The 114,446-nt window shown below is 42.7% G+C and overlaps 1 protein-coding gene and 1 pseudogene across 2 annotated transcripts; both read right to left on the bottom strand.

The window, feature by feature from the left end:
• Positions 1 to 14,787: 14,787 nt before the first annotated feature.
• On the bottom strand, positions 14,788 to 81,042 carry LVRN (laeverin). Of its 2 annotated transcripts, XM_044263244.1 has the most exons (21): positions 80,345 to 81,042; positions 64,151 to 64,293; positions 61,684 to 61,823; positions 57,329 to 57,455; positions 48,870 to 49,024; positions 47,327 to 47,440; positions 42,153 to 42,296; positions 41,528 to 41,593; positions 41,348 to 41,413; positions 40,943 to 41,115; positions 38,523 to 38,599; positions 38,021 to 38,160; positions 35,771 to 35,826; positions 32,812 to 32,965; positions 30,793 to 30,887; positions 28,666 to 28,773; positions 27,421 to 27,588; positions 26,873 to 27,010; positions 22,610 to 22,645; positions 21,630 to 21,705; positions 14,788 to 16,394 (listed from the first exon to the last, which is right to left on the bottom strand). In XM_044263244.1, the coding sequence occupies exons 1-21, from the start codon at positions 81,040 to 81,042 to the stop codon at positions 16,254 to 16,256; spliced, it is 3,015 nt and encodes a 1,004-aa protein (XP_044119179.1). In that variant the 3' UTR covers positions 14,788 to 16,253. The 2 variants fall into 2 exon arrangements, with proteins under 2 accessions (XP_044119179.1, XP_044119189.1); XM_044263254.1 differs by lacking the exon at positions 22,610 to 22,645.
• LOC122896816 lies at positions 19,067 to 19,247 on the bottom strand (annotated as a pseudogene).
• Positions 81,043 to 114,446: the final 33,404 nt, after the last annotated feature.

Here is a 114,446-nt window from a genome sequence, read left to right as displayed (position 1 = left end):
CTATGACTATATATTTACCATTGCTATTAGTGTAACTATTAGGTAAATATTGCTGTGTTAATTTCAGGTGCTAATGTCATAGAACCTGTATTACTTCACAGACGACTTCCTATTCTCCAGACAGTTTGTATTTACCGTACCTCAAATTGTTTCTATTCTTTTTTTCTAGAAACGCCTTCCCGTCATACCTTAAAAAGATTATAGGCATACGTAGAGTGTAAAACAGCTGTAAAATAGGCAACTTTGGCCCAGCAATTACTCTGGAGGATTTCTTTTAAGGAAAGATCAAGCTCTTTGCAAAAATTTAGCATCTTGTATTAATTGCTGGGTTAGAGAGTGACTAGGTCGGGAGAGTAAAAATTTAACAATTTTGGGGATGCCTGGATGGCTCAGTTGGTTAAGCAACCGACTTGGTCTCGGCTTAGGGTAGTGAGATGAAGCCCTGTGCTGAGCCCTTTGTCATGCTCCAAGCTCCATGTGGAGTCTGCTGGAGATCCTTTCCACCTCCCTCTCCCTCTGCCCCGCCTCCTGCTTTTACTCTCTCTCTCTCTTTCTAAAATAAATAAACAAAATCTCTTTTTTAAAGATTTTGTTTATTTATTTGACAGAGAGAGATCACAAGTAGACAGAGAGGCAGGCAGAGAGAGACAGGAGGAAGCAGGCTCCCCGCTGAGTAGAGAGCCCAATGCGGGGCTCGATCCCAGGACCCTGAGATCATGACTTGAGCTGAAGGCAGGGGCTTAACCCACTGAGCCACCCAGGTGCCCCCAAAATCTTCTTTTAAAAAAAAAAAAAAAGTAACAATGTCATTATCAAACACAGTTATGTAATACAGGGTAGCCATTAAAATGATACAGTGGAAAGGTACTTGTTGGCAGGAAGAAAGATACAGTGTGATTCATTTCAAAATGAAAATCTAGAAGGTATTTCTTTTTTCCTAGAGACGATTTTGGTAAATCACATTTTTCTAGGAGTTTAACCATTTTTCCAGATTTTCAAAGTTATTGACATAAATTTGTTCAAAACATCATTATGTTTTCTTTTATGTCTGAAGTATCTGTAGTTATGTCTTCCTTTTTATTCCTACTGCTATTTCGTGCCTACTCTCTTAAACATTTCTCATCCTGTTAAAGGAAAATCTTCCTTCCTTCCTCCCTCTTTCTTTTTTCTTTCCTCTTCTTTTTCTTTCTTTCTTTCTACATTTCTAAATTTCTCTGTCTGTCTCATCCTTCCTTCCTTCTTTTCATTCATTCATTTCATTCTTAAATTTTTTTCTCTTTTATTCTTTCTATTTGGGGTATGTTTGTGTTATTTTTCTATTGTCTTAAGATGTATGCTTAGCTTGTTAGTTCTCATTCCCTTTTTTTCCCTAATAAAAGCATTTGTGGATATATATCTCATTAGGTCTGCTTCTGCCAGGTCAATTTATTTCTTATCTTTTTCTCTCCTTTTATTTCTTTTGAGTCCTGCGTATAATTTGATCTCTGCTTTCAAAGAAGAAATGTTTTCTGAAATTTTTATTCCATGTTGAAGTTTGTTCATATTTTTTTTTTGTCTTTCTGGTATATTTCTTCTCCCATGTGTTCTTTATCAGTTATTTGTTATTTATCTTCCAGTGCCTCTGTGGAGGTACCATATGGATCTGTTCAGATTATCTGGAGTCTTTGCATGGAGGCCATTCATTCTGAGACAGCTATTTGATGAAGGAGAACGGGAAGAGGGACAGAGGGACTGGGGAGATGAACCCAGGGGGGGACGTAATGGGAGAGGTAGGTTCACTTGGAAATTTTCCCACCGACCCCTTGCTCTGGGCATAAGGCTCTGTACGTACTGGCTTATAGTTAAGCTTGGAATGCCCCTGGTCCTATCACTGATTAAGGCTGGTACTCAGAGGGCTGACTACCATCTATCCTGCCTCCTACTCCCTACTATTCCAGTAGCAAAGTAGCTTGTCTCTTCATGTCCCATTCTGTTCCATTTTCTCTATCACTCCTTGATGTCTCTCAGGCCCCAGCGATGCTCAGAAAGCCTGTATGAGGCTTGCAATTCCAAGGGTTTCCAGTTTCCCTCAGGGTGCCCCATGCAATGTGGAAGTGCGTATTGGTAAAGAGCCATAGAACCATATGTTTGCTCTCTGATGTCTTCCACAACTGGGTTCAAATTTGCCTTATTTAGCAGTAATTATTCTTGAACCATGCTTTTCCGATGGCGTTCTGTTTCCTAGGTGCACAGAATAATGAGTTTTCAACTCTGTTTAATAAACCTGCCTATATCTACCAGCCCAGCTTCAGACTCAAACCCGGTTTCTCTGCCTTCAGTCCTTCAAAACTTCACATAAGCACAACCACAGTCATAGCCTCCTAAAATGGGTCCCATTGTGTCCCTTTCCTCCTCTAACACCTCGGTGATGCGCTGTGATCCTCAGCACATATTTCAGGCTTCTGTGATGTGACCTAAGTCTCCTTTCCTTCCATCAACCTGACTTCCATTATCCATTCCTAAATGCCAGGACTGTCCCCACCTCCAGGACCCACTTGCGTTTTTCTTGTAGTCCTGCTGCTCGATTAGGATAAGCCCCCCTGCTTCTGTGTTTCCAAGCTTATATTTCTAGTTAGTTCTATACACGTGCTTGTCCCCTCCTGGATCTCCAAGGCCTCTCTGTCCTATAATATGTGTCTCAGCAACTAGCACATTGGGGCTCAAGATACATCCACTAGCAGAGAAGCATGATGTCACATTTACCAGTGGGAAGGGTAATGGGGGGGGGGGTCTGTTTCCTGTGATTCTGAGCAATATTAGGCACTTTTTCAGGATCTTTTCCACTCCCCTAACCCTACCTCTATTCCACCTTGCCCAGTTAAACTGGAACCTAAGATTCCTGCATCAGATAGGACAAGTGAATCACCCAATAGTCCCTCCCCACGCATCTTAGACCCACAGTGCGTCCTCTCCTTTCACCTCTGCCACAGCCTAAACCAACACAGCGTTGATCTCAAATTTGTGTTAAAGAAGAAAAACAAACACTAACACAAGCCACAACAAAAAGACAACAGATTCTCATGTATGTGTGTACAAGGAAATGTCATTAAGAGCAGCAGGTATCTCTGGGTTTTTGTTTTACCCTTTGTTATCTCCTACACGGACCCATTTCCTAGAATAAACATATATTTTACAATTTTATAAGTAGTAATACGTATTTTTAAAAGGTCTCAGAATAAACGCCGTTTTTATGGGAGGTGCAAAATCAAGATGTCCAGCAGATGGCGCAAAACCTCAACCCAGAAAGAAAACATCCTTAAACCACTTCAAGAATGTGGTCCTGTTAAGTTCTTTATAGATTTTGGACACTAGTCCTTTATCTGATATGTCGTTTGCAAATATCTTCTCCCATTCTGTCAGTTGTCTTTTGGTTTTGTTAACTGTTTCCTTTGCTGTGCAAAAGCTTTTGATTTTGATGAAATCCCAAAAGTTCATTTTTGCTCTTGCTTCCCTTGCCTTTGGCGATGTTCCTAGGAAGATGTTGCTGCGGCTGAGGTCGAAGAGGTTGCTGCCTGCGTTCTCCTCAAGGATTTTGATGGATTCCTTTCTCACATTGAGGTCCTTAATCCATTTTGAATCTATTTTTGTGTGTGGTGTAAGGAAATGGTCCAATTTCATTTTTCTGCACGTGGCTGTCCAATTTTCCCAACACCATTTATTGAAGAGGCTGTCTTTTTTCCATTGGACATTCTTTCCTGCTTTGTCGAAGATTAGTTGACCATAGAGTTGAGGGTCTATTTCTGGGCTCTCTATTCTGTTCCATTGGTCTATGTGTCTGTTTTTGTGCCAGTACCATGCTGTCTTGATGATGACAGCTTTGTAATAAAGCTTGAAGTCCGGAATTGTGATGCCACCAACTTTGGCTTTGTTTTTCAATATCCCTTTGGCTATTCGAGGTCTTTTATGGTTCCATATAAATTTTAAAATTATTTGTTCCATTTCTTTGAAAAAGATGGATGGTACTTTGATAGGAATTGCATTAAATGTGTAGATTGCTTTAGGTAGCATAGACATTTTCACAATATTTATTCTTCCAATCCAGGAGCATGGAACATTTTTCCATTTCTTTGTGTCTTCCTCAATTTCTTTCATGAGTACTCTATAGTTTTCTGAGTATAGATTCTTAGCCTCTTTGGTTAGGTTTATTCCTAGGTATCTTATGGTTTGGGGTGCAATTGTAAATGGGATTGACTCCTTAATTTCTCTTTCTTCTGTCTTGTTGTTGGTGTAGAGAAATGCAACTGATTTCTGTGCATTGATCTTATATCCTGACACTTTACTGAATTCCTGTATAAGTTCTAGCAGTTTTGGAGTGGAGTCTTTTGGGTTTTCCACATAGAGTATCATATCATCTGCGAAGAGTGATAATTTGACTTCTTCTTTGCCGATTTGGATGCCTTTAATTTCCTTTTGTTGTCTGATTGCTGAGGCTAGGACTTCTAGTACTATGTTGAATAGCAGTGGTGATAATGGACATCCCTGCCGTGTTCCTGACCTTAGTGGAAAGGCTTTCAGTTTTTCTCCATTGAGAATGATATTTGCAGTGGGTTTTTCATAGATGGCTTTGATGATATTGAGGTATGTGCCCTCTATCCCTACACTTTGAAGGGTTTTGATCAGGAAGGGATGCTGTACTTTGTCAAATGCTTTTGCAGCATCTATTGAGAGTATCATATGGTTCTTGTTCTTTCTTTTATTGATGTGTTGTATCACATTGACTGATTTGCGGATAAAGAACTTAACAAACTCAACACCCAAAGAACAAATAATCCAATCAAGAAATGGGCAGAGGACATGAACAGACGTTTCTGCAAAGAAGACATCCAGATGGCCAACAGACACATGAAAAAGTGCTCCATATCACTCGGCATCAGGGAAATACAAATCAAAACCACAATGAGATATCACCTCACACCAGTCAGAATGGCTAAAATCAACAAGTCAGGAAATGACAGATGCTGGCGAGGATGCGGAGAAAGGGGAACCCTCCTACACTGTTGGTGGGAATGCAAGCTGGTGCAACCACTCTGGAAAACAGCATGGAGGTTCCTCAGAATGTTGAAAATAGAACTTCCCTATGACCCAGCAATTGCACTACTGGGAATTTACCCTAAAGATACAAACGTAGTGACCCAAAGGGGCACGTGCACCCGAATGTTTATAGCAGCAATGTCCACAATAGCCAAACTATGGAAAGAACCTAGATGTCCATCAACAGATGAATGGATCAAGAAGATGTGGTATATATACACAATGGAATACTATGCAGCCATCAAAAGAAACGAAATCTTGCCATTTGCGACAACATGGATGGAACTAGAACGTATCATGCTTAGCGAAATAAGTCAAGTGGAGAAAGACAACTATCATATGATCTCCCTGATATGAGGAAGTGGTGATGTAACATGGGGGCTTAAGTGGGTAGGAGAAGAATCCATGAAACAAGATGGGATAGGGAGGGAGACAAACCATAAGTGACTCTTAATCTCATGAAACAAACTGTGGGTTGCTGGGGGGAGGGGGGTTGGGAGAAGGGAGGTAGGGTTATGGACATTGGGGAGGGTATGTGCTTTTGGGTAAATTGGAAGGGGAGATGAACCATGAGAGACTATGGACTCTGAAAAACAATCTGAGGGCTTTGCAGTGGCGGGGGGGTGGGAGGTTGGGGTACCAGGTGGTGGGTATTATAGAGGGCACAGCTTGCATGGAGCACTGGGTGTGGTGAAAAAATAATGAATACTGTTTTTCTGAAAATAAATAAATTGGAGAAAAAAAAAAAAAAAGAATGTGGTCCTGGAGGGCACGTTTCTCCGTGACCAAGGACCAGTCAAGACCGGCTCCAGAATTTTCATGTCCATTAAATATAATTTGTTGGACTGCTTTTACACCCACAGGTGAGTCATTTCATAGGTAAGTGATGGGCCTCTGAGAAGGGCATGTGTAGGACCTATGGATTCTGCAGAGCAAGGCCATGGGCATAGAAGATCCTTGAGGAATGAACAAGTGAGATGTCAGTTGTGAGGCTCTGGAGATCATGGAGTCCATTAGTTCTCAAACATCGTTTTGAGATTTTTCTCTAAATCAACCCCAACGTGTGAAACTAACAAAACTGGACCTGTCCTAACGAAATAGAGTTTGGGGACAAGAGCCACGCTGAGCCTGCCTTTGCCCGAGTCCTCCCACCCCCGCTGCTGGCTGACATAATCAACAACTCGCTATACTTCATCAACAGCTATGGAATCCATAAAATAGTTTCAAGAAGCTCTAGAGAAAATCATTAAGGCAGTGCCATACTTTCAAGTTACTAGCGAGAAAAAGGAGTACTCAGAGGAGGAGACTTCCCAATTAGAAATGGGAAATATAGGGGCACCTGGGTGGCTCAGTCCGTTAAGTATCTGCCTTCAGCTCAGGTCATGATCTCAAGGGTTCTCAGATTGAGCCCTGAATTGGGCTCCCCACTCAGTGGGGAGTCTGTTTCACCCTCTCCCCACCATTCCTGCACTCGCATATTCTGCCTCTCAAATAAACAAATAAAATTTTAAAAAATATACCCGATTCTTGATTGGTTCTTGATTAGGTCTTGATCTCAAGGTTGTGGGTTTGTTAGGTCCCCCAATAATGGGTCTGTGATTAAAGGAGCGAGACCAATACAAAGCAAAGGTTAAGCAAAGCTTTATTTTGTGCCAAGCATCGAGAATCAAACTGAACATTCGGGGCCGCACCTCTTACAAAGAGGGCGACCTCTCTCTGCTTCACAGACTAGCTTCTAAGGGCAAAGGCCATGTGGTTGGGCCTGGCCATTCATAGATGGCCAATGAAATTGTAACACACAGAGAAAGTTGCACAGTCGTTTTAGGTCCTACATAAGTGACCAATTGAATTACAATGTACCCTAGTAGATATTTGAATTAGCCTATCATCTTGGTCAGAATTGGCACCCAAAAGGCCCCCCAGAGGGCAGGGCCCATACTCCTTGGTAACTAGGGAGACAGTATGCAACCCCCCTACCTATCGGATGTCTCCACCTGGCCTGACCCACCCTTGTTTTTGGGCTTTGTTACCTGGGACTGGTTTCCCCGGACTTGTTTTTGAGTAAGTCCCCTGGGGGAAGAGGGGAAGGGACAGTTTAAGGGTTAAACAACAAGGTTATTGCTTAACCTGGATGGAAGTGCTCTGGCTAACATAGGTCCTTACAGGTTTGGGCCCTGCCTTGGGCTCTGTGCTGGGTGTGGAGCCTACTTGAAAAAAAGAAATAAAGAAAGAAAGAAAGAGAGAGAGAGAGAGAGAGAAAGAAAGAAGGAAAGAAAGAAAGAAAATATATACAAAGAAAAATATCATTACTAGCTCTCAAAGGAAAAACTCAAAAAGGACACTCAAAATGCATCATATGTTGCAGGAATTTGACTTCTGCATTTAGAATTGCTATTAAATTAAATTTCTGATATTTTAAACTTTGGATTCACTTAAATCCTTTCTACGGCCGTATAGTTTATGAAAACCGCAGGAACAGAACATTTCAGCTAAAGCTAGCTTTCATGATTAATATGAGTATATTCATGAGTTATATTTACATCAGTGAAGTTTATTTCTATCAAGAAAGTATCCTCAGGCTATATTTCCTGTATAATCTATAATTTCTTTAAAGTTTTATTTATTTACTTAAATGAATTTACTTAAATCGCTATACCCAACATGGGGCTTGAACTCTCAACCCCAAGATCAAGAGTCACAGGTTCTTGTGACTGAGCCAGCCAGGTGCCTCTGTAATGGACAATTTTCAAATTCACTTGTAAGCCAAAGCAAATTGTGATTTGACAGCATGAAACTTGTTATTTTAGAACTTTGACCATTCCCTAAAAATCTAGGTTAATATTGTTTGCAAAGTAGGTGCAACACCCTATTAAAATGCATTTGCCTTAAACTACTTTTCAATACAAGTCCAAATTTAACTTTCTTACACAAGTCATTCTTGGGAAGCGGGTTTTTTTTTTGTTTGTTTGTTTTGCTTTGTTTGTTTTGAATGGCCGCATCTGGGTAAAGCCCTGCCTGTTTTTCTGGGAGCAGTTCCAGTCCACAGTAGGTGTGTGCGGATTAAAAGCTTTCAAATGAGACTTGCCAGCATATAATAGTATCTTAACCGTGTCCTAAATTAAAAGGTAAAAGAAAATCCCAAAGTAAATGAGGGTTGGCAGCAAACAGAATGGGTTTTCAGTTCTGGCTTCTGCCTCTGAGGGCGCTGAAGCCTTAAGCCTTCCTTCCCCCACGTCTTTAAAATCCGAACAATTCCACCGGCCAGAGCCGGTAGTTTCCCCGCTGCATGATGTTAGGACAGGACTATGCAAACACACCTCGGCTTTGTCATCTCTGCCAGCAGGGGGCGCTGTGGGTCACCGGAAAACTGCCCTGGGGACAAGGGACTTGCCTGGTCCTCTTTGCTTCCAGCTCTACTAGCATCACCCCAGCAATGACTTTTTCTCTTTTACCTTTTCAGTTCCTTATACGTCAATTTTAAAAAATAATAAGTTCTTTCAGTCTGAAAAAAGCAAAGCCGGTTTGGATTTTCCTGATTGAACCCTGACTGTTGGTGGCAGACTCCCAGGAAACAGACTGTCAAGGTGGAATTCTGATCATGCCCGTGACTTTGGACAGAGCACTGACACCGCCATCAGTCAGGTTAATTACAAGGAGGTACCTACTGAACGAAGCAAGTGCCTCCAGGGACCCAGTGCCTGCTGGGTTTGGCCACTGTCGCTGCAAAGATGTCAGGTGGCTATTTCTGAGTGTGCTGGATGCTTACGAGAAGACAATGACCAGCTCGAGTCTTAGAGAACCAGACACCTTCAAAGGCATTTCTAGAAGCTCGTTAATTCTCATAGCTGTTCCACGGGACCCAGAGTTTCAGCCCAAGTCTAATTCACAGCCTTCCAAGTCCAGACTGAGAGAGTCAGGCCACTGATTGAGGAGAACTGAGACCCTGAGATTTGCAATGAGGACACCCGGGGGGACTCCAAGGAAACAGAAACTCATATTCCTGGCCCCAGATTCTGCACGCCGCTAACGGCAACCTTTGTCCTTTATCCCCCAGTCCCAGGGGGAGAGCGGATTTCGAGGCTCTAACTTGGGGGTCCTTTGCTTTTTGACTTCTCTTAATCTCTAACATTAAAATCACATCTACTGGACACACACCCTCATAGGGTATTTTGAGGAGAAGAGGAAGTGTGTAGGGCACACAGCTCAGTAGCTGGCTCGCAGAGGATACTCACCGAGCAAGTGTTCTCCTGCTGGCCCCAGCTTTCTCTACTGCAAAACGTCACTTCCGGTGAGAGGGTCAAACTTCTCTTTACGTATTTATAATAGGAGTATATTTTCTGTGAAGTCTGGGGATGTGTTGACCCGGGAGCAGGGAGAGATGAGGAGACCACCCACCTTACGGAAGAAACAAGTACTCTCCCCCTGCCTGGCTTTTGCAGCAGTTCATAAATAATGAAGCCACATTAAGAAGGCTTTCTGCGGGACGCCTGGGTGGCTCAGTGGGTTAAGCAGCTGCCTTCGGCTCAGGTCATGATCCCAGCGTCCTGGGATCGAGTCCCATGTCGGGCTCCTTGCTTGGCAGGGAGCCTGCTTCTCCTTCTGCCTCTGTCTGCCATTCTGTCTGCCTGTGCTTGCTCTCTCTCCCCCTCTCTCTAATAAATAAATAAAATCTTTAAAAAAAAAAAAAAAAAAAGAAGGCTTTCTGCTCGCTGCTGAAGTCCAAGAAACACCTTCTGAAGAAGATCCCACCTGTTCTCTGCTACGGGGCATTCTTAGGACAATCTCCTAAAGGAGGCCTCAGACCCTTGGCATCGCTAAGGATTGTTCAGTTTCATAGGAACCCATGGAACTGTCAGACTGTGTTGATCCCAAGTAAGTGATGCTAATGTTGAGGGGTCATTCTAAATCGTAGGACGCTCACCACTATGAGGGCAACAAAGAAGAAACTCATGCAAACACCAAGCTTAGTAAGTATCCCCTTGCTTTACTGACCTGTATCTATGTACTCCCTGGGTACAGGATGCAGCAAGTCTTCCAAATAGAATACATTCCGCAGCTTGGCATTGTTCGTGGGAGAAAGTAAAGAGAGAGGTCGTCTTGGCCTTATCTCTAGGGCTGTTTCTTTTCTGGGGGTGGGGGGTGGGGATGGAATTAACATGCAGTTTAGCCTAGGACAGGCAGGTGTTCACACACACACCAGTTATGCACAAACCCCTATGGCTGGGTTCCATATACACACCTACACAAATAACCCTTTTTCACAAAATACGCTTTTAGCAAAGTAAGTTATAATATACTTTTAAGAATACAGTTTGGGGGCACCTGGGTGGCTTTGGTGGGTGAAAGTCTGTGCCTTTGGCTCAGGTCCTGATCCCAGGGTCCTGGGATCGAGCCCCATATTGGACTCCCTGCTCAGCGGGGAGCCTGCTTCCCTCCTGCCCCTCACCTGCCTCTCTGCCTACTTGTGATCTCTCTTGTCAAATAAATAAATAAAATCTTAAAAAAAAAAAAGAATACAGTTTGAATACGAAAAGTTTCTTTTTCTTTTTCTTTTTTTTTTTTTAAAGCAGACTCCACGCCCAGCATGGAGCCCAGTGTGGGGCTCCAACTTACCACCCTGAGATCAAGAGTCAGACGCTTAACCAACTGAGCCACCCAGCTGCTCCAGAAAAATTTCTATTAAAAATTAAAAAAAAAAAAAACCTGTCCCTATTTAACATTTTGAAATAAAACAGAGAAATGTTTAAGAAATGTTTATTAATTTTTAGAAAAGCAGCAGTAAATCTAGTATATGATAACATAAATAAATTTTTAAAAAATATCCCCCACAAAATAGCAGAATGGCATTGTCTGGCTTCACAGAAGTGGCTGGAGTCTCAGATCTGCTTCTGCATTCAATATGTGTTCTTTTGGTTGACATATATGAAGAAAGTGTGACCTTAATTAAGAGTATTTTAATAGCTTTTCCAGATAATTGTAGACATTCTTCTTTGAAGCTATATCACAACTGGACACCTGTAGTTTTTTAAAGATTGGTTGCAGTGTACAATCTGAAACCATACAAGTAAGTGTTTTCATGCTCTGCTACAGTAAAATCCAATGGAAAAATAAAAGCCTGTAATTTATTATTTGGAATATCCTGACCCAAAGATATGAAGATATGAACTTTGAAAATAGAGCAGGAACTCCATTTTTCATTCCGTGCCTCTAAATCCCATTTGGAATTCTGAAGTCATGTTACGGCACCCAAGTCATCTAGTTCGATATTCGTCTAGTTCTATATTATTCATCTAGTTCGATATTCTCCAATGAAAGGAATAGGAGCTGATGTTTTCACCGTGCAGAAAGATTTTATTAAATCAAGATAGTCCTACTTAAACCTACATAGATCTATGGCAGGCATCATGTGCTATAGGACTTCTAACTGAAGTACCATTTATCACTATTGTGTGAAATGGCACTATACAATTTAGGTATTAATGTAGCATAGATTAAGTCAAATTGTTGCTAGGGTGGCTTCAAGGTTACATTCATTCATGTATGTAAAAAGGCTTTTCCAAAAGACTCAGTTGAGTCTTAAGTTTTAATAACTTTGCAAGCCTAAGTGCTACATACTTACATACAAGTTTTAAATAAACTATATTTGAAAATGTAATATTTGCATTTATTTTACAATTAGACAGCTTTGTTAACTTTGAGTAACATTGTTTTTTATATTTTAAGGGTTTAGTCCCTCTGGATTGTTTTTTATTCATTTGAGAGATAGCATGTGCCAGATGTGGGACTCGATCTCAGGATGCTGGGATCAACACCTGAGCTGAAAGCAGCGCTTAACCAACTGAGCAACCCAGGTGCCCCAGTCCCTCTGGTTCAAGATGGAAAATATTGGCTGAAACAAGACATTAAGTCTTTGGGGACAACTTATGTTTTCAGTTTGTGCTTATTGAAATGTTTAACAGATTAACTTTAAGACTTGGCTATTACCAAGTTTAAATGAAAAAATGGTTTGAAAGAAAAATATACTGCAGTTTTGATTAAAAAATAATTCTTGTATTTATTTTTAAATTTAGTTTATTTAATCACACATTCGTAGAAAAGGTGAAATTACAAGAAAAATATTTTTCACCCGGAATCCTTAAAAGTAAGTTGTCCCTTGATGACCCATTCATTCACCTGTCCACTTGGAGAGGTGTGTTATAGTTAGGTAGAAGATATCCCTGACCGGGGATATCTTCTACCTAACTATAACACACCTGTCCAAGTGGTAAAATTAACACTGATACATTTCTAGTATCTAACCCTCAGACTCCATTCAAATGTTTCCAGTTGTCCCAGTAATGTTGTGTATTATAAAAGGATCCAGCTCAGAATTCCATGTTACTTTGTTGTCATGTATCTTTAACTCCTTCAGTCTAAAAATGGTCCTCTCTCTTTCCTATACTTCCGTGACCTTGTGGCTTTTGAAGACTATTTCGTGGCCTGTCCCTTAGTTAGGGCTTGTCTGCTGTTTCCTCGTGGTTAGATTCATGTGATACCGATTTGTCAAGGATCAGGATTTGACATATTCCCATCAGACCTTGAGCACTTCCTTGTCTTTTGGTACAAAAATACGTTCCCTCTCAAATTGTCCCTTTCCTGCCAAGGCCCTGAGATCAGCCATTTGTCTGAGAAGCTCTGGTTCATATGGTGGACCGTGGCCGTTAGTAGCCAACATCTGGGCTGTGCTCACTGTCAGTAGGAAGTTGCTGCCCCAGGCCCCCTCAGTTGAGAAGGTAAGGTCAATGTTGACATGTATATCTATATCCATTTCTGTACCTACATATTTCTGCATCTCTTTGCCTATAGAGAAAGAGTAAGATGTGTCTACGCACATTTCCGTCTCTGTGTATGACTCTATCCCTATGTTGAGAACGATGAGGACTGTTCACATCAGTACCTCCAATTCCAGCCCAGTGACCAAAGGTTCCTTCCAGATCTTTTTCAGTGTTTGCTATGCTCTTCTCCAATGGTGAGATACCTGGGTCCTATGATCTTTTGCATATTTTGGTACTTGGTTCCTTCACCTGTGGTAACCGAGCTCCCATCGCTGCCCTGCCGCATCCCATGTGATGCCCTCCTCACCATCCTCAGGCTCTGATACCTCATGCTGGGACACTGCCCTCACCCAGGAAGTCCTCTTCACCCCACCCCACTAGGACTTGGACTCCCCATTCTCCCCCTGTTTGGGCTCTGACTCTCCATGTCATAAGCCCCCTCCCTGCTGTGTGCTTATCCTACTCACTTCCTTGGGCTCTGCCATCTTGCACCAAGCTGCTCTCCACTGCGTGGACCCTCTGCTTTGTCCACCCAAGCTCTTCCACCCATTCCAGGTCATGGGGCTCCACAGCTCCCCCTTGGCTCTCCCTGGTGTAGAGACCTGTCTTCTTCTCACATTAAGGACCAACCTGCTTATGAAAGGAGGAGAGGAGGAAAAGCCCAAGTAATTCCTAGATAATGTGTGTTGTAAAGAATATAGTTGCTGAATGTTGTTGGACTCCAGAGAAGAGCTGGCTGGGCAATATTAGTTCCATGGTCTCCAATGTGATTCCAGATTCTCTGTGTGGGGAGGAGAGAGTTCTACTTACTGCAAGTCCCACATAAGGCTTTGCTTTGGACTTACTATTTCTGCTAGAGTTTGGATGGAGACAAGATGCCATTTGTTGAGGTAAAGAGGAAAATAATCAAGATTTCCCTCTTAAATCTCATCTCATTTTCCTTCTTCCTTCATTCCTCAGAATAAAATTGCTGTGCAGCTTGACCCCAGAGCTTTACCTTACCCATGATCTCTCGAGCCTTCAAGACCAAGGCCTTTGTTCTCTCACTTAGAGTCAATGATGGGAAGTTACCGAATGGGTCTGAGCAGGAAAAAGGCAGGAGATTGTGAGGCAAACGTTTCGTTTCTAATTATTGAATGGAAAAAAGGCATGACCATGTTGTCCATCTTAACGTTTTTCTAGGGCGAGTGGTTTAAAGCAGACAGTGGATGCATCAGAGAAACTGTTTTATAGTTGGGGTGCTAAATGATAGGCTGGTTCATCGGTTAAGAAATTATTTACACCATTTACACAACTTTGCTCCATTTCACTCCCTGACTTACTGCAATCACTGTCATTAATCAATAATTACTCCATTTAATACTAAATCTAAGTATGATGTAATAAAACATAATGCCTATCGGGAATAGCCTGCTTCTTCCACGTAAGAAAAAATGTTCATATGCAAAGTTCTGTTCCCTATTTAGAGGAAGGACTATAAACCAAATATTTGGGCACTTGAGAAACACTTTCAGGGCTGTTAAAATACCACAGAAGCTACTATGTAACCATATTTTGATTTTCAACAGATGGCCTGGAGCTCCAAGCCTAGATGCTTCTCTGGTGGGATCAGTGTTGGTGTCACCCACATGGGGTGACCACGGTCAGAGCCACGGAGGGCACAGCAGGGTGGCAAGACTGAGGAAGGGGAACGCAGACAGCCATGCAGGAGGCAGGCAGGGGTTCTTGGAGAGGGAGAAGGAAGCCCAAGGGAAGCAAGGAGGGAGAGGAAGACGAGGAAGAGAAAAGCAAGAGAGAAGGCATGTGGCATGGTTACTGTAAATTGAGACCGTGACCGAAGGAATGATAGGAAATAGAGAACAAATGTTCTAGAAAACACCGGAAAATACCTTGCACACAACAGTTCGAAGACATGGTGATATTTTATTGCTTAAGTTTTACATTTCTAAATTTAAAGAAAAAGCTCTCTGACCTATGACCCATGGCCAAAGTCTGAGGGACTGGGGCTTTGGTTGGTTTTCGGGGCCACAACCCAGACCTCCCACTCACGCAGGGAGCATCTTCTTGTGAAGGGGATCCAAAAGGCAACTCTGGTTTTTTGCATTTTCATTTGTGGCTGCATCAACTTACACAAGGGGGAGAGGAACCCGAGATCACAGGGCCTTGAGCTTATACAACGTATTTAAAGGTTTTTTTAACCGACATGGTGCTTAATCTTTACATCCCTCTGAGGTAGATCGGAGATCTGTAGTTTCTTCTTACCCCCATTCTACAAAAGCAGAATCCAAATGAAAACAGAATTACATCAAACACACGCACAGTCTAGAGTGGGACGATTTGCCTTGGCCATCCTGATTTAGTCTGGGGTAAGAGAACTCAGCCAATTCCTGATGTGGTAACCGATGAACGCGTTTCAAGTTGTCCCCACCAAAAGCAGGTTCAACTTGGCCAAATGAAACCACGTTTCCAATTTCGTCCCCTGAGTGCAGAGCTGAAGAGTGTGGTCTGGTTAGCCTTTTTGTTCTCTTTCTCTTTATTTGACCACCTCCCTTTATGCTGAAATTCAGTCCCCCATGGCTACCATCTGTCGACATCCTTATGTTTGCTCCTAAACTTGGGCTGAGTGAGTGTCCGGCCTACAGGAAGGGATGAGGTCTCCGGCTTCAGGAAGGTTCCTTCTTGTCCTTCCGGCCTCCATAACCCGAAGGGCACTTTATGGATCCTGTGATCTGGGTTCTTTTAGGGACACCCTAAACTTCAGTGGCCTGTAAGGTGTGGCACAACGCGATAGGCCCTGTGGGAAGAGAGAAATGGGCGGAAGACCCACGTCTGGTCCTTAAGGCACGTCATGTGGCTCCTACAACAATCTGTTCCTTCTTTCTAAAATGTTTTTGCCTTGGCTTCTCTATGTCCTCGTATTATTTTTCTGGCTTCTCTTTCTTTGCCCTGTTGTGTTATTGGCTCATGACCCTTTTACATATTGAACTCCATAAACCCCAGAGCATTACAAGTCTGTGTTTCCCTCGGAGAAGAATGTGTTCCGTGAGCCAAGCATCTAATACTCCGCTGGCTTTCCCGACAGAATAAGCAAGGCTTTCTGAGGTGCATTTGCTTTCAGGAGGCACCCCGGAGTCAATTCTGTGGCTTCACAGCCCAGCGTGAAGTGAAATCTTCCCCTGGGTTGGCAGCATCCTCGGGAATCACGGAGTCTCAGGGCCAAACGTGACAGCCTGGGAAGAACAGGAAGGACTGGGAGGAGCGAACGTGACTGACAGAGGAATAACAACACATGTGGGTTTGCAGACTCACGAAGCCCTGGGAGACCCAAGTGGGAGCGGAATCCATCCACGCAGGCTGGAAGGGCGCCCGTTACGCGTTCCTCCGTAGCCATGCCGTCATCCTGGCACTACGCCTCTTGTTTTCCAGATTTTTGTTCTTTATTGTCTGTAATTTGGCATGGACCGTGAGCCTCTGGTGCTCTTCCAACATGTTGCCGAAAAACTGCTGTAGCTGCAAGCACCAAGGGATGGCGGGTCAGTGCAAACTCGTGTCTCGTTGACACAGAATAAGGCAATGTTCCCGTGGAGGAGCGATGGGATTTTTGTAAATGGCGCGCGCAGGGCAGCCAGGGTTGGAAGGAAGATGCAGTCCCCGGACTGTGGGTTCCTGGGGGAGGCCCTGCCTGAGAACAGGGAATGAAGACCACGCCTACCCTGAAGAATCAGGGGTAGACCAGAAGCCCCGTGAAAAGGGCGCTTCATCTCTTTGCTCCCAGCACTACACCCCGGGAGCCCAGAGCAGGTGCTCGGCAGCGACCCACCGAATGCATCCTGGATGTTATACCATGTGTGTGGACGGACACACGGGAAGGTCTTCTCTTAACTCCAAAGAAATCCTGCAGCTTCCAGATCTCAAAACTGGCACCTGATATCCATGCCTTCACAAGTGTTATGGTTTATTTAGGAGAACTTAGAGACTGGGCTTGTCCACTGGCCAGAGGCCATCACTGACTCAGCTCTAGCATTTAGTTACAGGAACATCTGCCAGACTCCAGTGAACTAATAAGTCATATTGCACGAAGTCTACTTCTGTGTCACTGCATTCAAACTTATTTTTCTTCCAAATTTTTATTCAAATTCTCATTTGTTAACACATCGTGTAATAGTGATTTTGGGGGTAGATTTAGTGATTCATCACTTACATGTAACACCTTGGGCTCATCACAAGTGCCATCCTTAATGCCCATCCCCCACCCAGCCCATCCCCCACCCACCCACCTCCCTCCATCAACCTTGTTTGTTGTCTATTGTTAACAGTCTCTTATGGTTTATTTCCCTCTCTCCTCTTTTTCTTTCCCCTTGTCATATGTTCATCTGTTTTCTTTCTTAAATTACACATATGCGTGAAATCATATGGTACTGGTCTTTCCTTCTCTGCCCAACTTCTTTTGCTTAGCTGTATACTCTCTAGCTCCAACCATACTGTTGCAAAAGGCAAGATTTCACTCTTTTTGATGGCTGAGTAATATTCCATTGTGTATCTATAGAGACCACATCTTCTTTATCCATTCATCAGTCCATGGGCATCTAGGCTCTTTCCATAGTTTGGCTTTTGTTGATAATGCTGCTGTGAACAGCAGGGGGCATGTACCCCTTAGAATCTGTATTTTGTATCCTTTGGGCAAACATCTAGTAGCACAATCGGTGGGTTACAGGGTAGTGCTATATTTAACTTTTTCAGGAAACTCCATACTGTGTTCCTGCAATGGAACTTAGAACATATGAGATGACAGTGTATCTACACCAGCTCACACATGTCATTTAAACCCTAATGTACTTGAAATTGAGGGGTAATAGGGCCATTCAGCCTAATTACCACATAAAAGAAAAGTAAGTTTCTTTTTCTTTTCTTTCTTTCTTTTTTTTGACATATTCTTTTTTTTATTTGAGAGAGAGAGAGTGAGATCATGAGCTGGGGGAAAGGGTGGGGAGAGAAACAGACTCCCCAGGTGAACATGGAGCCCAATGTGGAATTCGATCCCAGGATCCTGGGATGGTGACTGAGCCGAGGGCAGCCACTTAACCAACTGAGACACCCTTGTGCCCAAAAAGCAAATTTTGACCAAAAAGTAGTCGAAGGGACCAGAAACAAGTCTCCTGCCCTCTCCCACAGCTGCCACAGCCCTGGACCACCTGTAATGTGGGGGAGGGGAATTGGTGTTTGTGGGATTGTGGGTGGGGCTTCATGCATGCTGGGAGCATGAGGCCAGATTCTCCCTGGGGGGAGTATGAAGACCAGAACAAGGAATGTGGAGACTGTATAGATCCTGCACTGTTCTAGAAGGAGAAGGCAGGCATGCAACTTCTCATTTTCGTTTTAGTCATTATTTTCAAGATGATCCCATCAACAGACAGATGATAGCGGGACTATAATCTATAGGTGATCAATAAGCTTTGACAAGAATATTCATAGTAGCTAATTTACTTGTTTTCAAAATGGCAAAGTTTCACCATGGCTCAAATGTACATTTGCATTTTTTTTTTTTTAAGAAACTATCAGTGACTCTAGAGTTTTGAAACTCTGAGGACTGCTAAATTTATACGCACTTTGTTCATTCATGAAACGACAACAACAACAAAAATTCCCTGGGTTCTGTAACTACAAAGATGAACTGAGGCCCTTTAGAAGATGTTGGCACAAACTCAGCCTTCCTTCTAGGGTGTCTGGCTGTGTCCTTCCCTCTCCTTTCTAGGGAATCCCTGATAATCCCTGAGGCAGCTCAGCCTCAGGCAGGCCAAAACCCACACAAACAGAATTCCTTCAGGAATTCGTGATCCTTCATCTCTCATAACAACAACTGCATATTCCTGGGTGGCTCAGTCAGTTAAGTGTCTGCCTTTGGCTCAGGCTGTGATCCTGGAGTCCTGGGACTGAGTCTCACATCAGGCTCCTTGCCCAGCTCCCGGGGAGCCTGCTTCTCCCCTGCCTGCTGCTCCCCCTGCTTGTGCTTTCTCTCTCTGACAAATAAATAAACAATAATGGTAAAAAAAAAAAAAAATAACAACGACATAGCTGACTGCTTCTCTCTCTCTCTTTTCTTTTTTGGCTCATGATCAAACTTCAGGCCTTTATGACCTACATGTTTATTGGTTTATTTGCTAGGACAGGGTAGCTGATTTTCCTTTTTTTTCTTTTTTCCTTTAAACCAGGTCACTGTGTGGAGTGGACCCAGCAAGCTCCTATTCCATCTCCCTGCTCCAAAAATCCATTTAATATCTTATCCTTGGATAGAGGATACATCCGATATTAACCTGATAGGAACCCGTACTCCCCTTGATCTCAGCCAAAAGGCCAAGAAGCGACTGATTTTTCCTTTCTTATTTATACAGGCCCTTTCTGTTTGTATTAAAATAGTTCCGGGCCATGGTGTTTAATTTGAGCTCAGACTTTTTTTTTTTTCAGAACAATTTACTGAACTCTACTGAGATGAAGCTGACGGACAATAAACTGTGTTCACTTAAAATGTGACAAGGGAACGGGTGGTGATCATCGCATATGCTCGTAACACAGAGCTGGGGTCAAGGTACAGTGAAGCACGTTTCCATCATCCACATACTCCTCCAGGCCCTCTCCAATCCAGCTCTTCCTCCCTCCCAGGCAATCCCTGATCTTCTTTTTGTCCCGAGAGATTATATTGCATCTCCTAGAATGTGTCTGTTTTGTTTTGTTTTCTTAACTTGGCATCATCATCTTGAGATGTATTCATGTTATTACAAAAACTTATTCTTTTTTTTTTAATTGCAGGATAGGATAACCTGTGTGGATGTATTATGTTTTCCTGATCTATTCACCTCTCGCTGAGTGTTTGGGTGGTTTCCAGTTTTTGGCTGACGTGATTAACGCTGCCACGAACATTTACGTAACAAGTCTTGGTGTGGATATGGGTTTTAGTTCCTCTTGAGTAAAAACCCAAAGATGGAATTGTTAGGTCCTACATGTGTAAGTAACACTTTAAAGACGGCCTGTTTTCCAAAGTAGTTGTACCATGTTAACGTCTCACCAGCAGAAAAGGAGAGCTCCAAGTGTTTCACATCTTTGCTGGTGTTTGGTGTTGTAAGTCTTTCTAATTTCACCTATGCTACTAGATGTGTAGAGGTTGTATTAATAGATTACCCTTGTTTTATTGTGTGTGTGTGTGTATGTGTGTGTGTGTGTATGTGTGTTAGAAGGGTATTTGCTTTGGCCCCTAAGTTTACTTTCTGGTTACAGGATCTCCTCTTCTTTCCGGAACGACTCCTCCCCTGAATCCCATGGCTATGGGTTCCAAATGGAGGCACATGACCCAGGCTGAGCCACTGGAGTATTTCATTCCACACCCCCAACCCCCACGGTGACTGGTGCATGTGGACCCAAGGAGGACCAACTAGAGTCATTCTGTGAGGCTGGAACTTGAAGCTGGGGGTGGGGTGGCGGGCAGGGACTCCTCCTCCTACAACTAAGAGGGCTAAGGATGACAGAAACCTGGAGCTACGTTTACCTCCTGTGGAGAAAGTCCACCTAACTAAGAAGAAATTCAGGCCGGGAGGGAGCAGAGCCCAAAAATGACAATTAGGGGTGGTCGGCCGGTTCAGGCAGTAGAGTGGATGACTCTTGATCTCAGGTTTGTGAGTTCAAGCCCTACATTGGGTGGAGAGATTACTTTAAAAAAAAAAAAAAAAATCTTCAAAAAAGAAAAAGAAATAGCCCGGTCTCTTCTAGGTTCTAGAATCTGTATTCACTCAAATGTGATCTCCCTCCTCAGGGAGCTCCTTAGAAGTCTCAGGGAGCAGAACTATTTATACCCTAATTAGAGTATAATGTGGTTAATGCTATGATACAGGTACTCATAAGATAACTGAAGAGGGGTGGTTGGGTTTTGGACACTGGGGAGGGTATGTGCTATGGTGAGTGCTGTGACGTGTGTAAGCCTGACAATTTACAGGGGCAAATAATACATTATATGTTAATAAAAATAATTAATGAAAAAAAGTTTTACAAATACAAAAAACAAACACACAAACAAACAAAAATCACTGAAGAGCACGCAGGAGGAGAGGAAATACATCAGTTAACTGAAAAATTCCTAGACTAGGTGGTTGGAGCAGGGCCTTAAGAATAACTAGGAATTATCCAGCCAAAGACAGGCACGGCGAAGTCACCCAAAGCAGAAGATAGAATCTTTCCAAAACCCGGAAAATATGAAACAACGATAATTTAAGAAAATCTAGAGGCAAAGTGTTGGGGAGCATCTGACACTCTCATTCTCCTACACTCGGTGGTGAGGTGGGCAAAAAATGAAGCCAGAAAGGCAGGCAGGGGCCAGGTTATTATGAAAAGGGTAAAAATGTCTTCTCAACACTGTGATGAGTTCTGGAAGCTTCCACAGTGGGGCAAGGACTAGCGGCTATATGAGGGCTGGGGTGCAGGGAGGAGCTGCCCCAGGCAGACAGTGCTCACCAGAGTTCACTGCAAATCCAGGGAGGTAAGGAAGGATGGCGTCCAACCCTCTAGGAGCAAGAATGGTCTCTATTCCGGGAGCAAGATGGAATTAAAAACCATTTCCTGCACACAGTGAAAATCACCCCAACGGGAGCAGGGAGTATCATCATTCAAATAAGCCGGTTGCTTTCAGTTTTAGCAACTCCCAATTACATGAACAATGGTTTCTAAATTACCATTATAATTCAAAATACCTACAGTACTCACCTCTGTAATCTGCAAGTCTGTACTGATGGTTCTCCCTATTATATTCATGAGAGTAACCAGTGATTGTGTTCCATACCTGCAAAGCAACAAGATGCTAGTCAGAGGTGGAAAATGGTTTGCAAGATAAAGCTGTGTTTTATTGGGGGGGGGGGTAATATGCTAAGTGCATAGCCCCTGTTGATTCCTACCTCCCAAACGGAAGCAAAAATACATATGAACTAGTTTAGCTTCATCATTTAATAAGATATCTATTATACAGAAGATTTTATCAGCACTAAGTAAATAAAATACAGGTAAATAACGATTTGTGTCCACTGTTCTTATCTTTTTAAATGAGGTGGTTCAAACAGAGGTCAGGTACCTCAAACTAAGACAACTTACAAGGGGTAAGTAAATATGAAAATTACACCCCTTAAAAAATAGTAATTAATATGGGATCAGATTCAGAAACTCTGGCTAACCTACTCTGAGAACTTATGTAAAATTTTGTATTTGTATATGCTTTTTTGAAGACAGGATCTATGTCCTTGAAGATTCTCAACATGTTGATGATCATGATGAAGTTCTAGAACCTAGGTGAGGTTCGGTGGGCTGAGGTCCAGAGCCGATGACCAAGAAAGAATTCTTGAGACATCTTTGGTGCAAAATGGTGGTTTATTAAAGCACGGGGACAGGACCCGTGGGCAGGCAGAGCTGCTGCCCCGGGTTGTGAGGATAGGCATGTTATATACCTTGCCAGCTTTTGCTTTGTCCTCAGCCAGCCTCCTGCTCCCTCATCAATCATGGAAGGGCTAAGTACTCCAGCTCTACTTTCCCTCAAACATGCACCATGATTGAAACTTCCCCTCTAGTTTCATGCCCTTGAATGTCCAAACAAAGATCATGCAGGAAAAAACAAAACAAAACAAAACAACAACAGAACAAAACAACAAGAACAAAACCAAAAGAAATATTGTTGCAGAAAAACAACAGATACATACCCACCCGAAGCCTTGCTGTGGTTAAAAAGGTAAAGACTTTGGGATGCATTAAAGAAGAAAGAAAATTAAAATAGGGTTAATGTTTTGCACTGAACAAGAAAGGGTTGCCATTCTGTTCTATTGATAGTAGACAGTTAATACACACGATTGACTGACTTCAAAAATGTACACTTGAAATTAAAAATTGCAACAGTTGATGTTGGCATAACACCTAAAGGTAAGAGAAAACGGTGTTTTTGGTCTTTTTTAAGTTCTCCACGGTAACTTAAGCTGTGTCTCCTTGAGCAAAGGGAAGGATGAGACAGTCTCCATATGAACACTGCTGTTTCCATAGGCAGAGAGGTCATACTTCTTAGCTCTCCATTTTTATTGACCACGTATTAAAATCCTGTGGAATGACTCAGGAAATCTGGCAAAATTTGGAAAGAAAGAAAGGAAGGAAGGAAGAAGGGAGGGAGGGAGGGAAGGAAGAAAAGGAAAGGAAAGGAAAGGAAAGGGGAAAGAAAAAGAAAGGAAAGAAAACTACTTAGGGCCCTAAACACGTGATTTGCTACCAGATGGAGGAGGAAGACTACCCAGAGAAGCAGGACTGGGTTTGAAATGACTTTGGGCGATTTGTAAAAAAGGGACTAAGATATAGTGAGAAGAATCGTTCTGGAGAGGAAAGGGGATTCTGTGTGTTGAAGCACCTATCAGGGTCCCTGGCACACTTCATCTCTTCCTGTTTTGCAAATTGCAAGAAGAGGTACTTAAGATTTTATTTATTCATTTGAGAGAGCGAGTGAGCGAGTGAGAGAGAGAGAGAGAGAGAAAAAGCATGGGCGGGGGTGGGGGAGAGGCAACAGGCTTCCCACTGAACAGAGAGCCCAATGCAGGGCTCAATCCCAGGACCCTAGGATCATGACCTGAACAAGAAGGCAGACGCTTAACCAATGGAGCCGCCCAGGTGCCCCAAGAAGAGGTATTTTTGACACAGAGAAGATTTGTTCCTCTTGTTGAGAGAGCGATCTCTGAAATACTACTGCATAAAAATAGGCACATTTCAAATAGTTTATGTGCCAGTGGTCAGATACACGCTAATTCATACAGAGACCAGAGCCAACCTGTGTCAGTAGAGTTACTGTTTTAAAAATCTGGTAACATTCCATGCCAGTGTGGTTACAGGGATTTGGGGCCACTCTCCTCTGGCTCACCTTCTGTCTCTTTCCTCTCTCAAATTTCCCCTCCCTTGTGATCCCTTTTCCTGCCACGTCTTTTTTCCTGGGACAAGCGTAGCCACTAGGCAAGTACAGAGCCAAGGCATCCAGCCCGATCTAGGGACAGGTGGTGGGCACCGGCCCCTTTGAGCTTGGGTGCACCTCTCTGTAACACCTGACTTTTCTCTGCTCGTGTTCCTATTTCTCTGTTCAGCTATATGCTCCCCATTAGGGAACCCAACAGAGAGGAAGCGGGAATGTGTGCAAGTTTTCATGCTTAGGACTCTTGCCAGTACAACAGCCTCTGAAGAAGAAATTAACGGTTTGGTGAAGAGGAAGGGGGGAAGATTCCTTTTGGGTCAGTTGAGTTTGAAAATGATCATACTTTATTCTACACTCAGGTAAAGCTGGGTTTTCCTGGAGACTGTGAAGCCTACATGGTTTTAAGAAAACCAGAAGCATGGGATGCCCGGCTGGCTCAGCAGGTTGGGCATCTGCCTTCAGCTCAGGTCATGATCCCGGGGTCATGGGATTGAATCCCATGTTGGGTTCCCGGCTCAGCAGAGAGCATGCTTCTCCCTCTGCCTGCTGCTCCTCCTGCCTCTGCTCCCTTTCTCTGACACATAAATAAATAAAATATTTGGGGGGGAAAAAAAAGCCGAAAGCACTTGACCAGATGAGAGGACACAAACACCATTTCTAGCATCTACAGTAACAACTCATACAAGTCCAATGCTTCCTCTCTATCCACACATTTTTCCATGAGACCCATCCACAGCTATGAGGCCAGACAAATCTTTCCCTCAACCGCAAGAGGTCTTTGAGCTCAATGAAGTTTCCCTCCCTAGGATCAGGACTCAAAAGGTCATCTTTGGCCCAACAAGGACCTCAGATACTCCACAGCAACCAGTGCAATGCTCCGAACATGGGAGTGAGGGGCAGGACCAAACCGAAGTTGTATGCCTCCATACAAGTATTCCCAACCACAGTTTCAGATCAGGCTTCCTGGGAAGAAGGCGGAGCCTGGGTGAGGTGAGCAGATGTTCTTGCACTGCTGAAGACCAGCGTCTACGTCTCAAACACTTGACCAGCCCCGTCCCCTCTGTTCCAGAGCCCCAAGTTCCAGCCACCTCCTGTGACTGGTCCCAAGTCAGACACTCAGTCCTCCCCCACCCCCCAGCCCCGGCATTTCCTAGCACCCTCATGGATGCAGAAGCTCATTTTTTCCCACTGCTTGTTCAAATCCCACTCAAGTCCCAGTCTTCTCTTTGGGTCCCTACCCCTTCTCCAGCTCTTCTCTTATCGAATTTATCAGATAGCATACCTTCATCACTTTATACCCCCGACGAGAGCTTAAACTACCTGGATCTTGGCATGGAAAGACGAGAACTTTTTATAGGTGAAAGAACCTTGGGATGGATCAAATACGCTACCTCTCAGCTTATACGAAGGGAAACCAAGGCCGATGTGTTAGCTAACAGGAACATTCTAGATGGGAGTACTGGAGAATTTGGTTTCTCATCTGCTTCTCCCCCAGGACAACTGATCTCCTGGCAAAATGACCCTCCGCTTACATGACACAGATGATAAGTAGGAGGATTACAGCCCTGACGAGCAGGAAAAAGCATATGGAAAACTCTATAGATTTCCTTCTGCGGGGTTTCTTGGTAGCATATACTGTGAATTGGCAAAAAGTGGAGGTTAATACAAACCGCTCCCAAACTGATGGGGCTATTGTCTTTCTTGTTCCTAGAAAGCTTATCAGCGTGTTTTATGAATGAGGCTCGGTGGAACATACCAGAGCAACACGAATTTCATAGCTAACTTGCTAGTAATCAGTCACATTTTCAGGAAGTTCAGAATGCCTTTTTCACATAATTAATGTAAAATGTAATTTGTCAGAGCCATTTGTGTATTTATCCTTTATGTTATCTTTATTAATATATGAAGACTGATAACATGCTAGTCTTCACATCAAATATAACTGTTCAAATAAGTGATTATTTAAATGTTCTGATTTCAAAGCACTTTTTTTTGGCGTTGTAAAGGAGTTCAATAAACATTTACAAAAGAAAAACATTTTGTTCTGTAAGAGAGTCCTATTCATATATATATATATTTTAGAGATGGGGGGCTGGGTACATGGTGGGAGAGAGAGAGAGGGAGAGGGAGAAAGAAAAAAACATAAGCAGACTCCACCCCCAGCACGGAGCCCTACAAGGGGCTTGATCTTATGACCCTGAGACCATGATCTGAGCCAAAACCAAGAGTGGGAATGCTTAACCAATGGAGCCACCCAGGAACCACCCCCTGCATTCTCATTCTTACACATTTATATTCTAAATATACGTTCTCTTCCAAAAGGATCAACTTATTTACAAAATGTATCTCCCCAGTTTACAGGTGTTTGGACCTGATAACAGATCCTTTCTATCTGCTAACTCTAGAATATGTAAGTACTTGGAGGATGCATTATTCTAGACTTTCCAGAATGTAGCATTAAGTCATGCTCTGGAAAGACCAGCCATCAAAGAAAGGCATGCTGTCAGATTTTTACATGTTCATGTATATTTCACCCAACAGGGGGCTATGAAGCAAGCAGATTTAATCTTAAAAGGTGAGAGATATGGCCAGTTCAAGAATATGGAACCCAGATATGTGAAAGGTCTCTGACAGGTAAGACAGAGCCACAGCCAGGCGGACATAGTCACAAACACTGCTGTTTCTCGAAACACAGAGGTCTACCTCAGAAAATAAGTGAGTGGTTGGTGAGCACTCATGCCAATAAAACATGACTTGCTCTACTCTGTGTCTCTAATGACAAACTTCTTAATGGGCACAGTGGGGAAACTGAGGTAGGTATAATCCCAGGCAAACTCATTTTCATACAGAAAGCTGAAACTGAGGGTAAGTGTCCTTCTCTTCCACAGATGAGATGAAATGCAAGAAATAGCATCACTTCTCTGGTCAAGGCAAAGGACTTTTGTGAACTAGCCCAACTAAGGCTGAGCGCCTAGCACAGAACCAATGACCTGTACGAAAGAGAGGTCTCGCATTTCCTTCTTACCTTTCACTCACAGCTTGCCAGTTGTTGACTAGAAAGTCCTTTGCAATGTACCGGCCCACTTCCGCCGCCGCCACCACTTCAATGACATTTGTCTCATTAAAAGCGAAAGGCGATGCAGTAATGGCATACTCCATGTACCTGCAAGGAAGCATGTGCAGAAAATAAATGTGCAGGGACGCCTGGATGGCTCAGTTGGTTAAGCGTCTGCCTCAGGCTCAGGTCATGATCCCAGGGTCCTGGGATTGAGTCCCACATCGGGCTCCTTGCTCCACAGGGAGCCTGCTTCTCCCTCTGCCTCTGCCTGACTATACTCTCTCTTTCTTTCTGAAAAATAAATAATAAATAAATAAAATCTTTAAATAAAGAAAATAAATGTGCAAACACTATCCAATAGAAAGAGTGAATTTCCACAAGTGGACCTAAAATTCTATATGGTGCCAACTCAGTAAGGCACAAACAGGTATTATCTGAGTTCCTGTTTTTCTCCCTTTGGTTCATTAATTGCATTCCTCTACCAGGAACTTCCAAGACCAGTTGACCGTAATCACCTGTTGAGTATCCTTGGGTCTCTACTGCAGCTCATTGCATAAGCGAGTTGAATCCTTTCCTCTTCCTTTGTTTTATTCGCATACATGTTCAACAGGAAGTCCCATTCTTCCTCGCTTCCCAAGGCAATGCCATAACATAAGATGACACTTTTAATCGGAGAAGGTATTCTGTAAGGTAGAACATGCAATGATATTTCTCAGAGTCGTTACATTATGTATTTACTTAGGGTGTTCTACTTTTGGAAGGATGTATCCAGAAAAAAATGTTGAGATCTCAGGTACAAAGATCAAAAGCAGGGCTCGAGAAAGTCAACTGCGGAAATGTCATGAGCATTAATACTGCGAGAAAAGAACATCAGATTAGTTTAGAAGCTAAGGGGTTCTAAGAAAGAAGGAAATTATCATAGTTCGATCAATGTACGCTGATAATTCAGCTTGGGTGCATATCTTTTTTTTTTTTTTTTTTTTTGAAGTAATTTCCATACCCAACACAGGGCTTGAACTCACAACCTTGAGATCAAGAGTCAGAGGCTCTACCAAGGGAGCCAGCCTGGAATGCGTCATCTCAGGTGTTACGATCACATTTCCTAAAAGTCCACCTGAGGTCATGCATTAAAGGTAATAGAGTAAAACCAGAAAGACAGTCTCCGTGTCAGCTCTCCGTGGGAATACAAACTCATAGAGAATGAGCTTCTTGGACACACCATATACATCACAGTAGTAAGCCATCAAAGAACCACCAAAATAGGACTCCAGACACACGCAGCTGCTTCTTAGGGCATGTACTGACGACAAGTAGCCCAGGGTACAACTCACTGTGTAAATTTGAATCTACTGTCATGTGCAGAACTACCATAGGCAATGCCAAAAAAGGGGGTGGGTGGGGCTATTGGAAAACAAATAGGAGACAGACTACCCAAGAGAAAATAAAACCATCACTCCCAGAAAGAGAACATCAAAAAGGTAGAGAAATTATTGCTGTTGAAATAGGACAGAACCGGGATGCCTGGGTGGCTCAGTGGGTTAAGCCTCTGCCTTCGGCTCAGGTCATGATCTCAGGGTCCAGGGATCGAGTCCCGCATTGGACTCTCTGCTCAGCAGGGAGCCTGCTTCCCCCCTCTCTCTCTGCCTGCCTCTCTGCCTACTTGTGATCTCTCTCTCTCTGTCAAATAAATAAACAAAATCTTAAAAAAAAAGAAAGAAAGAAATAGGACAGAACCAAGGGCAAGCCAATGTGCGTCTTACTCATTCTCTGGCTGGTTCGTCCAGTTTTTGAAGAGTTCTCTTGACAGCTGAAGACAGTCTTCAAGGCCCAACCAGCACGCCGTTTCAAAAAGTTTTTCCAGGGCTACTCTTAAAGGAAAGCACAGAGAAAAACATTTTGTTTTGCTATGTTTACTGCACTTATTTTTTTTTCCTTTCTCCAACTGCGTTAGTTTCGTGAGAAGATGGGTTTATTTTAAAATATCCTTCCAATAACACCAGGTTTGTGAAAAAAAAAATTAGCTTTTGTGGATGGCAGACTTATTTAAGGCTCAGAGAAATATTTGCTGAGAAGCTCTCAGGCACCAAATAAACTCCAAAGACTGGTATTTTTTTGAAAGTCGGAAATAAATTATCGCCATCCTCCATCTCCCTCAAACACACGCAGGACTACACACAGTCCGCATCTGCTATCAATTTATTTTTCCTCCCTTTTTACAATAATTGCCTTATGAATAGAAAGAAAAAAGACTTGAGAGCATTTGATCTAATACCCTGAAAAATGAAGTTCTTTCTCTATACACGGAAAGGAGAGGGAAGGGTTTCTTTTCTTTCCACAATGCGCTTTCCCTCGCTAGTTGCTCCTTCCTCTGCTCTGTCTGGCGAGTTATGCTCTTGTCCAGATAAAGAATAGAGATTTCTGTTTTGTTTTGTTTTGTTTTGTTTTGACAGCTGAGCAATGGTATACATTTTCTTTCGGAACAAAACAAGTTCAAAAGGATACAGTGAAAAACGGTAATTGATCCAGAGAAGCGATGTCTGGAGGCATCGCTTTCCATACTCCTGAGTCTCTCCAACTTGGATTCAGAGGTAAAGGAATTCAAACTGGCCATAAGTTTCCAGAAAATGCAAGAGCCAAATGGGGTTGCTCCACCCTCCATTTGCAACCTCGGCCCCGCCTGACCTTCCGATAAGGAGAAGGAAGGATGGCCAAGGGTGGAGGGCCTCCGAAAGACAGTTCTGAGCATTTCTACACCCTCCCTCTCTCTCCCTCCCCACCCCAAGTTGGATGCAGCAAGACGGGATTCTCTACAAGTACACCATTCTCCAAGGTTCCTCGGAAGACAAATGGCCCTGGGAAGCTACCAAAAGTAGGTCACTTGAGTCCAGTTCAGGGGAGCTAAGGATATGGCTGGCTAACATCTGTGGTGCCTGAGTGAGCACACTTCTGCCTTCCTGTTCACGCACCCAACCCGACTGCCCACGGACTGTCCCACTAGTCCTCACTGTCTCCCATTTACATGTCTAGTCAACCCTGTGTCCTTCTAGTCATGTGCCCGAGCATGCAAATGTCTCCCTTCTCGGAAGGATACTCTTGAGAGAGAATAATCTAATTTTGTCTATTTTGTATTTCTTGCTCGGTCTGGTTGATTCCAGCCTGATTTTGATCAGAGCCATAAACAAAATTCCTGTACCACTGCAGATAACAAAGTCCCTCCCTAAATCTAGAAGTTCCCCTCCGGTACCTCCCACTCCCTCCAAATCTTGGGTCACGGGAAGGTCAGGGGTACTGCAGCCCGATTTTTACCTTTCACCTCCTTCCCAGACCGCCAGGACAACATGCTTACTGCCCTCACCAAACCAATCACATGGAAATCATTTGCAATACTTACTCGTGCTCACACACAAATGACTGAAATATTCTAGACAGCTCCTCTCATATTTGTATAAGGAATGATAGAATTTTTGTCATTAATAACAAACAGAAGGGATTTTTTTCTCTGGTGGCCCTCCCATGCCTTCAGTTCATTGGTATAGGCTGGTTTTATTCAGTACAACCCCCTCACCAATGGCAGGGCACACTCAAAATCTCAACCAGAAGCCTAAGATTTGAGAGGACAGAGCTATAGATTCCTGTGTGTCCATGTGTGAGCTCTGCAGGTAAACTAAGATTATCTCTGAGTAGGAAACTTGTAGCTCACCCCTCCCAAAGCCACTGGTCTCAAGGAGCATGCAAAATCTCCCAGTTACATCACAGGTATCGAGATCTTCCTAATATACATCTGGAAACCCACCTCTTAACATGAACCATTTTATTCAGTTATAAACTGAAATGAATATAAATGGAATATACATATTCAATAGAGAAAAATTAAAAAAAATACTTACAGGGCTAAATAGTCGTCTTGTAACGCTACTGAGTTTTCACGGATAATAGCTGAATATACATTCCATATCGAGGCAAGTCTCTTCAACAGATACTTCTATGAACAATAAGGAAAATCTATGGTTAGCTTTGGCTCGTGTCACTGAATTTGTACTGTATTGCCCTCTCTCTGAAAGGACAGGAATACAGGAGTGACAGGTGTCTCCTGAGAACTTGTCTTTCTTTGTTACTAAACATGTAACTGGTTGATTTTGTTGTAGCCTCCCTTCGTTGAGGTTCCTCACTGGCACAATGGAATTGCCGAGAATACCAATATTACCCTTTGGTGAGGACAAAACAATATCACATATGTGAGTACACTCCATGGCAGGTAGGAACTCGATAAATCATGGCTCTTATTACCATTTCACATCACCTGGAACATTTTCAGGTGTGTTGAAAATAGAGAAAGAGGGGTGCCTGGGTGGCTCAGTGGGTTAAAGCCTCTGCCTTCAGCTTAGGTCATGATCTCAGCGTCCTGGGATGGAGCCCGGCATCAGGCTCTCTGCTCAGCAGGGAGCCTGCTTCCTCCTCTCTCTGCCTGCCTCTCTGCCTACTTGTGATCTTTCTCTCTGTCAAATAAATAAATAAAACCTTAAAAAAAAAGAAAATAGAGAAAGAAATGATGAATGTTAAAACTGTTCAACATTCTACCTTAGCATTTCCATGCTTTGTATCTACACCTCCAAGAAAAATAAGGATGACTGATCTATGCTTCAGACAATTTTACGCTGTGAGTCGGAAATAAAGTTTCTTTGATTGGGCTCTCAGCTGGTGAACAGCAACGTTATAAAAGTTATCCATTTGTAATACATCCCTAAGAACAAAGTAGATATTATTCATTGACATTCCTTAAAAACAAATCCTAGGGCACCTGGGTGGCTCTGTCGGTTAAGCATCTGCCTTTGGCTCAGGTCATGATCCCAGGGTCCTGGGATCCATGTTCAGCAGGGAGCCTGCTTCTCTGCTTCTCCTTCTTCCTCTGCCACTCCCCTGCCCCACTTGTATGTTCTCTCTCTCATACTTGTTCTCTCTCTCTCTCAAATAAATAAAAAAATTTAAATGAAGACAAACAAAAGCAAATCCTAGTTATTATTTCTTTACCCAGAAGCAGGAATCAGAGTTTATCAAAGAGCCACCTCAGTCCCACACTTAAGTGTCTTCTTTTCTGGGTCACCATCCCCACACTCAAGGACATTTGGACCAGCACTCTGGACAGCTGAGGAAAGAAGTCTGGACCCGTGAGGTGTTTGTGATCTCGCCCTCCATCAGCCCCAGAAGCTCACTTGTAATTATCATCTGGACCACTCTCTGGTTTGTTTCTGGTCCCTTCCTCTCTGCGTCCCTTACTCCCAGCTGTTCTTTGGTTTGCCCTTGAGCCATCTTTCTTATGATCATTGTTTAAGATCTAATGAAGGAAGTATGATGACGCCCCATTGCTTGATGAATTCCTATTTCCCTCTCTCACTTGCCAGCAGCAAAAGCAGCTTCCAAGTGTTTACTTTTCCTGGATCATACCTCTCTGGTGAAGCCCTAGTCCTGTAGACCAGAGTACTTCAATGATGATGTTAAAAATCTTTCTGTTTGATGTTAGACAATGTTAACAATGTTAAAAGTCTTATGTTAAGACTTCTAAGACTTTAAGTTAAAAGACAATGTTAAAAGTCTTTCTGTTTGACTAACAATCAGAAGAGTGGCTCTTAGGCAAAAAGCAAACCATTTCCATCCACTTCTGGGTTCTTAGGGCACACTGTCGCTTCACCAAGAACTAAAGACTTTTCCAAACTTCTCTCGTACTCATTTCCTAGACCAGGCCATGACTAAAGTATGACTAAGAGTAACCAGCCCTTCCTAAGAAAATGAATACATATTTAGAACTAACAGACTATGACTTGGGGAAGGATGTGTTCCACAGATGCTGTCTAGATATGGAAAGAGGAAGAGAGGACTTTTTAAAACCACATAACAAAGAAGGAAATTACCTTTAATAACGGGTACATATCATAGCTGTTCGCATCAAAAACAAGATCCTTGGTTACCAGGTTCACCAAGACCGCATACCAGACTATGATTTCATCTTCTTCAGCAAGGTACTTGGTTAAATCAAGGGCTGTTTCAATCTCAATATAATTGTTTCTGTTTGGTTCAAAAAAATACACACTCAAAAAACCTCCACTCGCTAAATGATTTGCACACTTTCCATATTTGTTCCATGCTTCGATGCCTGACTTTAATAAAGTTTGTGGAATCAGATGAGGAAGTTGAGAAGCAACACGGGGAGTTTGGGGGGGTAGGAAAAGAATAAATGAAACAAGATGGGATCAGAAGGGAGACAAACCATAAGAGACTCTTAATCTCTCAAAATAAACTGAGGGGTGCTGGGGGTAGGAGGGTCGGGAGAGGGTGATTGGGATATGGACACTGGGGAAGGTATGTGCTATGGTGAGTGCTGTGAAATGTGTAAACCCGGCGATTCACAGACCTGTACCCCTGGGGTTAATAATACATTGTATGTTAATAAAATAAATAAAATAAACATAAAATTAAAAAAAAAAGTTTGTGGAATCAGGAAGCTAGAGGTCTTACTTAGCTCCTTGATAAGATGGGAGCCAAGAAATGTGGACAGGCCCTCCATTACAGTTTGGTACATTCAAGTGTCCCAATTTTTGGAGACTAGAGGAAAATCCAGGCCAACTGTTGGACTGCTCGTAGGGCAAAAAAAATCCTTGTGAATTTCGTACACATTGTTATGGGAGTACAATTTCCATTCAACAAGTACTGATTATGAGTCATTATCGAATGCTCTACCAGTTACTCGCGGGAACACGAACTAGCATGTGGGCCACGACTCTTGCTTTCCACTGAGGAGTTTATTCCTTCAGCGAGGAGCGGAGGCTTATGCATGAGAAGCTGTTCATGAGTCTGAGAAAAGCCAACGAATACCATAAAAGGAACGAAGAGGGAAAACCCATGCGTGTGATGGTGAAGTCAGGGAAGGCCTCCTGGGAGGAGGGTAGTGAAGGCTGGGGAAGATGGAAATGGATAGAGAGAAAGAGGAAGGACACGTAAAACAAAGAAGATAAAGTGGGAATTTGTGTGAGAGTAGACCAAGCAGCTGAGGCACCGGATTTCTTCATTGTGGAGTTGAGAGGTGGAGCTTGGGAAATACATGGGATCAACACTGTAGAAAGCCTTGAATGCCAAGATGAAGAGTTTTCATGGAGTGGGAAGGTGTTTAAATAATGGGGGGGGGTGACATTATAAAGTCGATGCTGAAAAATTTTATTGCCACTGTGCTGAAGAAGACAGAATGGAAATGAAAGGAACGGAAGGCTGGAAGCTAACGCAACAGGCAAAGTAAAAGATGAGGGGCACTTGGCTTAGCATGGAAGCAGAAAGGTGGGAATCCAAAAGACATCCTCAAGAAAGAAGAGATAAGATAGGTTGGCTGGACAGCAGATGGAGAGAGAGAAAGAGAGGAGTCAAGGAGGTCTCAAGTTTGGGTTATGGAAAGAATCGTGGCACTCTGACAGACAGAGAGAAACTGACAGCAGAAACAATTCAGAGACAGAAAAAAAATCCGCTGTGGAAGATCCTGAATTTAAATGACCACAGGATATGCAGAAGGCAGGAGGGGACAGGTGGAGATGTAGACTTAGAAGTCATGAATGTATCCTTTCCTGAAGCTTTACTGATTAGCTTGTATCTGCTGGGCGTTCTACGTGCCCATAATAAAACCATCCCTAAAACCATAAGAAGGCATGAGCCATCCAAAGGAAAGAGAGAAGAAAATGAGAGAAGACAGGAAAGGTTTCCCGGAGGATGTGGTCAATAGTTTGAGAGTCATGGTGGTCCTGGAGAGGGGTTTCGGCAAAGCAGTGGGTAAGCAAATGTGCCGCAGGTCACAGAGGGGAAGTGATACAGGAACAAAGGACAAAATAAAACAGACATTCCTTTGAGAAACAGGACAGATAAAGACAGAGAGAACACACTAGGTAATTTACTATACAGACTCTTTAATTTTATTGTCTAAAATTTAAATTCTAGACACATATGAATTACCTGAATGAAAACTTAGCACAGTTTCTACTGAATAAATGTAATAGAAATAAAATCTATACTTCTATAGTATACTAAAATACAGGCCATATCTCATTAAAATTTTACCTATAGCCATCACCCTAGAATAACAAAAATCACTTCAAAATCTCAATTGATAGTCTAATTCTAGCAATTCTTTTTTTTTATATGTCAGCTATTTCCTTAATTTACAATATCACAGAAAAATACAAATGCAGCTACAACCTTCCCAAATGTATCTCTTAATATTTAGGAACCTTTATAAATGCAAGCCCAAATCACCTTTATTTTCTCCTGAGTTCTTCTTCTTGATGGAAATTAAAAAAAAAAAAATTCTAATACTTTCTGTGATAATCCTCTAAATATTTAAACATGATGACCTTTTCCTCAGCATATCTTCTCTACTGCATCATTTTAAAACTTCTCCTTTAAAGGGATTCCTTTTAAGATGCTGACTTACACTATCATCTTATAAAACTGAAACTCGGTCCAGCATTAAACTAACTGCCTTACTCTGCACCCCCCAACCCCAACCCCCAACAACCACCCTTCCCTTTTGTCTCTCCAGGATTCTGACTACTCCAAGGAACTCATGTAAATGGAATCACATTATATTTGTCTTTTGGTGACTGGCTTCCCTTGCGCAGCACAATGCCCTCAAAGTACACCCATGGTGATATCCATTCCAGCAACTTCTATGTTCTAAAATTCCACTGTACCCACAGAACTTGATCCTAATCCGAATAACCTGGACCCTGTGTATACTAAAGAAGCAATTTCACTGCACAGTGACTAGGCTGTAACGTTTTATTACGTTCTCAATGTACTCTTAAAAGCCAGCGGTGAAGACAACATACTCACTTAGACAAGGAAAAGGCATCGTCAATCACCTGCAGCCTGTGGATAACAGGAATGGCCTGCAAATTAGATCCAAATTTGTGCAGGAAAAGATGAGAGCATTTCTTAGCCACAAAATAATTTGCAAAATCATAACAGGGTTTCAAGATCATGGTCGCTTATGAAGCCCACTCGTGTGAATTGTCTCACGAGCAGAGAAATGGTGATCACTGAGGATAATCCCCATGATTTATTTATTATACATCTGTTTTTGGTAAATGGTCCCTCTGGACATCAATCATAAGGCTTTCATCTGGCAGAGAGTTTTGCCAAAAGACTGCCTGGAAAAAAAAAGGCATGGTGACAACGAAAACGGGATGTCACGTTGAAAAGGCTCTCCAAGACAAGGAGTGTGTGCTCAATTGTGTTGCACTGTCCATATTGCTGTCAGGAAAAGTTTTGTCACCGGAAACCTTAAGTACTCATTATTTAGCCCTATTTTGATAATACTGAAGTCCTCTGAGCAGTGTCTGTCTTGTCAAGATTTTACTAATTTGACCCAATGCCACCAAGAGAGTCCTGAGAACCATGGAAAGGCAGCAGTCCATTGCCAACCCAACTGCTTAAGCCTGGGCTACAGCCCCATGGCATGGCCAGGCCACAGGAACCTGTCTCAGTTGGAGGGGACTCAAGGGGCCCAGAGGCTTCTATCCCCTTCCTTCAATACCTCACTCATTTTCACAGGTTTGGTCTCAGAAAATCCATCTTCACAACACTCGTTTTGAGCCTCTCAGCGAGCTTCAATCTTTCCTTAGTCTCATTTGTTTTCTGGCAGTAATAACACTTCCATTTTTCTAAGTTAATACTAATAACAGACATCCCCAGTCATGTCTTAGGAATAACTGACCTCAGTTTTTCAATAAGTAAGTCTACAGTGGTTGCAAGAAAATCATTGCTAGAATGGCATGGCCTTACTTCCATGGCTTACCTCAGAAACCAGTAAGAGGGTAGCTACTCTGAAAAAAATTTGAAAATAAAATGTTACGATATGTGGATTTTGGAACCTTATTCAAAAGCCTTATAATAATTTTTGAAAATTACTGAATATGTCCTGACAGACTGATCTGTGTCCAACCTCTGTTAAAGAGGATACATAGGGGCCCCTGGTTGGCTCAGTGGTTAAAGCCTCTGTCTTCAGCTCAGGTCATGATCCCAGGGTCCTGGGATCGAGCCTTACATCGGTCTCTCTGCTCAGCAGGGAGCCTGCCTCCTCCTCCTCTCTCTCTCTGCCTGCCTCTCTGCCTACTTATGATTTGTCAAATAAATAAAAATCTTCAAAAAAAGAAAAGAGGATACATATCTAATCTTCACAATTCTTTATTTAATGATGGTCTATGAAAACATCATCATATGGATGCGAAAACCAAGGCATGAACACAAGGGTACCAGACACAGAAGCCAAGCTTTGGACCGATATACCATAGGTCATCTTCTGCTAGAGAGGCTGCTAGATACTTCCAGAGAACGCTCGAAGACAGAGACACCAAAGATATCTTTCAATTCAACATTCTAGCTTAAAGAATGGTGCCTCCATGAACTAACTGTCCAGGGTTTCATGGCAGAGCCAACTCTAGAGACACCAACGCCAGCATCCTTCTCCAACAACGGAGATTTGGTTGAATTCAACCAATCAAAATCTGACCCACCAAAGCCAGCCAACATTTTAATATTTATGTATGGCAGAATGACTTATGTTTGGTGATAAAGTAGTATTAGAGTCTATTGATATTTTGTGGCTTAAATTCTCCAAGGGAGAGTAAGAACATAATTTTTTAAAAATTCACACTTTCTAGCATAGACTGGGTACCCTTGATGGGCTTAAAAATTGTATGCGTATGTTTACCTACATTGTATCTAATCCTCATGGTAAGTAACAAAGCTGTATATTATTCCCGTCTAAAGTGAAGACATGGAAACAGAATATTCAGGTAACTTGTCTGAGATCATAAAACTAATGGTGAGTAGGAAAAGGTATTCTGATTTTTACCCAGAAAGGTAAAACGGCTGAAGGAAAATGATATTAATGCTCAAAAGCACAATATATTGTGCTAAATCTGCCCTTTCTAAGAATGGGGGGGGGGGGAAGCCAGTATGGTTTAGGGTGAGAGATGGCAATGAGGGCAAAGTCTCTTCTCACCAGAGGGGTTTATGAAAGCTTGACTCAAGAGTGCATTATGAATGACATTTAGTAACAGGTATAAAAAGCCACCTTACCTTAGGATCTTTTTCAAGCTGTTGATTTAGCTTCTTCCAACCTAATTGATCATAGTTAACTCTGTAATATCCAGTCATATTCAAATTTAGAATCACCCAGTCATGATCGGAAGCCGAAACTTGCATTTCAGGAAATATTTCTACAAAGGGATATGGGAAAGGTGTGAAATGGTGCACCTAAAAAATTTTTCCAGTTCATATTTACACTATAACCTCTTAATCCTCAACAATGAACCTAATAATCCAAAAAAAGTAGAAGAATTCTAAAATAGATACTGATCATACCATATAATTGTATTTTTTCACATATAATGGTTTTTGATTAGAAAATTTTCTTTAAAGCTCTATGTTAGGTAAGACAAGAATGATATAATATTTTAGTTTTAAGCAAGACAGCTTTTCAAAGGCTATCTGCTCCAACATTTTATTCTCTGCCTTTATATATGTGTGTAATATACATTCATGCATATATGTGAAGATATTTTAAAAATCTGTTACTTACTGCTGCTTTTATCTAGCCAGACTAGAGACTGTGTAATTCCATTTTTTATCCAAAGAATAGGTACAATCCATGTGTCACTTATTAGGAAGAAACCAAAAATTCAATTAATTTTCAAACATAAGATATAAACTCTGAGCCCCTATTAACTGAGATGATAAAATGACAGACAGGACTCAAATTCTTTGGTTTTTCACTCTGGATAGGCAAGGGTTTGCTCTTAGGATTATTCAGTGTTGTTTTTTTCTTTTTTCTTTTCTTTTTTTTTTTTTTTTTTTTTACAGATTTTATTTATTTATTTAGAAGAGAAAGAGGGGTGGGGGAGAGAAAGAGTCCAAGAGTGGGGTGAGAGACAAAGGGAGAAGCAGGCTCCCTGCTGATCAAGGAGCCCAGTGCTGGACTCGATCCCAGAACCCTGAGGTCATGACCTTGGCTGAAGGCAGATGCTTCACCAACTGAGCCACCCAGGAGCCTTTCACCATTGTTTTCATAAGCCAGTTTTTCTTTGGCCATTTGTTTACTCTCTATTAGTCTTTCTTTTTTTTTTAATATTTTATTTTATTTATTTGACAGAGAGAGATCACAAGTAGGCAGAGAGGCAGGCAGAGAGAGAGAGAGAGAGGAGGAAGCAGGCTCCCTGCTGAGCAGAGAGCCCGATGTGGGACGCGATCCCAGGACCCTGAGATCAGTCTTTCTTCTTCTTTACTTTTTCTTATAACTTAAGGTAGCTATGAAGAGAATGTTGTATCTGAATTTCTTCCTTCCTTCCTTTCATTCTTTTTCTTTACCCTTCCTTCCTTCCTCTCTCTTTTTCTTTTGTCTTTCTCCTTCCTTTCCTTTCTTTCCTTTCTTTCTTTCTTTTAACCCTCTCTCTTTCTTTCAATCTTTCTTTCTTTCTGTATCTGACACTCTCAAGACCTGTTTCTATTTCAAGACCTGTTTCTATTAAATTGTAGCCACTTGGCCTCACTTGGGGGTTGTTCAAATGTTGCAGACAGACCTAAACCCCTCTGTGCCAAGAGAGGCAAAAAGTAATTTCAGAAGAAAAAGCTTGCAAACATTTCAAAATGCCTTTCTGCCTTAAGCTTTCTCCCCATCTGAAAAGCGTTCAGCATGGATCAGATGATTCACATTTACTGAATGCCGACATTCTTCCCACATTGGTGGACGTGACCTGGAGGGACCAGACGACCACAGGAGGACATTAGTCATCGGAAGAGTTACAGTCCTTGGAGTTTGGACAGGACTTGCAATCTTGCTCAAATGCTCACAAGTCTGGTTTCTCAAGGCCTTTGAATGGGGGGTCTGTGTTGATCTAATCGCTGAGGCACCCATCTTCGCAAAAGTCACGGAATCGTGATGAGCACATGGTGCCGCACGGAAGTGTTGAATCACAACATCGTATACTGGAAACTAACAGAACACGGGGTGTTAACTAACTGGAATTAAAATAAAAACTTTTATTTTAAAAAATCACGGAATCGCAAAGTGAGTAGGGACGTTCCGTTCTGTTCCTTTTCTCTGGGGTTTTAAGGAAAGAGCAGTATGTCCTCCGTATTTGGGTGATACTCTTGGAAAATAACTCCCTCGTCTGCGCTAATACTTCACCGCAGTGCGATGCAAACATCAGAACGCTATCCAATACTCTTGAACATCGTCTGACGAGTTAAGAAAGGGAAGGGAAGGAAAGAGGAAGCGATGAACACTAAGCTGCTTTAGGCTCAGCTTTTCATTTCCTTGTGACAACGATCCACTGGGACAGATGTTGTTGCATTTACATTACTGATAAGGCAGCTAAAACTGAGAGATTTTCAATTAGACTTAACCAAAGGTTTGAATTTTGGTGAGGTTGATATTTAAACCCAGGTATGAGAGATTCTAAAGGCCCTAATTCTAATCTGATAGGCACGGCTAGCAATACACACACACGCGTACCTTCGGACACGTGCGGAACTATTCCTCCGGGGCTGGTGACCATTCAGTTCCATTTCTACTGAAAAAAGACAACTGTGCACCAGGACCCCCTTTCCTCTTACCTGACAGGAGGCCAACATGGTTCTATTTGACTGCCTCTCACTCAGGCTTCTGAGTGAGAGGCAGTCAAATAGAACAGAAGTACACTTCTGTCTGAAGGACCAAGAGTGTACATAATAACCCCCAAAGCTTTGGTTGCTTGACGTCCTGCTAAAGCGGGGGACGGGGCACTGTCTCGAATCCCTCAGTGCATGTCTCTGGCCTCGTTCAGGACATCGGGGGCTCTGCCTCATGTCAGCACCCCAGGAATACCCCTCACAGAGCACAGAGCCCACTGCAGAAGAGTGTGTACCCAGCCCGCCATTATGCTTCCTCACCCACAGGCTGCTTTCCATTGGATCGAAGCTCAACCCCAGGGAAGGCAAGGACAGAGCAGCAAATGTACATACTTGTGGGTTAGGAGAGTCTCGTTTTTAACCTTTCCAAGATAAAACGGTTCCTGTTTGATGGTGCCGGTGGATACATTTAAGGTGACCACTGGAAAGCCACTCTGGTGGGTCCAACTGTCCATTATGCTTTTCACTGTGGCTGGCAAAAGGATTTTATTCTGGTCGTCGATGACCTGTTTTTAAAAAGTATCACAAGAGCAAATATGGACCATCAAAATCTTTTCAGGGGGCAGTCTCCCAAAAGGAACTACATGACTGGCTATTCTATTTTTCATTTATGATCTTCTGGGCCTAATTCAGAACTCTGCTCAACTCTCTATGTGAATGAGTCCTTAGTTCATTCATTCATTGACTCACTCACTCATTCCTTCACTGAATGCGCATGTCAGGAAGTAGGACAATTACCATTTGAAAATGCCTCCATAGATCATCTTGCTCAGCATTTGAGTAAGAAAATGTCTTCAAATAGGACTGCAAAGAATGAAGAAGTTAAAAAGAATGGAAAAGTTAAGGTTAAAATAAATAACATGTCCCAAACAATTTATGTTTCCTGCCTTCTATGTCACAACAATTTTGTAAACTCACCTTGAGTGCATTGATAAATAAATTCTCATTCAGGAAGCTAGAAAGCATTCGGGCCAAAGACGCCCCCTAGGACAAGGAACAGTCCATTGTTTGAGCAAATTCAATACATTCCATTTTGATAAGCAATATCACATTCCATTTTGACGCATTCCATTTTGATAAGCAATATTCTGGGCTTTGCTCCCAATTACATTGCGTACTTCATTTGAATATTTGGGTTATCCCCAAATATGTTGATAAAATAGTAGACTGTCACTAACTAATAGGTAAAAGTTGAACACATGCTTTATATATAAAGAATTCAGGATACACAAAATATTTTAAGCCGAGATGTTTACATGGTCAGAATAAATTTCCACCAAGCAGAAGGGTTCACCTTAAAAGTAACAAGTTGTCTCAGTGTTTTATAATGATGGGTGGTACTGAGCACCTAACATGGGCTTGAATAATATTTGCTAGATGAGAAATGATTTAACCATATTTTCTGAAATCCATCTGCTGAACAAAATTACGATTATTTGTATCAAAGCCTGTGTGGTGTCCATTAGCCTACTATCCTTTGAATCCATTTTATGCATCTTATTGCAAGAGTGCAAAATAAAAGGCAATATACAACTGATTTTACCTTGTTGTAAGTAAACAAGTCAAAGAGCTCATTTATTTCACTGGTTTCTGTGAAATTTTCCGCCTTCAAGGACACAGCTCTAGACACCAGGACGTGATCTTCACTGAGGACATTACGTAAAATGTTAGAAAAAAAGATCTCATTCTAAAAGGAAAAGATTGAGCAACATTAATTTCTTCAGTGTCACAGAAGCACAAAATTCAAATACTTTCAAAATACTTTCAAAAATACTTTCAAAAACGGACACTGAAGAGGGGAAAAATCATTCAGATGTGCTCAGGAATAACTGAGTAACTCAGGATTCCTTGAATAACAAAATATCTAAGATACTTCCCTTCCCATTTAATACCCTTCTTATTTCCATTTTTAAAAACCCCATTACAGAAGTCAACATGTTTTCCAAGAGAGCTGTCTACATTTCCCCAAACAAGGTCCTCAGTCACACAGACAGGACCCTCTAGGGACTAGCATCTCTACGTGATTTTAATCCTGTAGAATTGTATTGATAATTTTATTAGTAACCCCTTAAAATGGGTCAGTCTCTCTTCAATGAACATTTACAGAACAAAACGCACCAGATTTACCATTTTGATGATGCTGTCCTAGTCTGTAATTGGAAATAAATTCATGGGCTGGATATGACAGTTTCTAGATCATGCATTAGGAAAAGGCAGTTTATTATATTTGAGTAAATACAGAACTCTCCAGAAAACTAGACCTCTCTCAGACACAGGACAAGGGCCATTTCGTTTTTGAAGAAAAGAGAGAAGGAAGACCAACATATAGCCAAAGAGGTGTGGGAAAAGAAAGGAAGGATCCTGGCAAAGAAGCCGCAGAGACAGCTGGCTCCTGCCCTGCAGAGCTGGGCAAACCCTCTCATAATCCAAAAGCAGCCTCACCTCCCTAGTGGTTGTTTCTGGGGTCCCCAAGTTGACTCCTTCAAATTCTGCCCACTTCCATTGGCCAACATTCCAACCAACCCTCTCCTCCTCACATACTATTTTTCGATTTATTAACACCATTGATGAGGCTACTGTCCAACTTGGCTCTTCCAGAAACAAGACAGCTTTTCATCTAGAGCAACACAACTCCAACTGTAATGAGAATAAGGATCCCCTGGGGGTTTGATCGATTCATACATGAACGCAGTTGGTCTCAGGTGGGGTTCAATTACCTGGAGATGCTAATGTAGTTAGTTTGTTGTTAGTTGTTAGTTTGATAGTCCTGCTTTGAGAAGCTAGGAGTAAGAGGAGACATCTGTGCAAGTCTGACCTGATTCATTCAGCATAGCTTTTATTAATTTAACCCTCAAGCATTCTTCAGAGTGCCTCACAGTTGACCTATGTATCCTCTAAGCACAACGAGGAAAACAGAGGAGATAAAGAACACCCATATTCCTACATCTTTAAGACAGTCACCATTAGAACATTAGCGCTCTGTTTTTCCAATCTCTTTCCCTATGTATTTGTTTAGATGTAAACACTTCTGTCGGGGCGCCTGGGTGGTTCAGTGGTTTAAGCCTCTGCCTTCAGCTCGGGTCATGATCTCAGGGTCCTGGGATCGAGCCCCACATCGGGCTCTCTGCTTAGCGGGGAGCCTGCTTCCCCCTCTCTCTCTGCCTGCCTCTCTGCCTACTTGTGATCTCTCTCTGTCTATCAAATAAATAAAAAATAAAAATAAAAAAAAATAAAAATCTTTAAACACTTCTGTCCTTACTTATTACGACATACGTTTCAAAATTCTGATACCTCATCTTCATAACTATCCCTAAAGACGGCCGCTGCATTATAAATGAAACATACATAAATTGGATATAATAAGCCAAAGACTTAAGAAGCCAAAACATAATAGTGAAGATCACAGTGTGGTCAAATCACATATGACATCATTCTTCTCAAAGCAGAGCATAGAACAACACTTCTGCAAAAGCAAAATATTAAAATAAATAAATGCAGGGTTGCAGAATGGCCCACTGAGGCCATGAACCATTACTGACTTCATCATTTCCCTATTAGCCAGGAATTTAAATTGCTTCCAGCTTCTTATTGTTGAATAACAAAATATCTAAGATACTTTTAACGAACACCTTTATGCATCGCCTTTTCCATATTTTGTGAATTCCCTCTATCTCCCTCGGAATGGATAGTCTGTCTCTCTTCTCCCTGCCTGGTGTAAAATCTTCTATTGTCTTCTTGGTGTCTCTGTCATCACACAAGTTAACTGTGATGAACAGGACAGACACCTCTTCCTCAAGATCCCCAAGGTCTTTCTCCTCTGGGCCTCCCATAAGGTGACTCTTCTCCCCACCTGTTCCAGTCCTGCTGGAGGGAAACACTTATATGAAAAGTAATATTAGCCTTTTTAAAAATTGTATTTGGGCACTGAATACAGTGGTTGGAGAAAGTGGTCTGCACACCCACCATTACTTTCTTCCTGCAAGCTGCAAGATTCTAGAGAAAAATATCTATTCTTATTAAATGTATTATTATCCTAAGAAATATAACAGTATTCATCATAATAAATTTACAAGGCATATCACTGTGGTTAAAAGCAGACTTTGGGGCGCCTGGGTGGCTCTGTCAGTGAAGCACCTGCCTTTGGCTCAGGTCATGATCCCAGGGTCCGAGGATTGAGCCCCGTGTTGGACTCCCTGCTCTACAGAGCGTCTGTTTCTCTCTCTCCCTCAGTGTGTGTTCTCTTTCTCTCTCTATCTCTCACTCTTTCTCAACTAAATAAACTCTTAAAAGAAAAAAGGAAAGAGCAATTGAGAAACTGAAGATCAAAAGAAATAAACTAGTACAAAAAGCGGTTAATCTTATCATCTTTGCTTCAAAATCACTAGTAATATATCTCCATCAAATTTCCCCAGATACAATAATACCTTAGCCAATTTCAGTAGTATTAAGAGGTAACTGATGGGGGTGCCTGGGTGGCTCAGTGTGTTAAAGCCTCTGTCTTCGGCTCAGGTCATAATCCCAGGGTCCTGGGATCAAGCCCCACATCAGGCTCTCTGCTCAGCAGGGAGCCTGCTTCCTCCTCTCTCTCTGCCTGCCTCTCTGCCTACTTGTGATCTCTGTTTGCCAAATAAATAAAATCTTAAAAAGAAAAAAAAAGAGGTAACTGATGGCTGTTAATGATATATTCCATTCAATTGAAAAAATAAAGGGTGAATCTAATTGTTTCATGGGAATGGAACTGGTTTTTTTATTGAACCCAAGCAGAGTTATTTTGGGATACAACCAAATTCTTTTATAAACAATTATAGATGACATGAACCGTGCATAGGTTCTATCTTATAAAAGAGAGATACAAACAACTTTGTTGCTACAAAGTATATGGAGAGAACTTTTAAAAAAACTAATGCTTTCTCTATGTATATAAAATTCATGTAAATGAAGAGTCATATAATGAACTCCTCCACGCACCCCATTAACTCTTGAGGGACAAGAACACTCCTATGTGTGTTTTCCGCAGAGCACAGTTAGGTGAAGGCATGATTGTAGAGTCAGAGACATCTGGAACTGAACCTCATCTCCAACACAGAGTAGCCATGAGACCTTGAACAACTTACTTAAAGCTCCTACACCTGTTTCCTCAACTAGAAGACAGAGTGACAACTACACTCAGATGATTGTTTTGGGAATCGAGTAAGATGATGTACGTACAAGACTCACACTACATGGAACATGGGTCCTGAGTGCTCAGAGAACAGGAAACGCAGTATTACTGTTGTTACTATGGTTATTACCTTCATCATCAGACAAGACCTGGACAAATGGGCTATAATCACAGTTCTGTCCCTATCACGCAGATGACTTGGGCAAGTCACCCAACCATCCACGACTTCCATCTCCTCATCCACATAATGATGCCCAACCCAGGGGAGGAGGAGGGGCTGGACTGCAGGGGGCATGGACCATCTATGGGAACCCCGCAAAACATAGCGTGGGGGGCATGGAACCGGGGTATGAAGAGGCTGCGACTTGACTGCTTCCCACAAAATACAATTTCACCAACACATTAAAAAAAGAGGATTTTTCGAGAATGTTTCAGAGGGGCCAACTTAGGTTTGCCAACAGTGAATTATGCCAAATAATCAACAAAACTCAAGTATCATGTATCTACCATCTTCATCCTTTCCTAAAGGGGAAATTTTATTGCCAATGGAATAGGAAAACATTGTCTTAGAATCTCCTTCAAACTGGGTGGTATTACATTTTGCCTGTGATAAAGATCTGGCCAGTGGAGATCCATCAGTCATTCAAATATCAATATACTGAGCAATAATGGGGAAAGAAAAAAAAACAGAGCTCAAGAACCAAGCCTGGAAACACAGGTGGGATGAGGGACAGCCAGGGAGCCGCAGGCTGGACAGCAAGGTGGAGAGAGGCAGGGACAGAGTGAAAGCAAGGATCTTGGGCTTGTTATCAAGAAGTGAGGTACACATCAAAGAATGATGTTACACCTAAACATTTAAATATTTTAAGTCAAATAAAACCAATTCTGTTTCATCATGCTATCCTGAAAAGCACTATTAATCTACATAAATGACCAGAAATAGAACTTACAGTTGAAACCATCAAATTTGCATATTCATGAATTGATGTTTTCATATTGCTATTTATTCAAAACAGCAAAATGGCATTGGGTATAATATATAAGATATCAGTTACCCAGCTGATCTATGTTATATAACATTTTATAATATATAAATTAGCCTATTATTTATCATTAAAATCATAGGCTACTGATTACAGTGGCTTTAGAATTGAGTCTAGGCAGGAATAAGGGAAAATGACCTAAAATCCAGTAGTAGGGAAAGATAATAGGCATACACCTTATAAGGTGATATAATAAAATATTAGGCAACCCTTAAAAATCTTGTTTTCAAAAATGACTTAATGATTGGCGGATATGCTCTTGATATAATATGAAGTACACAAGGCATTACATGTTTCTGTGTAAAAAAGTAATACCCGCTTTTATGAATATTTAATGAGTAAAAGCCTGAAAAAAGAAAACATAAAAAAAAAGATAACACTGATCACCTCTGGTATTACGGGTAATTTAATATTCCTTCTATTTTTCTGTATTATACACACATGAAACAACAAAATGTACTTGTTTCATAATTAGAAGAAACAATTATAAGTAAATGTAACAGACATACTTACTCTTGGGAATTTAGGATTGAAGTAGTTAATTACTCCAAATTCAAAATAAGATGCAAAACCCTCTTTGAGCCAGACATCATTCCACCAGTTCATGGTAACCAAATTTCCAAACCACTTTTGGAGATGGGAGAAAAAAGAGCTTTCTTAAGTTTAATTTTAGGAATTCATTGTAATTGCATGTTTCAATACGTATCAAGTCAAAGACTTAATGAAACTGTAATCCCTCAATAACAGAACTGGAAACAGGGCTCCAAAAAGCATGTTGGGACTTTCACGTGAAGAGATACCGGTCATGCATTTCTTTGAAAGAAGCATTTCACATCCAGCAATTGAAAGCAATTTTTGTTTTTGAACCATCATGCTCAAAGAGAAAGGTAAGCTGGAGTAGCAGATCTGAAACTGTCCGCTTCCCCAAGAGTTATGTTAACTTAAATAAAGCAGAAGTCTGGAATGTTCACTTAACACCTACTGATTACAGCATCTTAGACTCTAGACTACATTAGAATTTTGCTGGAAGCAGTTGTGTTGTGTTAAGAGCATGTTTGGATCTGTGTCATGTCCAAGGCATGCGTGCGTTCTGCTATAATTATTTTCTATTTGGGCTTAACAAAGTGTCAAACGGATGATGAATGGAATCAGGGAAAAAAAAAACCCAATAATTTCTAACACCAACTAATCTGTGCCCTAGTATTTAATCAAATTCTTGCAACAGCTGTCACACGTTAATAGCTAGCAGCGGTCTTCCAGAACTGCAGGCCGCTTGAGCAATCCTAAAAAATGGCATTGCTGGGCGGGGCGGGGACTGATCAAAACTTATCCAAGTTTGTGTTTACGCAACACGGTATTATTCTCTGCCAGTAAGTCGTTCTTTCCCAAAACTTATTGTGGATCCACGTAATAAGAAGAGAACAATTCCCTAGTTTAGATCACTTCTTTCTGAACAAACTTGTATTAATGGAGTCAAGGTCAAAAAGCAGATGTGAGAACCTCCATCAAACAAAACTAAAGTTCTAAAATCACAGTATGGAAGCACAGATCTAATGAAATAAATCCTTATTTACGTCCCTTTCGGGTATGTGGTTTGAGGACTAATGACTGCTCATCTCACTGACATGTTAACCAATTCCCTGTATCCCTTGAGTTCCTCTTCAAACAAAGCAAAAACAAAGTTCATAACAATCTACTGAGGAAAGGTGGGCATCTGTCAGTAACCTTTTTGGACATCCCTTATGTTAAGATGGAATGAAAACAATCATAGCTCTGGTTGGCATACTTCCCCAGGGTTCTGGGGAGCGGCTTACTTTTGGATGTAAATACCTGACCTCCAACGGGCCTGGAAGGTCTGATCCAACACCAACAGTTCAGGTTCACGCAAGATCTGACTACACAGAACCTGCCTTCACTGTCCCACTTCTTGAATAGTTTTTTAAAATCTGGTGTACCATCGAGGTTTTGTTTAGTTTTTTTGCTCTCGTGGGCAGAGAGGCTGGGGATTATCTTCATGGGAAATAAGTGAAGTAAGAAAGAACATTTTACCACATGCCTGATGTCCAATCTCGTGGGAGAGAATGAAGGAGATCACAGCCTTTTTGTCTGTTACTTGATCGTTTGGTTGAATCAACAATAATGACTCATCGAATATCAATAGTCCCCAATTTTCCATTGCGCTGTTGTCAAAAGTAGGCAAGGCAATTATATCTAAGTGGATTTAAATGGAGGGAAAAATGAAATCATCTCTTCCAAAAAAGTCTGAGATTCCCAGATATAATGATCTCCAAATGAAATCATAAAATTACTAAAAGAACATACAAGTGAATATTTATATTGTGAGGGGAGAGGAGACGAATACCAAAGACAGAAGCCAGAAGACAAATGGTTTAGACTGTCTGAAAATCGAATATTTTTGATAAAGGACCTGGAGAGAGAAATCTTAAAATGTCACCATAAAAAATAAGCTTTACAAAATTGGCAAACAATCAATCTGGAGAGACATTTCTTTGCATAAGATAGGCAGATGGCAAATACACATGTGAAAAGATGTTCTGCATCCTGTGTCATTGGAAAATTGCAAATTAAAACAATGGGATATTAGTATACACCTATTTGGGTGGTTTAAATCCAAAGCACACTACCGAAGGCTGGAAAAGATCTGGAGTGGCAGGAACTCTCTCATTGCTGGTGGGAAGGCAAAATGGTAACGGCCACACCAGAAGACAGTCTGCCAGTTTCTTATGAAATTTATAAATAAAGGCTGGCCCACATTCTAGCAATTGAGGTTATTTGCCCAAATGAGCTGGAAACTTAAGTCCACACAAAAACTGGCACAAGAATGTTTATAGCAGGGGCGCCTGGGTGGCTTGCTGGGTTAAGCCTCTGCCTTCAGCTCAGGTCATGATCTTGGGATCAAGCCCCACATGGGGCTCTCTGCTCAGCAGGGAGCCTGCTTCCCACTCTCTCTCTCTCTCTCTCTCTCTGCCTTCTTTTCTGCCTACTTGTGATCTCTCTCTGTCAAATAAATAAATAAAATCTTAAAAAAAAATTGCCTATATTTGCTGTGTCATTTTCCTTGAACCTACAAGTAGCTCTAAAAAATAGTCTAGTTAATTTTTTTAAAGATTTTATTTATTTGAGAGAGAGATAGTTTGAAAGAGCAGGGGGAGGGGTTAGAGAGAGAGAAGCAGGTTCCCCACTGAGCTGACAGGGAACCCCAACAATGCAGGGCTGGATCCTGGGACCCCAGGATCATGACCTGAGCCAAAGGTAGACACTTAACCAACTGACTGAGCCACTTAGGTGCCCCAGAAGTAGTCTAGTTAAAACTGAAATATTTAAGTTTACCAAAAGACACCGTAAACAAATTTGAAAGGCAAATCACACGCTGGTAAAAATATCTGAAGCGTTAGGGCCAATTTAATGTTAAAACCTGTTTAACTATTAGGGCCTGCTTAGCCAGAGCAACTCCATATTGCCTAGGTAGCCATATTGTTGTTTACATCCACGGACTTCATTCCGGGAGTAAATCCCCCAGTAGTTCCTGGTACTGGTTCCAGGTTCCAGGTATCGATTCCCCGAGTAAATGTCCTAACAATAGAAGCCACTTGCCTTGAGGTCTACTGTTATGCTCTATAAAACCAGCCTGTGAGATCAGGACGGGGTCGCTCTCTTCAGAGGCGGCCCTGGCCAGTCAGTCTGACTTCTAATGCTTGGCACAGAATAAAGCTTTGCATAACTTTCACTTTGTCTCAGTTTATTTCTTTGATAACAGACCCCAATAGAAGCATATATCACAAGTAACTAGATAACTTTTCTCATATCTAAAAAAACTTTAACCCATCAAAGAAAAACAAAAATGTGAACAATTCACTAAAGAAATAATTCAAGTAGCCAAAAACCTTACTTACAATGTTCTGCTTCATTATCAGAAACATCAATTAAAGCAATGATATAACTTAATCTTTCAAATGGGTAAGAGGATTAAAAATTAGTACTGCTAATATTAATCTTAATAATGAGGTACAGGAAAATTGGCATATCGCCTGTTGGTTACAGTGTGATTGCTACAATATTTCTGGAGTGAGCAGAAAAACCCTTCATAATTTTTAAAAATGTTCCTACCTTTGACTAACTCACTCAACTTTGGGGATTTATAAGACAAATAGCATGGACATTTGTAAACATTCTCTGCGCTTTTCTTTGGCGTTCTTAAAGTAGCCCAAAAATGGGGGAGGGTATGCAATTAGTCCAAATGTTTAACCAGAGGATTTAAATAAATTATTTTACCAAATTGATATGTAGGTATTCTGTGTTTTAAATATGACAGTAGGGGCGCCTGGGTGGCTCAGCGGGTTAAAGCCTCTGCCTTTGGCCCAGGTCATGATCCCAGGACCCTGGGATCGAGCCCCGCATCGGGCTCTCTGCTCAGTGCAGAGCCTGCTTCTCTCTCTCTGCCTGCCTCTCTGCTACTTGTGTTCTCTGTCAAATAAATAAATAAAATCTTTAAAAAAATAAAAACAAACAAACAAATAAATAAATAAATATGACAGTATAGGGGGACCTGGGTGGCTCAGTCAGTTGAGTGTCTAGACTCCTGGTTTTAACTCAGGTCATATTCTTGGGGTCCTGCCATTGAGCCCCATGTCAGGCTCCCTGCTCAGTGTGGAGTCTTTGGGACTCTCCCAATCCCTCTTCCCTTCCCCTTGCTTACAAACACACACACACACACACACACACACACACACACACACACACTCTCTGTCTTTCTCTCTCTCTCTCTCTCGGAATAAATGAATATATCTGTTAAAAATATAAAAAAAATAAAATGACAATACAAAAGAACAGTTATCTGGATCATGTTGCCACATACAGTTACCTTTTAAAACAAAACAAAACAAAACAAAAGGCCGTTAAAGAACAGTCTCGATACTACGGTTCCATTTTTGTTAAAAACGAAGACGCATATATAGAGATTGAGATCACTACAGACAGCAGGAAAACAGACACCAAAACATTAGCTGCCTTATCTCTGAGTGGTAGCCTTATCTCTCAGCCTGTACCCCATTATTAAGACTAATATTAGCAGTAGTAATTTTTAACCCTCTTACCCATTTGAAAGATTAAGTTATATCATTACTTTAATTTGTGTTTCTGATAATGAAGCAGAGCATTTTAAATAAGATTTTTGGCTACTTGAATTATTTCTTTAGTGAATGGTTCACATTTTTTTTTCTTATTTTGATGTGTTAGAGGTTTTTTTTAGATATGAGAAAAGTTATCTAGTTATTTGTGATATATGCTTCAGATATTTTTACCAGCTTGTGATTTGCCTTTCAAATCTGTTTATGGTTTCTTTGGTAAACTTAAATATTTCGGGATATTTTTATCCTTTTTTGTGCGTTTTCTGATTTTTCCAAATTTTCTATGGTGTGATCATTTATTAGTTTTAAAACTAGAAGAACAGAGGCACCTGGGTGGCTCAGTTGGTTAAGCGTCCATTTCTTGACTTTGGCTCAGGTTGTGAGATCTGATCGCAGCGATAAGCTGGGTATGGAGCCTGCTTCAGATTTTCTCTCTTCCTCTCCCTTTGCCCCTCCCCCACCCAAAATAAACCTAGAAGAACAAGAAAACATTTTAACTTGTTTTGCTAATAGAAGAAATTCCATTTTCATAGTGCACGCTAGGTTTGCCTCAGGAGTGCCCTGTGCTGTGTTCGATATATTACGTTTATTTATACATGGTTGAAGTTGGTGTGTGCAGTAAAAGGTATCCAAGCCATTACCTAGCCTCCTCTATCTAGTTCATGCTCTATTATCTTTGGGTGTACTTCATTGCTAAGCCTAGGTTGGCACGCTTCTACCTCCCTTTTCCTTCACATGCAGCCATCCCCCTACTCCATGAACCCACCCACTTTCCTCGCAAACACCGCTGGGCTCCACTCAAGCCAATCCTTTTTGCTCTCTATTACAGCCGAACCATTCTCGGCTTGAGTTGTTTGGGATCCACACGCAACCTCCGTTTAATCTATGAATGCCCCCAACCTTGTGGTCCAATCTTAACCAACTCTAAAAAAGATATTCCTTATTAAATCCTGATAATGTTTACAGAAAAAAAAAAAAAAAGGTGGGAGGTTTAGCTTCGATGCACAATTCTGGGAGTAAGAAAATTCTTGTTTCTTGATCAACTAACAACGCTGGCTCACAGAGGGCCCTATTTTATTTTATTTTAATGATTACCTCATTATTTTAAAATAATGACACAGGGGCACCTGGGTGGCTCAGTCAGTTAAGAGTCTGCCTTTGGCTCAGGTCATGATCTCAGGGTCCTGGGATTGAGCCCCGCATTGGGGCCCCTGCTCGTGGGGAACCTGCTTCTCCCTCTCCTTCCCTGTTTATGCTGTCTCTCACTATCTCTTTCTCTAATAAGTAAAATCTCAAATATAAAATAAAATAAAATAAAAAGTAAAATAATTATATAAATACCCATGAATCTGCCTCTCTCCCTTTAGAGTAAGGGCTGGCTAACCCTTCTTTAAAGAGCCAGATAGGAAATATTTCCCGCTTTGTGGGCCATATGTTTTCTGTCACATCTTTAACTCAAGCATTGCAGAGCAAAAACATCTGTAGACACTAGGTAGGCAAATAGGCCTGCTGTGTTCCAATAAAACTTTATTTATGGACCTTGAGATTTGAATTTCATATAGTTTCCATGTGTCACTAAATATTCTCCTTTTGATTTTTTTTTTTTGCCATTTAAGAAACATGAACACCGCTCTGAGTTCGTGGGCCATCCAGAAAAGGGCAGTGGGCCAGATCTGATCGCTCGCCAACCCCTAATTGAGAATGCTGCCAAGAACTCAACTGTGACTCCCAGACCAGCAGCATCAGCACCACCTGGGAACGTAGTAGTGATAAGAATTCTGAGGCCAACCACAGACCTCCTGAAACAGAAATTCTTGGGTCAGCGTCTGTATTTTAACAAGTCTTCTGGATGATTCCAAAGCTGCCGAACTTTGAGAAGAGCAGACGACTTCCATCTCTCTTTGAGCTCCTTTTCAACTCACGCTATCGTGTCTTCTTCCAGCAGCTAAGTCACTATCCTCAAGGTTGGGGGGTTTTGTTTTTAAACTTTGGGAAAAAAATGTTTCATTTTCATTGTTATAGAGGTTTTTGTTGTTGTTGTTGTGTGAATGAAACATAATTTATCTACCCATTCTCCTAACGATAGCCATTTTGGTGGCTTTCTGTCTGGGGCTATATTATAAAAAGTATAGCTATGAATATTCTTGTACATGTCTTCGGATACATGTGTGCTCAAATTCTTCTTGGAGATAAACTTAGAAATGGAATTACTGAGATTTAAGGTATTCTAATGATCAGCATCACAAGATAATAAATACATTTCAAAGTTGTGACAATTGATACTCCTATCAACAAGGCCATTTTTCTACCATTTGGCATTTGTTAGATGCCTTTTTAACAAGCGAGTAGACATAAAATGGTGCCTCGCCGTGGCCTTGGGCATTCATTTCTTAGATTACTAATGAGGTTAAATAACCTGTATAAGTTTATTAGCCACGTGAGTTTGGGAAAAAAAAAAAGTTTATTAGCCACATGTGTTCCTTCTTCCATAAAACATCAATTTGTGTATCTTTTCCTTATTTTTTCTTCTGTATTTTTAAATTTATTTGCAGGGGTTCTTTATATATTTAGGCTACTCCCATTACCACTTCTTAATCTTCTTTCTCTTAAGACTTTTATTTAGCCAGCCTATTGTCTCGTGCTTGGTGATTTGTGGCTTTTGCTTCTACATCCTGAAGCTACCACCCTCAACTCAGCTACTCCGAGTCCCAGTCACCTGCTTCTCTTGTATTAAAAAAGCACCAAGATAAGTTCCCTGGGTGGCTCAGTCGGTCAAGCACTGGACTCTTGATTTTTGGCTCATGTCATCATCTCAGTGACCTGAGGTCGAGCCCTGTGTCGGGCTCCTCACTCAGTGGGGAGTCTGCTTGTCTCTCTCCCTCTGCCTCTCCCCCTGGCTCTCATGGATACACACACTGTTTCTCCCTCTCTCTCTCAAATAAATAAATAAATCTTTAAAAAAAAAAAACTAAAATAAAAGTCTTCAAATCTTAAAAGCCCATATTTATTTATTTATTTATTTATTTTTTAAAGATTTTATTTATTTATTTGACAGAGAGAAATCACAAGTAGACGGAGAGGCAGGCAGAGAGAGAGGGAAGCAGGCTCCCTGCTGAGCAGAGAGCCCGATGCGGGACTCGATCCCAGGACCCTGAGATCATGACCTGAGCCGAAGGCAGTGTCTTAACCCACTGAGCCACCCAGGCGCCCCCATATTTATTTTTTTTAAAGTATTTATTCATTTGAGAGAGAACAAGAGAGAGAGCCTGAGCAAGGCAGCAGTAGGCAGAAGGAGAAGCAGATTCCCCCACTGTTTTGTATTTTTTTAAATGGCTCGACCAAGAGTTAAAATAACTAGAAAACATTCATTTATGTTTCTCTTAAAGATCCAGTAATAGAAAATCTCCTTATTTTAATCACCTGTCATTTTGACGGTTGTGACCGAGGGCCACCTGTGTGTCACGTCGGTTGAGAGGCTATGAAGGATATAGAAATGTGCCAACTATAACCCTGATTTCCAGAAGCTGACAATCTAGTCAGAATTTACATGGAATTACTGAACAAATTGCACATATTTATTCCCTTCACACACACACACACACACACAGAGTTTACTGTTTACTATTCCGAAAGAATAATTATCCATAGACTCTGAGGGTACCACAAAAAAAAAAAAAAAAAGAGTCAAATCCCAAGCCCAGGTTACTCTTGATCTAATGGAGAGCAGGCAAGGCTGGGGGTGGGGGTGGGAGTGACAATTAGGATCCAGTTAAGTCAAGAGCTTGAATAGAGAAGTGCACAGGATTCTGTGGAAGCATGAGGAAAAGGGAGTCAGGGAAAGCTGCCTGGAGGAGGGGGTGCTGAGTGGAGAAATATACGAATTAACCAGCTGGGGAGACTTCATCGCTGGATGTTCAAAGTGCCCATATAAGAGAGCCTGGGAGAGAGGAGAAGAGGAAGGTGGAGGAGGGGACGGGGCGGGGGGTGGGGCATGGGGTAGGGGTAGGTGGGCAAAGCCTCCTTCCGACTCTGAAGAACTGCTGAAAGCCCTGAGAGTGTGGCAAGAGATCCATGTTGTGAAGAGAGAGTAGAGTTTGGACTTGATCTTCAGGGCAATGGAAAGCCAGGGAGAGGTTTTAATGAGGACAGTGATACGGTCGTTGGATTTCATTAGGGAAAGATCCCCTGGGCCTCAGGGTAGGAGATGGAATGAGGGGGCAAGAGGGAAGGGAGCATAACCCAGTGAGGGCTGCTGGGTGAAGACGGTGGTGGTACAAACTAGGGAGCACTGGGGGACACAGGGAGGTGGGGATGGAGGTAAATGGAAGAGGCTAATTGGATGGAGGAGGTGCTTTACGGAACGGGGTGTGGAACTTTTCTTGCCTAGACAAGAGTCATCTTGAGATCCTCCGGCCTCAGAAGCCTCCAAGGCTAGGCTTCTGATGCCCCCAACTCCCAGAAGGACAGATTTCACTTCTGGGATCCCTGCCTGGGCCAAGCCGGCCTCATGCCCCATTCCTCCTGAGCCAGCAGTGCCCTCAGCTCGCCGGACAGAGTTCAGGAGCCTGGAGTTCCCAGACAGGGACTTCCTACCTTCTTCCACCCTCTGTCTGTGTTGATAGAGCACACGTTTCCCAAGACTTCACATAATATGTCAGAGGAATTAAATACATTTGCACAATATACTCTCACCGTAGACAGAGAAAACACTGGGTGACTTTCTAAGCCGAGTGACTCACACGATTTGAAAGACACACACTGCCGATCTATAACCAATAAAGCATTTTCGTGTTTCCTCCAGGATCCTAGTGTTCACAGGTGATTCCAATATTACACAGCAAACGTTGACAGACAGGACCTCACGTCCTCACCCCATGACTCACAGCTAAAAAGTAGGAATAAAAACAAACAGAACCCAAACAAACCCCACCCCGCAGAAAACCATCACTACCCCAAAACCCTCATTCATGGGAACGGGAGGAACCCACGTAGGCCCACTAAAAGGGTCCAGAATATCACCTCACTCCCATGTACGGGAAGAGGAAAGGACAGAATGTAAGAGAGGGAGCCGGGGCTAGAGGCTGGGAGGCTGCCAGTGAGTACCCAGGAGAGATCTAAATTCTGAGGACACGAAGGAATCTAAATCCTGAGGACTGGGCACACAGTATTATACAGAGAAATAGCAGACAGGCCCCTCCGTGTTCAGGAAGGTATAGGACACGAGGCTGGGAGGCAGGCAGGGCTGCCCCCAAAAGAGCAGTTAAATGGAAACAGTGGGCCCTCGGAGGCTCCTCTGTGTACCCTTTGACCTTAACCTGGGGCCCCCATAATAGGAAACCCATTGCATCGGAAAAGGAAGACGGCTCACCTGTTTTGGGAAGAGGGTAACTAATATTAAATAAATCTTCTAGGAAAGAGAAGATGGGACCTGTGATGTTCAGAGCAAAGTCTGCATTTCCGTTCTCGATGGCGTCTTTCCGGGCCCAGATGCGTATCTAAATCAAAACAATTCAGTGGCGATTAGGAAAAGCAGTCGTGACTTTGGCAATGGGGGGGGTGCTGCCTGCACCAGTTCCCTTAATGCTCTAGAGTCCAGACCTTACCTTTCCAGAAGCAGCTATGGAACAGAACATTGGCAGGTCACCCCTGAACAGCATGGGTGGGGGGTTAGAGGAGTGCCGACACTATGCAGTCAAAAACCTACAGATCCCTTTTGGGTCTCCAAAAACTTAACTGTGAATAGGGCTGCTATTGACTGAAAGCCTTACTGATCACGGGAACAGTCACTTAACACATATTTCGTCTCTCTGTTACACACTGCTTCTTACAAGAAAGGAAGCTACAGCAAAGACATTATTAAGGAAATTGTAAGGAAGAGAAAATACACCTACAGGGCTAAACTATACACAAAATCTGTGTATAAGCGGTCCTGCTGGGCTCAAATCTGTGTTGTTCCAGGGTCAACCAGAAACGTGTACATGTAGCCCTGGAGAAGATCCAGAAGGCTGTTGGCTACGATGTGAGCAGTGATTCTCTGGAAAGGGTCATGTCAATGTTTCCCAGTAACACGTCTAACTTTGAGAATTCAGAAGTAATCCTTGTACCCGTATCTACCCCGACAGGAAGTGTAGACTCTGTCTTTGAATGAAAGGGCGTCTTGGACCCTTGCTTCCCCTTTTTAGGACCTATTTCCAGTGTTCCCAAACAGAACTGTGCAGTTAGCAGGGCTTATACAGTGTGGTACGGATTGCAGGCGTCCGCATCGTGCAAAAAAAAATTTTTTTTAAAGATTTTATTTATTTATTTGGCAGAGAGAGAGATCACAAGTAGGCAGAGCCAGGCAGAGAGAGAAGGGGAAGCAGGCTCCCCGCTGAGTGGAGAGCCTGATACAGGACTCGATCGCAGGACACTGAGATCATGACCCGAGCTGAAGGTAGCGGCTTAATCCACTGAACCACCCAGGCCCCCCTACATGGTGCAAATTTAAAATGGCTTCTTCATGCTTGTTAATACTAAGGTCGTGAAGAGGGTGAGCTTCAAAGTTTTAAACAAGATTATAATTCCCTTCATTCAAAGAAGTTCACCAGGAGTTTTATGGTTTTACAGCCGTGGTGTAACTGAATCACAGTCTCTGTTTATGATATTTCCTCTTTCGTATGTAAAGAGACATCCCTGCCTTGGTTTGTTAGTTTAATGTGACCGAGCTATTGTTGGGGCCTTTGGGAACTGATTTTGCCACTCTGGTGGCTCCTTTGCTTCTGTTTTATTATTGTCATTCATTATTATTATTATTATTTATAAAATATTGTAATTATTTGAGAGAGCAAGCACAAGCAGGGAGAAAGGCAGAGGAAGAGGGAGAAGCAGGCTCCCCGCTGAGCAGGGAGCCTGATGAGGGACTGCATCCCAGGATCCTGAGATCATGACCTGAGCCAAAGGCAGACGCTTAACGACTGAGCCACCCAGGTGCCCCTCGTTATTATTTCAATATGCAATCATTGTCTATGCCATGACAATAGCATCCGAGCACTTTTTGATGGGGTTGCTAGCATTAATGCCAGGGAACAAGCACGAAACTCAAAAAACCCTGGAATGAAAGTTAGAAATGAGGGGGCGCCTGGGTGGCTCAGTGGGTTAAGCCTCCACCTTCGGCTCAGGTCATGATCCCAGGGTTCTGGGATCGAGCCCTGCATCAGGCTCTCTGCTTGGTGGGGAGCCTGCGTCCTCCTCTCTCTCTCCCTGCCTACTTGTGACCTCTGTCAAATAAATAAATAAAATCTTTAAAAAAAAAAAAAAAAGAAAGAAAGTTATAAATGAGGGAATTAAGGTAATTGTCCTGACATGAATACCGTCAATTTGAGAAGGAGTTCTCTGCTGAACACCAGAGAAAATGCTAGAAAGATGAAAAGCAGGACAACAATATTTGCAGAATGCTGAGCTCCAAGAACGCATTCACCTTCCTCTGCTTGTATTTCTGCTGGGAAATTTGTCTTGAATTATGTGAATTTGGAATTATGTGAGGTCTTCAGGAATGTTCCCTTTTCACAGAATGCAACCACCTGCTTCTGGGGCCTCTGACCTCATGCTTTTCGGCCTCCCCCACGCTGCAGAGGCCTCCTTCTCCTGGGAAGGAGGCCCCAGGATTCAGCCCTGCCCCTACACTGCGCTTACCCCACCTCCACCTCTAGTTTCAGCCAAGGGGAAGATGGCGGCACCCAAGCCCACACCCAAACTCAGTGGAAAGAACACACCTTCCCCCTGCATTCAAGGTGGATGCATTTTTCACTGCAACATTTGGGGAAATAACTGAACCTCTGTAGGATCCACTTTCAGTGTCAAAAGCTCCTCCCCTAAACTACCATCTTATAAGCTAAAGGGGATGCTGACAATGGAGACTTCAACCTGCATGGGGGCGGGGCTAACACCAAACAGTGAGGAACACTTGGGAGATACAGCTATAAAGCTCCTTCAAAATCACAGCTCGCTGCCCCCCAGTGTGATCTTGGGGTCCTCCCTGCACCCAGCAGACCTCAACACCTTAGAGAGTTTGAAAATTTTTACATGTGCCTGTGTGCACTAAGGTCTACTCAAAAGATGTTATTTCCAACCTTAGGTCGGTGTTTCCTCGTGTCAAGGATTAACCGCCTTTTCAATCTCACTAAATTTTTATCTCTTCCTTGACAAGCAATTGTTTGTATCATCCAGACCCTCTTCCAAGAGAACATTCTGGTTCCCCTGTAGGATAGACGGCAGACTCCTTCCCTTTGTAGAGAGCTGAGCCTGCGCCAAATGCAGCATTCCACTGATAAATTCATCCCAAGTTTCAATGTCCTGGCGAAGAACATGCTTCTCTTAGGCCCGTTCCATTTCCTCTTTGCTTCAGTGACAGCTGGTTTTCTTTTCAGGGCTATCTTTCACCAAGAAGTGGATGGGCCCCTTTTTCTCAGACTTTCTGTGGAAGGGCAGCCCCGAGAGCCACAAGCCACTTGAGCTGTGGGAGCTGACACATCCCCTTGGGTGACTCCATCATGCCAGGTCCGAAGCAGGTGTTTCACATCATGCCTGAGGAGATTTGTCAGGAGGGGTCTTGAAGGTTTCATGTGGCCTGTGTTCCATCTGTGAATCTGAAAATCCCACCAGTGTCCCTTTGGGAAGAAAGAAATCAGGCCGCAGCCAAGAGCTGAGGAGAAGCTGCAGTTTGCCTGGGAGACGGTACAGTTCATTCAACCTTCGGAGGAGTATCTAGGAGTGATTCTCCCCCTGGCCAGAGGCTTGTCTACTCCACAGTACAAGTCCACGGTACATGCCTGGAAAATGCTGGGCCCAGGACAGAGTCTCCGCCCACTCTGGGGGCTTGATTGTCCTCAGCTCTGGGAGGTGGACGCCAGGAGAAAGAACACAGCTTGCGGAATTGGCCTTACTTCCCTCCCTGCTCCAGGGTGAGCCGTGAGCCAGCAGGTGAAGGACTGCTGCAGGTACCCGGATTATTTGCCCCAAGGGTGACTACAGAGGGCAGGCATAACTGGGCAGAAACAAGGTGTTGGGACAGGGCACCTCCTTCACCCAGCTCTGGAGAAGTGCTGGGTGCTCCTGAGTTGAGCCAGCCCACAGCCCTGATTCATCACCTGCAGGCACCGTTTCCCCCATGGTGGTTGTTCCCAGCTAGGACCTGGGGCTGTTGGGGGTGCTGGACACACTGTCACCCCCCTTCAAGGCTGCAGTCACCTCATGGACTAAATGGCCGGCATACCTGAGCTTTGAGGTGCTGGTGTGAGAGAACCATGGCATCCCATCTGTAAAGCTTCCTTTCCTTTTCCTTTTCCTTGCCTTTGCCCTTGTCCTTGCCCTCCCTTCCCTTCCTTCAGTCCTTCTGTTCTTTCTTTCTTGATGTTATTTATTTATTTGGGAGAAAGGGAGCAAGCATGATCAGGAATAGGGGCAAAAGGAGAAGCAGACCCCGCCCCCAGAACATGGATCCCAATGGGGAACTCAATCCCAAGACTCTGAGATCATGACTTGAGCTAAAGGCAGATGCTTAACTGACTGAGCCCCTCAGGGGCTCCCCAAACTAAGAGTTTCAACAGAGCTTGGAAACAGTCAAACGGGCCACCAGGAGGTGACGATGGGAGATGGAGGTGTAACCCTCACGGATGCAGAAGGAACGGCCCAACCATCCGCAGCCAGGACGGAGGCACCCTTACCTGGATGGTCTTCCTCACTCACCTCCTTGCCCCTTTCGCTTCTGTCCACGTAGGCATAGTCACATACGGCCAAAGCCACTAAGTAAGTCGGCATGTGGGGCGTCGTGGAAAAGGTAGTGACGGTCCACTCGCTTCCGTTCGTGTCTCTCCTCAAAGACTGACCTATGGAAACCAATTTCAGCCCAGATCACCGCAAACCGAAGCACTAACAGCCACCTTTGAAACGATGTGTCCGGGCGTGTGTCACCCAGTGACTTCCTTCCAGCCAGTCCCCAGAGTCCGAGCCGTTTGGCTTTCTCCATCCCAAACTCATCAAAACCATATGAAGTGAAACAAGTCAGAGAAAGACGAACACCATATGACTTCACTGATGTGTGAAATTTTTAAAAGCAAAACACATGAACCAACCAACCAACAAGCAAATAAACTGGAAACAGGCTCATAAATACAGAGAATAAAATGGCGGTTGCCAGTGGGACGGGGTTTGGGGAAGTGGGCAAAAGGGGTGAAGGTGGGGGTGCCTGGGTGACTCAATGGGTTAAAGCCTCGGCCTTCAGCTTGAATCATGATCTCAGCGTCCTGGGATGGAGCCCCGCATCGGGCTCTCTGCTCAGCAGGGAGCCTGCTTTTTCCTCTCTCTCTGCCTGCCTCTCTGCCTGCTTGTGATCTCTGTCTGTCAAGTGAATGAATAAAATCTTTAAAACAAAAAAGGTGGGGGGTGAAGGTGATCCACAGCTACAGACTTCCAGTGATAAAATCAATGCCACGGAGGGGCGCCTGGGTGGCTCGGTAGGTTAAGCGTCTGACTCTTGGTTTTGGCTCAGGTCATGACCTCAGGGTTGTGAGATCGAACCCTGCCTTGAGCTCCGTGCTCAGCATGGAGCCTGCTTGAGATTCTCCGTCTCCCTCTGCCTCTGCCCCTCCCCCTGCTAGCATGCTCTCTCTTTTCTCTCTCTTAAAATAAATAATCTTTCTTTTTTTTTTAAAGATTTTATTTATTTATTTGACAAAGAGAGAGATCACAAGTAGGCAGAGAGGCAGGCAGAGAGAGAGGAGGAAGCAGGCTCCCTGCTGATCAGAGAGCCTGATACGGGGCTCGATCCCAGGACCCTGGGATCACAACCTAAGCCGAAGGCAGAGGCTTTAACCCACTGAGCCATTCAGGTGCCCCTTAAAATAAATAATCTTAAAAAAAATATTAATGCCATGGTGATAGATTGTACAGCATAGAGAATGTCATCAAGAATCCTAACTTTGTATGGTGACAGAAGGTGACTACACTTCTCACGGTGAACAGTTCTTAATGTCACAGAATTGTCAAATCTCTACGACGTACCTCTGAAACTCATGTAATCGCTTATGTCCATGATACTTCAACTAAAAACAAATGAAGAAACAGCACTAGGAAGATCTAAGGACAGCATCTTTCCTCTGAATCAGTATCCTGAACAATACTGATGGAGTGCTAAATCCACGGGCACTAGGAGGCAACTAAGACACAACCCACTTCTTCTTTTTTCCATCACTTCTGTTTCCTAGACCTGTCCAGCTCTCAGAATACTTCATCTAGAGCCTCCCAGGCCCACAGAAGGTCAAGGAAGGGCAATCTGACCATTGTCAGGTTTCAGCAAAGTCTTCTGTGGAGGCAGTCTTGGTCTTTAAAGCCGGGGACCGGATATCTGGTGTGAATGGGGCTGGCATACAGTCAGTCACAGGGAGTGGTGGGGACCACAGTGGTGGGGACTGGGGGGCCATCCGCAGCCGACAGCCTCTCATGAGCTCTAACTATTGCTGTCACGAAGGACCTGCATGCCTGGGGTCCTTAGATCTTCTAAGTTTACAAGGAAGTAAAAGATCTTGATTTTTATGAGAAATCTCTGGATTTTTAGAAGTTCAATCCGAAGAGGGGAAAAATCATGTGAGCCAAATGAAACACATCTGTGCACCAGATTCAGACCAAGTCTGCTGGCCTGTTATCACTGATGATCGATATGGAAGGCCAAATTTGCAGGCAGATGGGCCGCCAAGGAGTAAGAACAATGTGGTGTCCCCAGTTTGCAATGCAGAAAGAATTGAGATTTACCATCATTGAGATGCTGGTGCTGATACGGACCCCAAGTGCCCACTTCCTTAATTATAATATTCTGCCAATGCATGGTCTAGAAAAGCTGTTGATAAAGGTATTACAGGGGTGCCTGGGTGGCTCAGTGGGTTAAAGCCTCTGCCTTCAGCTCAGGTCATGATCTCAGGGTCCTGGGATTGAGCCCTGCATCGGACTCTCTGCTCAGCAGGGAGCCTGCTTCCTCCTCTCTCTCTCTGCCTGCCTCTCTGCCTACTTGTGACCTCTCTCTCTGTCAAATAAAATCTTTTTTAAAAAAAGGTATTAGAGAGTTAAATATATATAGTACACAAATATATGCCTGTATACATACACATACATATGTATCATTAATATACACATATACATGAGGACAGGAAACATTACTTACCCAGCTTTGGCATGTTGGAAAGGGCCACATAGCTCGGATCATGAATAATTGTAACATTAAAAGTTGCCTTTAGAGCTGGCTCATCAAAACAAGGAAACACACTCCTGGCAAACGTGGGTTCCATCTGAGATGCCAAAAGGGCCCTGCAATACATTTTTGGGAAAAATCTATTTATTTTTGTTTCAAACTAGGGGAAACAAAAAAAAAAATATGGAGGGATGATGGCTTATAATTATATTCAGGAAGGAGCTAGAATGTTTCCCTTCATCTTCCTCGCTGCCCTTCCAGTTAAAACACACACATTCGTTCTCACCACACCTTGGAATTCTTGTAAGACCTAAAATACAAAGGACCTATTTAATTTTTGACCACAAAATACTATTTACTTCATTACGTCATATGCCTTTAAAACCCTGTGCAAACAAAATAGGAACAAATATAGCAAATACGCAATGACAGGCTTTTGAGAACCAAGTTATTTTTTAAACGAGGGTGACTTTTTGGGGAATGGACTATTGCTCTCATCTTCCACTGCAGTGCAAGCAACGTCTGCTGCAGAATGTCTGCATTTTTATCTTTTTGTCACATGGTCCCTCTTCTTCCTGGTTGAAAATTTAGAAAAGGTTTTATTCTGCACCCACTGGGGTAAGTGATCTAAGTCCATGCCAAACGAAAAAAAAGAACTTTCATTTACATTTAGGTGGATTTATCAAATCCCTACTGCTCCTTCCCCCATCTCCATGGAAAATTACAAAAAGTGACATTACCCCACGGCACACTGGTGATTTACTAGGAAAAGTTTAGAGACAAGAGGGCCCTGGGCTAATGAAGAGATCTGCAGGTTCAGCCTCTGTAACATGGTCTGAATCTAAGAGATGGGTCCTTGCTACCAACTTTCTTCTCAAAATAAACCCACAGTCTCATTAAGACTTGGCCACCTGGGGCCCTGATTTGGAATGACAACTGTGGATGCTAATTCCTTTTTTTTTTTTTTTCCTAAGGTCCTGGGGCTTGGTGTCCCAGATGCATTTACCCTTGTTTCAGGACCAGCTCTTAGATAAATAACAGGGGAATTCAACGGGTGTGGAGGAATATGGGCCCCCCCATTATCACACTCATCTCCACTCACCGCAAGGCCCCCCACTGACATGCAAATTCACATGCAAATTCACATGCCTCTCCAGGAAGCCAGCTGGATGTGTTCATAACCTCACTGTGACAAAACAGTAATTTTCTTTTTTTTTGCAGATTTAATTAATTTTATTTTTCTTTCACATGTTTTTTATTAACATATAATGTATTATTAGCCCCAGGGGTACAGGTCTGTGAATCACCGGGTTTACACACTTCACAGCACTCACCGTAGCACATACCTTCCCCAATGTCCCAAAAAAACGGTAATTTTCAACAAGCCTGTCTTGCCCTATATGTTTCCTCCCACTTAACTTTGCCCCAGCTCGCAGGGACTGGAAGGTGGCCCATGATCTCTGACCTCTGTGAACTCTGACCTCAGCCACTTTGGCTGCAAGACTTTGCTCTGAGTCCTGCTAGCTGAGCACCCCTTAACACCGAGTCATGCCTTCCTGCTCCTCCACCCAGAAAGTAATGGCACTATCGACCTTTTATTGCTGTTTGAACTTTCACCTTATTCGTGACTGAATTTATCAATGAACAACCTACAGATTCCCTATATTCCTTTCAGTCTCCCAGATTGCTCTCCATATAGCTGAACTGTAGCAGACTTCAAGGAGGGATAAGTTAACGGGGTCGGGGTGGAGAGCTGGAAGTCACCAATGACAAAGGATTTAGACAGGTGTCAAAGGTCACAGTTGAGGTCAAGCTGAAGACAACCGTAGTCGTCTTCCTAATAAAGTTCAAACTACCGGAAGTTAGGGGTCATGTATTTCCTCTTTGTATCATTTTTAACACTTGGTGAAAACATGGGTTTGTAGCAACTGAGTAAGTATTTTCTCAGCTTGGGAGGGACTATAAAATAAAGGCACCTTGATCTGATAGCTGTATATTTATAAGTACACAGTTATTTTACCGTGTCTGTTGCCCTGGTATTTGTTTTGTAGTATTGGTTGCTATCTTTAAAAGATAGGTGATGAGGTAGAAAAAAGTCAAATGATTGACAATGTAGTGGGAAGAATATTGAGCAGGAAGGGGGGTCTGGGTGGCTCAGTTGGTTAAGCGACTGCCTTCAGCTCAGGTCATGATCTCAGGGTCCTGGGATCGAGCCCCATATTGATCAGGGCTCCTTGCTCAGCAGGGAGCCTGTATCTTCCTCTGCCTGCTGCTCCCCATGCTTGTGCTCACTCTCTCTCTCTCTCTGACAAATAAATAAATTAAATAAGTAAAGCTTGGGAACACCTCCACTGCCGTTTCTGCACAAAGCATATGACTCTTGAGGAAGTTGTGAGGTGAGAATATCAGACTCTTCAAGCAAGTGAGAAAGTTGTATGCTCTTCAAAAGGGGCTACTCTACCTCTGAACCAAATAATATACTGTATGTTAATTAACTGATTTTAAATTAAAAAGGCGGGGGGGGGCTACAGGTTCAAAAAGGCTAAGCAGAGACAACCAGCTCAGAGAGTCACCGCTGTAACAAACAACAAGCACATGCCTTCCCGTTTTGTGATTCAGGCCTCTAGAAAAGTGCAATAAAAGAAAGTCTTGGATTTTACTCAACTATTTCCTTCCCTGGTTTTCTGCAAACAAACAAAACGGGAAAGATCCCTATAACACACAGCCTTTCTGGCTTGCAGTCTTCACTCTCAAGGTCAGGACCAGCCAGCAGCACACACGATCTGGTTATGCCACATCTGGGAACTGAAGGCTGGTATTAGTTCCCCTGCTCTCTCTGCTTTGGACTCAAGCAACCGTGTAAGGATATCCTGACCTCAGAAAAGAGAACCATCCATCCTCTGGTGCCCTCAGAGCTCACTGAAACATGCTATTACAGTGCCTGTGAAGTCCGGGTTGAAAGCGGTCAGCTGGGGCGGGGGGTAGTTAATTTGGGAGAGTTTGTCTCGTAGGGGCTTGGTATTTCAAAGCCACTCTCCTGTCCTCTGGTATAGCCAGAGAGTCCTGGACTCGCTACGTTCTTGTGTCGGAGGAGGTCTTGGGGTCAAGACCACATGATGTCCTTGGGCGGTCCATCTCCTGCCACATTAGAAATATACACTCAGTAAGGTATTTCATTCCAAGGCATTTATGGCCGCCATATGCCTACAGATCAAGCTACCAAGTGCTGAGTAACATAACTGGCCAAGGGTTAAGTAAGACCTGAAAGTGGTCCCCACTGAGTTGTTTTTGTACAACAACACACTCAGAAATCCAAATGTTTAGTAAAGACGGATGTTACACCACTGGTCTGCGGTTCAAGGCTTGGCCCATGAATCATATTTGTTTATTACTTGTGTAACACGATCTTAAAACTGAAGTTTCCACCAGGCAACAAGGCATAATAAAGGTACAATTCCAGAAGAAGGTGCCAAACCATGTTATGAAGACTTTCGAAGTGGATGGCCTCGAGAACTCACAGGGCCTTCTTGGGCTTCTCAACTCCATCAAAGATAGATGCGGGGGGGTGAGGGGGTCTGGGTGGCTCAGTCGGCTAAGCCTCTGCCTTCAGCTCAGGTCATGATCCCAGGGTCCTGGGATCGAGCCCTCCATTGGGCTCCTTGCTTGGCAGGGAGTCTGCTTCTCCCTCTGCCTCTGCCCCTCTCCCCTCTGTTTATGCATGCTCCCTCTCAAATAAATAAATAAATAAATAAAATCATTTAAAAAAAAGATATAAGGAAGAAAGTTCAGGGAATGGAGACAAGAGATGGGAAGAGAGATTTCTGTGGCATAGTTACCCAAGCCCTCTTGATCTCAGGGTGCTGGGAGGAGGGCAGCCCCTAACCAGGAGGAACTAGAAGGGGAGAAGGTCTCTCAGAGAGTAGAGGGTGTTTCCTGAGGCTGGGAGACTTGGAAGCTGGTACCCAGCATCCTGGTGGGAAAGCCAAAATGGACACTGGTCCGAGTCTAACTCCTACCAGGAGGGACTCTGAAAGGCAGGAGGACTGATTGCTTTGAAGGTAGAACCAGAAGAAGAGGGCTACTATCTTGGGACCCATGTCAACCCCAGGTCAGGGATATATGTATGTATGTATGTGTGTATATATATATTTATTTCTTGGGAAAGTTATGTGCCCTGAGACATGGAGTGAGTCAGTACAGGGCCTTGGGTTCTGTCCAACAGGGCCACCAACAGGAAGCTGGAGAGGCACCCCTGCACATCCCGGGGTGGCACTGAGGAAGGATTCACGAATGACCATAAGAACAAACAGAGGAAGCAGCCTTCAGGGTCAAGAAAACTGTAGGAGAAAGAGGAAAAGTGAGAAAAAAACATTTGAGGGGAAAATGTATGTGCAAAGCCAGAGTCAGACCAAATGGCGAGGTAAGACCTGCTCTATGGGTCACCTCTCTCCGTCTCCCCCAGTCCCATAGGACCTGCTGGGGGACCAACCGGCAGCTCTCAGGATGGAAGAAGGGGAGATGAGAACCATGAGGTGGAAAAATGGAAACATCACTGCCCCTTACCCCTTACCTCACTGCAGGCTTCTAACCCAAAGCCCCCAACCACCACTTGGGGAAGTACGCACGGAGTGAGAGAAAGGGAGATTCCCCAGTAAATGAAGTTCAAGGCTTGTAGTATGACCCAGGACTGAATTCTCTAATTTTTGCATCTGGACAGTGTTTGTGACTTCGTGTACGTAGGTCATCTGTCACCGAAGAATGAGCGGTAAATTATGGGCTGTTAGAGTATTTAGGCAGAAGCAGGAAAGAAGATCTCAGAGACTAAATTGTAAAGGACAGTGGGAGAAATGCAGTTGCACTTTTACTGAGCTGTGAGGTGTGCTTTCTCGATAGGCTGGCTACACTGGTTTGCAAAACATACAGGATCTGAATCTTGGATGAGCAAAATCATCCCCTAGAGAAGACGGCTCGGACCCATGAAGCATGTGTGTTCAACGCCTCTATAGGATAGTGAAATGACCTTTTTTCTCTGTGACACCAACGACATCCTGTGCTTGGCTCTGGAGTTCACTGCTTGTTTTGATACTTCTAAATTCTTTCCTAATATTACTCAAATTTCTCCCTTGTGTGTCATACCCTGAGGAAGGTGCCAGATTTCCTAGCATAAACAGCAACTGGAAGGAAAACTTTTTCAATTCTCCGTTCACTCTTTCTATACCTGCGCACACTGATTTGTGCCGATCTCACTGTTCTCCCCTTCATTTGTCCCTGATCAAAGATCCAAATTTTCTCCAGCCATTTCACACTAGTGAGCCCACCCTCATCCCCTAAGGATCCTAATCTCGTTTCTTTCAATACCTCCCTATTCTGTCTAATATTTTATTAAAGACGTGGCAGGGTCAGAAAAGCAAGATGTATTTCCTAATGGACACTGTGAATGAGAATGGAATTATACATTCTTCCACCGAATTTCAAAAGTGAAAGAAAACTTGGGAAAGTCCCACCATCTTAATTTATAGATGTGAAAGCTGGTACCCTGGGAATTTATACAGCTGGGGAGACAATGAGTTAAGTAGCAGGGGTAGTACCAGAACCAGGGCTCTGGGTCCCCAGCCTATGGTCCTTCCCAGCTCCCTTTCCTGGGGCCCTTTTTCATGCTTTTTAGAACATAATGTAATAAAAACTACAAGCCAACTAAGAGATTGTGAAGAAGACTGAGGATTAACTCTATGGTTAATAACATTACCAAATCTAGAGATGATCAGACTTCTGTTTTCCACCCCGATGGAGGAACATAGGCTAGAATTAGCCCTCTGTTGAACACAACTACAAACTCTTATAAAATATATAGAACAACTGTTCTCAGACACGGTAACAGAAAGCACAGGGCTGTGATTCCCAAGAGAAGAGAAACTAATGAGGTGAACTCTACAATGACCTTGTCTACCCATAAGCAATTTCTCAAATGCAGCACAGGGAAGGGAACAGAAACTGAGTTCAGGGGTCTCACCCAGAGGAGGAGACTATGACTGATGCCCGGAGAGATCTAGATAGCTAAAATCTGCAGGGCAAAAATCTGCACAGAATCCGCTCCTCCTCCCCGTCCCCATTGCCGAGTCTTTGGTGAAATATTAATCTGTACTTTAGGAGGTCAAGTAAAGAAATGCTGTTGGGGGAAAGAACAGATACCACAGAGGGGAAAACCAAACAATTCCTAGAGCTCACACGGTGCTAGGAGTTGTTCAAATTCCCACAAGCCAGAGTACAGAAATCTCCAGAATGATTGGATTTTTCAACAGAGACCAGGAAGGTAATGCCTAAGCAATGAATTAAAGTAGGTCTAGAGTAAAGGCGACTTTTGATTCATTCTCAAAGCCATGGGAGATAAGGCAAGGATTGAGAAGGTCACCATATAACTTATGTACCTATCTAAAAAAGACAGCATTCATTAAAGCAACATAACAAAATATTGCATTCAGCAACATAAACTTTGACATTTGTCAGGCACTCAATAAAAAATGAGAAAATGCCCAAATATTTGGAAACTAGGGTTATTTGTAAATAACCCATGAGTCAAAGAAGAAGTCAAAAGGGAAAATATAAATATGTTGAAATGAACAAAAATCTTAAAAACATGAAATTATTTGTGGCATGCCACTAGTTCAGTAGTTAGTGGAAAATTTATGTCACTAAACACCTATGTTAGAGAAGAAAAATATTTTTTTAAATATTTTATTTATTTATTTGACAGAGAAAGATCACAAGTAGGCAAAGAGGCAGACAGAGAGAGAGAAGGGGGGAAACAGGCTCCCTGCCGAGCAGAGAGCCCAACGCAGGACTCGATCCCAGGACCCCGAGATCATGACCTGAGCCGAAGGCAGAGGCTTAGCCCACTGAGCCACCCAGGCGCCCGAGAAGAAAAATATCTTAAATCGATTACCTCACACCCATCTGAAGAAAAGAGAAAAAGAAAAGGGGGAACCTGGGTGGCTCAGTCAGTTGAGAATGTGGCTCTTGACTTTGGCTCAGGTCATGATCTCAGGGTTGTGAGACTGAACCCTGCATGGTGCTCTGTGTTCAGTAGGGACTCAGCTTGTGAATTCTCTCCCTTCTTCTCCCTCTATCCCTCCCTCCCTCCCTCCCTCCCTCCCTCTTTCGCTCTCTAAGATAAATAAATAAATCTTAAAAAAAGAAAATAGAAAAAGAAAAGGGAGCCCAAAATAAGAAGAAGAAAAGAAATAATAAAGAATAATATGTAAATCACTGAAATGAAAAACAATAGAGAAAATCACTGAAACTAAAAATTGATTCTACAAAACGATTAATAAATTATATAAATCTCAAGGCACACTTATCAAACTTATTGTCTATCAGAAGTAGAAGAGACCCTGGAGAACCCCACCCTTTTAACTCTCAAAAAAGCTGAGGACCCTGGAGTATAAGTAACTGTTTAGACAATAAGTAAGTGCCAGAGGTTATATCAAAACCAGGACTTAAGCTCCCATAAGAGAGAAGACACAAATGACCAATGTCAGGAATGAGAGAGGTGACATCACTACAGACTCTACAGACACTAAAATAATAATAAAGGAATGGTTTAGAAACATTAATTATACTTAAATTTGACAACTTTGACTAAATGGGCAACTTCTTGCACAACCCAAACTCCTAAAGCTTACTCATAAAGAAACAGATAAGTAAAATAGCCTTTTATTCATTAAAGAGATTTAATTTGTAGTTAAAAACCATCCCCCCAAAACTATCAGGTCCACATGGCTTCATTAGTGAAAGTTAATCAAGAATTTAAGAAAGAGTTTATACCAATTTCATATAAATTCTTCCGAAAAATTAAAGAAGAAAAACTTCTAAATTTATTATTTGAAGTCAGTGTTATTCTGATACCAAAGATACCAAGACACTGATAACCAAGACAAAGAGAAAGAAAACTCACGAATGTGGATACAAAAGTTAAAAAAATTTTAGTAAATCAAATGCAACAAAACATAAAAGGATAATATATCAAGGCCAAGTGGAATTTATCTTTCAAATACAGTATTAATGTATCATTAGAAAAATCAATCAATGTAATTTACCATATTAACAGACTAAAAAAGAAAAACCATATGATCATCTCAAAGATGCAAAAAAAAACATTTGGCAAAATCCAGCATCCAATCTGATAAAAATTCTCAGAAAATTAAAAACCAGAAGGGCACTTCCTTAATTTGATATAGGGAATCTACAACAGGGAGGATGAGGAGGAAGGGGAAGACGAAGAGGAGTAAAAAGAGAAGAGGAAGAAGAAGAAAAACTACAGGAAAAAATAATAATAATGTAAGACTGAATGCTTTCACCTTAAGAAAAGGAACAAAACAAAAGCTGATTGCTAGGGCATCTGGGTGTCTGGATAACTTTTATCCAACACTGTAATAGACACTCTAGGCATGGAAGTAAGGCAAGGAAAAGCAACAAAAGGCACCTAAAGTAACAAAGACATAAAACTGTCTTTATTTGAGGTTATTTTTCTATATAAGTATAACTACTTATATAGAAAAGCTATGGAATTGTCAATTTAGTTAAGCTATATTCATAGATTGGCACAACATAGGGAAGAAAGGCAGAAAAGGAGTTGAAGACAGAAATAGGAACAAAGAACAATAGCAATAAACAGAAAACAATAGTACACATGATAAAATTTAATTCAACTATATCAGTACTGATATCAGAAATGAAAGAGGAGTCATCAGTGCAGATCCCATGGACATTAAAAAGATAATAAGTACTGTGAACTACTCTATGCTCACACATTTGATCTTCTGGATAAAATGGACCAATTCCTTAAAATACATAATGTGCCAAATAAAAAAAGCAGAGAAATGATTCCTAACACATTCTGTGTGGACGGCACTACCCCAATACCAAAACCAGACAAAACATTACAAAAAATATATAAAACTATTGACCAATATCTCTTATGACCACAGATACAAAACTTGTTAAAATATTAGCAAACCAAATCCAACAATGTATAAAAAGAGTTATAAACCACAAGCAAGTGGGACTTACCTCAGGTATACAAGACTGGTTCAACACATGAAAATTAATAATGTCATCCATCACATTAACAGACTACATAAGAAAAATCACACAATCTTATCAATAGATGCAGAAAAAGCATTTTCTATCATTCATGATAAAGACTCTTAGTAAAATGGGAATAGAGGGGAGCGTCCTCATCCTGATAAAGACTATGAAAAGTCTACAGCTAACTTCATATGTAACAGTGAGAACTGAAATCTTTCCACTAAGGTCAGGTATAAGCAAGGATGTCCCCTCTCACCACTCCTCTTCAACATTGCGCTGAACACCTTACTAATGCAATAAGTCAAGACAACGAAATAAAAGATGTATAGATTGCAAAGAAAGAAACACTTTTTAGTCACAGATGACATGATTGTCTATGCAGGAAATCCAAAAGAATAGACCAAAAAACTCCTACAACTAATAAGAAAGGATAGCAAGTTTACACTAGACAAGACGAAGATACAAAAGCTGATTGCTAGGGCATCTGGGTGTCTGGATAAGAGTCAGATTATCAAGATGTCAGTTCTTCCCAACTTGGTCTGTAAATAAAATGCAATCCCAATAAAAATCCTAGCAAGTTAAGTTTGTGGATATCAACAAACCAATTCTAAAGTTTATATGGGGAGACAAAACATGCAGAACAGCCAACACGATATTGAAGGAGAAGAACAAACTTGGAAGATTGACACTATCTGCCTTCAAAACTTACCATAAAGCTATGGTAATCAAGAGAGTGTGATATTGGTCAAAGAATAGACAAACAGATCAATGGAACAGAATAGAGAACTCAGAAAGAGACCCATACAGGTACAGCCAACTGATCTTTGACAAAGGAGCAAAGGCAATGCAAGGAGTAATGATAGTATCTTCAACAAATATTGCTGGAACTACTAGACATCCATGTGCAAAAAAATTGAATCTAGACACAAACCTTACACCCTTCACAAAAATTAATTCATAATGGGTCAAATTAAGTTACAATGGGTCACTTTAAAATGTAAAATTCAAAAACATAAAACTCCTACTAGAAACATAAGAGAAAACCTAAATGACCTTGAGTATGGGTAGGTCTTTTTAGATACTACACCAAAAACATGACCCTGACAGAAATAACTGATAAAGTGGACTTCTTTAAAACTGAAATATTCTGCTCTGCAAAAAATAGTATATAGAGAAAGAGAAGACAAGCCACAGACCAGGAAAAAAATATTTGCAAAAGACATATCAAATAAAGGATGGTTATCCAAACTATACAAAGAACTCTTAAAACTCAGCAATAAAAAAAAAAAAAAACTGAATTGAAAAATGGGCCAAAAACCTCAACAGACAACTCACCAAAGAAATTATACAGATGGCAAATGAGCATATTAAAAAGTGCTCCACATCACAGATCACCAGTGAAATGCAAATTAAAACCACAATGAGATAAAACTGAACACCCCTACTAGAATGGCCAAAATCGAGAACACTGACAACACCAAATGCTGTTGAGGATGTGGAGCAACAGGAACCCTCATATATTGTTGGTGGGAATGCAAAATGGTACAGACCCTTTGGAAGTCAGTTTTGTGGCTTCTTACAAAACAAAACATATTCTTACCATATGACTCAGCAATTATGCTCCTTGATATTTACCTAAAGAAGCTAAAATTTCAGGTCTGCACAAAAACCTACACAAAGAGTTGAGAGCACCTTTTTCCATAATTGTCAACATTTGGAAGCAACCAAGGTATTTTTCAGTAGGGGAATGGATAAGTAAACTATGGTACATCCAGACAATGGAATATTATTCAGTGTTGGAAAGGTATGAACTATCAAGACATGAAAAGACATGAAGGCATCTTATTTGTGTATTACCAAGTTAAAGAAGCCAGCCTGAAAAGGCTATGTACATATAGTATGATGCCAGATATAAGACATTCTAGAAAAGCCAAAAACATGGGTACAAGAAGATCAACGATTGGAGCAAGGGATGAATAGGCAAATAACAGGATTTTTAGGTCAGTTAAAATACTCTGTATGATCTTATAATGATAGATATATGTCATTATACATCTGTCCAAACATATAGAATGTACAACATCAAGAGTGAGCCATAGGGTAAACCATGGACTTTGGGTGGTTATAGTGTATTGATATATTCATCTTTCATCACTCTTCATTCATCTTTCATAAAATATTGATATATTTCATCTTTCATTGATACATTCATATTTCATTCATTCTGGTGAGTGATATTGATAACGGGCAATGCCATGCATGTCCAGGTTCAGGGGTTAAATGGGAAGTCTCTGTACTACCCTTTAGTTTTGTTGTAAACCTAAAACTTCCCTACAACAGTCCTTTTAAGAAAACATTCCTAAACATGATTTTAAAATCCACACATCTAATTTTAAAAATTGGTAAACTGGGGTGCCTGAGTGGCTCAGTGGGTTAAAGCCTCTGCCTTCGGCTCGGGTCATGATTCCAGGGTCCTGGGATCGAGTCCCACATCGGGCTCTCTGCTCCACGGGGAGGCTGTTTCCTCCTCTCTCTGCCTTCCTCTCTGCCTACTTGTGATCTCTGTCTGTCAAATAAATAAATAAAATCTTTAGGTAAATAAATAAACAAATAAAAATAAAAATTGGTAAACTGGAAAAAAAATTAAAATAAAAATTGATAAATTGGACCTCATTAAAATTAAAAAACTTTTGTCCCCTGAAAGACCTTAGCAAGAGCATGAAGAAACAAGCTACAAGCCAGGAAAACCAATTCGTAAACCACATGTCTCCCAACAGACTCTGATCTACAATATATAATGAACTCTCAGGACTCAACGGTAAAAACAGCTCAATTAGAAAATGTTGGGGGTGGGGGGGCGCCTGGGTGGCTCAGTGGGTTAAAGCCTCTGCCTTCTGCTCAGGTCATGATCCCAGGGTCCTGGGATCAAGCCCCGCATCAGGCTCTCTGCTCAGCAGGGAGCCTGCTTCCTCCTCTCTCTCTCTCTCTCTCTCTCTGCCTACCACTAATCTCTGTCTGTCAAATTAATTACCTAATTAATTTTTTAAAAAAAGAAAAGAAAATGGACAAAAGCCATGAGGAGGAGACATTTCATCAAAGGCGATATGCGGATGCCAAAAAAGCATGAGAAGGTGCTGAGTGTGATTAGCCATTAGGAAAATGCAAATTAGGTGCGGGTAAGGGATAGCATGTCTGACTACGGATGAGAAAAATGCAAATTAAGACCACAATGAGATATCATTATATGTGTGTCATAACAGCTAGAATAAAAAACAGTGGTAAAAACAAATGGTGGTTAAGATGCAGCAAAACTACCATTGACACATTGTTGGTGGGAATGAAAAATAGTACAGACACTTTGGGAAACAAGTTAGCATTTTCTTAAAAACTGAACATGAAACAACCATGTGACCTACCAATTATACTCCCTTCCTGGGCATTTATTCCAGAAAAATAAAAACTCATGTTCAACCAAAACCTCACACAATTGCTCCTGGAACCTTTATTTGTAGTAGACAAAAACTGGAAACAACTGAATGTTCCCATTCAACAGCAACAGCTCACTCCCCCAGCTCCTAGCCACCAACATTCTACTTTCTATTTCTGAATTTAACCACTCTAAATAGTAGTTAAATACAATGTCCTCAAAGTTCATCTACGTTGCAGCAGCATGTGTCAGAATGTCCTTCCTTTTTTTTTTTTTTTTTTAAGTAGGCTCCATGCCCAGCATGAAGCCCAACACAGGGCTTGACCTCATCATCCTGAGCTGAGATCAAGAGCCAGCCACTTAACTGACTGAGCGACCCATGTGCCCCAGAACGTCCTTCCTTTTTAAGGCTGAGTAATATTCCCGCGTATATATAAACCACCTTTTATTTGCCCATTTGTCTACTGAGGACCATGTGTTCTGTCCACCTTGTGGCTATTCTGACTATGGACATGAGTGTATCATCTGGAAGTTTTGAGGGTGTGCCCCAGAACTCTCTGTTTGATAAACTCCCCTAGGGATTCTAATATACATTCAAGGTTTGTGAACCACAACTTGAATTCAGGATTTCCCCAAGGATAGATGAAGAAGGATTTCGGGTACCTCTCAGACACACTATTATAGAGAGCTGACTCACATATGAGAAAGTCAGTCTTTTTCACATTTTATGAATCTTTCTGGTAAGGTCAAGAGAAAAATCTTGGTTTGATGTTATTTATCTTGAACACTGGATTCTAATTTCTCCTTTTAACAAAGCGAGAGCAGCCTCAGATTTGGAGCTCCAGATCCTTCAGCAGATAATCGCTAACAGGTGAACTTAATAACGTCGTTTTTTCATCGTATTAATGACGCTACAGCACCATGACTATAAGTTCTATATGATAGAGTTGCTTTTTAATAGATCTACTTAATATTTTTTTTTAAATTGAGTGATATTTTTTTTTAAAGATTTTATTTATTTATTTGAGAGAGAGAGAGACAGTGAGAGAGAGCATGAGCGAGGAGAAGGTCAGAGAGCGAAGCAGACTCCCCATGGAGCTGGGAGCCTGATGTGGGACTCGATCCCGGGACTCCAGGATCACGCCCTGAGCCGGAGGCAGTCGTCCAACCAACTGAGCCACCCAGGCGTCCTGAGTGATATTTTTAAACAAAAGAATATGGCCAGAGGTATGTGAAGATGGCAAAACCCCGAAGAGTGATGTGCCAGAAAGTGAAGCCCGGGAAATACTGCTTTTAGGGACATCAGCATTTGGATTTTTCTCTCAGCTTCCTGCACATAGAACAAGAGCGGCGGACCCACAGAGAAGCACACATCTAAGGCATCCAACAGATGTCTCCTTTGTGGCAGAAATGGGATGGCCCCTGCCAGAGGGGGAAAGGCAGAGAACATTCCGGAAGCATCCCCAGCAATCTCTCAAGCCAGAAAATCGGGGACCTAAGCCTTAGAAGAATGAGAGAGCGACACTCTTCGAATATGCTGGAACGATTTTCTTTTCCTTTTGCCTTAATGTTGAGTAAAATTTTCTAAAAACTGCAGCCTGTCCAGACTGTGATAAAGGGTCACCAACGAAGAGAAGTAAACACGTTCGGCAATCCGCTCAGAGACACGGAGGGCCTGACTCAAGTCACACAGCTCAAACTGAGGCCGGGTGGGCTTCCAAAATCGGCTTCACCGCACTCATCCTGTCGTCCAAGTTCTTTGTGACCTTGGCTTCATACTCAACTGGAGGTTTCTTTCCCTCATGGTTTCCAAGGCAGAGAGGCAGAAAAGCAATTTCCAAGCATCAGCTCCTCTAAGATGCGGCGAGTGTGGAACTCTGCAGTGGTCTATGAACATCTGGGGGACCTTATTCGGATTTCTGCTTGTTTGAATTTTAATGTTCTCAAAATACGGTTTCTAGTTACCACTAGCGCTGGCAACACAATAGAAAAATGGAAAGGGAATTTCATTTCCCATATTTGTGAGGGCAGGCTCTCCAGGCCATAGACCTCATTAAGAAGAGATGGTTTAGCAAACGATTTACTGACTCGACAGCAGAAAATACTGTCCCATGTGAGGGCAGTGTCCTTTTTTCCCCCTCTGAAAAATCTTGCACTCTGTACAGTAATTACAAAAGGTTTCCTGTGCCCTTAAATCTGGTAACACAGCATCCTAATGAGAAAATTTCCAAAACTATTTTTCAAGCCTTGATGCATGTTCGAAAGAAAAAAAAAGCATACAGTCCTTAAAAACAAAAGTTACAGATTACACACCCAGCTGAGGGAGCTTATTAAACTTACTTTCAAAGCCCTGCCATTTTCGAAAATAATGCAGGAGATGATTTGGTGGGGGGGGCACTGAGTTCCTTTCCTCCAGGAACATCTGAGAACATTTTCTCTAATAATAAAAAGAGTACATGCACTTGTGTAAACCGCAAATGGTCCACCAGTGCGTGAGCGAAGAAGAGCGCCAGTGTGAAGAAAGATCCTTTCCAGTATCTTCCACACACACACATGGTTTCCCCGGCGCCCACCTGGGGTCAGTAACGTGGTCCAGGGCGTGGAAAGAGGCAGTTCTTGAGATGGAAACGTTCGGTGTGGAAAGTATTATCCCAGATGAGCATAAAGAGAACACATGCATGCTACGTGAGCTTGCAAACTCGGGGAGGTCTTGTCTCCGCTATTATTAATATTAATTACTATTACTACCATTACTACTGCTACTCCTACTGCTATTATTTTCTTCTTCCCGGGGAAGGAATCCCGAAAGCGCCAGCTTCCCCATCCTCTGCAGAGATGTTCAGAAAGCTTGGCAGGGGTGGGGGAAGCTGCGGCACAAGCACAAAACAAGACTCGCTCTCTAGGCAGAGGATGGGAGGGGATGAATTTAAGAGGAGTCTTAAGTTTTGGAGAACCTCAGCAAAAAAGGGAAGAAAAAGAGAAAAGATGAGAATAGCACCGACGTGAGGGTATTTGTCGCAAAAGCAGCAGCTCCAGAGCGCGCGGAAGAAAAAGAGAGCAGGGAGCTGAGCGCGGAGGCCGGCTCGGGAAGGGAACCTCGGGGCGCAAGGGCGCGACAGCCCCAAGCTTCTCCAAGGTTAAATGCCCAGACACCACCCGGCGATCTGCTTAAAACAGATTCCGATCCTTTGGTCGAGGGTGGGGAATTTGCAGTCTCGAACAAGCTCCCAGATTGACATCTTCTGCCGGCCCACGGGCCAAACTTTGAGGAGCAAGGGATTTGCTCACGGCGGCGAAGCCATCCTGGGTTAGAGCAAAGGTGGGGAGCAGGGGGCTTTCTGAAGACGACGGTAAACGTCTCAGGGGAGCAGCGACCTTGAAAGGGCAACGACAGAAACGAACTGGATGCTGGACGGGCCGGGGATGGTGCTTCGTTCGAATGAGCCAGAGGAAGGACCGCAGTCTGGTAGCCGCTGTTACAAGCAGGGTTTCTGAAGGGAAGGGGAGCAAGGAGGGCTCTACAAGAAAGCAGCGCGAGCGATGGGGTTTGGGGGGAGGGGCAGGAGACGCGCACCTGGACGCAGGCAGGCGGCTGGGCTCTCGGCGGGAGCCGGGGGACGCGGGAGTGGAGGGGACGCGGGCCGGCCTGCGCTTACCTGCGCTCCCCCTGGTCTGTGTAGACGCTGAAGAAGAGCCCCTCCCTGAGGTCCTGGTACACCAGGCCGGAGAAGCTGAGCTGCAGCTCATACCGCCCCCCGGGCTGCAGCGGGCCGCCCAGCTCCAGCACCATATACTGCATGTCGAACGCGAACCACACGTCGTCCACCGGCACGCGGCCCACCGTGCTGTCTCCGGCGTCGGAGGCGAGAGGACCCCGCACCTCGGCGCTCTCGCAGTCCAGGAAGAGGCTGTGCAGCAGCAGCCGCCTGGTGGCCGCGGTGCAGCGCACGGTGATGTTCACCCGACCCGTGAAGGTCAACGTCGGAGCCCAGGACTCGTGGGGCCGCAGCCGGGGCCACAGCTCCAGCTCGTAGTGCAGGGGCACGAGCCACGGCGGCAGGCGCAGCTGGTCCCAGGGTCCTGGGGGGCGCCCGTGGCCCGTGGTGGCGGTCACCGCCGGCTCCCGAGTGGGGCGGGTGCGCCCGGGGGGCAGCGGCTCTTCCGGCGTGCCCGGCGGGGAGGGCGCGGCGTCCGGGCCGGCGCGGTGGGGAAGTTCCGACGGCGGCACGCGCGCGCAGCGGCCGTACAGGGCGGCGAGCGCAGCCAGCGCCAGCAGGAGCGTGGCCGCCAGCCCGGCCAGCAGCAGGGCTACCGCGCGGCTCACGTAGAAGCCGGAGCTGGAAGGGGGTCCCATGCTTGGACTCGGGGCGAGGGCGAGGCGAGAGCCGGAAGACGGCGGCGGCACCAACCTTGCTCCGGGTGCTCAGTGATGGGACCCCTGCTCTTCCTCTCTGTAACGTCCCTCCTCCAATTCGTCGTCCTCCTCCTCCCCGAGAAACTTGGGAGACGCGAGCGCGCGGTTGGGACCAGGGCTTCCCCCTCCCAGCTAATCAGATCCAGGTCCCTGCCTACTCACCCCCGCCCCGCCAGAGCCTGGCGAAAGAGGCGGATCCCGCGCACCGACGCGCGCGCCCCTTTGGGTCGGAAGGGAAAGCCCAAGTGGATGAGGCTTCCAGAGTCGACGCGGGAAGGGGACGGTCGGAGCAAACTCGAATTTGGGACACCTTGGACGAGGATGTTTGAATTCGTGAGATTTGCTGGATGCGCCCCTCGGTGCAGTTTCAAGGGTTGTCGGAAAAGACACGAGCGCATAGCACACCCCGCTCCTTGACTGCAGGATCGTATGCGAATAGCACACCTGTCGGCCGCTACTGGGGATGCGAATGCTAGGGGGTGCGGTGCGGGGCTGAAGGATCTGGACTTTTGGAGACGCAGTCTGAAATGACTCTGGGTAGGTGGGGGGCTTCCTCTCTATCAGAACTCCCCAAGGCAGATCGTGGGACCCTAAATTCGCCACCTAAATAAGCTCGGGAATCACGCAACCCAGGCAGCGAGCAACGATGGAAACCAGGAGTCCCGCCGCGTTTCGGTGCTTGGGACGTGGGGCTGCGGGAGTGGTCGACAGAAATGCAGGGAGAGTTCCTCTGCAGCTCTTGGGTGGAGAGGGGACGTCTCCGGGAAAGGGATAGGACGGTTCCGCTTTCAAAACCGGCTCGTTTCATGCAGCAGTCGTGCGGCCAGCCTTTCCTCCGCCCAGAAACTGCCGGGCCAGGAGTCCCAGGCGATGCCCTAGTCGGTGAGATCTTTGTCATGCGGAGCATGTATTTGCTATTTAGTGGGTGCTCCCGGGGTAGATCTCCGGCCTCTGCGCCCAGCCCCGAGTTTGCACGCACGCACTCGCCTGCATTGGGAATGGGGTTGCAAGTATTCAGCGGGCGCTGGGGAAGAGGAGAGAGCGGTTAAATATTCACCTGCCGGCCGAAGACTTCCTTGAGCGTGTATCCCATCTTCCAGAACGAAGATAATTTTTCCATCTCGGCCAGGAAATGGTCTTGGCTTTCCAGGTTTGAACTGTAGGTCCCATCCAATAAGGAAATCCTTCCACCTGAGTCCAGAGACGGGTAAACCGAGGTGATTCTCCCGGGAAATGTGATCCACCCTGCTCCTCCAGCTGAAATTAGTCACGTTAAAAACAAACCTCCAGCCAAGCTCACGCATTCACTGTGCTGTAACTGGCGGACCAGTGTCCTGATTACAGGCTTGATTGGCTTTCTTCAGAAAAGGAACGATCGTGTTTAAAAATAATTATGGCCACCTGCATGCCTCCCAAAAGATCCTAGGTAGAACTGAGGGAGAAAAATCTCCTTCTGTTTCTCCTACTGCAAATCAGGCTGCCACAGCTATGAGCTACTGAGCTATATAGCAGGGGCCTCTGAGTATAGGTTATTGTGAGATGGGGATTGCCACAGATGCAGAGCTAATGAATTATCGTCCTTGCCGCCCAGTCGTCCATTTCTGGAAGGATTCCAGACTCCCAAGGAAAGGTTAAAGAAAGAAAAAGAGTCCCTAACAGAGTGACTTGAAGTTCATATTAGAGGGGCCCCTCCCCTTGATTTTGCCTAAGAAACTCTACAGAGGTGTATAAGCAGACAGAGGTGTTTAATTCCATTTGCCTAATATCATTAGACAAGTAGAAATTTGCTACCACACAAAAAGATGCAAAGTAATAAAATGACATCCAATGACTCTCAATTTAAGTATCTTATTTAAAGGGAAAATATTTGATAAATCGTTAAACCACTCAGAAGTTGCTAAATAATACACTCACTGAATCATGCTTATGTTAATGTTTTTTTAAAAGAACTGGAAAATACTATCATATGAAATTTTTTAAAGATTTTTATTTATTTGTTTGATAGACAGAAAGAGATCACAAGTAGGCAGAGAGAGGGGGAAGCAGGCTCCCTGCTGAGCAGAGAGCCCGATGTGGGGCTCGATCCCAGGACCCTGAGATCATGACCTGAGCTGAAGGCAGAGGCTTAAACCACTGAGCCACCCAGGCACCCCTATCATATGAAATTTTTGACATTTCAGTGAAAGACTAGTTCCGGGAAACAGATCAGTTGCCAGGAAAACATTCACTATAAGTTTTTTTTTTTTTTTTTAATTTCTTAATGAGATCTCAGAAATTCCCCTTCCTATTTAGACCAACTAGAACAGTGATTCTCAGCAGGAAGTGCTTTGGGCTGCTCCCCTCCCCTGGACATTGGCCAATGCATGGAGTCTTTTGGTTGGTGGTTCTGTGGGGTGGGGGTGAGGCTTTGCTACTCATATCTAGGGAGTAAAGGCCAGGGATACCGCTAAACATCCTACAGTGCACAGGACAGCCGCCTGCAACAAAGAAATACCTTGCCCAGAAATGTCATCATTGCTACTGTTCAGAAATCCTAAACTAAAGCAATAACCCAAGGCTTTTTATGCTACCCCAGTGGGACTTGGCCTTTGTATCTTTGTATCTATTTAGTTTTGTTGCTTATGCTTATCCCTCCATCATTATATCTTAGTACTTACTATGAACCTCTATAATACTTTATTCTTCCCCTTGGGCCATATGATTTAATTTTTCTTTTCTCTTTTTCTTCATTTACTTTGCAAATTTAATTTTTTTTGAATGGATGATATATTCATAAGGCTCAAAAATAAAAAGAGTGTGGAGATTTATGTTGAGATATCTGGCTTCCACTGCTTTCATAGTTAATAATTTTTGATAGTATTTTTGTGTATGTATCCTGTGTTTCTTTACACAAATCATGCAAATACAGTTATCTACTCTTGCATTTCTCCCTTTTCTTAAGTAAAAAATAGTGTACTAAAACATGCTTCTGACCCTTGCCTTTTTTTTTCATTTAGCAATATATTCTGTGTATCTTTCCATATCAGTCCACAGAGATCTTTCACATTCTTTTCTACAGCTGTATTGTTTGGATATACCTTGGCAAAGATTTGGTTCTGTGAAAGGATTCACCAGACTCCACAGGGTATCTTCACATAGGCTTTTATTTAAAGCCAAAGAATATGGTGCAGCAAGAAAAAGAGAATATAGGCAAGTATTGGAGGTCAGAGAGACATCCCCTTTGCCCTTATTTGCATAAATATGGGTCACACTGTGTCACCAACTCAAACTGCCAACATCTTTGAGAGGAATCTTGTTTACAGAAAGGAGCTCAAGTTGCTCAAAGGGGAAGCTCTTAGAGAACCCCCTTAAATAATCAAGCCAGATTTGTCAGACCTAGAAATACAGTTGCCAACCATCAGTAAAGGAATTAACCTGGGTCTCCAGGGAGAATTTCAGACTCGAGTCAGCACATCATAAACTAATCAAGAGTCAAAAATCAAATATCCAGAAGTAAGACAGAGTAAGGAACACTGAAAATCCTCTCCTCTATGAAAGCAATGTGAACTCTGAAAAAATGGTCAGAATTAACTATTTCACAACTCTGGAAAATAACAAAAATCTTGTAGCAATCCAGGGAGTGTTTGTTAAAGGAAAAAAAAGAAAAAAGCCAAATCTCAGTTAAAAAAATAGTAATAACCTGAGCTTTATAATATTTTAACTTGCTTTATTCTCATTTCCTCCTTCTCAGCTCTGCAGTAGCTTAAAAATCAATAGTCCCCATCAAGGTGCAAACCAGCTGCCTGGCAGCCACTGGAAGGAGCATGAAGTCCTTTGAAAGCCTCATTCTCAAGAGAACTGTCATTATTTGAACTATCTGGTGATTCCCTGAAAGACTTCCCTGGAAGACTGTCCTCTCAAGACTGTCTTTATTGGACTTGATTTCACAGGTCAGCCTGGGGTGAACGGCCTTTCCTCAGGCTTACGGGTTGAAAATAACATAGGCAATTGTTTGATAATGGAACTGCCTGGGGTGGGCGAACACTTGACCCAAACATTAAGCCCATCAGAAGGTTTAAAAGGAGAAGCTCTAGAATTAGGTATCTATGGGGGGCTTTGAAAAGCTCCAACATGTTCCTGAAAATCTTAAAGGCCATATGCATTCTATGGGCTATGGACAGGACTAAGGGTGCACTGCATGGAAAAGACCCAAGAAAGCCCTAAGCAAATCTAGCTTACCTTGAGGCATTGCTCAAGCTGGTCTCAAGCCTAAAACAGCATTGTCAACTGCCTGGTTGATATCTCAACACCCACACAGACAGACCCACAAAAACTGAGAAATTCAGGTATTCAAGGGAATCTCTGTCTAACCATTAGCTGACCATTGGGCTAACTGAGCAAACCCCTAAGTGGTCACCAAAACAAAAACAAAAACAAACAAAACCCCCCAAAAAACCACTTAACTGAATTAGTTCAGATCAGAAAAGTCTCTAAGCAAACAAATGATGACAACAACAATGAGCAACAATAAACCCTGAAGGGGCCAGAGATCTTAGACTTGTCACATCATTTAAAATATCATGTTCTCAACAACAAACAACAAAAATTATGAGATGTGCAAAGAAACAAAAGTGTGCCTATACACAGAGAAAAGTCATCTATAGAAAATGTCCCTGAGGACTTTCAAACACTGGGCTTACTAGATAAAGATTTTAAATCAGCTATTTTAAATATGTTAAATGAACCAAGGAAACCATGTCTAAAGAGTTTAAAGGAAAGTATGGAAATAATATCTCATCAAATACAAAGTATCAATAAAAAGGTTAAGTTTTTAAAAAAGAATCAAATAGAAATCCTGGAGCTGAAAGTACATTAACTGAAATTTAAAAATCACTAAAGGGGCTTGACAGCAGTTTTTTATTAGGAAGGACAAATAATCAATGAAATTGAAGATAGGCTCCATGAGTTTATTCAGTCTGGGTAACATAAAGAAAAAAAGAATGAAGAAAAATGAACAGAACTTAGGAGAACTGTGAGACACCGTCAAGCAGACCAGTGTATAGATGTGGAAGTTCCACCAAGAGTAAAGGACAAAGAGATTATTTGAAGAAATAATATCCAAAAATTCCCCCATGTTTTTGCAAGATATGAATCTACAAATCTAATGAGCTCAATAAATTGCACATAGGATAAATTCAAAGAAATCCATACCAAGACACATAATCATACTGTTAACATTCAAGACAAAGAGAAGATCTTACAAGCAGCCAAAGAGATGTGATTTTTCATGTGAAAGGGATTCCCATTAAGACTACCAGTTGAGGGGGGCCTGGGTGGCTCAGTGGGTCAAGCCTCTGCCTTCAGCTCAGGTCATGATCCCAGGGTCCTAGGATCAAGCCCCACATCTGGCTCTCTGCTCAGCAGGGCGTCTGCTTCACCCTCCCCCCTACTCTCTCTCTGCCTGCCTCTCTGCCTACTTGTGATCTCTGTCTGTCAAATAAATAAATAAATAAATAAAATCTTTTTTGAAAAATAAATAAATAAAGACTACCAGCTGATTTCTCATCAGAAACCTTGGAGATGAGAAGGGTGATCTATTCAGTGCTGAAACCCAACCAACCAACCAAACAAGCAAACCCTATCAGCTGATAATTCTATATCCAGCAAAAGTGTTCCTCAAAATGAGGGAGAAAAGGAGATAGTCCCAGATAAATAAAAGCTAAGCATGTGCATAACCATTACATCGAGAAATACTGAGTCAGGTTAAAATGAAAGGACAGTAACCAGTAACTCAAAGAAGAAATAGGGATCTCTGATAAAGGTAAATAGATGGGCAATTATAAAAGCTAGTATTTTTGTGGGGCTCCTGGGTGGCTCAGTCAGTAGGCACCTGCCTTCGGCTCGGTTTATGATCCCAGGGTCCTGGGATCAAGCCCCATATCGGGCTCCCTGCTCAGCAGGAAGCCTGCTTCTCCCTTCCCCACTGGCCTGCTTATGTTCTCTCTCACTTGCTGTGTCTCTCTCTGTTAAATAAATAAATAAAATCTTTAAAAAAAAAAAAAAGCTAGTATTTTTGTGATTTTTGTTTGTAACTCCACTTTTTATTTTCCATGTGTTGTAAAAGACAAATGCATAAAAACAAATATTAATTTACATTATTGAACACACCATGTATAAAGAGTTAATCTGGGGCACCTGGGTGGCTCAGTGGGTTAAAGCCTCTGCCTTCGGCTCGGGTCATGATCCTGGGGTTCTGGGACTGAGCCCCGCATCGGGCTCTCTGCTCAGTGGGGAGCCTGCTTCCCCCTCTCTCTGTCTCTGCCTGCCTCTCTGCCCACTTGTGATCTGTCTGTCAAATAAATAAATTAAAAAAAAAAAGATTTAATCTGTGACATCAGTAATGGAAAGGGGAAGGATCAAACTGTATGGGAACAGAGTCTTTGTATGTTATTGAAGTTAAATTTGTATAAATTCAAATTAAGTTGATATAATTTTAGAGTGTTAAATGTAATCACCATGGAAACCACGAAAAAAATCTTTAGATCATACACATAAATGAAAAGGGAATCAAAATGTTTCAGTCAAGTATCAAGTAAACACAAAAGGAGGCAGCAATAGGGGAAATGGAAAAAATTATAAGGCATATAGAAAACAAAGCAAAATGGCAGAACTAAATCCCTCCTTATTGGAATTTTTTTTTTTTAAGATTTTATTTATTTATTTGACAGACAAGAGATCACAAGTAGGCAGAAAGGCAGGCAGAGAGGAAGGGAAGCAGGCTCCCTGCTGAGCAGAGAGCCCGATGTGGGGCTTGATCCCAGGACTCTGGGATCATGACCTGAGCCAAAGGCAGAGGCTTTAACCCACTAAGCCACAGAGGAGCACCCTTATTGGAATTATTTTTTTTAAAGATTTTATTTATCTACTTGACAGAGAGAGCACACAAGCAGGGGGAGCAGGAGAGGGAGATGCAGGCTTCCCAGTGAACAGGGAGCCCAATTCAGGACTTGACCCCAGGACCCTGGGATCATAACCTGAGCCAAAGGCAGATGCTTAACTGACTGAGCCACCTAGGTGCCCCTTGAGTAACTATTTTAAAAGTAAATTAGTTGAACTCTGCAACCAAAAGACAGAGATTGGCAGAATGAATTTTTAAAAACATGACTTAGCTCTCTGTTGTCTACAAAGAGACATATTTTAGATCCAAAGTCACAGATTCAAAGTGAAAGAAGGGAAAACGATATTTCATGCATATAAGTAACCGAAAAAGAATTGAACTGCCAATACTAATATCAGACAAAATAGATTTTAAATCAAAAAGTATTACAAGAGACAAAGGACATTATATATCAGTAAAAGGTTCAATACAGTAAGATGTAATAATTATTAACATTTACACATCTATAACATATCCTCAAAATACATAAAGCAAAAACTGACCAAGTTGAAGGGAGAACTCGACAGTTCCACAAAAATGGTTGGAGACTTCAGCATCCCACTTTCAGTAATGGATAGACCAAGCAGACAGATAATAAGGAAGGAAATAGAAGGTTTGAACAACACAGGAAACCACCCAGGCCTAAATGTCCATACACAACACTCCACCTAAACAACTGCAGAATACCCATTCTTCCCAAGCACACCTGAGATTTCTCCATGGATAGACCACATGTTAGGCCAGAAAACAAGTCCCAATTGACTTAAAAGAAAGACATTATTCAAAGCATCTTTTCTGAACATAGTGAGATGAAGTCAGAAATTAATAAAGAAAATTGAAAAGCTCACAAATATGTGGAAATTAACACAAATCTCAAACAGTGAATGGGTCAATGCTCAGGGAGAAGTTTATAGTTATAAATGTCTACATTAAGAAAGAAGAAAGTCCTCAAATCAGTAACCTAAATTTATACCTTAAGGCATTAGAAATAGAAGAGGAAACTAAAGTTGATGATAAAAAAGAATAAAGATTAGAGTGGAGATTAAGAAAATAGAGAATAGAAAAATAATAAAGAAAATCAATTCTGTTCTTAGGGGCCAACAAAACTGGCAAACCATTAGTTACATGAACAAAGAAAAAGAGAAGACACAAATAAATAAAATCAGAAATGAAAGTGGGGACATTACTATCAGCTTCACAGAGATGAAAAGGAATATAACAGAAAATATAAGCAATTATATTCCAACAAATTAGTTAACCCAAATAAATGGATACATTTTATGAAACAGAAATTAGTTAAACTGACTCGAGAAGAGATTTTTTAAAAATCTCAACAGTCTGTAACAAGTAAAGAGATTGAATACACAATGAAAAGCCTCCCCTAGAACAAAAGTCCTAGACTGCATGGTTTCCCCCAGGGAATTCTACCAAAGTTTAAAGAAGAATTAAAACCAATCTTACTCAACGCTTCAGAAAAAGTAAAGAAGAATAAACAATTTATAATGGCATTATTCTGATTTTTTTAAAAGCCACATAAAGACATCATAAGAAAAGAAAATTAAAAACCAGTATCTTTATGAATATTTACTCATATAAGCAAATAAAATAAAACCCAGTAGAGTATTAAAAGGATTATTCACCAGGACCAAGTGAATTTATCCCAAGAACGGAAGAGGGGGTGGCACCTGAATGGTGCCGTCGGTGGGTTAAGCGTCTGACTCTTGGTTTCAGCTCAGGCATGATCTCAGGGTTGTGAGATTGAGCACCCTATGGGGCTCTGTACTCAGTGTGGAGTCTGTTTGAGACTCTCTCCCTCACCCTCTGCCCCTCCCACTTGTGTACTGTCTCTCTCTGTGTGAAATAAACACATAAATCTAAAAAAAAAAGAAAAGAAAAGAAAAGAAAAAGAGTGGAAGAGTCATTCAAAGTAAGAAAATCCATTGATGTAATACAACACGTTAATAGAGCAATGTAAATAAAGGACATGATCATCTCAATTGATACACAAAAAGGCATTTGACAGAATACAGGCTTTTATTTATAAAAAAATTTTATCCACAAAACCTCCCAGAACACTAGGAATCCTGGGTGGGTCAGTCTGTTAAGCGTCTGCCTTTGGTTCAAGTCATGATCCCTGAGTCCTGGGATCAAATCTCACATCTGGCTCCCCGCTCAGCGGGAAGCCTGCTTCTCCCTCTCCCACTCCCCTTGGTTGTGTTCCCTCCCACGCTGTGTCTCTCTCTGTCAAATAAATAAATAAAATCTTTAAAAAATATATAGATATATAAAAGAAGACTAGCAATAGAAGGAAAATTACTCAACATGATGAAGAGTATTTATGAAAAACCCACAGTTCACAACATATTCAATGGTGAAAGACTCATTGCTTTTCCCCCTTAAGGTCAGGAATAAGACAAAGGTGTTTGCTTTTATTGCTTGTTAGGAATGATGAAAAAGCTTTATGGATAGAAAGTGATGGTGGTTACACAAGGGCGTGAATGTATTTAATGCCACTGAATCGTATACCTAGAAATTATTAGAATGATAAAGATTATGTTACATATATATCTCTCACCATAATAAAAAACATATTATAAACCTAAGCATAATAATATTTTATTATTAATAGTGACCAATATCTACTACTTAGTAAAATCCAGGAACATGTGGGTATGCTTGGATGGCTCAGTCAGTTAACCATTTGACTCTTGATTTTGGCTCAGGTCATGATCTCAGGTTCATGGGACCCAGCCCTGCCACAGGATCTGCGCTTATAGGGGAGTCTTTGAGATTCTTTCTCCCCCTCTGCCTGCACCTCCCCTCTGCTCTCTCTCTCAAATAAAAAAATAAGTCTTTAAAAAAAAATCGAGGAATATGCAGACATTAGGTTAAAAGTTATTGTTGCTAGGTGTGTCTGGGTGGGTGGTCAGTTAAATGTCTGCCTTCAGCTCAGGTCATGATCCCAGGGTCCTGCAATGGAGCCCCACATGGGCTCCTTGTTTGGCAGCGAGGCTGCTTCTCTCTCTCCCCTCCCCTCTGCTGCGCTCTCTCTGTCTCTGATGCTATCTGTGTCTCTGTCTCTCAAATAAATAAATAAAACCTTTAACAAATTATCATCGCTCTCTGGGTGTTTTAGGCCAGCTGGGAAATTTAACAGTTTATCTGCTTGGGGGGAAAATATGAATCTTTTTGAAAAAACAAATAAATACTGTGTTGGAATAAAAGACTAGAAGAAATAAGAAAAAAGAAAGAAAACATTATGAGCACACCCCCCTCAGAAATCTGGTTGTATTCTCTCCTGCTGGTAAACTCCCCTCATCCCCCCAAAAAACTACCATCCTCTAGCTTTATGACATTCACTGCCTTGGTCCTCTTCATTTTCTGACCATGTAAATGTGCATTCCTAATTCTTATATATTAGCTTTTAGTATTTTGGGACCTCATGTAGAAAAGAACCTTAATATGTATTCTTTGATGTCTGGCTTTTTTAGTTCAACATTACGTTTGTAAGATTTACGTATGATGCTGCATTCAACTTTTGATTTATTCTTACCAATTTATAATATCCCATTATGTGCTTATTCTGTGATTTATCCATTCCATGGTTGATAGCTATTTGGGCTATTTTTAGTGTGTGACTATTATAAAAATGATGCTATAAATAATACTCTTGTTTGGATGTCTTCTGCCATACATTTTTGTTGAATATATACCTAGGAATGAAATTATTAAACATAGACCATGTGCATAGTTTCAGCAGAAGTAGATGACCCAAAGCTACCGGTGGTACCAATTTCCATTCTTAACAACTGTGTGTAAGAGTTCCCATTGTTCCATGACTGGACTAATTCTCAATATCAATAGTCTTGTAAATTTTAGCTATTTTGGTAAGTGTGTGGCTTTGACTTGCACTTCTTTGATTTACAACAAAGCTAAAGACTTTTTCACCTAATCTTGAGGTCTTTGGATTTCCTCATTTGTAAAGTGTTTATTCACAGGGTCTGCATGGTTTTTTATTGGTTGTTAGTCTTTTTCTTACCGCCTGTATATTTTTTAGATACGAGTCCTTTCTTGGATATATATATATCGCAAACACCTTCTCTGATATTAAAGCAGGAAAGAGATAGCTGTAGAGAGAACGGTGGTCTTCCAGGAACAGAGACTGCATTCAAGTATTTTCTTTGTAAATTCCAAATTGTAGCCTTTTCTTATAGAGCCTGGTTGGGGTCCCTAAGCTACTTTGAGGCCACTAAGTCCTTCTTACATGTGTCTATAAACTTTTAAAGTGAGTCCATATTGACCATCTATGATCCTCAGGTTTATGGCTTTGGCTGATTACAAGTGGGAACCCTGAAAATGTATCCTTCAGATCTCCTGCTAGACTGAGTGCAATTGACTGACAGCTCCAGCTGCTGAGGTAGGTCTCCTGCCCCGCCCCCCAACCTGCGTCTGCTCTGAGGCCACGCCTCCCTGGGCTCCGCCCCACCAATGAATGACAGAGCGTAGCTGAGACATTAATGAAGATCCTGGGAAGGACTGGGCTGATAGGCAGCTTTGGCTGGAAAACTTCCCCGTGGTCTGCCAGAAACTTTCTTTTTCTTTCTTTCTTTTTTTTAAGATTTTATTTATTTATTTGACAGACAGAGATCAGAAGTAGGCTGAGAAGCAGGCAGAGAGAGAGGAGGAAGCAGGCTCCCTGCTGAGCAAAGAGCCTGATACGGGGCTCGATCCCAGGACTCTGGGATGATCCCAGGACTCTGGGATCATGACCTGAGCTGAAGGCAGAGGCTTTAACCCACTGAGCCACCCAGGTGCCCCTTTCTCCTTATTTTTATCTTAACTTATTTGTCTCTGTAGTTCTTAGAGAATTTATCAAGTGTTTCCTTCCCACCATATACCCATACGAAAGGAAGTATCTTCTCAGTACTGGGACTTGTTCTGAGGAAGCTACTTGACCAAGTCGATGAAGAGTGAAATCAAGAGTCGCTTCTCTGCATGAAAAGCATCGGTCACAGAGACTATAGACTGAGTGTTAATGAAACACGGAGCCGGACACCCTCACAGCGTAATACGTTCAACAAGTGTCGGCTGAATCAGCGATGGGATTCAAACAATGAGTTCCCAAGGATTTAGTTTCTCCTGCTCTGTCATATGGTATATATTGTCATTACTCTCACTAAGTTAATGTGTTTAAAATGAAGACCAACTGTGGCTAAATCAAACCTCTTTCCTAAATTAGAAAACACGCTGCCTGCCTTTGGCAGTTCATGTATAATAATTGAAAACAAACTGTAAAGAAGAGAAGGGGGAAATCGTGAATGTGTTTTTCTCTCTAGTGTCTTGGACACGGTTTGGTGTGGGAACGATAAGGGCAGAAAACCGTCACTAAGGGAAAAAGGAGAGGAAGAAAAACACATGAAGGAGAAAACCCAACGGGACGCCTGGGTGGCTCAGTTGGTTGGGCAGCTGCCTTCGGCTCAGGTCATGATTCCAGCGTCCTGGGATCGAGTCCCACATCGGGCTCCTTGCTCAGCAGGGAGCCTGCTTCTCCCTCTGCCTCTGCCTGCCATTCTGTCTGCCTGTGCTTGCTCTCTCCCTCTCTCTCTCTCTGATAAATAAATAAAATCTTTAAAAAAAAAAAAAAAGAAAACCCATATACTAAAAAACATACATTAAAACTTATGCTCACTTTTTTTCCCCAATTACCCACTTAATTACACAAAATCAAACAAGTGTGCTTTTCAATATAATATTGTGCTTGGTCACCTGTTTAGTTAGATGGGAAGCTGGGGGTTACAGGACTTCTCAGACATATTGGCACAAAACGGCCAGTTGTCACATGTTACTTCCAGATGAGCCCTAGTGTGTTAGTGAAGGGTTAGGCCAAAGGGTTGTAACAAAGGGATTCAGAACAGCAATAACTCCAGCCAAACAGAAGCTTACTTTTTCACAGGGTAGCCCAGAGGTAAGTGGAGAATCCAAGATGGGCAAGTGGCTCCCTTCCATGATGTCATCCGTCCCCCAAGAGGGTGGTCCTTGTCTGTGTGCTCAGCCCAGGCTGGCCAGCACCACATCTGCAGCCCGGCCCCCTGAAGTGAAGTGATGGAAAGTGGAGGGCAAACGTTTTCTCTTAGGATATAGGTGTGTGACTGTGGGATTGGGCAGCTCACATATTTGAAGAGCACACGAACATCCTCCTTCCTGGTATGGTTGCTCACTCGGATTTTTACCAGCTTAGGATGGATTGCAGATAGAAAGTAAGGGGTTGAGAGATGGCGTGCCTGTAGGATTTAGCTCTCATGGTGCCCGTGGTGAGTTGGAGGATTATGGATTATTATGGCTTCTTCTGACTGCCCTGGAGAGAGCCAAGAAGCAAAAGATACATCTAAGGCTTTAAATTCCCCTTTCACGGTAGAAGTGAACAGTCAGAAAACTTCTTTGGTTACCTTAAAGAGGTCCCTTATCTCATCTAGCTGCAAGACCAGCAGAGATTGGGTTAGACCCAGAGCTACAACGTCAGTTAAATGTGCAACCCCCCCGGGTCTGTAATGTTAAGGTAAGGGTGCCATTTTGGAAAGAAGTGGGTTGTTGAGATTAGGGATGGGGATATTTAGACAAAGAGAAAGCTGAGATTTTCAAGCCATCGGTTCCCTCTGACTTTTCTTTACCAGCAAAGCCGCCCTCCACTCTGACTGAACAAACATCTCCTCTTGCAGAAACGTTTCCCTGTCTTATCTGGAGCAGTTGCCTTGTAGAGGGATACTTACTCTCAAGGCTTCACCCATCCATTCCTCATTGCCTCCGGGCTGCTAACAAGCCCCTCAAAGAGCTCAGACAAAGACGTGCTCTATTTCTCCTCTAGGACGAGAGCCTACACATCTAGGATCTTTTGATTTTGTATCAACAGAAGCCTGGGGAGCACATATGGGAATCGATTCTAAGGGTGTTACACCAAATACAAGTTTGAATCAGGTCACATTTATGGATATCGGTGTTCTCACTGAAGACTCCATGTTTATTATGTTAGCTCGAAGATCTGGACAGGAAGTAACTGAATCCTAAACTCAGCAGTAGCCTACAGCCAGTGGGCCTGATGTACCAGAATTAGGGCAGCAATTTCAACCCCGTCTACACATTAGAATCACCTCAAAGTTTTCAAAATAATGATACTAAGGACGCCATGCCCAGAAATTATTTTCATAATGAGTCTGAGGTGGGACCCAACCACTGATTATTTTTTTAAACTCCCCGAGTGACCCCCATGGTGAGAACCACTGCTCTAGAAGAAGGAATCAAGAAGCCCCTGATTATAGAAATATTGGAATGGGTCTGTGTGACCCACACTTCTCCTCCTAAACATACTAATAATAGTGCCCACTGACATTGCAGAACAATGGTCTCAAAAACTCTCAAACACCTGTGGAAGACTCCCTGACCCATGGCGCAGAGCCTGTGGAGGGGGTGAGGAGATTGCCCTTGGGTGCCCATGACGGGGGCAGGAAGGGTATGGGACACACCCCCTTTGGAGTCTTGGACCCATTGGAATATGAACACGAGAGCTGCTGCATGAGCCCATGTACGTGGATAAAGCCCGAGGGTCAGTGGCAATAGAACAGTAATAGACAAGAAAATGGAACGGACTGTGTCCCGCCTGAGGCAGCTGTCCAAATTCAACGTGCGAGCGCCTTTCTTGCAGGCCCGCCTCACAGAATCTTGTGAAAGATTCTCTGTCTCTCAAATAAATAAATAAAACCTTTATTTATTAGCCACACATCTGCTTCTGAGCTCCTCGGGACTTCTGGTCAACCCCTTTGCAGTTGAGGGTTCAAGAGCACCCAGAAGGAAAGAAATGGGGACTGGGGCCTATGGAGGCCCCAATCTGGACGTGGGACACCCCAGCAGATGGTTGGGCTGGTCCCAAGCTGGTCTCTGACACCAGGGGCAGAGTGGGCTTGAAAACTTCAAATAAAATATTCTAAAGCACGGCACCTTCAGAGGCACCAGCCAGAGTGTAAGCTCCACCCACTTGGGTGGAAGGGGACACTGGTGCTGGGGCTGGGATGGCAGCCCCAGCCATCATAAAGCAACTAGAACCAGATCTGCCCTCTTGCAGTAACCGCCACCGCCCCCTCCCCCCAGGAATCAATTAGAAAACTGGATCACATTTAGGAAGCAACTCTTTTCCGATATTAAACAACAACCAGTCCAGGATTGTGATTCCTTTCTAAGAGAAGAGACACAGATGAAGTAATACTCATGATTATGCCATCTTCCTACCCATAAATGTTTTCTAGACTGAGTTCTGGGAGACTAAAGTGTCTAGCATTGACAGAGCAGAGCATCAGAGAGGAGGGAGTTATGCAGAGAGATTTTGCTCAGGGGTCCCTTGAACCAAAGGTTGCATACTTAGCTGTATGCGCGTAAAATAAAATGCCACAAAGCCAGGCAAAGAACAACCAGGACGCTCTAAGATGAATAATTCCAGAGCCCACGAAAGGCCAGGAGATACTTGTGTTCCAACCAGCTGCCGAGGAGAGTCCTTGGTGAGCTTTGGGGCATTTCATCAGAAACCCCTGAAAGGAAACTCCTCAACTTTAAGGCTGGTTGAACTGCTAGGGAGAAGCTGTTGTAGGTCTGGCCCACCTACCGTGGCCTAACGACAAGCCTCGGAAGCACCCAGCTGACTCGCAGTGAGTTAACTCTCTGGCAGAACAAAGTCACAGCTCTCTGGGAGTCTGGATCTTCCCAGAAGCAGATGCCAAGCACCAAGATGAGATGAAAACGTGCTGAGGATTTTAATAAGGAAGATGCCTGTGGGGAAGGAAGTAGACAGAAGGCCAGGGGAGAATGGAGCGTTATCAGACCTCAGTGTCAGTCTGACCTCAAACTAGAAGAGAGGGAGGGAAGGGGAAGCACCCTACATGGCCTTGAAGTCTTTTTTTTTTTTTTTTTTTTTTAATGAAAGAGAGCACAAGCAAGGGAGTGGCAGAGAGAGAGGGAGAGGCAGGCTCCCCGCTGAGCAGGGAGTCAGCTGCAAGATTTGATCCCAGGACCCTGAGATCATGACCTGAGCCAAAGGCAGGAGTTTAACCCACTGAGCCACCCAGGCACCCCATGGTCCTGAAATCTTTGGCAGGGTTGATGAAGCTGTTGGGGAGTCCTTGAGCCTAGAGCCTGCCACCAGAGAGTTCTGTGTCTCCCTCGCTCACTCATGGCCGCCTTCCATGATGGCTGGTAAGCCCTGCAGCTTGGGCCCTCCTCCAGGGATATGCCCTGAAGTTCAGCTGGGTGACCCCTCATGCCTGCCATTGACCACTGAGAAGATTACTGCTCCACGTGGGCTGGGGGAGTGGCTTACCTGTCATTTTCTGTGGGCTTTCTTCCTGAGGGGAAACTTAGAAAAGGGAGCACCTTAGTAGAAGGTACTACGGACCCTCAACAGGGCAGTCAATCCCAAGGCACAACTCGTGCTCATCCCCTCCCCTCTTCGTTCTCTGTTCTAAATCCCCTTCCCCCTCAGCAGGCCTAGTGGCTTCTCTGAGGGTATGAATCACACCTTCTCTCCTTCGGGGGCCAGTCCCTTGATGGTCCCACATTCCTCAGTTTGGGGTTGGTGCACGCGTCTGCTCCCAGGAAGTACTCGGAGGTGCCCAAGTGGATCCCATCACGGTGGCCCTTGTGTAAGAGCAGTCCTACTCTTCCTGCCGATCCCCCAGCCCTGCCAGAACATTTGCTTCTCTCTTTGCCTGCCTGTCCCTGAGCACAGGAGTCCAAAACGCCCTGGGGCAGCCATGAGGTGGAATCCACTGGCAAGGTGGCTGTGTCCCCTCGGGAGAGTAGATCCTCAGGGCGCCAGAACTTCCAGCCACACAGAGCCCAGAGTTGCACAGAGGTGAAAGACATTTCCCAGTGAGTCACTGGGAGGAATAGTAGGGTGGGGGCATTCTTGTCTATCTGTCGTACCCTCAAAAATGGAGAAAGAGTAGCATAGTAGAAGTCTCCGATTTAATAAATGACCACACCCCATCTTGTCATGGTATTTCCCTCAAACTGGCAACTAAGTTATGCACCTGTAGAAGGCTTTTCCAGCATTCTCAAGGTCAGCTGCCTCTAGATGGTGTGTTATGTGCCACAAGCAGTGAACCCCATAATCACAGGTTCTTCTCCCACAACTTTGTCCCTGTGAAGTGGGTCCCTGAGTCAATTGCTCTGTTGTGTGCGATTCCATGTCTATGGATCAGGCACCATGAAAGCCCCCAGATAATGATGCTGACTGAGACTGTGGGCAGCAAAGGCAAACCCACACCTCACGTAGGTCATCTGTCCTCATCAGAATGGACCGCTGGCCCTGTCAAAACAGCCAGTCATTCACAAATGCAACTGGGGCTACATGGTCATATCCTCAATAGTCTACAAACCATTCTCTGAGATTCATCTGGTTTCTGTGGAAGCCAGACTGGAATTAAAGGGAGGTATGATGGGAACCACCATCCCTGTCTTTAACACAGGCGCTGATCTCTGTCATCCTCCTGGGATCCAATACTGTTTTAGATTTACCGTCTAACTAGAAAAAGCAGGTCTGGATTCAGAGGTTTCCATCTGGTCTTCCCCTCTATGATGCTTTTACTTCACAGGCAAGATCCCAGTACTGGGGTGTCTCCAACTACCAAGCATATTGATTCCAAATGGGCACTCGGGCACTGTGAGCCTGACCTTAGCCAGGACTCTACTTATCCTCTGGCCTCAATGCCCCAAGTTTTACAAGGAAAGGTCCATGAGGACATTTTGGGTCTCTGGGTATCATGTCCTCTCAGATCCTGTGACCAGTACTCCTCAGGATACTTGGTAATTCCCCCTTTCTGCATGGTGAAGTCCCCCCCAGGAAGTTGCTATAGGTCTCTTTGTGGAAACACTAGCAGCAGCAGTATCTGACTAAGTACTAGTCCGTGGCGTTGAAAAGTATTTCCTTTTATGGACCATTCACTTCTTCAGCCCTTGGGTTCCCGATCTGAGAACTGGCGGGAACCCAGAAACACGACAAGGGATCATGAGTTGTTAATGGGATGACCACCCTCGGGCTCCTGCTCTTCCATTCTTGTTTTTTGTTTCATGCTTTGTTCATATCAATAAATGCTAAGAAGCAAATTTATTGGCCGCCAGCGTATTTTGTTCCTAGAGACATCATGTTCTAATAGCAATCTCTACAACTCCTTGTGGGTTAATCCTGCTCATTTATACACATGAAGGAATTATGGTCCCGTGGAGACTCAGCTGGAGTCATCAGGAGCAAGGTTTTCAGGGGAGCACTCCTTAGAGGGAACGGAAGGGCAAGTGGAACTCAGAAAAGGGGGTTGGCTCTGACCTCCACACAGCGCCTGTGTGGTCAAGCTTCTATCTGCATTCCAGAAAAACAAATCATGAAGTCAAACAAAATATAAAGCATCAGGAACAAGAGAAGAGATCTAAAAGTTGACAGGTGGAAAAGGCTTAAGAACTGATTAAAAATTCAGAATAAAAATAAGTTTAAAAGAAAAAGGAGATAAGATCGAGTTGTATTCAAAGAAAAGAGTCCTGTCAGTTTAAATTAAGAGTAATATAAAATAATGGAAACTTAAAATACATATACTAATGATAAAGTTGCCTATGACAAAAAGTGAAAAAAGGAAAAGGAGTTTACAAAGAATAAAAATCACAAAATAAGCATTTAAAATAATCATTAGCAGGACGGAAGTAAAAATTTATTTTAAGAATATAAGAATAAAAATTGAAAAATGTTTTAACAATAGAAATAAAGAATAAGCATAGAAAAATTAAGTCAAACAAGACAGAAGCAAGAAGACAGACATCAGGGAGCCTGGGTGGCTCAGTGGGTTAAGCCGCTGCCTTCGGCTCAGGTCATGATCTCAGGGTCCTGGGATGGAGGCCCACATCGGGCTCTCTGCTCAGCAGGGAGCCTGCTTCCCCCTCTCTCTCTGCCTGCCTCTCTGCCTGCTTGTGATCTCGCTCCGTCAAATAAATAAATAAAATCTTTAAAAAAAAAAAAAAAAAGAAGACAGACCTCAAGGAGATAGAGATTAAGTTAAGAAATGAATAGGTAGAGGGGAGGGAGTGACCTGTATAAATTATCACAAACCCTCTGGGGGCAAAATAGACCTGGCTTTCCCCCAGTCAGTTTCAACAGCAAGAAATTTCTTACCTCCATAATCAAGCATTCTCCTACCTGGCACTCTCAAATGGTCCCCCACTGCCAAAGAATGCAAGAACTCTTATGACCTTTATCCAGTCAAAGGGTACCTTATTTTTTAAAACTCTTTCAAAAGACCATGTCTCCAGTCAGCTTCTTCTGAAAGTTCACTATGCCTGAAGGTAGGTGGGGAAGATGCACTTGAGGAGGAGAGAGAACAGGGTCTAATTAATTCTCCCTGCGGCATTGCTTTTTGTTGTTACGTGGAGGTTGCTGTTAAAAATTGGTCCTCCTGTTTTGATCTCCATTCTCCAGCAATGTCTGATTTAGCCAAATCCTTGCAGAGGTCACTCTGGTTCTTTGAGGGTGGAGTAGTTCAGCCAGGGCCCATCGTGGGGACCCCAATATGACCACTCTGAGAGGTCAGCTTTTTAGTTCCCCTACAAGGCACCTCCAAGTTCACCACGCAGACTCCAAGAGCACTGGGTCCAGCAGTCAGTGACTCCAAGGAGCCATCCCTCAAGGGTAGAGGAGGCCACCCTGCTTGATTCCCAGATGTCACCCTATCCTTCCAGAGGGGCTGCCCTCATGACTAGCTGGATGTTCTGGCACTTGTCTTTCTGGAGAAGAGAGCACAAAATCACAAGTGCTTTGATAGAACACCCATTCCTCTCATAGTATAAAATACGTTCTGAAGCTGTTGAGACATACAACAGGGAAGTCCCTTATACAAGAAGAAAACAAAGCAGAATGGAAAGAGAAGAACTAAGACAAAATTAATGAAACCTGGCTGTTTCAGGCCAGGAGTCTAGACGCTTCTGGAATCCCTACTATACTACTTCTCCCTGAGACTATCCTGCCCAGGATGGAAGAGCCGGAAAGAGAAAGCCATTTTCACTGGAGCCAGGGTTGAGGGCCATAGTCGTGTCAAAATGAGTCACTGCTCTTCAGAACCAGGAGTTCCTATGACTAGCATTGTGGGACCATGTCCTGTCTACACAGAACTCAATGTCGTTAGATGGACGTATCTTCCTACCGCAGAGTCCAAAGTCAGGAAATAATCCACCACTGGAGTTATTTGCTGAGATGGTGATTATCACAAACCAGCTAAGTGGCAGAAAAGCAGTGTCCTGTCCTGTGCCTCACAAGGGGCTGCTATTTCCTACTGACTGCACTTAGACACACTAGGATTTTGAGGAAAGGATGAATGGGTTCTTCCTCCCATCCATGTTGAGAGTAATAGAATTATTTTGTATCTACATTATGCATATTAAAAAGACTACAATGAACTATTTCCTTCAATAATTAAACATGCAGAGTGACGCCTGTATGGCTAAGTCAGCTGAGGGCCCAACTATTGGTTTCAGCTCAGGTCATGATCTCAGAGTCCTGGGTTAGAGCCTCATGTCGGGCTCCATGCTCAGCACAGTGTCTGCTTGTCCCTCTCCTCCCCTCTCTGCTCCTCCCCCCACCACACATGCACTTTCTTGCTCCCTCTCTCAAATAAACAAATAAAATCTTTCCTAAAAAATAAACAAACAGAGTTTGCTGGGAATTCTATTTACTTGCCATTTTGGATTCTATGAAGAAGTACAGCAAGAACTGATTTAGAGATAGCCTATTTTTCTTTAATAACTTTTTTCTAGGGTCACTTGGGTGGCTCAGGTGTTAAGCATCTGCCTTTGATTCAGGCCATGATCCCAGGGTCCTGTGAATAAGCCCCTCATCAGGCTCTCTTCTCAGCAGGAAGCCTGCTTCTCCCTCTCCCACTGCCCTTGCTTGTGTTCCCTCTCTCACTGTCTCGCTCCCTGTCAAATAAATAAATAAAATCTTGAAAAGAAAATAATCTTTTTTGTGTGTCATTAAAAATTGGAAAACAAAATAGAAAAAATGTCTATCATACAAACATAAATCACTTTAAACATTTTCGGGCGTTTCCCAACTGTGTACCTATCTATCCATTTACAAAAAAAACTGTTGAACATAATCATAGTATATACAGGATATAGGGTCCCTTTTTATTTCATTCAAATCATATCAAGAGCATTTCCTCCTGTTACTATTTTCACAAGGATTATTTTATGTTTAATATCTGTATAATAGATTTGTTTGTTCACTTAACTATTCTGTTACTTTTATACATTTACATTATTTCTAAATGTTTGCTATTATAGTTAAAGCTAAGGGGTGGATGTTAAATGGGAATATATCTCCACTTGAAAATTGTATTACTTCCTAGGAAATGAGAGGAGTAGAATTACAGAGTACCACCATGTGACCATATGTATGCTTCTAAGTAAATAACACCAAATCACTTTCCAGCTGGGGTTGGAATTCAAAATATTTTTACCACCAGGTATGGACACAGGCCCATCAGAGCAGACCTCTGCAGTCAATAAACAGTCAAAGAGATTTGGAAAACAGCAGCAGAATAGAAGCCCGCTTAGATTTATTTACAGGGCTACCAAATTGCAAATTTATCACATTAACACCATTATCACCACTCCTTTTACAACAACAACAAAAAAAGAACCTCTAATGGTTAAGGAGATGAACCCCCTCCTGGTAAAATGAGAACTCCCTCATCTTTTATTTATTTATTTATTGGGGAGGGGGTGACACTGCTATTTTATTTATTTGTTTGTTTGCTTATTTTTTAATTTATCTTTTTTTGGCCCTGTCCTGCCACTACTATTTTACTCAATTTTACTATTTTACTCAACATTACTAGTAAGGCTGAAGTTTGTTTGTTTCCCTTATACTCATTGGATTCTTTTCCAAACTGAGCTCTTTCCATTTCTTTGCACATTTATGTAGCCAAGCTCTAATGCTTTATTTACACATCAAAGAGGTACACATTGCACATTAGTTAAGGGAGCAGGGGCTGAAGTTAGAGTCGATGGGGTTTCAATCCTCAAACCATGGCTTTCCAGCTAAATAGACATTAGGCTAGCGTCTAACTTCTCTCAGGCTGGTACAACAAAATACTACAGACGAGGTGGCTCCAACAACAGGAATTTATTTCTCACAATTCTGGGGGCTGGAAAGCCAAGATCAAGGTCCTCCCATGGCCTTTCCTCCAGGGTAATAAAAACCTTAAAATGATGCCGAGCCCAAAACAGATGTCAGCTATTTGCATGAACTCTAGCTATTTGAAGAGTGTGAATGCCAAATGATTTGGTTCTTTATGGGGGAATCAGATAGTGGAAGAGAAGTTGAAGGTTCAGCCTGGTCAAACTGGTTGATAGGTCTTTCTAAAGGAACTCACAACGAGAAATTGGTGGCTCCTCTGTTCTGCTTTCCCTCACCTGCTCCCCACACCCTACCCCAACTTCAGGCTGCAAATTTACTGAAGGGAGTAGGCAGTGAACTGAGTTTCTTTTTCCTTTCAGGCTACTCTGTCACTTGGGCCAATTTATCTCCAGGAAGAAGGAGATCAAAGGACTTTTCTCTAGAGGAACTGAATGGCTATAGAAGACAGATCTCCAGAGATGGATTTGGGGAGACCCAATATTCAGAAAGGACGGCTCAGCCCTCATTGTCACCTGAAAATGGAAACCATCAGGCAGCAAGCTCTCCAAGGACTGCTAGACATTTGAGAAGAAAACCTTAGTATGGAAGAGAGAGCAAATTTTCTTCTTATTGGTATTGAAACCAAATGTACAAACATATTCCCAATAAGCAAGTAGGTGTCACTATCAAATGATTCTGAAATGTAAATGGAGTTTAAGCAACCTATAAGACCATTGCACACTCATATATATGGACCAACTCATTGCTTTTATTTAAATATAAGGTCATGTGCTAACCCTTTTTTCCACTGAGGAAATACTAAAATACACTCTTTACTTTTCCTGAAAAATTGAAGTTCACTATCAAATGAAGTCATAAGTGTGCCCTTTGGAAGATTAAACAGTTCTGGCAGAACTCGAGATTTTATTCCCTTTGGCAAACTACGGTGAAACGAGCAATTTCCGAAGGTGCTCAGAATAAACCTTTTGTGAATGGAACTGAGTGGGATGTTTGTACCAACTGATCAGAGATGCCAAGTACTGGATTGAGAGCCGAAAAACAGAAAAGCCAGGAGCATCTGTACAGATGGTCTTTCATAATAATTAAATCCATGAAGAATAAGGATTTGGGGAACCAAAACAGGAAGATATTTTCAGTTTCTTATAATTCATTGTATCTCACAGGAGTATCGTTCCAGTTACTTTTGCAGGAATGCAATATATTGGAAGATACTGTTTTACATTATCTATTCTGAATAATACATTCTCAGAACTTACTACGATTACCCCCTTCTTACCCTCTTCTTAACTATGCCTTGTTTTATTTTGAAACTCCAAGCCAGAGCTTGGCCTCTCCATGAAAGGGCTTGCCTGTAAATAACAGAGTCCTAGAAATGGGAGTTTCTCAATTCCATTATCATGCTGAAAACCAGAGTTTTGAACCGTCAGGTCTCAGTGGGTTGTGAGATCTCTTGAAGGTCATGTATTACTACTGATAATTAAAGTATCAAGGTGAGATTTGGGAGAAAATGAGATGATACAAAATCATGTAGATTTTAAAAAAAGGGGTCCCCCCCGCCCCCGTGCATATTGCCAGTTCAACATCACAGACTGATCACGAGCCTTATACCCTCTTGTTCTCCAAACACATGGGCAAGGGCACGCATGAGCGCACATGAGTGGGAATGAGCGCGCATGAGTAGGAATGAAGGCACATGAGTATGCATGTGTGCTCATCCACGCGCTCTGCGTGCCCGCGCATGCGTACACACACGTAGAAGGATGAAAACCAGCAAGGATGAATAAGAAATTTCAACACATTTTTGGAACACTTCAAAAACCTAAGCCAGTTAAAATGAAGGTGTCTGCCGAGTTCAAGAGCAAGGGAACCCATGTCCACAGAAGCCCAGGAAGGCTTAGGACTTGGAGCTGTTTTCCTGAACGGAAGCAACATGTGGGAATAAAAACAGGGGGCTTGGTTGAGCACACAAGGAACACTGCAACCAGTCCCCCATCCTTTTGTTCCCTTGCCTCTGCTCCCACTCCATCTCGGCACATACAGATAGAGAACTGGAGGTTTGTGCTTTGGAAGAGCTGAACTGCACCCAGCAGAGGGCGAGGGTCAGCCCCAGGAAGGAAGGAAGGCGACACACCCAGCCCAACGCCAGATGGTCCTCTCATTTGGGCACTTGGCAGTCTCTCCCTTCCGCTTCACAGTCTGCAAACTTGGGAGTCCTCCTTGACCCCTCTGTCTCCGTCACTTGACACTGATTTTATTAGTAAATCCTGTTGACTCTACTTGCAGGATACTTTCCCAATGCAACTACTTTTCACCACTTTAATTGCTGCCACTCTGGTGAAGCTACCATCTCTCTGTGTCTCTCCGGGTTACTGGAATAGCCTCCTAACTGGTCTCCTCACTTTGGTGCTCCTCCCTACTATTCCCTGAGGGTGCTATTCCCTCAGGTCCCAGAGTGATTCTTTGAAATCCAAAGTTAGATCCTGTCCCTCTGGTTGATACTTTGTAACAACGCTCTTCTGTACTCAGTAAAAGCTTCTCATCACCCACTAAGTCCCTCTCTCACCTCTGTGACCTCCTCTCCACCTGTGTCCTCCTCAATCTCTCACTGCTGTACTAACCTTGCCCTTCCTCTAACATGACAGACCTGCTTCTACCTCAGGGCCTTTGCACCTGCTGTTCCTTTCAACTAGCCTGCTCCATCCTTACCCCAGAAGTCCTGTGATAAATATATATTTGGTCTTTGTCCCTGGTTCCTGGCACCCAGCTCCTAAACCCCTTGGAATCTCTGCAAAGATAAGAGCATGTTTTGTATGTTAATGAGATGCCTGGTGACTGGCCCCTCCTCTCCCATAGCTTTGAGGTGAAGGCTGGTTGCCAGAGGAACCAGCCACATGATTAGTGGGTTAGACTTTCAGTCCCATCCCTCAACCTCTGGGGAGGGCAGAGGGGCTAGAGACTGGGCCAATGATTTAACCAATTGTGCTGACATAATGGAACCTCCATTAAAAACCCCTAAGTGGACAGGGAGGAATCAAGATGGCGGAGAAGTAGCAGGCTGAGGCTACATCAGGTAGCAGGAGTTCAGCTAGTTAGCTTATCAAACCATTGCAAACACCTACAAATCCAACGGGAGATCAAAGAGAAGAGAAACAGCAATTCTAGAAACAGAAAATCAACCACTTTCTGAAAGGTAGGACTGGTGGAGAAGTGAATCCAAAGCGACGGGAAGAGAGACCACGGGGGGAGGGGCCGGCTCCCGGCAAGCAGTGGAGCAACAGAGCACAAAATTGGGACTTTTAAAAATCTGTTCCACTAAGGGACATCACTCCAGAGGCTAAACCGAGGTGAAGCCCATGCGGGGTCAGCATGGCCCCAGGTCCCGCAGGGTCACAGAAGGATCAGGGGTGTCTGAGTGTCAAAGAGCTCGCAGGTATTAGAACGGGGAAGCCGGCTACAGAGACAGAGCCGAGGAGTGAGCTCTCAGCTAGGGGTTCCCTTGAACCGGTCACAGCCTGGGTGAGCTCAGAGTGCTGCCAGAGGCCAAGGAGACGGGAGTTATTGGTCACTATTCTCTGAGGGCGCACTGAGGAGTGGAGCCCCGAGCTCTTGGCTCCTCTGGGCCGGAGACCAGGAGGCCACCATTTTCATTCCCGTCCTCTGGAACTCTACGGAAAGCATTCAGGGAACAAAAGCTCCCGAAAGCGAACCCGAGCAGATTACTCAGCCCGGCCCCTGGCAAGGGTGGTGCAACTCCACCTGGGGCAAAGACACTTGAGAATCACTACAACAGGCCCCACCCCCAGAAGATCAACAAGAAATACAGCCAGGACCAAAATCAACTACAAGGAGTGCAGGTTCAATACCAAGGAGAGCCCTGGAATTCCAGAGGAGGAGAAAGCAAAGCTCTGAACTCATGGCTTTCTCCCCATGATTCATTAGTCTTGCAGTTAATTTAATTATGTTTTTTTTTTTCAATTTTTTTTCTGTTTCTTCTTCTGCTAAATTTTTTTAACTTTTACCCTTTTCTTTTTTAACGTTTTTTAAACTAGTTTATCTAATATATATTTTTTTTCTTTTTTATATTTTTTCTTTATTCGTTTTCTTTTTTTAATTGTTTCTTTTTCTTCTGAACCTCTTTTCATCCCCTTTCTCCCCCCCACGATTTGGGGTCTCTTCTGACTTGGTTAAAGTGTATTTTCTTGGGGTCTTTGCCACCCTTTTAGTATTTTACTTGCTCCTTCATATACTCTTATCTGGACAAAATGACAAGGCAGAAAATTTAACCAAAAAAAAAGAACAAGAGGCAGTACCAAAGGCTAGGGGCCTAATCAATACAGACATTGGGGGACGCCTGGGTGGCTCAGTTGGTTGGACGACTGCCTTCGGCTCAGGGTGTGATCCTGGAGTCCCGGGATCGAGTCCCACATCAGGCTCCCAGCTCCATGGGGAGTCTGCTTCGCTCTCTGACCTTCTCCTCGCTCAGGCTCTCTCTCACTGTCTCTCTCTCTCAAATAAATAAATAAATAATCTTTAAAAAAAAATACAGACATTGGTAATATGTCAGATGTAGAGTTCAGAATGATGATTCTCAAGGTTCTAGCTGGGCTCAAAAAGGGCTCAAAAAAGGCATGGAAGATATTAGAGAAACTCTCTCGGGAGATATAAAAGCCCTTTCTGGAGAAATAAAAGAACTAAAATCTAACCAAGTTGAAATAAAAAAAGCTATTAGTGGGGTGCAATCAAAAATGGAGGCTCTCACTGCTAGGATAAATGAGGCAGAAGAAAGAATTAGTGACATAGAAGACCAAATGACAGAGAATAAAGAAGCTGAGCGAAAGAGGGACAAACAGCTACTGGACCACAAGGGGAGAATTCGAGAGATAAGTGACACCATAAGACAAAACAACATTAGAAAAATTGGGATTCCAGAAGAAGAAGAAAGAGAGAGGGAAGCAGAAGGTATATTGGAGAGAATTATTCGAGAGAATTTTCCTAATATGACAAAGGGAACAAGCATCAAAATCCAGGAGGCGCAGAGAACCCCCCTCAAAATCAAAAAGAATAGGTCAACACCCCATCACTTAATAGTAAAATTTACAAGTCTTAGTGACAGAAAATCCTGAAATCAGCCTGGGAAAAGAAATCTGTAACTTACAATAGTAAAAATATTACATTGGCAGCAGACTTATCCACAGAGACCTGGCAGGCCAGAAAGAACTGACACGATATATTCAGAGCACTAAATGAGAAAAACATGCAGCCAAGAATACTATATCCAGCTAGGCTATCATTGAAAATAGAAGGAGAGATAAAAAGCTTCCAGGACAAACAAAAACTGAAAGAATTTTCAAATATCAAACCAGCTCTACAGGAAATATTGAAAGGGGTCCTCTAAGCAAAGAGAGAGCCTAAAAGCAGTAGATCAGAAAGGAACAGAGACAATATACAGTAACAGTCACCTTATAGGCAATACAATGGCACTAAATTCATATTTCTCAATAGTTACCTTGAATGTTAATGGGCTAAATGCCCCAGTCAAAAGACAAAGGGTATCAGAATGGATAAAAAAACAAAACCCATCTATATGTTGCCTACAAGAAACTCATTTCAGACCCTAAGACACCTCCAGATTTAAAGTGAGGGGGTGGAAAACAATTTACCATGCTAATGGACATCAGAATAAAGCAGGGGTGGCAATCCTTATATCAGATCAATTGGATTTTAAGCCAAAGACTATAATAAGAGATGAGGAAAGACACTGTATCATACTCAAAGGATCTGTCCAACAAGAAGATCTAACAATTTTAAATATCTATGCCCCTAACGTGGGAGCAGCCAACTATATAAACCAATTAATAACAAAATCAAAGAAACACATCGACAATAATACAATAATAGTAGGGGACTTTAACACTCCCCTCACTGAAATGGACAGATCATCCAAGCAAAAGATCAACAAGGAAATAAAGGCCTTAAATGACACACTGGATAAGATGGACATCACAGATATATTCAGAACATTTCATCCCAAAGCAACAGAATATACATTCTTCTCTGGTGCACATGGAACATTCTCCAGAATAGATCACATCCTCGGTCCTAAATCAGGACTCAACCAGTATCAAAAGATTGGGATCATTCCCTGCATATTTTCAGACCACAATTCTCTAAAGCTAAAACTCACTCACAAGAGGAAATTTGGAAAGAACCCAAATACATGGAGACTAAACAGCATCCTTCTAAAGAATGAATGGGTCAACCAGGAAATTAAAGAAGAATTGAAAAAATTCATGGAAACAAATGATAATGAAAACACAATGGTTCAAAATTTGTGGGACACAGCAAGGGCAGTCCTGAGAGGAAAATACATAGAGGTACAAGCCTTTCTCAAGAAACAAGAAAGGTCTCAAGTACACAACCTAATCCTACACCTAAAGGAACTGGAGAAAGAACAAGAAAGAAACCCTAAACCCAGCAGAGAAGAGAAATAATAAAGATCAGAGCAGAAATCAATGAAATAGAAACAAACCAAAAAAAAAAAAAAAAAACAAAACACAATAGAACAAATCAATGAAACTAGGAGCTGATTCTTTGAAAGAATTAATAAGATTGATAAACCCCTGGCCAGACTTATCAAAAAGAAAAGGGAAAGGACCCAAATAAATAAAATCATGAATGAAAGAGGACAGATCAAAACTAACACCAAAGAAATACAAACAATGATAAGAACATACTATGAGCAACTCTATGCAAACAAATTTGACAATCTGGAAGAAATGGATGCATTTCTAGAGACATATAAACTACCACAACTGAAGCAGGAAGAAAGAGAAAACCTGAACAGACCCATAACCAGTAAGGAGATTGAAGCAGTCATCAAAAATCTCCAAACAAACAAAAAGTCCAGGGCCAGATGGCTTCCCAGGGGAATTCTACGAAACGTTTAAAGAAGAACTAATTCCTATTCTCCTGAAACTGTTCCAAAAAATAGAAATGGTAGAAAAACTTCCAAACTCATTCTATGAGTCTAGCATCACCTTGATCCCAAAACCAGACAAGGATCCCATCAAAAAAGAGAACTACAGACCAATATCCTTGATGAACACAGATGTGAAAATTCTCACCAAAATACTAGCCAATAGGATTCAACAGTACATTAAAAGGATTATTCACCACGACCAAGTGGGATTTATTCCAGGGCTGCAAGGTTGGTTCAACATCCGCAAATCAACCAATGTGATACAATACATTAATAAAAGAAAGAACAAGAACCACTTGATACTCTCAATAGATGCTGAAAAAGCATTTGACAAAATACAGCATCCCTTCCTGATCAAAACTCTTCAAAGTGTAGGGATAGAGGGCACATACCTCAATATTATCAAAGCCATCTATGAAAAACCCACCACAAATATCATTCTCAATGGAGAAAAACTGAAAACTTTTCTGCTAAAATCAGGAACACGGCAGGCATGTCCATTATCACCACTGCTATTCAACATAGTACTAGAAGTCCTAGCCTCAGCAATCAGACAACAAAAAGGAAATTAAAGGCATCTAAATTGGCAAAGAAGAAGTCAAACTATCACTCTTCACAGATGATATGATACTATATGTGGAAAACCCAAGACTCCACTCCAAAACTGCTAGAGCTTGTACAGGAATTCAGTAAAGTGTCAGAATATAAAATCAATGCACAGAAATCAGTTGCATTTCTCTACACCACCAACAAGACAGAAGAAAGAGAAATTAAGGAGTCAATCCCATTTACAATTGCACCCAAAACTATAAGATACCTAGGAATAAACCTAACCAAAGAGGCTAAGAATCTATACTCAGAAAACTATAAAGTATTCATGAAAGAAATTGACGAATATACAAAGAAACGGAAAAATGTTCCATGCTCCTGGATCGGAAGAACAAATAATGTGAAAATGTCTATGCTACCTAAAGCAATCTATACATTTAATGCAATTCCTATCAAGATACCATCCATTTTTTTTCAAAGAAATGGAACAAATAACTCTAAAATTTATATGGAACCAGAAAAGACCTCGAATAGACAGAGGAATGTTGAAAAAGAAAGCCAAAGTTGGTGGCATCACAATTCCAGACTTCAAGGTCTATTATAAAGCTGTCATCATCAAGACAGCATGGTACTGGCACAAAAACAGACACATAGATCAATGGAACAGAATAGAGAGCCCAGAAATAGACCCTCAACTCTCAGGTCAACTAATCTTCAACAAAGCAGGAAAGAATGTCCAATGGAAAAAGGACAGCCTCTTCAATAAATGGTGTTGGGAAAATTGGACAGCCACATGCGGAAAAATGAAATTTCCTTACACCACACACAAAAATAGACTCAAAATGGATAAAGGACCTCAATGTGAGAAAGGAATCCATCAAAATCCTTGAGGAGAACACAGGCAGCAACCTCTTTGACCTCAGCTGCAGCAACATCTTTATAGGAACTTCCTAGGCAAGGGAAGCAAGGACAAAAATGAACTATTGGGATTTCATCAAGATCAAAAGCTTTTGCACAGCAAAGGAAAACAGTTAACAAAACCAAAAGACAACTGACAGAATAGGAGAAGATATTTGCAAATGACATATCAGATAAAGGGCTAGTGTCCAAAATCTATAAAGAACAGTTACAGCTGGCCGTTCGAGGTACAGAAGGCCCAGGACCCATAAGTGGTTCCTGAAACAGGGCCCTCTTACTGAGGCTGGGGCAGAGTCCTTAATCTGCCGGGTCTGTGCTAAATCTGGGCAGTTAGTGTCAGAATTGAACAAAATTGTAGGACACCCATTTGGTGTCCCGAGGGTTGGAGAACTGATTGGTGTGAGGGAACATTTGATGTCAGAAGTAATGTAGATAAAAATAGACCAGATACCCATATGCCTAACTCCCTCATTCCCACCAGGTTTTCTTTTTGTTTAAAAACCAATTTTTAAAAGATTTTATTTATTTATTTATTTGAGAAAGAAAGCATGTGCATGAGTGGGGGGAGGGGTGGAGGGAGAAGCAGACTCCTCGCTGAGCAGGGCTCGATCCCAGGACCCTGGTATTATGACTTGAGCTGAAGGCAGATGTTTAGCCGACTGCACCACCAAGATGCCCCCAAAAACCAATTTCTTAAAAAGGCCTACCCTGACCACCTTTTAAAAGCTACAACTATGTAATATTTCTAAACCCCTTTAGCCTGCTCTACCATTTTTCTTTTTCTCCAAGCACTTACTATCTCCCAAGACGGTACATAGGTTTTTTGTTTTGTTTTGTTTTTTAATTTCTTTTATCTGTTGTTGGTGGGCTATCTTCAGGCTGCTGGACTCTAGGTTCCATGAGGGCAAGGATCCTTCTCTGTTTCGTTTGCTAATGAGTTTCCAAGTCCCTAAACAAGTGTCTGTCGCGTAACAGGTTCAACAAGCGTTTGCTAAGTGAACTAATGAATGGGTTAGTGACACTGATGTAACAGAAGGTCAAAAGGTACTTTCTAAAACGGACAATCAGAAAATGGCTATCTATGCACAGTATTTAGAAAAATGGAAGAAAGAGTTAAAGCAGATTTGGGGGTGTGGGTGGAAAAGGATGTGGCAGGAGAATGTTGATTTTTATTATAAACTTTTTTTAGTATTGTTTGATTTTAAATGACTCAATTTTAGTATTGTTTGATTTAAAAATACTTAATTTCAAAAGTAAATAAATACATCTAAGTGACGCATGCTCATGGAAAATAGGCAGAAAAAAGCTGAAAAATCAGGAGTGGTAAAATCAACTATAGCTTGATAACCCAAAACAATCACCGTAAGACTGTTGTATTTATGTCATCTTTTATAAAAATGGCACCGTGACTACATTTTATATACAATTTAAATCCTACCTTTTTTCGTTTTAACTTACCATCACGCTAAAGCAATTGCTATCGACCATTTTTTAGCTGTATAACCTTCCCTTGAATTTGCATTCAGAGCCCTACAAGGGGACACAACTGTCCCCAGGGATGCCTCCTGCTTGGGTAGAAAGACTTCTCCCAAACTGAAATGACTGAGGGAGAAGGGGAAGGGTTCCTTTTTTTAAAAAAAAAAAAATTTATTTATTTGACAGGCAGAGATCACAAGTAGGCGGAGAGGCAGGCAGAGAGAGAGAGGAGGAAGCAGGCTCCCCACTGAGCAGAGAGCCTGACATGGTGCTCGATCCCAGGACTCTGAGATCATGACCCAAGCTGAAGGCAGAGGCTTAAGCCACTGAGCCACCCAGGTGCCTGGGAGGGGTTCCTTTTTTAAAAATGAAAAATTTGGCTTCAGGTAAAAAGCCTTTTGAAAACTCCATCCAAACCAGCTCAAGTAAACAGGGAAACAGCATACCTGATATGCTTTTGCTGTATTTTCTCAGCTGACACTCAGTCCTCAGATTGCCCCGACTGAGATTGCAACCTTTATCAGTCCTCAGATTGCCCCGACTGAGATTGCAACCTTTATCATCTAGAACGGCGCTGTTCTGTGCGCAGGCGTGAATCTGAAGTCCTTGCCCTACTTGGCCTCTCTCCCACGCTCAGCGTCCATCACAACTGAACCACTCTCTCCTGCTGGACCTCTGCGTCCCAGCTCTCCTTGGTCCATCTTTTCAGATACCTTTGCTAAATATTCTCTACTGCCTGAATACGAAAGATAGGAATTCCTCAAGGCTTGGCCTTGGACCCTATCCACTTCCAACTGCACGTGCTTTCCCTGAGTGATGGGGACGCTGTCCCAAAGATCTGCAGATCCCATAGGCTGACCAAGCCCACCTGCTCCTTGGCATTTTTCCTGTCTCGCAGGCTCCTCATTCTCTCTCCTGACCTGTGGTGCCCACGTCGGCTCCTTTTCCGGGGTTTCCTGTCTTGGGAATTGGCAGCCTCCCTTCCATTCCAGTTGTTCAAGCCAGAAAGTTGGGAGTTAGCCGTGTTTCCTTCCTCGTCCTTCTTTCTCACATCCGATCAAGCACCAGATTTGGAGTGTTACCCACGTTTCCCTTTCTGCACTCCTTACATCTAATCGATTATCTGTTTTCCCTTTCTGCACTCCTTACATCTAATCGATTATCTGTTTTGTCTCCAAAACACCTCTCTAATTTTCCTTCACCTCTGTAGCTCTATATACTTCCAGGTCAGGCTAACGTGATTCCTGACACGGAGACTTGCTGGCAGACTCCTAACTGGTCTCCTGGCA

This window comes from Neovison vison, chromosome 1 (assembly GCF_020171115.1).
Source record: "Neovison vison isolate M4711 chromosome 1, ASM_NN_V1, whole genome shotgun sequence".
NCBI lineage: Eukaryota > Metazoa > Chordata > Mammalia > Carnivora > Mustelidae > Neogale > Neogale vison.
The sequence above is the reverse complement of the archived record's forward strand: the minus strand, read 5'-3'. Positions and strand labels throughout refer to the sequence as shown.

What these genes read in the sequence shown, in the direction of transcription:
- LVRN (XM_044263244.1), bottom strand. Translation starts at nt 81,042, where the DNA reads ATGGGACCCCCTTCCAGCTCCGGCTTCTACGTGAGCCGCGCGGTAGCC. An exon ending in ACAGACCAGGGGGAGCGCAG is followed by an intron (nt 64,294 to 80,344) that starts GTAAGCGCAGGC and finishes AATGTATTGCAG; the next exon opens with GGCCCTTTTGGCATCTCAGA. An exon ending in GATGCCTTTTCCTTGTCTAA is followed by an intron (nt 32,966 to 35,770) that starts GTGAGTATGTTG and finishes TGAACCAAACAG; the next exon opens with AAACAATTATATTGAGATTG.